This window comes from Mytilus edulis, chromosome 10 (genome assembly GCF_963676685.1).
Source record: "Mytilus edulis chromosome 10, xbMytEdul2.2, whole genome shotgun sequence".
Lineage (NCBI taxonomy): Eukaryota > Metazoa > Mollusca > Bivalvia > Mytilida > Mytilidae > Mytilus > Mytilus edulis.
The window spans coordinates 50,049,415-50,193,593 of NC_092353.1; the positions used below are offsets into that span (position 1 = coordinate 50,049,415).

Genomic DNA, 144,179 nt, shown 5'->3' on the forward strand with positions numbered 1-144,179 from the left:
CCGAAAACCCCAGTTTTATTGGCAACAATTTATGTATGACTCTTTTTTTTTTTTTAAATCAAAATATAAAACTTTTGTAAAAAAAACTTGAATCTGCATTCTGACGATCGTCTGACATTTAAATTTCGTTCCTAAAAAAAAATCCTTATCAAAATTCCTCAGAACGTTACAAAGACCAAGCAATAAACATGACAGATAACCATCAGAATTTCTCATATAATATCTAGAATGCTAGAACTGCTAAAACATTAATATAGTAGCAACAGAACAATGTTCAAACAACTTGGAACAAACAAAGTTAGAACATTTCCAGCTGATCAAGAGAGGGCCGACATCCAAATTCACAAGTCATTTGTAAAGGCATCGTGATTACAGATTAGTTTATATATATATATATTGTGTCACCAATACTGCTGGTGATCCGATGGATAAATCTGTTGTAGAGTTTTCACTGGTTCAGACGTACTTATATATTCTAAACATCAACCCAACAATGCAAGATCTGTAAATTTGCGTTAGCAAATTTTTTGTTCTTCCCTCACCAAGTTTCAATTTGATATATCATGGCACCAAATCACATTGTACTATGATAGGCGCGCTAGACCACTCGACCACCTTGGCTCTTATCAAAAGTGATAAACTAGAAAATATGCAACTTGAAGCGGCTAGGATAGTTACTGGCGGTACTAAATTGGCATCCATAATCAAATTAATGAAATTATACAACGAAACAGGATGGGAGTTGGCTATCAGAACTTTAGACGTAATTAACATGAAATGTTTCACAATAAGACCCCTGATTATTTAAGTGATATTATCCCTCAACTATTGTTTAATATTCATAGTTATGACACAAGACGAACAAATGACACGCGACATATAAAGTGTAGAACAGCATTTTATCAGAAATCTTTTCTTCCATCAGTTATTCGATCCTGGAATGTTTTCCGGACGATATCAGATTAGGTCCATCTAAGTTTACACTTAAACGTTACCTTTATCAAAACGTAAGTAAAATACCAAATTATTATTTTTATGTAGACAGTAAAGGACAAATACTTCATGCCAGACTTCGGATGGATTTCAGTAATCTAAACGAACATTTATTTATGAGAAATCTTGAAGAAATTAAAAACTGTACTTGTGGTAGAATGGAGAGCAGTAAGCATTTTCTTCTCGAGTGTTCTTCCTTGTTTGAAAACGTACGAAAAAAACTATTCCGTTCCCATACAATATACAAACACTCATGTTTGGCAAAATAACCTCAGTCAAGAGGAAAATCTACTCGTGTTTAAACAAGTTCAACACTTTTAAGTAGATTCAACGCGATTTGGCATATAGCGTCTTTCATGGTTAGGATCGTGATTGGGTGAGACAGTCTCGACAAAGGCCTGAAAACAGCCCACCCCGGTACATATATATAGCAAATATCAGACGAAAAAAAAAATCCACTTTTTCATTTGCAGTTATTTGATTTTTTTTTGACAGGGAGATGGATCAATGTATTTCTGTATTTATATGTATATGACATGTATGTACATGTTTTTTTAAATGTAATATGTAATAAGTAAAGGTATTGATTTAAAAGAAAAAAAAAAGAAAATCCAGGTATTTCAGGGGGAAAAGTTGGTAACCTGGAAAAAATACATAAGAGTTAGATATATATAATGGAATAACATTTTCTAAAAGCATTAAACGGGTTTGTAACCCGTCGAAGATCAGCCATGGGGCTTCAGTGATTAAAATTTTAAAAAAAATCACTGCGGCTAGGACTGGTCTATCATTATAGACTTTATTTTTTTAAAGGATCATGCAAAGGTTGACACGTCTACTATGTGACTGCTGGATTTATATCCACGGCGTATATTCGTACAACTTGCTTTCAGATTTTGGCGTTTTAGAACGCTAGAGATACTCTTTTTTTTTATATCACACAGCAGTTTGTAGATTTGTACAGTGTAAAACTCCAAAATTACGAGAAATGATATACAACCAAGTGCCACTCGAAACTTTTGAACATTTGGTCTTTTTTTTATATAAATTTCACAATAACTGTTAAATGAAGAAACAATCGTCATTTTCCAATAAAAAAGTGTTAAATTACAAGAGAAAATTACTTGCATTCATTTTTTTCGATTATTTTGTTCAAAATGCAACATATACTTTGCACACACTATTTAAAATCTTAAAAGGAAAACAAAAAGCCCTGTGTACAAAGCACATTAGCAAATATGAAAGACACGATCACAAAAATTTACCATAGCACAACATCACAATGGCTGAGTCACGTCAAATAGATATAACCAAAAAATGACTAAACAGTTAAAGTGTGTATGGTGTTGTTGAAGTTGCTTTGTATTCCCATCGGCTTAATGCCTAGAAGCAGAATGTGCAGTTCAACAATATGCAGATCGATTATTTGTCTCTGTCGCGGATAAATCGGCACGCAACAAGATTGGGACAACTCGTTTATAATTCAATCATGATAACTTAAACTTTATGGTGCATGGATACAAAGTAACTGACAATATTTTTGTTGCAAAAAGTAAAATAACTAAAATACCGAACTCCGCCGAGGAACATTCAAAACGAAAATACCGTTATCAAATGATGGTAAATTCAAGAGCTCAAAGACATCAAACGAATGGATAACAACTTTCATATACAAGGTCCTGGCTTGGTACAGGTATTTTCGTATGTAGAAAATGCTGGACAAAAACTGGTTTTATAGCTAGCTCAACTTTTATCTTGTATGACAGTCGCACAAAATATCATGCTTGCCGCACAACGTTTGTTTCTCCATTTGAGAGTGCTAACTTTTGTTATTCCATGCCATTTGTGTTTAAACCAGAACAATTGTAGAAGGCAGTAACATGCTATTGAAAGTACTATGACTGTTCATGACCATGATCAATTATAATCTTTTGTAAGTAAAAAAAATCCGTACTTTGATTAATACAGGGCAATGTTTCATAACTTGTTACCGTATATACTACTTATACGAGTTATCGAACTTTGCTAAGTATTAATGAATGTATACCGCATATTGCTATGACTTCTACATGGGCTTTTCTATCATTATCATTTTCTGTAAAATCTTTATTTTCTTTATTCTCATTGAAAAACCTTGTTGTTTTTATATTTTTTATATACATTTTAGGTACGGCATGCCGTACCAACGAACATTATTGGTACGGCGAGTGCCGTACCTGCCGTACCGGCTGCTACGCCCCTGCACTAATTATATCATTGATTATAAAATAGTAATCCACCAGAATCGCTTTTAAATTCCTCATTATGATACGTTTTTATCTCGACATATTGATTGCATAGTACTGTTAGATTATGTTATTTATAGTTTAATTCACCATTTGCTTCTGTGCCAATTCCGCAATATTCAACTGGTGAACAATCCATACGATGATTGATTTTGTAGTGCGTTTAGTTTTGTCAGTTTTTAAAGACTTTCCCTTATTGATTTTATCTTGGAATTGGGTATTTGCGTTATAATTTTGTTAATGGAAGGTTGATGACGTTATAACATGAGCAACACGACGTGTGCCACATGTGGAGCAGGATCTGCTTACCATTCAGAAGCACCTGAAATCACCCCCAGTTTTTGGTGGGGCTCGTATTACTCAGTCTGTAGTTTTCTATGATGTGTCTTGTGTACTATTGTTTGTCTGTTTGTCTTTTTATTTTTAGCCATGGCATTTTTAGATTATTTTCGATTTATGAGTGTTACTGTCCCTTTCGTATCTTTCACCCCTCTTTCATACCTATCATCACATTTTTTTCTAGAAAAGTCATTCGTTGACTTACTTGTTGTCATCGTCATGATGTTGCAGAGCGGACGACACTGACTTTCCTAATTATTACAGAAGTAAACATGGTAAAAGTCAAAAAAGAAATGGTTCAAAGAGACAACAACCCGACCAAAAAAAACAAAAAAGCCGAAGGCCACCAATGGTTCTTCAACAGAGTGAGAAAATTCTGCACCTAAACAAAATATGTACTATTTCAATATAAATAGATGTCATACTAAACTCCAAAATATATAAATGAACTGGAATTATAAAAAGATACAAGACTTACAAAGCCTAGAGGCTCCTGGCAGTCTCACAGAGATTTTGATACTTTTATTGTTTTACATTTGTTACTTCGTATTCTTGAATTAGATATAAAAATATGTGGATGATAGCCAATGATACAATGTCCACCAAAGACCAAAGCATATTATATAAACTTTTTTTATTATTATTCCTACTGCTGTTTTTTTTAAATCTAATGAATTGTCTTGAATAAAGATCGCACAAATTATGTAAATTATTGTCTAAAATATTTCCATTATCAAAATGTATTTGACCACGGTCTTTATTGTGGTAACATATTTTACTCTAGATAACACCTGTGACATGAAGTAACGTTATCTTCCACCAATGATTTATATTGTGTTTTAATTCATTAGAATTTGCGAATGCCTTTTTGGTAAGAGAATAGTTTCTGCAATCTTCTCCACTATAGCCTAGAAGTTCGAAATTTCCATAGCTTGCTGTAAACTGACAATATGTCAAGAATTTGTCGAGAACTTGTGTAACTTTGGTTGATTTAAGCTTCAAATATGCTTTAATGAAAAAGTAATATGCAAAAGCCAGGAAATTTGTCTCGAAATAACCAGAATATAAAACTTCCTTTTTAATTTGTTTATTTAACATTGGAGGTTCGGCCTTGATACAAATATTTTCCATCTTTGTTCGCTTTTTTTCATCGGTTTCTATGAATTCTTCAAGCAAATGTATAACTTCTTCCCATTCCCCCGTATAACAAAGGAGATTTGAATAGTCGATAGTTTTTTGGTGGTACACTGCACTTTTACGTAAAACTTCTTTGAACATTCTTTCTGCTTGACTTAAACTCAGTTTTGCTCCCCACTGTTCATCACATGTTCTTGCAAGTGAGAAGCTCATGCAAGCCATATCTCCTCGCAGGTTTTCAAGATCTGGAAAATCAATGTCCTCTTTCTCATAAAACAGCAGCGTTAGAAATGTAGACTTCAGTTTGGTGCCTATGCGTCTGATTAAATCAAGAAACGGCGTTTGAAAATATTTCTCAACAAAGAGTTGATAGAAATCTAAATGATAAAAAAAATGGTGCACGCTTTTATTCAGTCAGCATAGCTGATGCTACAATACACTGAACATCTAAAAAGCAACCAAAAATCGACTGTTTCGTCGTAGCACGGGGTTCTGTCAGATAAAATTTCTTTCATGACAGGTTGAACAATATCACGGAATTTCCTGTTATAACTTATAGTCTTCTGTCGAGAGTATCAACACTCTTTCATCGGTAAAATCTGAAATCGAAGACAAAGGATCGTTCCGAATCTTTCTCAGAAAAGACATAATCTCATCAAAATCCTGGTCTTCCAATTGGTTTATTAGATTATTTTTAGTTAAGAAATTGCAAGGTAAATGCCTTCGATTTATACATTCCATCAAAATATCTATCATATAAATTACACAACCAGCTGGTTCGTTATCCCAAGCAGTCGTATGTAATTCATCACAACAGTGTAAAAACACGTGCTTAAGACAATAAGATGATAGTTTGTTCATGTTCAGTTGTAGTCGTAGTATCTTCAAGTAAATAAGGCACTGTCTCTGGCTTGAAGTAACAGCTTTCACCGCAAGAAGCTGATCAGCTTTAGCAAATGATAATCTCCATTCTATTTCTGAATGAGAGCTGTGACGATGTGAAACTGGAACCATGTGACAACCACAAAAAAATTTCTTTAATAGTATCAGAACTCAACCAGCCATTATGGCGCGTTCGTTGTATCCATTTTTCAGCAACATCCGGCCACACCTCGCATGGTATAGAAAACACTTAAATTATCAGTTGGATGATATAAAATGTTTCCACTTTTTGCCCGTTCGAGAAGAGGTTGGTGAGAATCTTGAAAGATCTTGAAAGGCTATTTATATATATTTTTCTTTGACGCCTTACGCAGGAAGGCATCAAAGCAAAAAAATTAAATAGCCTTCCAAGACGTCATAATTATTAGAACTAAGGCGGCAATATGAATTATTGGATTATAAGAATATTCACGTCAAAACGTTTAGACAAGTAACCGAAAATGGTGAAGATTTCACTCAATGAACTTTAAATGTGTTTTTTTCAGACCATTTAAATGTAGTGTAAGGTACCTAAAAAAGATTCTAAGGGGCTTCAAAAAGCGGGACAGAAGGACGAACGGACTCACAGTCCAGAAAACAAATGCCCCTTTACTATCGTAGGTGGGACATACAAATCAGAAAGAAACTAATCTAATCTAAACCAGAAAAGAAAACGTGCAATAAAATTAAACTAGTAGCATGTTAAAGATGAAACTGAACAAAACGGGCGCTATCTTATTGCTTATTGCTTTACAGATAGAGTTAAATTAAAGAGCATCAAATGATGGTACATAAAACCTGAAACAGTCAAAATTTAAAGAGAAAAAATCTTCCATTAAAGACATCAAAATATTCCCAAAACTGTGAAATTGTGTGATCATTAACACTCGGATATGTACCGGCCCTCAACAGCATAACAAGTAGGAATCAACTGTATTTTAAAATTCGTGACACGAAATCTCTACACGTACTTAACAAAACCCAAAAAAAGACTTTAAATTCTAACAACCGAAATTTAATTTCAGTCTGTGTATCGTCTATGTCAATCTCTTACACGTCCCCCATGATAATAATCCCACAATCACATTTGGATTCGTTATAACAAGCTAAAGAATTAACCGTATTTTACGAAAATTCGTTTGAAAGTGCATTCACCTGCACAATCGTAATGAATTTCACTGTATCATAAATATATGCAAATCTGACTTGAAATATTCCAAAATCAATAAATATCATGTAAATAAGTAAACACATGTTACCATGCTTTACGTGGATATAAATATGTTATTTACAAAAAAACACATTCTGGATGAAATAAGAAACCTATCCATATGGTAACGAACCGAACTTTTTATCGGAATAAAATTAGCAAAAAGTAAGTGCGACCTTTTTAATATATTAACACTAGGATTGTTTTTAAACTGGGTTTTTGGTATTACTTCCTTTAGAATACACGTGCTTATGCAAATATACAAATGTTTCCACCGTGTAAAAAAAATAATAAATTACCAGTAGTGAGATTAGAATTTTGATGAAGAAACCGGCAAAATCAAAGTATACATGTATCTGGTTTTTTTTAGGGTACGTTTTTATTCATTTAGATAAATCTCGACATACCTTTATTGTCCTATAAAATGAAGTCTTTCATTTTAATCTTATAAAAGTCAAACAAAATGTTTGACTATGTTGACATTTTGATCTATTTCTTTCTTCGTTATGAATTTACATATGTATTAAAGAATGATTTTGACTAAGCATTGAAACGTAGAACTGTTATTTATCTATTTGTATAGTGTAGACATATATAATTGTTTAATGTTGTCTATCTGTCTTTATATTTTATAGAGGACCATGTAGTAAGTTCTGTGTCTGATCCTTTTTATCATATATGTAAAAGCAAATAAAATAAGTTTAGACGGAAGAGGGGCGAAAGATACCAGAGGGATAGTCAAAACTCATAGATCGAAAAATAAACTGACAACGCCATGGCTAAAAAATAAGAACACAAACAGACAAATAACAGTACACAAGAAACAACACGAACACCAACAAAAACTTTGGGGTATGCTCAGGTGCTCCGGAAGGGTAGGCATGAATGTATATATATTCTAGACTGCAAAGAATTATTTAGAAAATGAAATTACTTTTATCCTGAATAAATCGATTTGAATTTGAACATATTCAAGACGTTCAGATTAATAACCACAAGGGAACTACCATTTAACTTCAAAGAAGGTGGGGATCATGTTTTTTTTTCTAAAACAATAATATTATGATCCCTAAATTAATAAAAACAAATAATCAAGCCAAGCAGATGCACGCAAAAAATCTCAGTGACTAAGACAAAAAACCGTAACCCTCTCCCCCTTTTTAAGTTCAAAAGTTAAATGGCTGCTCAATATAAGTCATACAGAAAAAAAGGTAAGGGATAATTAATTAACAAACAACATATTAAGTGAAATTTGTTTGGACATAGAACACTGTGCTACATTTTTGTTTGTCTGATTGCAGTTCTGCATCAATGAAAAGCTACATTGTTATTTGTCTGATTGCAGTTCTGCATCAATGAAAAATGGAACGAAACATACCTCAAAGTCAAGGTCATTAACGAGGTTAACATGTAAACGTGCTATCCGTAAACTAGCTAGCAGTAAGTATAATGAGTTTACATCATATGATTGACAGGAGACCGTGTAAAATGGCGGGAAATTTGAAAAAAAAAGCGATATTTTTTTTAATTTGGTGCCATGTCATAGGGCCACATAGGGATATATTATCTAAAATGATGGGGAAACTCGATCCGTTTCTGTACTATCTTTTCGTTTTAACAGACATATTTATCAAATTGTATCTATAACACAAAATAATAAAGCGGAATTATCAAATACTAGACAAACTTATCGGAATCGAATACCTACTGGGATTCATTGTCTAACAATTAATAATATGTGGTAAGACTTATTTAATCAAAGTTCGTCACATCGTTGTGCTCAAGTCTGACTCGTTTCGTACTTTATACAAGCATTCACCACCGAGTTAAAAAGTTTGGATAGCCAAAGCCGGATCGAGGATTTGTATAGCAGGAACCAATCATCTCCTCATAAGTGCACTGTATATATATATATATATATATAACTTGCACTTTACATTGTCTTTGAACACTTGCAAGATCTTAAAATAGTTTGTTCATGTTATATTACTCTCAATGAACTTAAATTGATTATTGGAAATCTCTTCGCATATATGCATCAGTAACTGCTACAACAACTTAAGATCATGGCCTTATTACATAAATCAATGACTTAACTTATTTCAATATGATTAAGTAATCCTTGTTAAGTTGTCGCAAATGCTAAAGTTCTTACAATTAGACAGCTTGTCGTAAGACTGCATCTAGGAGTCTATAGTTGCTTTGTACCACAACTAATAGGTCATTTTGAACTTAATTCATATCTCCGTTAAATTAGATAAGTTTTACATACCGAATGTCTAAGTAACTTATCATTTTAGATCATTTTGAACTTCATTCTTACGTTAATTAGTTAAGTTTTACCATAGAAGTAAAGTGTAACCATGGAAGTTAAATGATATAATACTTCCATGGTTTTACATACAATTTCTAAGCATGGAAATATTACGTCTATGGCATAAGAAACTTAACATTTACAGCCGATTGCAATGAGTATGTAGCTAAAGGTAATATCTTTGGTTAGCTTGCTATAGCTGAACCGCAAAGTCATTGTAAGATAAGGTATACTACCCTGCTTTCGAAGTAGCTTAGTCCTACAGACAGATAGATTGGTTATCTGTCGGACTAGTCTACTCTTAACGGAGGTTAGTTTACCTAACCTAATTATGACTTCATGGTTCAGCTAACAAGCAACCTAACCAAAGATATTATCTTTAGCTTCATACTCATTGCAATCAGCTGTAAAGGTTATTTTGAACTTCATTCATATCTCCGTTAAATTAAATAATTTTTGCATACAATGTCTAGACGTTATTAACATTTTAGATAAACTTGTTATATAATTGGTATGGGTTTAAATCATGATATCCGCCGATTGAAAGTCCAATGTATATAAACCTTTGCCTTGCTGACCTATATTAGAATATATCAAAGTTCAATTTTCGTCTCCTCTTAAATTACTTTTTTACTTTTTTTCTGTGAAGTGTTTTACAAACAATATTTTTTTCTTTGATCGTTGTATAAAATATCTTTGGTGGCCGGTTAATGTTGTTTCGCGTTTTTGCCTTTTCGCCTTTTCTGATTTCTGCATTTTTGCCCATAAGAATACGAAAGGCGAAAACGCGAAATGGCCACCATAATTATATGCCGATTTCATCCGAGTTGATTTCTGAGATAATTTGTACATACAGTAATACAATATTTAGGTTAACTTTATAAGAAATAATTAGTTTGTTTTCACTTTGCAGGATTTGGTAGGTTGTTGTGTGTAAGGGACCCTTCTTATTGTGGAGACGGATGGCAGTATGGAAATATAACTAAAACTTGGATATGGATGGGTTAAAGAACTTTAAACAAAATTCTGAAAAAAATCAAATATAAAGAAAAAGAAAAAAAGAGATGCATTGTGTATAAATTGCAAATTTACATGTAGCTAAAACATCAAAAGAAAAAGTTAAAATGAATAAAAAATATCATTAACAGCTAATTCCTAATGCATGTAGAACAAAACATTGGTTAGCTTGCTTGCTTTGTTTGTATATTGTAAAATCATTAGAATAACACCCAATTAAATTCAAATACAATATATGAAGTTTAAACTATGCCTATATATATTGTTTAAAGATGTCAATCTTATTTACAAAGCTTGTATAAACAATTATACAAACAAAGCAAGCAAGCCAACCAAAGTTTTGCTTTGCAAGCATTAGGAAATCAGCTGTAACATTATTTTAGTTAAAACAAAAGGGATGGGAATAATGAAATAAAAATAAAATATATGTGGTTGTCTAAACGATGTTTTTGTCTGTTGATTGTCATGCAGTTGATATTGTTATTGTGAGCGGTCAATACCTAATCCTTACATAAGGCAGTGGTGTAAAAAAAGGCGGAATAACATAAATGCTTGTCTTCATGAAGTTGTCGACGTGTGCTTAACAGAGTCGAATACTTGAAAATGATGAGAAATGTTTATAATAGTCTCAGACCAAAGGAACAACCAGAAAACAACAAAAAATCCTCGACTTGCATAGGCGGATTCAAAGTGGGGTGTCCGCCTCCATTTTTTTTGGGGGGGGGAAATTGGTTGATTATGTAAGGAATCACTGAAGCATGACTGGAGCCCCCCCCCCCCCCTTTTATGAAAAGTTTTGGATCCGCTACTGACTTGGTACGAATATAAATTCATTTTAGCTAATCTGCCTTTCTATTGACATAACAACTATTAAGGACAAACAGAACTGTTCAGTCAGGATTCTACTTCGTCAAAATTATCTCCCCATTACGCCAGTTCATTTTCACAATCGTAGAAATGGAGGCCATTGTAGGGATGACGCGCTGCCAATTTTGCTCTTGAAAACCGATAAATTCAGTGGTTGAAGATTATAAACCCTAGTTATCACACACAAAAAATTGTATTTTTTCGAAGATAAGTAAGTAAGCAAGTAAGTAATTTTTATTGGTTTAAAATCCAAAATTACAGGATTGATACCAAGACAATACAAATTTGTTATACACAAACATACAAACATATATATATCATACCAATTTCATAAACATTATATGAGGAGGTGGTACCACAAAGTTATTTAGTGCTTAATAAAGCATTTCATGCATTTTCATCATCCAACTTAAAAAGACTGTCGTCAAGTAATTTTATTTAAAAAAATAGCTATTCGAACACACCTTCTCTGCTTTCGTGATTCATTAGATAGGTATTTCACTTGATCCATATATTTCACCTTTTCGTACTGTGATTTTTTTATGTTATAAAATCAACCTGTAGCTTTGATATATAGAAATGATAGAATCTGAAGCGATATGATATATAAAATACTCTTGTTTTGTACGTTTTAAAGACAAAATATGCACCCCAAATACGCCCTAACATAAAAAGGTGCACTCGATTTTCTCTTTTTGATACAATTGTTAACCATTTTGGGGAATTTTTTCTTGAGTCACATAATGGAACACGAAAATTACTGAACTTATAGATTGATATGTTCTCCGTCAGTGGTAAAAAAAAATAAAAAATCGGAGGTTCTGCATTTTCTACATCCAACTTGATAGATACCCATGTCCTCGACTCAATATCTAATTGTTCTGCATTATTATGTAATAGATAAATTGAAAACTTATTCAAATGGTGTTTTTAAAATAAAACATTTCGTAATTGAGAAGATAATTGTCATTTTATTTGTTTCTATTAACTTTTAAAATGTTTGTTACTATAGTAAACATTACAGTAAGCATTTATCGCCTTCTTTAACAAAGAGCATCGATTCTTTTGTTCTATTTCAACTGGGTTTCCGCCTGTGTGACCCTCAATTGAATAGAGATGTACCAGGCTTACTTTTAATGTCAGTCAGCATGGTAGATTAGGTCAGGTGAAGGATTGGCGGTTGACAAACAGGTTTAATCCCGCTACATTATTTATTCTGGTCTGTCCCTAGTCATGATCTTATTATATAGAGTATGGTTGTCTTTGGTTGGTATTTTGTTCATGCTGACGGGCTCGATTCGTAGCTTATTATAATATAAGGCAAACGCAACACACGGCAACCACCGGGTACCACGATTACCCAAGAAATACAAGAACAACATAATTTCCCAAAACAAACTAATATATCCCGATAACAAGATTTTTGACCGAATTAAATAACATTTGGAGGAGTGAACAATTAAATAAAACACATATACAGCTACTGCTGAAATGTTGTATTATACATGGAAGGTTCGCAAATGGTAAATTTAATAGAGTGTGTTTGCTTTTCGTCCAGTGGCAAACATTTCATCCATATTCGTTACAATAGAAAATTAACCACCTTTATTTTATTGTTTAGTCTAGTTCTCAGTCGCAAATCCCTGTAAATTTCTAGATGTTAAAGCCAAGTTCCTGGCAGAAAAATACACTCTGGTTCAATTTGTTTTGTTTATCATTTAAATGCAAAGTCAGGCAATGAATTGGTATTACAAATCATGTTTGTATATAGTTCAGAAAGTGTTTAAAGTTATAATACCTTTTTTTATGCCCCAATAAGTATGGGGCATTATGTTTTTCGGTCTGCTTCCGTTCGTCTGTCGCGCTTCAGGTTAAAGGTTTTGGTCAAAGTGGTTTTTGATGAAATTGAAGTCCAATCAACTTGAAACTTAGTACATAATGTTCCCTGCGATATGATCTTTCTAATTGTAATGCCAAAATAGAGTTTTTATCCCAACTTCACGGTCCATTGAACATACTAGAATGATAGTGCGTGTGAGGCATCTGTATACTATGGACAGATTTTTGTGTCAATAGTATGATAGTCCCAGGTTTTAATATGTTTTACTTTATAAACTATGGCAGCTGGACTTTTGGGAGAATTAACAATTTTGGCATTTGTTTAGAGACAGACTTGCTTAAAATCCTCTTAAAGAAGAGGGGCGAAAGATACAAGAGGGACATTCAAACTTATAGATCGTAAATAAACTGACAATGTCATGGCTAAAAAAGAAAAAGACATACAAACAATAGTACACAATACACAATATAGAAAACTATAGACTAAGCAACAAGAACCCCAATAAAAACTGGGAGTGGTTTCAGGTGCTCCGGAAGGGAAAGCGGATCCTGCTCCTCATGTGTTATGGTTTCAAATTTGAAACATTTATAAATTTAAAGGAACATGAAATTGCAAATAAGCAACATGACAGGTCGAATATTAAGGAGCTTTGAGTGAACTTTCAATATATTGACAATATTCTGGCAATTTGTATATAACAAACTACTTGTTTAAAATGATATAATAATGGTAGAAGAAATGGAAGAAATTTTCTGTTCAGACTGATAATCAAATAGGGTTTGAAATTTTTATATAAATATTGAATAGCTCTCCTATCTGTACCATTCAGAGTTATCAATTTCAAACCTTATTCTATATGCAAACATATTTGGCATGCAGACCCAATCTTTATTTTCTGATGATTCTACAGGATTTTCATCTCCAAAATAATCATTTTAGATTTGACAAATGTTGCAATTGATTTCAGTATGTGTCGGAATTTAAATCATATTACTTAACTTATTTCAATGAAATATAGGCTGTTCAGCTGCTGCATTAAATATCTCCTTTTTTTCTGAAAAATGCAAATGACTTTTTATTGTTGTCAGACAATGAAAACTATATTATCCATAACAATGTGACATATCCAAATAGTTTTCATTTCTTCCCGAATGTTCTATTTTTTATAAGAATGTCCATAAAAGATAATATTGTAAGATTGTCTTGCACATATGCACTGAAAAATCATTCAGATTAACTAAGTGTTCGCAACATATTTAAAATAACAACAAAATACATTTCAACAGCTTTTAACTTTTATTTACACTAAAATATTAGGAACATAATGATATATTTTGATTAGTAAGCTGAATGAATGAATCCCAAAAACAAAAATTGAGAAAGGAAATGGGGAATGTGTCAAAGCGACAACAACCCGACCATAGAGCAGACAACAGCCGAAGGCCACCAGTGGGTCTTCAATGTAGCGAGAATTCCTGAACCCGTAGGTGTCCTTCAGCTGGCCCCTATAGTTTGTTTATATGTTATATGACCCATTCCACTGAAATACTTGTAACTTTATTAAATTTAGGTTGAAGAAATGTCTGAATGTGAATTTGTGTAAACCATTTTACTGTTCATTTATTAACATCAACCTGTATCACCTGGTAAAAGAAGGTGTATGTCAAAATAATGCTTTACAAAAAGCCTGTTCAAATTTATAATTTGTACAAAATTATAATTTGTAATTATATAAGCAACATATACAAAGAGGCCAAAATCTTGTTATCAATTCTACTGAAGATTCATTTATTTTTCGTGGGTACCAATTTTCGTGGATGAAGGAAAACTCAATGCTTTTGTTCTGGGACATTTAATTTTGTGGTTTTGACAAAGTCTTCATACAAGCCTGTAGAAAATTTGTCATTCGTTGGACATTTTATTTCATGGTACACCTATATCCACGAAAATTGGTATCCAATGAATAATTGTGAATCCACAGTATTAAATTTTTCAACATATTTCTTTTTTTTTTAACTTTACAACTTGAGTATTTCTATGTTAGTATTTACTATACATAATTAAATGAGACATGTGTCATAAATCGACAGTACTTTCTCAACAAATTATCTAAATTAAGAGATTAAGAATATTCTATAGAACACGATTAAACAATACCCTTTTACCAGTGCAATATATAAAGGCTTACCCTTGCAGTTAAGTTTTTTTTCTCTCCTTGTTACAGAAATATAGTAAAAAAAAATTATAATGATATACTATTAGGCCTACTTTTACTATTAAAAATTCCAAAGAAACAAACAGAAAAAATCAAAAGTTACATTGGAGATCATTTAAGAGCTAAATGCATCAAAAACTCAAACTGTTTATTTTTCATCATATAAATTTGGGTTTAAATTAGCATACTAAATAATTTAAGTTAAATGAATTTATCGCTATTTTGTGCATTTTTCCTTTGATCTTTTTTTGTGATAATTTTCATATCATGCTTCTCGCTTGAGATGGAAAAATTATCGCTAGAAACTAAGGAGGCCACGTGGCGTTGCTAACGAAATTGACATGAAATTGACAACGTCGTCATAGGTAAAATAGCGATAAACAGATTATCATTGGTCATCTCAACTCGATTGCTTTTCTCACTTTCGCTGTACCAGCTCAAGCGAGAAAATCAATCTCGTTGAGATGATCAACGATAATCTATAAGTATCAGTATTTGACAAGCGCCTGATAATCACGCATTGTTCCAACTAAGAATAACTAGTCTTTCCCTCAGCTAAAAAAGCTATGAATCCCTCCTTTAAAGCATCTATACAATTAACCTTCCTTATTTCTAACATAACATTTTATTTTGAAATAAAGTTGTCAAGTAATGGTATGTTTTTGGTTGAAATGTGTTCTGTCTTTAGTCAGTACTGAGTAGTCCTTATCAATGCAAAAAAAGGACATTGGGCAAAGTAGACTAGAATCATCATAAAAAAATCTGACAAATAAATTCAATAGACCAGTGGCATCCAAGTTTAATGGTTCATAAAAATGGACAAACACTTATAAGCCTGTAAAATGTTTGTATGATAATACTTCAGCTGTGTAGCTCCAGAAATAATTCAAAGTTTCTGAGATTGCTTAGATTGCTAATTGGCCGATTCAGAATCTAAAGGACTATGGGTAATTTCATTGTTCGTACCCAAAATGAAAATAACGTCACGGCATTGCTTGAATTTTCATTGTTTCGGACGTTTTCAACCAATCATAACGTTTTGGTGTACACTTCTGAAAATATTACCCACAATTCATTACATTTTGAAACTGCCAATTATGATAACGAAGCACCACATTACAATTCTTGCATCCAAAATGGTTTCTGGTTAATAATAAGTAATTACTTACAAGATGATTCAGTTTTACCAAAGAATAAAAAAAAAAATACCCTTTTAGCAGATATATTTTTTAATACGATACAAAAAAATCTATTCTATAAACTAAAATATCTTGGTTTTTAGAACAAAAAAATTTTTTCTAGCAGGATAAGCTTATTTTATTTGAATAATAACTTAAAGCAAGAATATATTGAGATTTCTTTAATATATACTGGATGGACTGACAAAAAGGTAAAGACTATGAGTGATGATGACAAAATGACAAAAATCTATCTACAATATAATGCTTTTATTAACCATTTGCAAGTGCTATTAACCAATAGGAAAACCTACTACATGTTAAAACAGTACAATAGATATTCAAATTTTCTGCTTTGTCTATTACAGAGAGATGTTTTTTTCTTATTTGCTGTTGAATTTTTTTTCTTCAAAACCTGAATATTCTCAAACAATAAATTATTATTAACTGGATTTTGAAGTTAATTTTGTTATATAATCATCCAAATGAAAATGCCTCATTAATTATTTTTTTTGTTAATCATCTATTTTGTTGTTTGTCATCTAAATGGGGATCAGCAAAGATTCATGAAAAATTATTTTTAGCATCTGAATGTCTCAGTACCTATCACCCAATAAATTATACACATGACCATTCACCTCAACTAATTAACATATTTATATTCTACTGCAAACAATTTATCATTATCTTGATGCGTAAACATGTAAACTATTTGAAAATGACATGATAAAGACAAAATAGAAGAAGCTCTTGTATTCCATACTGAATAGACAATTTTATGAAATGATGGACAGTTCTAAAGAAGATAGTGTTAGCCATCTAACCTACCACATGATTTTACCAGATTCACCTGGTTTACTTTTTTCTTTCTTAAGAAGTATATAAATATTATTCTCGTGTATGCTATGCAAAATATTTCAAGACCATGGCTATATCATGGCGGTCAGTGTTCTGTTGATGTAGGAAGCTGGCATCCAATTGATAACCACCATACTTTAAACAATATCAATAGCAATTTTGTCATTTAACGTCTTAAAGCGTCTAGCCGTGAGCAGAGTTTGAACTCAAAATCTCAAGAGTTGAAAGGATAATGATCACTGTGGTTGATCTTATTTGCCACTGTGGCCCAATGGGTAATATGCAACAATACTAAAACTGATAGGGTCTGAAGCTCATGAAAATTGATAAAAGTACTGAAACTGCTGATGGTTTTTTTCCTATTTACCATTCTGATAACAATGGATAAGGTCTGAAACTCAGGAAAATTGATAAAAGCACTGAAACTGCTGATGGAGATACAATCACAACTATGTTTTTTCTTTCTTTCCTATTTACCTTATTATATATAAATTGAAAGCACATTATAAAATAAAATTATATGATATGAAAAACTCTTCCTTGTCATATTATATAAAGAAACAAAATATGATAATACATTTACATAAAATATATAAACATTTAAATAGCACTTAATTGGCAAAGACAAATAAAATAAACAAACAAAATCACATTCAACACTAGACACAACATCTAAATCACAAAACATATCACAAAATTAATATAAGAATGTATTTTTTGTAGTCCAACAAAGGAAAATTTACTAATTTCAGTGAAGTTCCAGGTGATGCTATTTGAAATTAAAATTTCATTTATCTTTGCATGCTGTAAATATCAGCAACAAAAAAGAAACTTGCACAAAGCAATTCAACTACTGTAGATTCATTTATTTTCGTGGGAACAAATTTTCCTGGATTGAGGAAAACTTGCATTTTCATGGATATTTGATTTCATGGTTTTGCAAAGTTCTGCATAAGGTGGTGGTACCTAACACAACAGGGAGATAACTATGTAAAGTCATCTAAACGTTTTAATTACGTTGTGTTGTAAAAGGAATATTTAGCTTCTCAATGATCAAAATTGGTGTTTGTCAAACTGCTATATAACCAGTGTAATTTTTCTGACAGAAGGTTGGTTCAAAAATTTTGAATTTTTTATATTTTTGTTAAAGGATCAAAGTACATACTTTGACAAAATTTTATGAAAATTAAACAAGCCAAATTAATTTTAGTGAAAGTGTTGGGTACCACCATAAATGCCTATTCAAATTTGTTATTTGTTGGACATTTGATTTCGTGGTTCAAGGGTTACTACAAAATCCACTAATATTGGTATCAAAAGAATAATAATAAATCCACAGTATATGTTAATGGTTATGATAGAAAAATGCTGTGTTTGCAGTTAATGATCTTATCCTATTTGTTTGTACACCAAGAACCATCCAAAATCCAAAAAAAAAAATTATGCTTCATTTTTATGGAAAGTTATTTTACGAAATTTTGACCCATTGACCATTCCCACTTATCTTCATATAAATCTGGAACCACAACATTTTTCTCTCGATGCCTAAAGCTTTTTAGTAAAACAATATTATTGTTATTTGTCTAAATTACCTCTAAAAATATCTACATTGAAAAGCAAATTTCTTGAAAACTTGTTTACAATTTAAACTGAAAATGAAACCCATAGCTTAATTACAGCAGATAATACAAATTGCCATCACATCAAAACATAAACAAACAGATCGCACAGATCATTATACTTTTAACCAGATTCTTTCAAGATTATGCATAATATAAAACAAAATAAATTTAATGATTCAAAATCAAATGCATTCTGGGTAATATTTTTAAATTGTACACCATATTGCTTTGATTGGTTGATATTTTCTAAAACAATTGATCTTCAACCAATGGTCGGAAGTTATATTCATTTTGGCGTAAAACCAATGAAATTACCCACAATTCTTTGAATCTGGTGAATGACCAATGTAATATATAAGGAATGGAATGCAATTATCTGTAAACAAAACAATAAATGTACTTTAACATAGTTTGATAAATATCAAACTTTTCATCAAATATATTGGTTGGCAAGATGATCATGATTTTTCTTTGTTGTATTAAAAATATAAAATGTGTGAAGCAAAGATTCCATGACCTCCAAATGTGGGGTTTTACAGTAATTTAAATGTCAAACTACGGTTAAATTTCCCACACAATATAAACAAATTTGTATCTGACCCAACTTTAACTTGTTAGATATATATTTCGCAAATGACATGCTGCATTGTTGATGGTTTATTTTCATTTTTCATTTAGCACAGCTTTATCTAAAGCTGAAGTTTGTTATTTTAATTCTCGTTTTACTTCAACTTGTTAAGCGTTTTATTCTCCTTTTTTCGTATAAGAATTTGAAATAGGGAAGTGTCCCAAAATGAAAGCCATGGAAGGATGAAAAAATGGTCCAAAATATGAATCAACAAATCTTTGTTAACTAAAAACAAAATATCACATAAATCTGTTACTATGGTAAAGTATCATACTCCCTCAAATACAAAAATATAATCCTTTTATCTTAATCCTTCACAAAATAATGAAATCTCTCAACAATTTCTTTAAAATCTAAATAAAGAATTATATGCTAACAATACACAATGGCAGATTTAGGGGATGGCCCTGTCCCCTTATGAAGCTACTTATATGGTTAATGAATATACTTTTTTTTAAAGTCCTGCCCCTAAAAATGGCCATGCTTGGGCCCCATTTTCAAAATCCTAGATATGCAAATACCACAGTTTTTTTAAGTCAATGAAACAAAACACAACATACATCAACATTTTTTTTTTACAACAATTGTTTTTATGTTTAGCTTTCGTTTTTTCTTTCTTTTCATGTACAGCACCTTAACAAAGCACAACAACTGAACATTTTCATTAATATAGAGATATTTGACATATTTTCAAGAAAAAAGTAGATTAAAGATTTAAATATAAACTCTGTCTATCTATTTTTGGCTTGTTTATCCAGGCACTTTAAGAAATAATGCTGACATAATAAAGTTTTGATATAATTACATTTAGTAGTAAATTCTGTAACTATGTGAACATAAAGAAAAATATCACATTTTTCCAAAAACAAAAAAAGAGATTCAGTTATATGTAAGTAATTCAGTATTACAATCAATTGGAAAAAATTCTCATAGTTTTAAATTAAATTTTTGAATTAAATTTTTAAATCAAATTTTTAAATCAAATTTTTAAATCAAATTTTTAAACTAAATTTTTAAATTAAATTTTTAAATCTAATTTTTAAATTAAATTTTTAAATATAATTTTTACATTAAATTTTTAAATAAAATTTTAGAAAATAACTACTTTTAAGCCTTAAAAAACACCAACTCCAAATCACATGAAAAATTAAGTTACAATATTAAGAATTTTAAATAAATGAGATAACTTTGATTTTAAAACATGTTTGAAAGACAAGAAATTACATAAAGTGTAACATAACTATAAAATCCAGGAAATAGAAATTCGTCCTCTACAGTTTCTCAGTACTCCTCTGTGTTTTACATCTGATGGTAGTTGCTGGAGGCCTGTCTAGATTTGTACCATTTCAGAACGAAGAAGATGATCAAAATGATCCCAGCACACAATACTATTCCACCAATGAAGGAGGCTCCATCAAAATGTCTGTCTGTAGATGGCGCTGCAGCTGCAATAAAAGATGAAAATCTGCATGTGATGAAAAAGTAGACATTAGGGTTGAATGTTAATGAAACTAAACAAAGCAAAAAATGACATAGAAAATGGAAGTCGATGAAGGTTTCAAAACAAATAGAGTGACTTTTAACTTTTCTATTTCTAATTTCTGTTGAATACCGGTAATGATAACAATTTACTATTTGTGTTGTGACTCAATCTTAGCAAAGCTTAAATGACATTCCTAGAACAAGGTAAGAAGGTAAGACTTGCCACACTCTACAAAATAGTGAACAAAGTGGCAATATCAAAGAAAAGTCATCTAATACCACCAAAATAACCATTGAGAACTATGCACAATGAATGATTCCAATTACCATTGGCATCCTGTGATAATGGCAAGAACTAATTTTTCCCAAAAAAACATCCAGTATTGGAACGCTCTTCCTCCTGCAATTGTATTAGCACTGTCAGAAGAGGCTTTTAATTTTAAAGCCTTCGATGATAAACCAGAATTAAATTTAATTAGTTTAGGGATTGGTTCTGTATGAACACGAAATCTATGGCAGTATAATCAGTTTGATGATTGTTGCTATCTGGGTGAAGCAGGAGAGGAAGAAAAACAGATTGTCGATGCTGGATTCAAAACAGTTAAAAATGACAAATAAAGTGCTGTAAAGCTGAATATAGGTAAACATAGTAACAGAACCATTATACATTTATTTCAACAATTGTTTCTACATGAAAACACTTTCTATTTATACTCATATATGATGTAAATACATGTATAATCAATAGTTACATAAAAAAGGTTGTACTTTTAAAGTTTTTTTTCCCACCTCATTTATTATTCAAGCAATTTGAGTTGCACTTAAGATTGGCTCTAAAAGTTAAAAGCCTGTACCAAAAGCTCTGATCAATGAGATGAAATTACACACTTTGATACTGTGGATTCAATTATATTTGTGGAAAATAATTTTCTTGGAAAGATAAAAAATTGTATTTCATGGATGTGTGATTTTATGGTTTTAAGTCTGCATATAATTAGCATATAGATAAATGTGTATTTCGTTGTTTGCCTTTACTAGTGGTATACACAAAAATTGGTATCCCACAAATAATAATGAACCCACATATTATATTTGAACTCATTCATTTTTATTTCATTGACTTACAACAATTCTAACATTCAACACCAAACAATATACAGAAGCTAACAGTAACAACTAAAATTGATGAAAATGCAACCAAGAAATGACAGATCCTGTAAATGAATATCATGCATATTCATCACCGTTGGCAGTGAATGTCATGCATATTCATCACCTTTGGCAGTGAATTTCATGCATATTCATCACCGATGGCAGTGAATGTCATGCATAGTCATCACCTTTGGCAGTGAATGTCATGCATATTCATCACCTTTGGCAGTGAATGTCATGCATATTCATCACCAATAATAAAACAATTATGGATACAGATGTGTTCAATGTAGATGGATGTGATGGTTCTATTTAATTTGGTTTTATCTTGAGGATGTTCGTTACTCCGTTTCAAAATAAGAATTACGAGCTGTTAAAAAGACTGTTGTAAATTGAAACTATATAAATAAAGGAACAAAAAAAACAGAAAAAATTAAAGGGTCTGCGTGATTGTTTGACAGATATAAGCAGTTGAAAATTTTGCGGGAAATAATTCTCTTTGAACTTATACATCTAACCTTGGCACCCTTTCTCTTTTAAAAGATATAAAACAAGAATGTGTTCCCAGTACACGGTTGCCCCATCCGCACAATCATTTTCTATGTTCACTGGACCATGAAAATGGGGGGAAATCTATAATTTGGCATTAAAATTAGAAAGATTACATCATAGTGAACATGTGTGCTAAGTTTCAAGTGGATTGGACTTCAACTTCATCAAATACTACCTCGACCAAAAACTTTAACCTGAAGCGGGACAGACGGACGAACGGACGGATGAACGGACGGACGGACAGACGAAAGAACGGACGCACAGACCAGAAAACATAATGCCCATAAATGGGGCATGAAAAAAAACAAGGATTTTATAGCATTTTTAAATATGGTTACGTAATAAAATCATGAAAAAAAAAGTAGGGGTCAGTGGGAGGGGGCTGGTTGGGGGAAGAGAAATTTTAATGGCACTACATCATGACATTGATAAAACCAGAGGATTCTGAATATTTGGCAAACATTCTGAAACAAGAGGAGCGAACAACCTTAAAACAATGACAAACTGGTCCTGATGTCTGTAAAAAAAAATCAGCCTAAATAAATCAAAAGTTTGTCATCTCTGTTGATATAGGGTAGTTGCCATCATATTTTAAGTAAACATATCACGATCGTTTAAAGCTGTTCTAAAATTATTCATCCATTACTTAATTAGAATATATTGTCATACATGAACAATTAATTAATATATACAATGAAAAAGTTCATGCTTTGGGATGATTGAAAATAAAATGTCAGAGGACATGCAATTAAAAAAAATAATCTTGAACTTCATACTGTGTTGATGTCAATGGCAAATATTTTTTTTTCGATTTGAATAAATGAATATTTCCTGTTAAGAAATTTATTAAAATGAAAAATTGAAATATCAGCTTATCGGGAAGTCAAATCTTATCAACCAGTATAAAAAAAAATATTAAACAAATTACAAAAAAGAAAAAAATACATAAAAAACTCATGCTTTAAAATAAATTGAAGAAACTACAGTAACAAGTACATTTGCCTAAAGGGTATGGTAGTTGCTTCCCTGTCTGGCCTGGTACCACCTGCATCCAAAAAATATGATGGCAACTATTGCTCCACATAAAATAACTCCACCAATGAACGAAACTGCATCAAAATGATGATTATTGCCACCTTTAGATGGTGCAGCAGCTGTAAATGTCAGAAAGAGGCTAAAAATTATCTTTTTCCAAATGACTATTTTCATATACAAATCTTTTGACTCTGCAGTATATTAATTTGTTGACGTGTTACCTACCCGGTGGTAGATAATTTTAGTACATGGTTAGGAAAAAGCAAGTAAAAGTAGAAATCAAGCTTTCAATGAACAAAATTTAGGGAGAAAATTAACTGTTTTGTTTTCTATATACAGTAAAAAAATCAAAATACAGTTAAAATTTTCCCATTTATTCACCTATTGTAAGCTTGATTTTACTTCTATAGACTTGTTCCCTATTGACCCAGTACGAGAGCTTTCTACCACAGAGTAGGAAATCTGTCGAAAAATTACATACTTGGGAGTCAAAAGTCAGTTATATGAAAATGGTCTATTCAAGGTCATTTTGAACTAGTGGAAGGTTTTCATTGTTTTGTTTTTAAACATGTTAAAGGGAAACACTAACTGATATATACATGTTGACAAATTTTCTTCTATTCTTGAAACAAATTTACCTCTTTTTTATACCTTTCATATATAGCTTGTTAGGAGACAACAATTCCAGAAAATCAAAATTAAATATACTACATGTTCTACCTTTAATACTATTTTAAACCAAACTTTAGAAAAAGCCATGCCTCATCCCTAGAACCTTTCCCATAAATTGCTTCAACTACATCAACTATGCATAAAGTGATTATGAAAAAAAATCTTAAACCTGATATATTCTTAAAATAAGGAAAATGCAACTGAAACTTTGTCTTTGTTTACGTTCTTTTTTCCATTTTCCCTTTTTTATATAAATACATGCATTTTGTGTTTTTAAAAATACATTGTTTCTAATCATGTACATGGTGTACGGTAAAAAGTTAATAATTTCAGATGTAAGCAACCTTTCTGTATAAGTAACTTCTGTAGATTCATAATTATTTGTGAGATATCAATTTTTGTGGATTTAGAGGGTACACGCTGGTATGCAGACTTTTACAAAACCACAAAATACATTTTGTGTATCCACGCAAATGCAAGTTTTAATCAATCCACAAAAATAAATATATCCACAATAAATAACTATCATCATTTCACGGTCACTGAAAATAACGTAGAATGCTCCAATTAAAATTCTAATTGGACTAAATTTTTCACTATCAAGCTGAAGGCAAAGAAGTATGCGCTCAAATTTTAAACAATGAAATCTGCAAACAGATTGAAAGAAAAGTTATAGTTGATTTTTCCAGAATTTATCATTCACCTAGATGTATCTCACCACTGATAAATATCCAGAAAAATGAGTCATACATGTGCAATCTAACATAAAATGAGTGCTGTCTTCAGTGTTGAAATGACATGCTTTTTGTTTACCAGTAAAACATAACATGCTTACACGTTTTGGATTCTGAAGAATATTAGATGATTTATATAAAAAAAATTATTCACTTTAGTGGGTAGACCTTGTTGGTCAGGGAGATAACTCTTTAATTCAGTGATGCATTTGTGTATTATAAGTCAAGTTTCATCAATTCATATTACGAATTTACCTGAAACAGATTGGAAATAGTCTATGTAACCTACAGGTGTAGCACCACTAATTCAGGCCTGACCAGAAAGCACATACCAGAAAGTGGTACATATCTAACGCAAAATAGTTCCTACCCATGAGTGTAACTTTCAAAATCTGTAGAATATTTAGGTATTTTTGGTATCAAATGAAAACTAAAGGACTGGTGATCATTATAGAACACTTTTGGACTTGTAATAATTTTGAATATTAAAAAAAACTGCGCAAAAATTTAAAAAGAGGGTACATTTTGTCTATTTGTCAGATCTGATGTACCTGTTTTTGTACATCCGAAGTTCTGGGAACCAGTTCTTTCTTATATGCTATTAAAGGTTAATGTTGATTTTTTCAGTACAAGACACCATAAAGTGTTGCTTTGACATGCCATTATTGTCACTTTATTTGAACTTAAAACAATAGAGGTGTGTCTGCTTGAAATGGAGGAATCTAACATAGAAAGCAATGGGGCCATGTAAAGTCAATTAGTGGTGTACTTCGTAGAAGATTAGAATATATTGATGAAAATAATTGTACTGACGATTTTAAGAGTTATTTCCCTTAACCTACATTTACCTCCTTAAATTTTATTACTTACTTGTAGGAGCTACAGCAGCACCTGTAAACAAAATCATATCATTAGGTAATACAAGGGAAACAATCTAGGTATTTATATTTCTAATGCAATCATTTTGTATGTTTCTGATTGGATGACAATCGACGTAATATTCTTTATCTCCCTGTATCAGTAAAACTAAGAAAACCCAACATTTTAAATCTGCAATGTATCGACATGTATTTATCTCAAACAATATTAAGTAAAAACCTCATATTCAACACCTACTTATCTTTTTTCCATCAAATCATATTACATTATGAAGCTATCAAACACCCAGTGTTTACGTTTGACACCAGAAACATTCTTACCATGTCACCTTGTTTAGGTGCCAAAGAAGATGATTTCATCATGGAAGAGCTTACACAAACGCTTTTACACTTATACTTATTGGACATAGAAATTACCTTAATTGTCTTATTCAGATTCGAAATAATTGATGCAAGCTATACTTTATTGTAATTTTAACATTGGTAATGGGTAGGCATTATATTCGTGATTATTTTAGCCCTCACTTTCACTCTGGCAAAAATAATCACAAATATAATGCCTACCCATGTTAAACTACAATAAAGTATAGCTTGCATCAATTATTTCTTAAGTAAAATACAGTTCATGAATCTATTAATAAAAGTTTTTAATCCAGAATTCTAAAAATAGCCTCTTATTCCAGCATGTACTTACATGAATCCAAAAAGGTGGTTCCACATTCTGTCTGGATAGTTGTTTGATTCGTAGTTGAGTAACACCCTACAAAACAATGAGTTAAAATATACCTTGCCTATGAGTAACACCCTACAAAACAATGAGTTAAAATATACCTTGCCTATGAGTAACACCCTACAAAACAATGAGTTAAAATGTAACTTGCCTATGAAAAATCTTAACACTGAAAAAAGGATACCCAAAAGCAATAGAATAAGTATATAGAACAATTTGAAAGGTAGAATATATGAGAATTCCAAAATTCTAAAATATCGTTGCGATCAGTCTTCATTTCCTTACACCCAAAGAATTACAACTTCATGCTCATTGTTTTTTAAGTTTAAAAGTAGATTTTGCCCTGTATGAAACATCCTGTTGCTAATTACTGTAGAAACATTATTTTTCGTGGGGTCAAAATTTGGTGGATATATATCATATTCTATAAGATTTCATGGGGATTTATTACCTTAAATGTAAGTGGTGTTATATGGAGGTTAAATTTTTCGTGGGGGTTTTAATTTCGCGGATATATTCTTTCCATGAAATAAATGAAATAAATCCTCCACGAAAATTTCTGCTTTTACAGTATTACAATGATTAAGTTTCCTGGGAGTGGATATAGGAAATGGTTAGTTTTACCGGAAAAATCTATCTACCAAAATTGCAGGCTTGTTTGCAAACTAAGAAATGTTGATATCAAGTTTCAAGAAACTCTGATGATTTGTACTTCCTGCCAAAAATGCAACCAATTTTTAATAAAACAGACATACCCAGATGGACAGACATAACCAGTATGATATCCCCTTCCTTTCAGAGCAGGGTTATGTGTAAAACGTTTAAAACTGCTACATTTGTTTGCACTTGTCCTAAGTTAGGAAATTGATGTTCAGTAGTTTTTATTTGATGTGTTTTATAAGTGTTTATCGTTTCTCATTATTTTATATATGTTCCAGACCATACGAGTATTTGGACCGTACGCGTACGGTCCGGACCGTATACGTATACTCGTACGGTCCGACCCTACGCGTACGGTCCAGCTGACCATACATGTTTTGGGATCATATGGGTTAAATGTTAACAAACATTTATCAAAATCTTTATTTTTATTTATACAAATTGTTACTATTACAATTAGATGTATAAAGTGAATAAGCGAACAATTAAAATTAAATATTTGTTTAATTTTATATCCGTGAATCCTATTTTGTTACTCTGGCCCAAGATAACACTTGCTTTCACAAGGAACGTCATATATTTTTAACATTAACATGTTTTGTTCATGCATGTTCCTTTGCATATGCATTTTTTGTAAAGTTCCTAAATATTCTAAAACAATTGTCCTCCCACATTATGTTTACTTCTGATAACTTCAATTTCAATGAGCATACTGGGCTGTAATTAATGAATTACTGACATGGTAAGTACAGGAGATTAATAGATTAAATAAGCCTGATTTTTTACAAATAGTTAAGTTTTTATTTCAATAACTATTCAACTTTTTATATTAATTTGAGATATAAGTTATGTTGATCTGTTATATACATTTGTATCTAATAAACTTGACCAAATTCTTAATATTAGTCAGACCGTACGCGTACGGTCCGACCGTATGCGTATATTGAAAAAGTATGCATACGGTTCAGACCGTACGCGTACGGTCCAAGTACTCATACGGTCTGGAACATATACAGATTAGACCATTGATCTTTCTGTTTGAATGGTTTTACACTAGTCATTTTTGGGGCCCGTTATAGCTTGCTGTTTGGTGTGAGTCAAGACTTCGTGTTGAAGACCGTACTTCAACCTATAATAGATAATTTTTACAAATTGTGACTTGGATAGAGAGTTGTTTGAAATAGGCACTTATACCACATCTTTTTATATCTATAGAAGGACAGACAAAAACCATTATCATCCTTCCTTTCAGAGCAGAGTTATAAATAACTAGTACATACCTTTATAAGTCAGTTTTGTGGTGGTTCCATTACAGTTGACAAAGATACACTTAAACAGTTCATTTCCACAACAATCTTTCACGTTCTTGAGGTTCTGACACTCTGAAGAATAATAGGATGTTTTATATTATGTATTACGACATATACATGATATACTGTTAATTCAAAAGTTATTGTTTGCAATTATAATTTCTTAATTGACAAACATTTTTTTATTAATTGTTGCGATGTTAGGAAAAGCTGCATACAGATATACTGTGGATTCACTTATTTCCATTGATACCAATTTTTTCATGAATGAATGAAAACTTGAGGTGGTACCCAACACTATCACTAAAATTAATTTGGCTCGTTTAATTTTAATAAAATTTTGTCCAAGTATCTACTTTGATCCTTAAACAAAAATATAAAAATTTCAAAAATTTTGAACCAACCGTTTTGTCAGAAAAATTACACTGGTTATATAGCACTTTGACAAAAACCAATTTTGATCATTGAGAAGCTTAATATTCCTTTTACAACACAACGTAATTAAAACGTTTAGCTGACTTTACAGAGTTATCTCCCTGTAGTGTTAGGTACCACCTTAACGTGTTCGTAGATACTTAATTTCATGATTTTGCAGAAGCCTTGAGAAAATTTGTCATTCCTTACACACTTAATTGAGTGGTTCAACCGTACCTAAGAAATCCACAAAATCTGGTATCCAAAGAATGATAATGTATCCACAGTATAATAAGATATCAGAATACAAATTCTTATTATTGCGATAATCAAGTAGTTGCATTATTCACATTAATTAATACTTTGCAATAATTTCTGAATTTACAGTGGTCAATGGTGGTCAAATGGCCCGCATTAATCACTAAAATAACTGAATTCATAAATTCCGTCTTGCTCTTCAAACTTTTTCAACTAAATATGACTTTATAACAACTGTCATAAACCAAGGAAGGGTTAAAACATATGAACACAATTATACCCTTCTGTTTCAATAGAAAATATCAGACTGACGCAAAAATCTGGTATAAATGTTGTCGATCAAATACAATTAACTTTGTTTTTATTGACAGAAAATTTGATTTAAAACTGTAAATGTGTTCCCTTTATCTATCAGAGATAGTAAAGGATTGATAATCTCACTTTAACAAGGCATTCCAGCACATATTTTTATTCAGATACTGAACCACGGCTGTCTTCAACTTAATAGGACATCAAATTTTCTAGTAAAATTCCACATGCAAAATAAGGAAGGCTATTTGTTTTTCAGGCCACCACCTAAACAATATACTAATTTAAGAATATCATTAAAGATAGTCTAGCATAGGCACATTCTTGAGGACAGTTCCAGAGAAAAATATATTGGAACACTGAAGCCAGTGAAGGTAGTATCAACTACACCAATATAGAGGGGTTGGACGGGTCCTGATCCCAAAATGCCGGGCTTAAAAACATGAAATCCTGAAGTCCCGAATTTAAATAAATTTAAATCCCAACATCTCGAGATTCGAAAAAAGAATTCCCAGTATCCCGAAAGGGTCAATCCAGAAATACCTAGCTTAAAAACACCCGATCCTGAGGTCCTGATAAAGGTCCCATCCCCACTCAATAGACCAACTTATAGGGGCAGTTTCTAGAGAATTCAAACACCATGAACAAACACATATGCATATGACACAATTGGGTGAAAAGAAATATCTGAAATTATAAAAGTTTATGTATTTATGTATTTTTGTATCGGAGAAACTAGAAGAAGCCATTATTGTCCATAAAATCTTTAAAAACCAAAAAACCTTGCGACTAATTTTCAAAAAGCTCTATTTTTTAGTTATTGAGAAAAATAAAATCTACTATTAGTGCCTAAGCAAAGTAGTGATCTTCATTATATTGGTTCGTAGTAGAATTTTTGAGGGGAATATTAAGATTTTAATGTCAGTGACGAAGACTCTAAAATCTGCTGAAAGATAGAAAATGAGTATTGTGACACCCTAAACCTTTCCCAAACTGAATCCCAATTTGTCTAATTTCAAAAACAATACAAATGTATTGGAATCAACTATGAGAATGATATAATGGTTGTTTTGTGAGTCAGGCTACTCCAGATCAATATGATTATCTCCCTTTTTAAAATATGTTCAACTGCAATTATATTCTAATAAAAAGATAGTTCTACAAATGTGTAAAAGCAGTATTGGTTTTGCTCATTGCTGAAGGCTGTACAGTGACCTATAGTTGTTAAATTCTATGTCACTTGGACTCTTGTGAAGAGTTGTCTTATTTACAATCATACCACATCTTCTTTCTTATAAAATTTATCAAATATATTACGGTATAGAAGTGGTTGACCTTATGAGATGCATGTGCAGACAGACAGATTGACTATATAACTCATATATTCAACAGGGACCCCCCCCCCCAAAAAAAAAGTTTATACAGGGTTAATTATAGCATCCTCTGTTGCCAAAATGTCTTAGGGAGAATTATTTATCAATCCTGTATTAAACTTGTATTTATGAAGTCATCTGATTGAAGTCAACAATAAAAGTAGAAATCTGAAATGTCTTGGCAAAGTTTATTGTTAGTTCGCTGCAATCTTTTCTCCTTTACAAACTCAAATGAGGGATTTTTTTTCTCATAAATCTAGTTCATTTTCACAGGAAGTATTCAAATAATAGCTGAGCCAGGATTAAATCTTCAGTCATTAACCTTTAAGGGTGTACTTAGGTGAGGTTAGGTGAAAATTAATAAATTGAGAAGTTAAAATTGATATTATAAGCTTGTAGAGCATCAATTAAGGATAAAAATAAGCTAAAAATATTGATAGGTCATGGACCTCCTTTTCAAGATAATTGAGATTTCAATTATGGCGGGAAAAGGCTGACTCTGACTTTTACCTTATATTTGCATTGGTATTACTAGGTCTCAAAACAAAAGAAAGAAAATTAAGAATCTTCTAAAATTTTGGTAAACGACCTTCATGAGCTATTAAGTCTTATATGAAAAAATAAATGGGTGTTATGGGGCAAAATATTTTACATTGTTTTGTATGGAAAAACACAAAGAAGTCCGAACATTTGACTCAAATTCCAAAACCTCACCTAAGTACATCCTTAACTCAGTACTATAAGGGTATTAACTGGTCAGTGGTGTTTTAAATACTGAATCCCATATTCTAGTTGATTGATTTAGAGTTTAAATAAGATATTCATACTCAAAATTTTGTGACTGTAAGCCTTAGTATTTATTGCCTCTATTTCTTAAAAGAGAATTTGTAGATATATCCTTGATTGTAAAGTCTCTGAAGTTAAAAATTAATCCTTTACATTAATCTATGAATTTCATAATCTAATTTTTTGTCAAATAATTGAAATTTGGTACTAAAAAGCATGGCAGCCATACTTGAATTAGAAAAGCTATTCCAAACTTTGTTACTCTGCTTGAGTTTTTTTGCAGTGGCAAATCCAGTGGGTTCTAGGGGTTTGAACCCCCCTTTTTTTTTTGAACGATCAATGCGTTTGAATTAGGACATCTAGTTGGACCCCTTTTTAAAAATGGATGGATCTGCCCCTTTTTTGCACCAATCAAACTAATAAACTAAGAACACTGTCATTTATAAAGAACAAACAAACAAAAACCTAAAAAATCTACCTACTTCTAAAGTTTTGGGATAAACCTGTCAAAAAACAGATTTATTACATAAACCTGTCTTAAGTTAAACATACAATTTACAGATTTTGTTTGTACTTCCTAATTAACCTCCTTCGATATGGGCTGTTCCAAAATTTATCAGGTGGGGGATGTAAGACTCTTCGAATTAATTAAACATGGATGGTTGTATTTTACTAAATAGAATTTTTTACAAATTACAAAAAAAAAAAAAAAATTATGGGTGGTTGTGGTCATAAAATAAACAGCTGCGCCATGAGCGCATGATACGCCCGACTTCTTGTGTGGAAGTTTTATGCAATAATCATAAAAAGTTTCTGAGGAAGTTTTAAGCAATAACCATTTATTGTTTTTGAGACACGGCGGGACATGTGAAACCCCCCCCACCCTGTTTTTTTTTTACAAATATCACTAAAATAAAATTTTGAATCAAACCAAAAAGTATACAGATCTTTAAATTAGTATAACAAAGAAGTGTGTACAGTTTCAAGCAATAATCATAAATTGTTTTTGAGATACGGCGCGACATGTAAAATAAACCCTCCCCTTTTTTACAAAATACTCAATAACTCAAAAATAAAATTTTGAGTCATCACCAAAAAGTATACAGATCTTTAAATTAATATAACAAAGAAGTGTGTAAAGTTTTAAGCAATAATCATTAATCGTTTTTGAGATACGGCACGACATGTAAAAAAACCCTCCCCCTTTTTTACAAAATACTCAATAACTCAAAAATGAAATTTTGAATCATCACCAAAAAGTATACAGATCTTTAGATTAATATAACAAAGAAGTGTGTAAAGTTTTAAGCAATAATCATAAATCATTTTTGAGATACGGCGCGACATGTAAAAAAACCCTCCCCCTTTTTTACAAAATACTCAAAAACTCAAAAATGAAATTTTGAATCATCACCAAAAAGTATACAGATATTAAAATTAATATAACTAAGAAGTGTGTAAAGTTTTAAGCAATAATCAAGAAACGTTTTTGAGATACGGTGCGACATGTGAAAAAAAACACACCCCTGTTTTAGTTACAAAGTGCCGTAACTCGAAAAGTTTAAATCTTATTTTCACCAAAAAGTATACAGATCATTTGACCATCATAAGAAACAACTATATTATTAAGTTTAATGAAATTCGGATAAGTCGTTCTCAAGTTATGGTGCGACATGTTTACGCCGGACGGACAGACAGACGGACGGACACCGGACATTTGTATACCATAATATGTCCCGTCAAAATTTTGACGGGCGTATAAAAAAACATCTCATCCCCATCCCCCACATTTATTTTGGAACAGTCCATACTAATTATCAAATACAGATTTAAAATGCATTGTTATAAATAGTGTATTAACTACCAGTAACTATATAATCATGATTATATTGAAAAGTCCCTCGCATAAAGAAAAATTTATTTAGACTTTTCTATTATTTAAACATAATCGTAGAAAAGAATGGTCAAAACATTTAGAGATAAGTACTGTGGATTCATTATTATTTGTTGGATATCAATTTTTGTTGGTTTTGTGGACAGAGGTAATCGGCAAATTAAAATGTTTAAGGAATTAGAAATTTCCTATATGATTTGTATGCAGAGATTGGCAAAACCACTAAATGAAAAATCCACAAATAATGTAACTTTTCCTCAAACAAGAAAATTAGTATCCATGAAAATAAATTAATCCACAGTAGGTACAATATTGGATTGCTTTAGACTATCAAACAATTCGCCTTTTCAGAATTTAAAGGACTGTGGGTAATTTCATTGTTCGTACACCAAAATGAAAATAACTTAGCATCATTGGATGGATTTCCATTGTTAAGTATGTTTCAAACCAATCGCAACATTTTGGTGTACGCTTTTGAAAATATTACCCAAAATGCATTAGATTCTGAAACGGCAAATTTGCAGATGTAAATGAAAAAAAAACATTGGGTTAAAACACCAAGATATACTTGATTCAATCTACTGTGTATTCATTGATGTTCATTGGTACCAATTTTTGTGACAAGGGGAACACTACATTTTTGATATTTAAATATATGGTTTTGCCAAAGTCTTTAAACAAACTATGGAAAATTTTAATTTGAGGATCAGCTGTACCTACAATATCCACAAAAATTGATATCCCATGAATAATAATAAATATGCAGTAAAAGGAAAGACGGGAGTACCAAACAAAATCTTTTCCTATACCGTGGATTCATTTATTTTAGTGGCTACCAATTGCCGCGGATGAAGGAATACTTACATGTTCATGGACATTTGATTTCGTGGTTTTGACGAAGTCTTTATACAAGCCTTTAAAAAAATTGTCATTTGTTGAACGGTTCACCTCTACCCTTGACATCCACAAAAAATTGGTATCCAACGAATATTACAGCTTATTTCCTAATGCATGCAGAGCAAGACTTTAGATAGCTTGCTTGCTTAGTTTGTATATTGTACAGTTTTATTGGGATATAACCAATCAAATTTAAATATAATATTTACGGGTTAAAAATGCCTATATATATATTGTTTGAAGATGTCAATCTAAATGATTACAAAGCTTGATTTAGCATTTATACAAACAGAGCAAGCAAGCATACCAAAGTTTTACTCTACAAGCATTAGGAAATTAGCTGTAATGAATCCACAGTAATCCATTTACCCCGAGACATTCACCATTGACTAACAAACCTGTATCATTCTCAAAAGAGTCTGGTAGCATTGTATAACAAATTAAATGGAACCATTAGTTTTATTAATTGTGAAAAAAAAACCTAAAATATGTTTTCTAAACCATATTACTTTTAAGTTTGATTAAGTTCAAAAGCCCCTGTTTAGTTATGCGAAAGCCTAAAAATCTTAAAATCTTAAAATATCACACAACCAGATGCTCCGCAGGGCGTAGCTTTATACGACCGCAGAGGTTGAACCCTGAATGGTTGGGGCAAGTATGGACACAACATTCAAGCTGGATTCAGCTCTAAATTTGGATTGTGATTAAATAGTTGACACAGCATAGGTTTCTGACACAGAATGAATGTGTTCTAATGAACTTAAAATTTTTGTTTTCTCTTAGAGCAATTCACTATGCTGTTGAATATTAATCCTCTCAAAACAAGGATGTGTCCTCAGTACACGAATGCCCCACTCGTACTATCATTTTCCATGTTCAGTGGACCGTGAAATTGGGGTAAAAACTCTAATTTGGCATTAAAATTAGAAAGATCATATCATAGGGGACATGTGTACTAAGTTTGAAGTCGATTGGACTTAAACTTCATCAAAAACTACCTTGACCAAAAACTTTAACCTGAAGCGGGACAGACGGACGGACGAACGGACGGACGGACGGACGGACGCACAGACCAGAAAACATAATGCCCCTCTACTATCGTAGGTGGAGCATAAAAATGTTTGAAGAAATTTTCTTTTTTATTTATGAAATTTCAAATGAGAAAAATTGAACCCAATTTTTTTAATCACATCCCCCTTTCCCTTATTCCAAAACTAATCTCAATTAAAATTTCTAATGGAGTTTGCAACAATAACTACTCATTTAAATACATCATAAAATATTAAGATGTAAAAAAAACTGCTTGTTATCACTGAATATTATTTATTATAATTTATCAGTTGGTAGTAAAAAGTGAATATACATTGTATATTGTATATAACAAAGATTTAAGTTGATTCTGGACAAAGAAAGATAACTCCAATTAAAAAAAAATCTTGCTATTGCACAATATTTTGCAATTAGATATTTCTTGCTTACTATTCTGGACAAAGAAAGATAACTCTAATTAAAAAAAAATTTGCTATTTCACAATATTGTGCAATTAGATATTTCTTGCCATTGCGCAATACTGTGCAATTGAAAAGACTTGCTATTGCACAATACTTAATATAATAATTTTAGATCCTGATTTGGACCAACTTGAAAACTGGGCCCATAATAAAAAATCTAAGTACATTTTTGGATTCAGCATATCAAAGAACCCCAAGATTTCAATTTTTGTTGAAATCAGACTAAGTTTAATTTTGGACCCTTTGGACTTTAGTGTAGACCAATTTGAAAACAGGACCAAAAATGAAGAATCTACATACACAGTTAGATTTGGTATATCAAAGAACCCCATTTATTCAATTTTTGATGAAATCAAACAAAGTTTAATTTTGGACCCCGATTTGGACCAACTTGAAAACTGGGCCAATAATCAAGAATCTAAGTACATTTTTAGATTCAGCATATCAAAGAACCTAACTAATTCATTTTTTGTCAAAATCAAACTAAGTTTAATTTTGGACCCTTTGGACCTTAATGTAGACCAATTTGAAAACGGGACCAAAAGTTAAGAATCTACATACACAGTCATGACAGTTAGATTTGGCATATCAAAGAACCCCAATTATTCAATTTTGATGAAATCAAACAAAGTTTAATTTTGGACCCTTTGGGCCCTTTATTCTGTTGGGACCAAAACTCCCAAAATCAATACCAACCTTCCTTTTATGGTCATAAACCTTGTGTTTAAATTTCATAGATTTCTATTTACTTATACTAACGTTATGGTGCGAAAACCAAGAAAAATGCTTATTTGGGTCCCTTTTTGGCCCCTAATTCCTAAACTGTTGGGACCTAAACTCCCAAAATCAATACCAACCTTCCTTTTGTAGTCATTAACATTGTGTTTAAATTTCATTGATTTCTATTTACTTAAACTAAAGTTATTGTGCGAAAACCAAGAATAATGCTTATTTGGGCCCTTTTTTGGCCCCTAATTCCTAAACTGTTGAAACCTAAACTCCCAAAATCAATCCCAACCGTTCTTTTCTGGTCATAAACCTTGTGTCAAAATTTCATAGATTTCTATTAACTTAAACTAAAGTTATAGTGCGAAAACCAAGAAAATGCTTATTTGTGCCCTTTTTGGCCCCTAATTCCTAAAATGTTGGGACCAAAACTCCCAAAATCAATACCAACCTTCCTTTTGTGGTCATAAACCTTGTGTTAAAATTTCATAGATTTCCATTCACTTTTACTAAGTTAGAGTGCGAAAACTAAAAGTATTCGGACGCCGGACGACGACGACGACGCCAACGTGATAGCAATATACGACGAAAAATTTTTCAAATTTTGCGGTCGTATAAAAAAAGGTTGTGCAGTATTTATTTAAGATTTATATCAATATGTTCTGTTGGAGAAATATTGGAGATGTATGAACGAATAGCTGTAAACCTCCAGTGGCAAGTTAAATGTATATTTAAGACAAAGGCATGATAATGTGATATGAATATAAACCCCAGCTCTGTACCAAACTGTCAGTCCGCAGGAATACATGTCACCTTACCCAGACACATTATTCTCACTCCAAACTTGACCAGTCTTTGTAAATATCAGTATAGTAATGAACAGTATTAAAACTGTTTTTGTTTTTTTAAATTATGAATAGTCACAACAATGCAGATAAATAAAGGTCTTAAGACTAAATAAATCAATTTTATGTTTCACCTGCAATAAATGTGTCAGAATGTATTTAAAAAGGTTTCTAATCCTGTAGTGACGTTAACTCTCTAATTCTAAAAGAGTTTGAGTTAAAGAGTCCAATTGATGTTATTTATAATAACCTAAAACACAAAATCAATAACAGGAAATGGTGACTTCTGTTTTTCTCTGATTTTCCCCATATCAATTTAAAGTTTCTTGGACTTTTTCTCTGTCTGTATCAATTTTGTAAACAAAAATGTCTACTGAAAATTTATTGAGGTTGACATTTTCAATAAGCAGAAGATTTCAAATTATAACGGGAGGGAGGAAAGAGGGTCTGAAAAGCACAAGATTTTGACTTCTGCTGGAAGAATCACATGTATGCCCTGGTGTACATAAATGTATACATATGATGATTACAGATTTCTATCTAGCATCATTATGTCAACATTGCCTATAATACAATAACCACTACATAGACAGGGTTCATATAACCTTGACCTTGTTTTCATGGCTAACTGGTCAATTTCAGAATATCAAATATACACCTTCACATCAATAGTAAACTTTCTTAAAACTGTTTTAGGGAGTTAAAACTGTGTTATCTCCCCTTAAAATCAATATTTATTAATTCAACAGCGACACATTTCTACGGCAAACATACTACTGTGGATTCATTATTATTCATGGGATACAAATTTTCATTGATTTCATGGTTACAGGTGAACCACGAATATAAAGGTTTCACAAAGTACAAATTTTCTAGTCTTGTATCATGTGTAAGACATTAATAAAACCGGGAAATATCCACCAAAATACAAATTATACAATGTTTCCTCAAACAACAAAAATTTGTACCCATGACAATAAATGAATCTACAGTAGGTAACAATAAATAATATAATTACCTTCAAATACTGGCTCTGGTGTTGGTTTCACGGTTGTTGTTTTTGGAGTGGTTGTCGGTGCCTCAGTAGTGTGTGCTTGACCTGCAAAAAAAATATTTTATTTCACCACGGAGACAATAAAATTCTGAAAACTGAATAGCAAGATGATGATGATGCTGGATAAGTCAATGTAAGTATTTAACATCCAGTGGAAAATATTACAACCAAATCAGTACAACAACCTGAGATATCAATATAAATACTGGTTTCTACTAGACAGCCTTGCTCATCAAAGAATTTTAAAATGCTCATTCGCAAGGGAACAGTCCCAACGAGGACATGTCACCTTACCTTGAACATTATTCTAACATTTATCTCCCCAGTCTTTGGGATAACTAAATGTTGCCTGCCTAACAGAGTTGCAGTAAATAACAATTTTAATGTTTTTGTTTTTACCCTGACAGTAATAAAACTGATAACCCCGGCACTAAAGGCAAGCACCCAGCCTAAAGACCCATTGAAGTTAACTAAATTGTGAGAGCTTTGTTAACCTTGGTTATGTATTATCAACAATATTACTCAACTGAAACAATTTGCTTTCAATAAAATTTCTTTAATGGAGTAGGCCCAGTAAGACCCCTTTTTTGGACCAAAAAAATAGCATTTTTTCAAATTTGTTAAAAATTTAAGTTTTCGCTACTCATTGGAAAGTAAAATACTTTGGTTACATAAATATGGACTGTTTTAGACGATGCATTGCACATGCATCAGGTATTAGCATCATTAATTTATACAAAAATAACTGAAATCTTCACTATTTTACCAATCATGCTAATTTTTACAGTTTTTGTCTAAAAGGGAAGTGGCCCCACATGTGTTCAGTCTTAATATTGAGACTGAACATGAATGTGCCCAATTACATTTAAGACAAAAACCATTTGAAAAGTGATGTTTTATGGCATTTTTGAAAGATTTTCATATTCAAGGGTGAATTTGAGCATCTTACAGGACCAAATCAGTTCAAATCTTTAATATAATTCTCATTCTAAAGTATATTCAGTAATACAAACACTTACATTGGTCATCAAGTGGAGCACATGTGACTTCTGTCTTGTTGTAGCATCCTGTAAAACATATAATTATCCAATGAAAGAAGACTATTCAATTTGCTGCATGATAGAAACATAAAATATAAATACTAGCTAAACTAGCTTTTTCTTTAGGAAATCAAGAAATGTGAACAGAAAATGTCATTAAACAAGAATGTGTCCCCAGTACACGGATGCCCCATCCACACTATCATTTTCTATGTTCAGTGGACCGTGAAAATGGGGTTAAATCTCTAATTTGGAATTAAAATTAGAAAGATCATATCATACATAACATATATACTAAGTTTCAAGTTGATTGGACTTCAACTTCATCAAAAACTACCTCGACCAAAAACTTAAACCTGACATGGGACAGACGGACGAACGGACGAACGAACGGACGGACGCACAGACCAGAAAACATAATGCCCATAAATGGGGCATAAAAATGGGGCATAAAAATACATGTGTGTACAACTAAATGTAACATATCAACATAGAATCATTTTCATAAAAGCTACAATACTTATGTTTGTGCAATAGAAGAAAACAAGAAAGTTTAAAGTCATATGCAACCACAAATATTTTTTTTTTTATCATTGCACATGTTTTTTATGACTAGAATTCTTTAATTTGTCCACATTTAGAAGTTTACTTTATTTTAATTGCTTGCTTCGAAAAAAGCAATTCGCCCACATATTTTCCGTATGCAGGTGACCTTAGTGTGACCCTTCTCGTTATAATCTGGTGATCGCAATACGCATGGATCTGTCATTGAAATAAACTATTATCTGATTGTTCATGTTATACACATGCTCAATATCCATGCTTCTTTGTTTATTGTTTACTATAAGGTGACAATCGGTAAACTACGGCTTCAAAACACAGCAATTAATTAGCTGCCATATTTGTTAAATCATAACAGACAGAGACAAAAAAAATTGACAATTATACAATATTTTTGCGTAAGAAATGATAAAATCATGCACAGAAGACTAAGTTTATGATATATACATGCATTGGTTTAAGAATTGGATAAACGTTATTTTTTACCAGTCACTCGTTTGATATGACTAAGTATTCAACATTTCAATCAACAACAAAAGTTAAGTCCTCTGCTAGTTTTTTTTATTATTCGATTTAGGCGTTTTGAGTGATTGGCAACCACACAGAATAAATGTCTATAACATGTACGATATGACAAGTTGGCAATACAGGGGAACCTTCACATTATCTGACCCAGTCAATTGATAACCTGAGCGTGCAAAGAAATGGTCTTGTCCACCCTGTTATAAATATGATTATATGTTGACATGATACTTTGTTAGCTTTGCTTAGTTCCAGTCAGAATTTGGGAAAAGTTTTAGGCGTAGAAGGATAAAACAAGATAAATAAAGAATTTCACTTTGCATTTACCAATTAATTCTGCTGGACAAACAACACATTTAAAGGTTGAATTTAAAGTTTTCATGGAAAGAATAAGGGATAAAATTTGCTTAACAAATCAAATAGGTATGGAGAATGTGTCCCATGGTGATACCCCTACTTGCATAATGAGCATACAAAAATATAAAACTTGACATGGAAGGGGCATGGTTATGTGATTTTTATACTTTTTTAAAACATATAATTTAGAAAAAAACTTAGATATAAAGAAACATAAATAATTTGCACTCTGTTTAAGTTTTTATCAACTGGACCATATATATTTACAGTGAGCTTAAGTTTTGGGCCAAACAGTAAAACATTTATAGCAATATGCCTTTTTCTCATGTTTTAGAATCCTCTTCTACTTTTTCATTATTTGATATAATACATTTTTTTTAATAATATTTAGCCTCTCGACTACCCAAGAGGCCCTAACTAATTAATAAATGATTCTACCATCGAATGGTGCCTTGTCTTTTCCAGTACACTTAACAAACACACATCCAAGGTCACTTCCATGTTTACAGCATTCCGTCACATTTTTTGTGAAGTTTCTGCAGGACACTGAAATTAGAAGGTTTATTTCTTTTAAATTAAAGTCCATATTGTTTGTTGTGCAAGGTAGGTATAATAAGACCCAGTTTATTAGCTACTGGAGTTATAAAATTATTAAGTGTATCCAAGCCTTCCAAAATTTAATAAATGTTACTGATAAATACAGAAAAGTCATTTGTGGGGCTACATATTTGTTTTTTTGTATATTATTTAGGCCATTATTTTTCTTGTTTGAAATGTTTTAGATTTGTAATTTCAGGGCCATTAAAAGCTGACTATGCATTGTGGTTGCTCATTGTTGAAAGCTGTAAGGTAAACTATAATCTCTTGTGAAGAGTTGTCTCATAGGAAATCATACCAAATTTTCTTTTTTATACATGTTATATATATCATGTCATGAGCATGTTGAAGTCATACTCTTCTGAATACCATGTAATCTTCATAAAATAGCTGCACCCATAAAAACTTATGGTTTACTGAAACCTGCTGTATTTAAACTACTCATTACCACTCTTGTATATGTTTATGATTACCTCCCTTGTAAATGTTAACAATAGACTATTTTCCAAAATTTATATTATTTCAACAGGTTTTCTAGGACATCCTGGTACCAAGTCAAGTTAGAGCAACATAGAGAAGTAACATCAAGCTTTTAATCTGTACAATTCTAGGGGAAAATATACTGCTTCATATTTTCTTTACAAGACAAACTCATTGGAAAATAGTTGAATTTCCCCTCAAATTGCACTGATTAAATGTTTGATTATACTTATTATGACCCTTTCAATAGATCCAGTACCAGGATGTTGTAGGTAACCTGACAAAATATAATACAATCAAGAGTCAAAAGTCTGTAATATGAAAATAGTCTATTACCTCCCTTGTATATGTTTATGATTACTTTCCTTGTAAATATTTTTGATTACCTCCCTTGTAATTGTTTCTACCACATTACTTACCTGTAGGTACAACTGGTGTTGCATCACCTAGCAATAAATATAAAATCTCCTTAAATATTTGTTATCATTAAATTTTTACCATATATATAATGGGCAGTCTGTGCCAAACTGTTTTAGGGTTTGTCTGACCGAAAGAGAAATTTGGACTTTTCTACTATATGTTAAACCAAAATATCTTAAAGTCTCTGTCTGTCCAAATGATTTTTTGTCTGACATTTTGTCAGTCAGACAGAGTGTTGGATACACTGAATGGGGAGTATTCTTCCAATAAACACATTGCCATACTAAATTCTTTTCGATTTCAATTTTCAAAGATCGTACTTGAGCTCAAACTGTGCCTTAAACCTGAAGTTGAGGAAACATGCATCTTATTAATGTAATAAGGTGGACCTCTTAAAAGTATGGAGAACCATTGGAGGCAAATATTATCCTTTTGGGTAAGAGTTATATTACTGTCCCAACATGGAAAGAGTTAATATATTTTACAAGAAATAAATACAAAAGATTGCTTTAGAAATAGCAATAACATTTTCCATAAAATTTTCAAATTCCAAAAGGCAAAACACCTGTAAAAAAGAATGTGTCCCTAGTACATGGATGCCCCATCCGCATTATCATTTTCTAAGTTTAGAGGACTGTGAAAATGGAGTAAAAATTCTAATTTGGCATTAAAATTGGAAAGATTATATCATAAGGAACATGTGTACTAAGTGTCAAGTTGATTGGACTTCAACTTCATCAAAAACTCCCTCGACCAAAAACTTTAACCAGAAGCAGGACAGACGAAGAAGGAATTGATGGACAAACAAACCGACGGACGAACAGAGGCACAGACCACAAAACATAATGCCCATAAATGGGGCATAAAAAAGTTTCATAGCAATCCTACATAGAAAGTGGGCTTAAGAGTGCTTATAGTCTAGTCAAAATAGCATTTGACCTAAAAAAAAATTGCAACAGAATTTGTTTTTGTACTTTTCGATTCCAAATGGCTTTCTTTGTATCATACCAAAAGTCTACCAAGATATCTGAGTGGGAACATGGATTTTTTTTGGGTGAAAAATAGCAAAATTTGTCAAAAATAGCGAAAAACTGGGAAAAGCTTGTTAAACATTCATTTTTGATGATAATCATTTCAAATCAAAAGTTTTACAACAGTGTATACAGTGTTTATGAAATGAAATAATAAAAAAAATAGTTTTTAATTATAAAAATGAAATTTAAGGTGAAAACATCCGATTTTTGTTGGAATTTGAGATTCACATAGCGTGAATTCATTGCAAAAACAGAAAGGAAAAATATAAAGAATGGTAATAGAAGTTCATTTGATTTTTCAATTAAGACAAAAAACTTTTTAATCATTGCAATACTTTACAGCAATTCCTTATTGGGTAAATGATAATTTTGGGTAAAATATAGCAAAATTAATCAAAAATCGCTAAAAACTGGAAAAAAACAGTTTGGAGTTTATATTGTTTTTGAATCACTCCAAAATAGAAAAATGGAAATCTTAATATAATTATAATTATATCAAACAAAATTCATTGCAAAAACAAATAGTAAAATAACTGAATGTAGGTGAAAAAAGCTAAATTTGTCAAAAAATCGTCAAAAACTGGAAAAAACTACTACATGTATTCATATTTTTTAGGAAATCATCTTTTTAACAGACACTTCGTTTGTTGTCACAGTTTGCATCTAATAATGTAAAGAAGCTTATCAAGTGCAGGTGGAAATTCCATTAAAATTGGACAAAGTTTTCCATGTTTGATTTCCCAACCATAGTCTGCATGGTCAGTAGGATCTATGTCAACTTCTTCTGATAATACACTCGAAGACTATGAAATTGTCCTGAATCTTACACAATGTATGTTGGTAGTAAACTTTTCATCTGAACAAATGTGTTTCCAGTAATCACTATGGATTTGAATTTTCTCCAGAGAAGAATTTCAAGTCCTTCCAGAGGAAGTCCTCCATTTAAACATGTGCGTGCTTCTTCTCCTGCTTTGATGATATCTGCTTTAATGAAGCCTTATTCATGAAAACTTGATCTTGATATTTTTGGTAAAGTTTTTTTTTTGATGGAAGTGTTTGCCTATTCCAAAAAGCCTAGATGATGATTTACAACCTGTTATAGAATGCAAAAAAGCAACAAATTACAAACATCCTCCCCAAGAAATCCTTTAGACTGTTCTACATGTTCTATATTCCATATTTTCTTTTTTTGTTGTTCATCACCATTTATTCAGATTTAAAAAAAAAACCGTTTGGACTGCTGATTAACATGATAAATAAGTAACCCTTATAGATCTGTATCTTCACCATTTAATATGACTACTAAAGACAAAGCATAATTCAAAGCTGTTTGCACAATAAGAAGAAGATCTACATCATCAGTTACATTCTTACATCTAATATTATTATCCTTTAACTTGTCACAAAGCACTTTAATAAAAGCTTTGTTTGTTATGACTGTTTGACATGAAAAGTTCCTTTTTAGTAATTGATAATATATTTTTTTCTTCATAAATACTACATACTTAGGAGAACAGACCGTTTATGGAGTGGTCTTTCTTTAGATCTGACTATAGAACAGATCTTGATGAGATTTGTAAAATCTTCTGGGGGTCTAACCAGGAGCAGAGGAATGGGTGAATTCCAACAAGCACAATGAATACTTTCTATGCCAGCTTGTGCAGACTAAAACAGTGCCATGCAAGATATCACTGGTGTTGCATACTGCACTAGTGATCAGCACAAAGAAGCTAGCAGTGCAAGGAAAGGACGAGACAGGGTAGACTCTCTTGCAATTCTTGAGTACCTTAGTGAAAGAAATCATTTTACTAATGGAGTTTCACTTAGAAATATTGAAACAGGTGTTAAGGTAGAGCCTGATGTTAACGTCGAAAAAGCAGAAAGTTTTTGAAATAAAACGTTAGAATCGATGAAATGTGAAAAAAATAGAGTTAAAGCTTCAAGAAGTCAAACCAATCAACAACATTGGCAGCCAAAGTTAAGTCAAAGTGAGATTCAGAATTTCTAAAAACGGATATAAATCCTCAATTAATGTTCCAACGCCTGACCTTATCAGCAGATGGTCTCTCATGAAAACACATCCCAGTTATTTCAGTATGAATTGTCCAGCGTTCCTTCTTCTATTTTTGATTACTACAACTGACTACCTCGAGAGGCATGCAAGTCAAACTTAGCTCATGTGATATTTGTATGTGGAAGACAAGTGATTGCATACATTAAATAGATGGTGAGGGTCTTCAGTAGGTCCTTGATGGTGGATGACTATTGCAACGACTTCCTTGGACACATGGTATATCATTTGGAGACATTACACAAATGTATGTCGATCGTGTATTCAGAAAGTAAATAGACTCTGCTATTGCAACGACTTCCTTGGACACATGGTAGATAATTTGGAGACATTACACAAATGTATATCAACCGTGTTATCAGAAAGTATATAGACCCTGTTATTGTTTTTGACAGTTATCAAGAACTTCTTTCAATTAAAGATATACCACATTTGCGTAGAACAAAAGGCATCATGTCCCCGAACATCAATTTCACCTCATCTATGACTTGAAAAACTTAAACGGAACTTTTCATATTAAACAGTCATAACAATCAAGCTCTTATTAACGTGCTTTGTGACAAGCTTAAGGATAATAACATTAGACAAGGATTCGGAAATTTTTTCACCTAATTTCGGTCATTTTCATATAACATAAAAGTTGGTGCCCCTTTTCAAAAACAGATTGTCAAAATCTCATTACTGCATGAGTATGCTTATACTCGTAGCATCAATGAACTTGTTTCACTGTTGCATCGCGTTTACTTCATGATTTATCCTACCATTTTCCTAAAATCGATCAAAAGCAATTAAGGAAAGGCAACAGTTTAAGAATAAAATGATTTTAATGACTCAAAATCGTAATTTTCTCAGTCATCGCTTACGTTTCTTTCGATTCTGAAGTCGAAATTCAAACCGGATGTAATGCGACAATACTAAAACGAACAATTCCGGACTTATTTCCGGGATTAGTTTTGTTTGTCAAATTCACAGGAAAACATCGTTTTTTTAATATTTTACCTTTAATAGTGTAAGAATATTAATGAAAATAGTTGCACTTGCCTTATTTAGCAAGAAATCATTTTAAATTTACGATTTAGTGTCAAATCTGCGGAAGAGAATTTCAGGCATGCGTATTATAGTAAACAAAGCACCTGTGTTAGTAGTGAAAAAAATCTTTTTTCTACGTAAATTCAATCAAGTTTTAATTTAATTTTAAATCATTATTGACAATTGTCTTAGCTGAAAAGTAATTAAATAATGAAGACAGTTGGTATAGAATTTTAATTTCTTTATAATATTAGTTCGGAGCTTGTGATTTATAGCCAGGTGTGAACTAAAAACACAGGTAAAGAGATTAGCGATCATTAGCCAATAGCTCTCCGAGGCATTAATATAGTTATTAGGAGGGCCCTCAGGATTATAACACTTTACTGGAGTGGCAGTTTAATTACATAAAATCGATAACAACACAAAAATATGTTTAAAATGGCGATTTGAAACTCAATCTCAACGAAATGACCGAAATTATTTCTGTTGAAAAATAAAATTTGACCTAAATCCCAATAAATGATTTAGGACTTTTGAGTTTCCGAATCGGTCATGTCTGGCATATGTGACCGTTTCCGGACCCTTGACATTAGATGTAAGATTGTGACTGATGATGTAGATCTTCTTCTTATTGTGCAAACAGCTTTGAATTATGCTTTGTCTTTAGTAGTCATAGAAAATGGTGAAGATACAGATCTATTAGTGTTACTTATTTATCATGTAAATCAGCAGTCCAAACAGGTTTATTTTTAAATCTGAATAAATGACAATCAACAAAAAAAAGAAAATATGGAATATAGAATAGTCTAAAGGATTTCTTGGGGAGGATGTTTGTAATTTGTTGCTTTTTTTGCATTCTATAACAGGTTGTAAATCATCATCTAGGCTTTTTGGAATAGGCAAAAGACATGTATTAAAAACACTTAACCAAGAATATCTGAAAATGCATGTCAAGATTTAATGAATAATGCTTTATTAAAGCAGGTGAAGAAGCATCCGATTCAGGGCAATTTTATAGTCTTCAAATGTATTATCGGTGCCAAAAACGGATGTAAGAAGAAGTTGACAATTTTACATAGATCCTACAGGCCATGTAGACTATGGTTAGGAAATTTCACGTGGTAAAACTTTGTCCAATTTTGACGGAACTTCCTCCTGCACCTGATAAAAGTTTTACCATTATAAGATGCAACTGTTAGCAAAACTGCAACACCAAATGATGTGTCTTTAGCAAAAATGGTCTTTAGAAATGTTCGGTAGGATGCGGTGAATGTTATGGTTTGAGTTGTTCTAATTCTGTTCCCATTGCTGAATATGACTTTACTGATGAAAAGATATGTGTTGTATACATTAAACAATGGAATGATCTTTAAAAAAAATGTTTCCATGTATCTTGTCATATACTTTTTAATCATCCGTTTTCGTCAATGAGACTTTTTACCTCTCTCATTATGCATGGTCAACAAATCTTTGATTTTCCCTTAACATCTCTTGTTGGTTAAAATAGTATATATTTAACATTGCACTTTTTCATAGAAACAATATAAATTAATGTTCACTAATACCTTAATTGATTTCTGAAAAAAAACAAACAAGAATTTTATCAGTTTTTTCCATTTTTTCCCAATTTTGGGCCAAATTTAGCTTTTTTTCACCCAAAATCAGTTATTTTCAAATTTGTTTTACCACAAATTTTGTTTGATCTGAAGATTATTCTATTAATATTTGCATTTTTCTTTTTTTGGAGTGATTTAAAAACAGTTTAAATTTCAAATTGGTGTTTTTCCAGTTTTTAACGATTTTTTTATGATTTTGCTATATTTTACCCGTAATCAACATTTACCTAATTAAAATCTGCTGTAAAGTTTTGGAATGATTAGAATAAAGGTTTTGGTCTTTTTTTAAATATCAAATGAACCTCTATTACCAATGTTTATATTTTTCTTGTCCTGTTGGTAATCAATTCATGCTTTGTAAATCTCAAATTCCAACAAAAATCGAATGTTTTCACCTAAAATTTCATGTTTATAAAAAAAAAATCAAAAAAATATTAGTTCATTTCATAAACAGTGTATAACCTGTTGTAAAACTTTTGATTTGGAATCATTATCATCAAAAATGAATATTTAACAAGCTTTTCCCAGTTTTTCACTATTTTTGTCAATTTTTGCTATTTTTCACCCAAAAAATCCATTTTCCCACTCAGATATCTTGGTAGACTTTTAGTATGTTACAAAGAAAGCCTTTCAGAATCGAAAAGTACAAAAACAAATTCTGTTGCAATTTTTTTGAGGTTGGCCACATTTTTCATCTATTTTGACTAGACTATTACAATACAATTTTCCATATAATCTATATCCACAACAAATATCACTAATTAAAAAAGTAAAAATAATTGATCGGAACATTTTCAAAGTCCTCTCAAATATTGCTGATAAACTGTGGATTCTTTTATTTTTGTGGGTACCGATTTTCGTGGATTGAAGAAAACTTGCATATTCATAGATATTTAATTTGGTTGTTTTGTCAAAGTCTGCCTACATTCCCTTAAAAAATTTGTAAAATTTGTAATTCGTTGAACATTTGAATATGTGGTTCCCATGTACCCACGAATTGCACGAAAAAAATGTATCCAAAGAATATCAATAAATCTACAGTAAACCTTTGATATTAATTTCATAACACTCCTACAAGAAATGTCATATTTGTTTTGTAAATTGGTTTGTTATAAAATAGGCTGTAACTTTTCTCATTTGAATTGTTTCATAACTTTCCTGTCTGAATCTTTCATAGTCAACTATACCAAATAGTCTTTTCTTATTGTTGAAGGTGGTATGGTTGTCTATAATTGATTACATCAACCTTTGCGTACATTGAGATGCTTGAAATACAAGTGTCCATACAATTTATTTTTCTAGGTGACACAGCTTCTTTGAAAAATCCCCAAAAAGTTTCAAACTTTTCCAAGACATCTCCCGATATAAATTTCATAAAAATCAATTTAAATTACTTGTTAAACACAGCATTTTAACTGCTTTAAGTAACTGCTACTGAAGATTTTGTCTTTGGTATTAAAGGAAACATTAATATTGCTTTATAAACATATATAACTGCTGAGGGAATATGTACAAATTAATACTTACAAGTTTGGTCAAATGTTTGCGTCCGGTCACATGTTTTATTTATTTCAGCTGAGTCTGATACATTGTAACAACCTGAATTTATAAAATAAAACAATAATTATAAGCTTTTCACTTATTATAAGACCTGTCAACATTCCCAGTTTATAGGGGGTTCCCAAGGTTTCCTCCAACACTTAAAATTCTCAATTTAATAAACTACAATTAATAAAAAAGTATTTTAAAGATTTTAAATCACATTTAAACAACTATGTACTGATTCAAAATCATCCAGTGTTATATTAAAAACAAATAAATGCAACCTGTAAAAGAGATGCATTTGGTCTGCTTTGGCTTAAAAATTGACATTAGTATTTTTTAAAACTGTAAATAATCAATACTAAAGATAAAATAAATTAAAACCCTATTTGCAAGTGTCTAAACATAATCGTTGTATTGTGCTACATATCACTTACTGCAAAGGTCCTACACCATGCAAAATGTCTGATATTTACCCCAAACCAAACCATTCCTCAAAATTTCCCGCCATTTAAAGATACTGCAATCTTGAATTTTCAATTGTATTTAGGACCTGGACTTTCAACCTCCAATCAATAGGAGTCTTCCCAAGGGACATAATCAAACCATGTTTCATTACTAATGGATGTATGGTTTAAAAGATATCAAAATCCTTTGGTTCTTTTTTCATTCCTAGGAGCATTTACACACAGGCATTGGTAATTAGTCTTATGTATGATCAAAAGGACTTGCCTCTCCCCAAAATTCATGTTTATTTATAGGCACTGTGACCTTTACCTTTAACCAAAACATTAATATTGCTCAAATTTTAAATATTTCAATGGCTGCTGCCACTTTAAACTTTGATATATTGACTTCAACATCAACAGGGTCCTCTTCCTATAGCATTATCAGACAAGTGTTATCAAGGTTTTTAATGGTGATAAAAAGGGTCCAAAAATTGAATTGCTAACTTCTAGCTGCCAAGATTTCCATATAAAGTTTTCAATAAATCAGCCTCACACTAAATGTAAAAAAAAATGTTACCAATCATAGGGTTAAAGAAAATCCTTAAGGTAGTAAATCTCTGGATTACTTTAATAAAATCAATAACTGATATTTACTTCAAAGTCAGGTTAAAAATTTATTCAAAATTTAAAATAACAAGTTTTGACACCATCTACACAATAGATAATGTACATACCGGTGATAGTCTTTGTAGGATCTGTCTTATTCTTACACTCATAGAACATACAATCTGACGACTTGGTGACGGTGACGTTACAGCAATCCTCCTTCTTGATGAAAGATTTACAGGTTCCTGATGCTGATAAGAAAACAATTAACTTTCCTCAGCAGTAGTACATGTACATATAGAGGGTGATAGAGCAGAATGTTACCCTTAGAAAACATTGTCAACTTAGGGTGCTAGAGCAGATTGTTACCCTTGAGAAAACATTTCCAAGTTCGGAAAAGCCAAAGCTGAGAGGGTGATAGAGCAGATTGTTAACCAGAGAAAAAATTGTCAGCTTAGGAAAAGCCAAGGTTGACAATGTTTTGAGGGGTTACAATCTGCTCTACTCCTTTCTTATGTATGTGTTGTTGAAATTATTATACTGATTGTTCTGATATTATTGTCTTTTAAATTTTAAATAACTATTACATCATGTATATTATGGGGACAAAGTCCCCAATAACAGTAGAAAATTCAATGAAAAAAAAAAAAAATTGGGAAAATTTTCATTGTACTAATGAACTCAAAATCGTTCAAAATTTTTGTGTCGTGTTTTGAATTCCCACATCTGCGCAGAAATCTACAATGTATTTCCTTTTCAGGTCTCTTTTCATGAAACTTTGAGTCAAATATATATTTATCAGTCTAGTATACAATAGGAAGGAATATCAATTTCATTTTTAAAGGGGCACTAGCTGTCAAATTCATGGTCACCGATTTGACTAAAATTCTCATATTTAATTTATAACAATGTAAAACATTTATCCAAACTATCAAAAGTCTAAAATAAACAGTTTACAGAGCATGGGGTAGATAATATATAGGTTTGTTTTCGTGTGTATTTTAGTCCTGAATAAGACACCATCTAATTAACTATTGATTTGACCTCAGATGACCATATAAGCGATGTAAACATAAATAAAGATATGAATAGATTAAACCAACACGTGCAATTGGATTTTTATAGGTCTGTTCGATTTTATTTTATAGATTAACAAGAATGTGTCCAAAGTACACGGATGCCCCACTCGCACTATCCTTTTCCATGCTCCATGGACCGTGAAATTGGGTAATAATCTAATTTGGCATTAAAATAAGAAAGATTATACTATAGGGAACATATGTACTAAGTTTCAAGTTGATTGGACTTCAATTTTATCAAAAACTACCTTGACCAAAAACTTTAACCTGAAATTCCCACTCTCATTTTCTATGTTCAGTGGACCATGAAATTGGGGTCGATTGGACTTCAGCTTCATCAAAAACTACCTTGACCAAAAACTTTAACCTGAAACTCCAACTTTCATTTTCTATGTTCAGTGGACCGTGAAATTGGGGTCAAAAGTCTAATTTGGCTTTAAAATTAGAAAGATCATATCATAAGCAACAAGTGTACTAAGTTTCAAGTTGATTGGACTTCAGCTTCATCAAAAACTACCTTAACCAAAAACTTTAACCTGAACGGACGCACAGACAGACGGACGAACGAACGGAGCCACAGACCAGAAAACATAATGCCCCTCTACTATCGTAGGTGGGGCATAAAAATAGATGTTTCTCACTGTTTTTAACCGTATAAGAATGATTTTATGTGCATCGCATTAGTATTCAAATGATTTGCTGCAGTTTCACTTTCATTGTTGACATTCTTTTTTCTTTAAATAACCAGTACACATAACATGCATGCGTTGTCAATCTCTAGCTAGGGTTTAAATTGAAGTTCACATTAATACGAATTTAAAGAGGTCGACTCATTCACTTGCAAGTGAATAACTAATTATCAATGTTTCTTAGCGTAATTTGACAAAATTGAACCTTTTTGGCTGCAAAAAGCGAATTGTTATTTCAATATTTCACTTTCATTATTGATTGAACAGAAAAAAATCAAACTTTAGATTTTTTATATATCTTGTAGCCAGTGCCCCTTTAAGAATTCCTTGATATGCATTTCTTTGTTTACATTGCATATGACGTCATAACTTAAATAATGTCACAACTAAAATCCCTTACAACAGAACCAAAATCAAAAAGAAGCGTTACAGTATTTCTGTTTTGAAATTAAGATATGTTTGATTTAAAAACAAATCATACAGACTTCGTCCCTTTCACAGGTAATGCCTGCCTCATATTACTACTAATTTAATCAAAGTGCTTGTAAGCAATCAACGGTAAAGATTGCTTCAATATATCAGTGGGAAGTTAAATTAATTTTTGCATTGGTTGTAGTTGATTTTACAGCAATTCTAGACAAAGGAAGATAACTCCAAGTTTTTCAAAGATGATTTTAACAATGACAACATTCTATTTTTAGAACAGATAATATGAGGCAGGCATTACCTGTGAATGGGGATGAAGTTTGTTTAAATTATTTTTTTTGTATTTTAAATATTTGTTAAAAAAAAGATACGGAAATACCGTAACGTTTCCGATTTTGGTTCTGTTGTTAGGGATTTTACTTGTGACGTTATTCAAGTTATGACGTCATGTTCAATGTAAACAAATAAACGCAATGCATCAGGTAGGCCTAACGTTTATTCATACCAAAGACAAAGAATGATTAAAAATGAAATATTGGTATTGTGTTCCTTGAGTTCCTATAGTTTACTAGACTAATCAAAGTCTCACGACAACAGGACGGGAAGAAGGAAGTAGAGTTATGTGTTCTGCGCAGATCCGGAAATTAAAAAACACGACAAAAAAAAATTGAACAATTTTGAGTTCATTAGTACAATGAAAAATTCGGGAAATTTTCCCCAATTTTTTTTTTTTTTTTTTTTTTTATTGAATTTTCTACTGTAATAGGGGACTTTGTCCCCATATTAGATTCCTGCACCTTGCAAAAGTTACAGAATGTAATTTTCTTAGCAAGTGTAACATCATGTTGTGCCTTGAATATCTGAGAATTTTTTACAGCGATAAATGTTCATGGATGGGATGAATAGAACATTATGATGAATGCACTATATTTTGAGTATCAAAAAGGTAGTGATAAGCCTTGGAAGATTTTGTTATCAAGTCAGTCCCATAAGGTTTAGATTGCATTTCATGCATATCTTTACCTAAAAAGCACATAAATGATAAAGTGTCTCTTTGAAAATTAATAGAATGTTATTCATGGATAGAGTTAAATGTCTCCCTCGTATAAACCAATCAAAATATGGCATTTTAACATGTAGTATTGGGTATATTTATCATTTTGTTATTAGGCCATAAAGTGACCTTTAATTGTTTATTTAATGAAAAAGATACGATTTTATCGGAATTATGTTTTGTATGAATATATGCTTACACAAAAAGAAGACTATCCACAAGATAGTTTGTTTGCCAAATAGTTAAAAAACATTACCTAGAATTTTCACAAAATTTTTAAAGTAATTTTTGTCCAAATTGTGATGTAAAGGACATTGCAACACCATATATTGAGGATAGTTTACTTGTGACCAAAATCATATATGGATGTCAAAGAAATATAATTGACATGGTACAATTGTTAGATCACCTTGGTTTTACGGTTACCATACATACAGATAAATCTGTATTTCAGCCTCTACAAATTAAAGAACCTTAGTGAGCGCGCTCACATACCCCCCGTCCCCACATTGTCATTGGAGAAATGAAATAAGTGTAAGAAAAGAAAATTGTATTAGAAAAAAAAATTAAAATCATAATTTTCTGTCAAAATGCACATCTACATAGTATGTCCTTATTATCTACAAAGTTTCATGAAATTCTGTTGTGTGGTTTCAGAGGAGTTGCAATGACAAACTGTTGCAGAAGTTCATTGAAGCAAATAAGTTCAAAGAAGCATAACTCCTAGAAAAAAATTGAATCATAATTTCCCGTCAAGATGCACATCTACATAGTATGTCCTTATTATCTACAAAGTTTCATGAAATTCTGTTATATGGTTTCAAAGAAGTTGTGATGACGAACTGTTGCAGTAGTACATTAAAGCAAATAAGTTCAAAGGGGCGTAACTCCTGGAAAAGAAATTGAATCGTAATTTCCTGTTGATATGCACATCTACGTAGTATGTCCTTATTACCTACAAAGTTTCATGAAATTCTGTTGTGCGGTTTCAGAGGAGTTGCGATGACAAACTATTGCAGTAGTACATTAAGGCAAATAAGTTCAAAGGGGCACAACTCCTACAAAAAAATTGAATCGTAATTTCCTGTCGATATGCACATCTACATATTATGTCCTTATTATCTAAAAAGGTTTTGTGAAATTCTGTTGTGTGGATTCAGAGGAGTTACGATGACAAACTGTTGCAGTAGTACATTAAAGCAAATAAGTTCAAAGGGGCGTAACTCATAGAAAAAAAATTGAATCGCAATTTCCAGTCGATATGCACAACAACATAGTATGTCCTTATTATCTGAAAAGGTTTCATGAAATTCTGTTGTGTGGTTTGAGAGGAGTTGCGATGACAAACTGTTGCAGTAGTACATAAATTCCAAGCGAAAGGAGTCAACAGTAAAATGAGGCAAATAAGTTCAAAGGGGCGTAACTCCTAGAAAAAAAATTGAATCGCAATTTCCCGTCGATATATACAACTACATAGTATGTCCTTATTATCTGAAAAGGTTTCGTGAAATTCTGTTGTGTGGTTTGAGAGGAGTTGCGATGACAAACTGTTGCAGTAGTACATTAAAGTAAATAAGTTCAAAGGGGCGTAACTCCTAGAAAAAAAAATTGAATCGCAATTTCCTGTCGATATGCACAACTACATAGTATGTCCTTATTATCTGAAAAGGTTTCGTGAAATTCTGTTGTGTGGCTTGAGAGGAGTTGCGATAACAAGAAACAGGACTGACGGACGGACTGAAGGACGGACGGACGGGTCAAAAACATTATACCGTCCGCAACCCGTTGCGTGGGGTATAATTAGTGTTTTGAGGTTTTGAGATTAATACAATAACCATGTGTATTAGAGTAACAGAAGAAAAGGCAGACAACATCATAAAATTATGTTGTTAGTTAATTCTAAATCTCAAACAAGAATATGTTTATGGCACATCAATGCCCCACTCGCACTATCATTTTCTATGTTCATTGGACTATGAAATTGGGGTCAAAACTCTTAATTTAGCATTAAAATTAGAAAGATCATATCATAGGGAACATGTATACAAAGTTTCAAGTTAATTGGACTTCCACTTCATCAAAAACTACTTTGACCAAAATTTTACCTTCAGAGGGACCGACAGGCAGACGGATGAAGGAACAGACTTAAGGTGGTACCCAATACTTTAACTAAAATTAATTTGGCTCGTTTAATTTTCTTAAAATTTTTACAAAGCATTTACTTTGACCCTTTTACAAAAATATCAAAATTTCAAAAAATTTGAACCAACTGTTTTATCAGAAAAATTACACTGGTTATATAGCAGTTTGACGAACACTTATTTTGATCATTGAGAAGCTTAATATTCCCTTAACAACACAACGTAATTAAAACGTTTAGCTGATTTTACAGAGTTATCTCCCTGTAGTGTTAGGTACCACCTTAATTAAGCAGCATCATCAGCATTAATTTGGTTAAATCATAACACATAACATGTGAAAAAAAATTATGAAAGAAAATGTGTTTTTTTTTTTCATCAACAATAACAGACAATATATAATGTGAACTATACCTTACCTTTAAATTCTAATACAAAATAAATAAGATCAACATTACAATATACTTTTCAATCATGCCAGGTAACAATTATTTAAAATTTGTTTAATCACTAGGCCCATGCACATTTCTACTAAACCAAGAATTAATCATATAGATTGTACAAAGACCGGAAGCAGTAAAAAAATCCCAAACAAAAGTATAAATACAGATATATATGTATCACAAGATATAATGCAAAACACGCAAATTGGTAAAAATCCTCATTTAAGGACAAACATTCTATTCAGGAGTCTCCGAATGATTTCCTCCTTTATAACCTTAATTGAAGATGTGGTCTTGCTGACTGTTTTTACTAATTTAAAGTTCTCTCAATTTTTTATGGTTATAAGTTATAGGCAAAAATGCCAAAAATTGTTACAAAAATTCATTCAAAGGCAATAACTCCTTCCCATGACAAAAAATCTACAGTGTTTTCAAGATAGAAGATAATCTTTACGTTCTACCCCTATTTGCTATTTTTAGCCATGGTAGTCATCTTGGTTGGCAAGATGGGTAAAAGGATACATATATAAACAAGATACCATAAAGATTGTGGCAAAGTTTGGTTAAAATCAGCCAAATAGTTTCAGAGGAGTAGATTTTTGTAAAATTTAACAAAGACAATGGACAACAACTGACAACGGACGGCAATTGATTGGAAAAGCTCACTGGCCCTCTGTACAAGATGAGCTAAATAGATATACAGGGGACATTTAAAGCTTAAGACAACCAAAAACCGCCATGACAATAATATGAACTAGTCCACAAAACACTAACATAGAAAACTAAAGAGTACGCAAATGGAACCAAAAACAAGCAATGTGCTTGTAAGCACTGAACAGTAAAGATTGCTTCAATTTAACAGTGGAAAGTAAAATTAAATATTGCGTTGGATAACTTCAATTTTTAAATTGAGATGACTTTAACAATGACATCATTTATAATTTTAGAGCAGATGTTAGATTCCTGCACTTTGCAAAAGTTAAAAAAATTTCTTGGCAAGTGTAACATCATTTTGTGCCTTGAATATCTGAACATATATTACATCGATCAATATCTGGAAATGTTCATGAATAGGATGTATGGAATGCACTATATTTTATGTATCAAAAAGGTAGTGATGATCCTTGGAAGATTTAGATATTATGTCAGTCCAATAAGGTTTAGATTGCATTGCATTTCATGCAATCGTTACCTAAAAACTGAGAATTATATCAGGTGCTCAGGAAAGGCAAGCAACTACTTTTGTAACCCATTGTGCTGTATTGTAATGTATAGTATAGACTTACTTGTTCGACCTGAAAAATAAAAATAAAAGTACAAATTTAAATATTTTCTGCAAATATTAAAAAGAAGATTTGGTATGATTGCCAATGAGACAACTCTCCACAAGAGACCAAATTACACAGAAATTATCAACTATAGGTCACCGTAGACTATAACTATACATTTTACAAATCATATATAGAGTATTAAAAGAATACATACAGCCTTTATCATGTTTATGATTATCATTATTATTCCAAACAGTTAAGAAATGTATGATACTTTTAGAAAAGAGAATTCTCAATGCTGCTGCTGTAAATCTTTTTTCTCTTGTTCTCTCGTTCTCAACACTTCATCAGCTGCTGTATTCACACACAAATTTTATTATCAAAATTGTCATACAGAAATACTCATAGTTTATGCATATTTTCAGTCCTAGAGATTTACAAAAAAGAGCAGCACAAGTTAAAAGATGAAATTCAGAAGAAATTCTCAGCATCTAATACTATGTATATCTTTGCTCGTTGTGGAATTTGTTTTAAAAATGCACCTACAACTACTAATATTTAGGGCAGTGCCCAACTCTTTTTTTTAAAACAGAGGGGTCTTCCATGAAGCATGCCAAAGCTTCTTTTCTTTGTGTTTAAAGGCTTTCTTGCCAGATCTTTTGCTCATTTTTAAAATCATACAAGAATAAAACATACAGAACTTCCATCATAACAATTCTTGTGATTTCCTCTTAGAGTTACCTAAATACCTCCCTATAGCTAATATAGTAAATCTTTCTGACTAATAAAGTCAACTCTAAGAAGTGCTTTTATTTGAGGTCTGTTACCTTTGACCTTAAAAATGAAGTTAAAATCAAACTTACATGAATCTGTGGATTCATTATTACAACGTTTTGGTAAATCAGTGGCATTGTAGCAAGCTAAAACATAATACAAATATGGTTTAGTAATAACATTTGACAAACAAACAAAACAAATACTTCATTTGCAAATCACAGTGCCCAAAATAAGCATAATAATACATATATACCAAACCCTTTTTATAGAGATCCCATCATATCTAACAATCTCAGAATTTCCATGTTAAAAAGGTACTGTCACATGGGTAGTTTAAACCAATCAAATACCTATATAGCTCTGTCACATGGGTAGTCTGATCCTATCAAATACTTATTATAGCTCTGTCACATGGCTAGTGTGAACCAATCAAATACTTATATATTTAACAATATTTAAAGGAAGTAGGTTAATAAAAACATTTAGTTCTAGGTCTTTTGATTAAGCTTATCAATAATTTATTCCCATAAAAATAACACTATATCTTTATATAAGTTGTAAACATTTATAGTTGCAATATTTTAATCAAGTGTATTAAAATTGCTGTCTAGAAAGAGAGTTAAAGCAATAAAATTTTAAAGAGTTTTTTTCTGACTGCTAAGGTGTAAGTGTAACGGTTTATTTCTTCCTCTGTGATATTTTATCCTGGGGACAATTTGTCACAGTAATTTTTTCCAGACATGGTATTTCACAGGTAGATTTTTTCCAGAGGACTGAAAATCTATCTGTGTTATGGGGATAGTATGTACCAGTATATATTTGCTATACCATATTTCACAGAACCTTGTGAAATAGAGTCCTATTAACTACTATGTAAGTTACTCCAATCAATATATACCTGAATATAATTATAAAATGTTTCACAAAGGTACAACAAATTTGAATAATTTATAAATCAAAGGGAGGTAATTATGAGCAATTTATATTTTAAGATATTGATATCATATATTCATAGTGAAATTTTTCCTTGAATCTTATTTTTTATATATTCATTTATATAAAAAGATGACTTACAACATGATTTAATAAGACAGATAATATTTCACAGATAAATACTATCCAGCTGATGAAATTGCTTTTGTTCCAATATATTGTTATGCTACGATTTATCGGATTTTCATTTAATCAACAACTTCATCTTTGTCCCTAGACAAAACTATTTCAAATGTATTTATATAGTTAAAAATATCATCATACTCAAATTCTTCCATTACTGTTAACAGTAGTAATGCAACTATATTTCTACCTTTACTTTTTAATTTATATTTGTACTGAGATCTGAAAACAACTCACTTTTACCTGTATTTCACCTACCTTATTTAAGCATGATATTATTTCACAATTATGATCTTTGAAATTACTTCTGGTTTTCTTTCTTATGTTTCATAATAATTTTCTTTTTAAAAGAATGATATTTACTTGATAATTACACCTTATGTCAGAATCCTGGGTTTTTATTGGTTGATAGCCAGTGTATATTCACCAATTTACTGTTATCAAATAAATATCGTTCATTTTTTAATGCCGCCGGGGTATATGCTAAAAGGTTATGTCTTTTTTACCCTCTCTACCGTGGTATTTGCCAAAAAATACTCTATCTGGCTGGACGCTTGTAACGTCACAATCATCAATGCGTTTTTGAAAGTTAACTTTCGGTGTAATTTTAACAGATATTTAGCATTTTCTTGAGGAGTATTTGCGAAAAATACCAGTCTTGAGAATGAATTTCCCTCGCTTACGGCTCGCGAAATTTAACATTCTCTCGAATGGTATTTTTCGCAAATACTCCTCCTTAATATGATATATCTGTTCAATATTTCAGGAATTGTATTCAATGATAATTTGTGAAATTATTTCCCATTATAATACATTTTTTTTTAACAATTTAGCTTTAATTCAAATACACTATTATTATTTCATAGTATTTGTAAAGGTTAAGTTCTTATCTAATAACTATTCAATAAGTTAACTACCCAGATAGAATTTCACGGCAAAGAAAAAATATCCCAGGGAAATGTTTTCCTCCGGATAAAAAAATAACAACAACTACTGTTACATTTTATCCTCCGGATCAAATTTCACCCCGATATAATTTTGCTTTACATAAGGTGTTGACGAACACTGCAGTTTATTGACACATACCGTTAAGTTTCATTGTTTTGTTGCCACAAGCTCCTAACCAAGCACAACCAGCATTGGCAGTGGTGTTACAACAGTCTGTTTCAGTTTTAACTAGGCTGCATGTATCTACTGTAAAATAGTGATACAAATTAGTAATTCATTTGAATTTATATCTATATTTTATATCAGCTTTTAGCTATACACATTGTGTACTAGTTTAAAATCTTACCCAATCACATCTTCCCAAATTTTATTTCACAAGTTGTTTGTGCTTGCAGCTTGTTATATAGTATTTTATGCAATTTGGTGGAAAAGTAACGTGCAAATTATGTTTTATAGCTATTTTATTTCAACTTAGTTTAGGCACACACATCCTCCCGCTAATTAAAAATCTCTTCAAGGTTAAAATTGTCGTCTAAATTTTTAAAAATATGATAGAACAATGTACAATATACATGCATAATGCTCCATCAATCTAACTAGTACATGAACGATGGAAATTTGTAATGTTTTTTTCTACGTCTCCTGTAATGTTTTTTTCTAAGTCTCCTGTTACCTGCTTCCAAATCGAGCAAGCGGTAATGCGAATATTTCTTTCTGGGTGACAGATAATTTTTCAGGTCCTCTTTGCCAACTGCATTTCAAAATTTTGCTTTCTTGAAAAATCACAGGCCTTTTTTGAATTTAAGCAACTTAAGCTCAATTACCAGGTGTAAATTGCAGGATAAAAACATTATACATATATACATTGTCTGGAATATAAAGTGTATTTGTAAACAGTAGCCAGCAAGCCTCACTTTTGGTTCTGTTTATAAACCTCGTACAAATAGATTTTATATTTTGCAACAAAAGTATGTATATTGTGTATATTCTTTTCACACATTATCTTAATTTCCTATAGTTTAGAGTTGACATACTATTATACTGTAGATTCACTTCTATCATGGGATACCAGTTTTGGAGTTTTTGTGGAAACAGTTTTTTCCACGATTTTTAAGGTTCAATGAAGTACAAATTTTCTATAATCTTGTCTGAAAATTTTTGCAACACCAATAAAGTTAAATATCCAGGATTTTTTTTTTGTTTAAATCCACGAATTATTACCTACAAAAATAAATGATCCACAGAATTTGACCATTGTTAAATATAGTATATGTCATCCTTTTTTTTTTCTAATGTTTCAACCTTTTTTTTGTTTTTATATTTCATCCTTTTTTTTTGTTTCTATATTTCAACCTTTTTTTTTCTTTCTATATTTCATCCTTTCTTTTAGTTCCATTATATTGTATTTTTTCACATTGAATAACCTTGAGACTGATGGTGTGGATGGGGGTTTTAAAAGTAGAGAATAGTGGGCACAAAATATAATTAAAGAATAGAGAAAAAATTACCAAAAAAAATAAAGACCAGAGAATAAAGAGGTGCTCAAATATAACCAAAGGAGAACAAGAGGCTGTCACAACGACAGCAAACCGGATTTATTAACATTTATTTGTGTCCTGGCAATATCACAAGAACCATTACTGATGAATGGTGAAAGTGAAAATCATCAATATCAAATTTGACCTCCATTTTGTCATCAGTATCAACATATTAAAATTTGAAAAGCTTAGATTGAATGGTTCATGAGTAAATGCAACAACGTGAATGGAAACGCCATTTTACGATCTTTCAAGAACCATAATTCCTGAACAGTAAAAGTCAAAATCGTCATTATTGAACTTGACCTCTATTTTGTCACCAGTAACAACATATTAAAATTTCAAAAGCTTTGGTTGAATGGTTCATGAGAAAATGCGAGGACACGACTGGAAACTCCATTTTTCAATCTTTCAAGAACCATAACTCCTGAACGGTAAAAGTCAAAATTGTCATTATTGAACTTGACCTCCATTCTGTCATCAGTAACAACATATTAAAATTTGGGAAGCTTTGGTAGGACAGTTCATGCGTAAATGCACGGACACGACTGGAAACTCCATTTTTCAATCTTTCAAGAACCATAACTCCTGAACGGTAAAAGTCAAAATCGCCATTATTTAACTTGACCTTCGTATAGTTGTCAGTAATAACATATTAAAATTTTACAAGCTTTGGTTGAATGGTTCATGAGTTAATGCACGGACAACATTTGATTGCCACCCGCCCGCCCGACAGCCTGACCGCCCTCCTGCCCGGCCGCCCGCCGTACATCCCCAAATCAATAACCGACATTTTTGTCACAAAAATCCGGTTAATAAGAGGCAAAAAGAATAGAAATAAATGGCATTAAAAATTAAAAGAATACAGAAATGAAGGAAACCCCCATTCTGACCCTTTTACATACCTGCTTCTGGACCTGAACCTGTAAAAACACAAAGAAAAATATATATTCATATTTATTCTGCAGACTGTGAACATCATTGCGTCAAACATGCTTTAGTACATTAAATCTAAGAATCAATTTACTGAGTTTCTTCTAGATTTTACTCATTTAAAAGCCTATAAAGAAAGTCACAGTCACAACTTAAAATTCCTTTTGGCAGAAAAAAAAACAACATAAAAGTTTCAATAATTTTGTTTACTCTTTATTTTTCTATGTTGTGTTTTGTGGACAATTGTTTGTCTGTTTGTCTTTTTCTTTTTTAGCCTTAGCTTGTCTGTTGGTTTTTTATTTGAGTTTGTATGTCTCTCTCATTTCTCTGGTATCGTTTTCCACTCTTTTCTTTGATTCTTCATTGCAAAACATGACTAGCTTATTGATGGGTGTTTAACACCATTTTGAGCACATTTTATTGTTGTGGCCATTTTTTTTTATTATGAAATTTCATTTTCTCTAAACTGATGTTTTGTGTAGATTCAATTGCTCAATATACATTTACATTTTTTTTATTATGCAGTGAAGAACTTGTATTGTTCAATATAACATGTACAACTTACAAATAGTTTTAACGGTGTCTTTCTTGCAAATGCCTTCTAGTTTAGTTAAGTTGACTTTGGCATGACAACCTGAAAAACAAATTAAACAGAAACTCAAAATATCCATCAGACTTTCAATTGAACATTTTAGAATCTGAATTATCATTGGATGAATTTGCATTGTTTAGAGGGATTTGAACCAATCACAACATTTTGGCATACAGTTTTAAAATTATTACCCAAAATGCATTATATTTTGAAATGGCAAATCCAAAACTATTTGTTGGTTTCCTGCAGGTATACTAATATAAAGAGATTTGGCCATAACTCAATTTGACAATTTTATAAACAACTTTTCCTTTTTGAAAAGTTTTAAGAAAATTCCCCAAAAAATTAACATAATTCAAATCAAAATTTCTTGGAAACAAGCAGATAACCAATTTTTTGATTTCATATTTTCCTATCTTTATCTAAGACATATGTCACAATGTGATTGTCATAGGCATGCCAACAAAATGGGAAACTGTTGTAACTCACTAAGCTACCCAGAAGGAAACAAAACAGGCATTGTTTTAAATGGTCATAACACATGTATCTTTATTAGCCTGGGGGGCCTCTTTAATACTTTATTTATAGGGGTGTCGCTGGGGTTCTGTTACCCCACTCTTTTCATATAATTTTTGTATACCTTTTCATATACATGTATTGCGAAGGTAAAATTGTAACCTTTTCCCATATTGTTTGGGTTTGGTGGGGTCTGTTGGAAAAGTGGAATATTGAAGACTAAAAATCTGTGTGTAATGTTTATATCATGGACTTTCCACTGTAAAAAAAAATATAGGACTTTTCATATACAAGTAATTGGAACTTTATCAACCTTATCATATATTTCTGACAGTTTTCCCAACCTATTCCCATATTTTCAAGCTTGGAAAAGTGACCTATTCTAGTGGCATGTCCTATCACCGTGTATATAGGAAGTGGCCCCTGAGGTATTAGCAAGCTTTCAGAAAAGATAATAGTTGTCTAATTTCAAGCATTTAACATTGTTTAAGAAGAGCAATTACCCAAGATAAAATAATAACCAAATACATGTTGGGTAATCAGAACCAAAGTAACCATGGTAACAAGAAATGCTTTATTAGATGGTTTAGTAATTTTAAATATAAAAGATTCTTCACTTAAAATTTCAAATGCAAAATGAGATATCGTTAATTGAAAACTGTAAGACAGCCATGTATGACTTACAACCATTATTTACAGAAAATATGGTAGCTTCTTTAATTAATCATATATAGTAGCTAATTCTTAAAACTTCACAGTGACTCTAGTATGTCCATGAAAATAAGGGCAAATAAACTGTTTTAAATATGAATGTTACAGTTAAAATAGCAAAGGTACTTCAACATATATAAGTTACGAAAAGCATTCAAGGTCAATGAACCATGACTGAAAGTACAGGACCAAACAATCTCCATAGAATGAACCATGACTGAAAGTACAGGACCAAACAATCTCCATAGAAATTAAATGACAAATATGTCTCACTAATATTGGCGACTGACAAGGCAAGACAAAAATGTATATCAATATACCACCAGTAAACCTGACCAGAAGCTATCAAACATTGTCAAAATACAAAACATAGAATGTGGAGCTAGTGCCATTACAAAATTATCAAGCAGTAGTTGCAGTGGCGGTTCCAGCCATTTTAAAAAGGGGGGGTTCCCAACACAGAGTAAAGTTCCAGCCATTTTAAAAAGGGGGGGTTCCCAACACAGAGTAAAGGGGATTCCAACTATATACTCCCATTCAAATGCATTGATCGGTCACAAAAAAGAGGGGGTTCCAACCCCCGGAACCCCCCCTGGATCCGCCACTGAGTTGATGTTATGGTCAGAGCTGTAAAAGTTTGCTCATGAGTCCATGTCTCTAATTCTAAATTTTTTTTTTTTTTTACTCTGCATTAATAAAATTTGAATTACAAACTTATTCCTCATTTTAGCATATTCCATGACAGTAACAGATATGGAATTGCTGTTTCAGAAAAATATTCCTGTTGATAATAAATTGATAATGATATTAATACTGTCATGCAAGTAACATGTGTTTTATGAATCAGGTAGTCACTTGACAGTGCAGGGAAACAGATATTTTATGACATGATAGAATTCCCTCTTATAGATAAGTTGTCTCATTGGCACTCATACCACATCTTCTTGTATCTATATATGTTAACATTGTTCGAGTGGAAGATGTGTAACAAAGGGGCTGCTGGCTCAGTCGATACGCCTTGTTACGGGGTCATAATTTTATGCGAAAAATCATTAGAAAAACGTTTACACCAATGACAGGAACTAGTTGTTGCAGTTATCAAAGATCAAACAGATTCACTTTTGATTATCATTTAATTCCAAGTCCAAGAAATAAACATAGGACAATGTCAATATCAAATGTACGACTCCTAACTGTAACTATCTCGACTCTCTGTTCTTACTCTTTATCCACACTATTTCTATTCTCTACTGTTTTACATTTATTTTCACACAATATTTATACTATTAATCAGACAATACTTCATTTGTAACAATACTCAAATTAATATGACATTTCATAACACCTAGCAATAAGTAACAGTTTTCACATAATTAAAGAAAAGATAATTATAAGTCCTCATATATTATAATCCAATTAACACATATTCTCTTATATGCTTAATTCTCTCACATTAATTCTCAATCTGTCACAAATCCTTAAATATCAAATGTCACTAATTAACTCACATTTTGTTTTGACATGTAAATTATTAAATTTGTAAAAACAGTATTTTTGTAAAAGTCCAATTTTTGACATGTTTGAATAAAATAATAAATTAAAATATAAGTCCAAATTAGCCTTATGACAGATGTATGTAAATTGGGAAATCTTTTAAGTCCTTTTTATTTCCTTTAGTTAAAGATAATTCTCATTTATAGTGATATCAATACATGCAAAATGAACTTGGAAGTTCAGATGTATTTTATAAATACAAATATACAATTATTAATTATAGGATGAACTATCTTCAGTTATTGATGGGATCTAAACATCAACCCAAAAACAGTCACTAATGCATTTTGATAAGATTTGAGAATTCTCTATTGCCAGGCAGTGGATAAAGTTCGATGAAGAAAAAACGCGAACAATGGATTGATGGACAGACCAATGACAATAATTGAATTCTAATTCCCTTCAGCCATGTCAGCATCTTTGATGACTTATAACCTTGACCAATAAGAACACATTGTGTACAGAGTTCGCAAAATCTTTTTTTCCCTGGTGGTCCTTGAAGAAAATCAACTGGTCCTCACTATTAACTCTATTGGACAATACTAAAATTGTGTCAGTCCTATGCAAAATTATGGTGGTAAAATCCTGAGGACTGACACTTTTCGCAAACTGTGTGTGTAAGCAGTTTTCATTTCAAAATATAATTTTCATAACACAATATACATTTGTCGTTTTGTGGCCTTCTATAGCTGACTTTAAAGTGTGGGTTTTGCTCATTGTTGAAGGCTGTACAGTAATCTATAGTTGTTAATTTCTGTGTCATTGGATCTCTTGTGAAGAATCGTCCTATTGGCAATTAAACCACATCTTCTTTTTCATATGCAAGGTTTGAGTGTTTCTAAACTCAATGTTATATTTTAATGGAATTGGATTTAAACATCAGACCTGTTTAAAGTTAATGACCCACCTTTCCCAAGACCCAAATTCTGTTCTTTTCGTGGTACATGTAACAGTGGCAGATCCAGAAATATTCAAAAGGGGCACTGACTGCCATATAGGGTGCTCAGGCTTTAGTAATTCTCTATATAATCAACCCATTTTTCCCAACAAAAGAGGGGTCCTGGTCCCCCAGCACCCCCTCTAAATCTGCCTCTGTGTAATGTGGACTTACCTTCATGGGTAGCCCCTGTATCAGTAGCATTTGTGCAGTTGATGTAAGCACATTCTGTATAGGTACAGCAGTTTGTTTTGTTTTGTGTTTCACAGTTAACAGCTGAAAATACAGAAAGAATATGATCATCAGTCAATCAAATAAAAAAGACGGTGGAATCTAACTTCTATACAAATGATTGACTTAACACTGTTAAGTTAACAGCCAAGTCAGCTATGAAAATCAAAAGTTAAGAAATAATACTTTCATGCTATGCTCTACGCTAATTTTAAAAGGGTATTTTTTACTTTATGCAAACCACATAAAAAGGGGGGTGTATGTGATTATGATTGAAAATGAATATGAAAATATCAGTTATTAAATTACATTAATAAAATGCAAATTTTTATATTTAATAAAATCATAAAAAAACATTCTTTCTCTTAATCATTTATTATTAATTATGTTGAAAATAGCCTTTTTGCGCTTAAATTCATAGATATCCAGAAGAGGTAAAACCGGTCATCGGTTGCTATGGCAACCAATGTGCTCAGCAACCAAAATTTTGTGATTTTTTGTTTTTTTCATCAAGACTAGTAAATGTGTGAAGTTTGAAGAAAATCCATGACCATGCGTGCCACACTCCCTATGTAAGAGTTTAAATAGTTACAGAGAACCAGTTTAACATGGGTATATATGCATTACCCGGGTGGTATATTTTTGTTAATATCTTTATACCAATTGTTAGCAAGATGTGAAATTTTGACAAATATAATGACTACCCATGCTAAAATGAACATAGAGGGCATGGCATGATAGATTTATTCTGATTCTAATGGGAAAATTTAGAACTTTAGTACTTCTAAACAGACCTATTATAGGTATTCAAAAGTCATCTTTTTTGATTTGATGATTCCAAAACGTTTTAGAAAATCAACTGTTTCATGATTGAGAAATGAAGAAATACATGTACATGATGTAAACTTATTTTCGAAAGATTTCATTTAATTTCCTACAAGCAACAGGAACACAAACATCTATTTTGATTCCCTGTGTTGTTCAATTTGTAGAATGCTTTATTTCATCACCATGAACTTTCAAAGCTTCAGTATCATGAGTAGTAATATTTCTGATCAGTTGAATATTTTGGTTTGATAAAACAAATAACAAGAGCAACACTTACAGTCAAGTGAAGGTAAATGTTAAATGATTAAAGTAATCAGATATTACAAGTCTGTTTGCCCTCACCCTACCTACCCAGAAAATAACTGCCTACTCAAAATCTTATTATTTTATTATTATTGTTTTATTTTTCTGACATGAAAACTATAAAACATCTTGTACTTCAATTTCTCTTTGCTGAAAAAAAAATGTCTGTCTACGCAATGTACCTACCTACCCCCTGTCCCAACCTTTGGGTAGGGTTTGGGCAAATAAAAATATTTCTAATTTTAAGATAAAGGTAAACATGTGTTCATAGTACTCTTAGAAACAACAAGATATAATAATAGATCCTATGAAATATGAAATTGATGGCTAGCCTTTCATAGATAAATATGCTAATCAAGGTGATAAATACAATGTTTAATAATTATACAATGTAATCTTAGACTTGTATACAAGTAAATTGTAGCCTTATTAAAAAAAAATCTATTAACTGCTGCAAGATCATGTATAAACTAGTCATTTCTGGTTTATTTTTTTACTACCGGTAATAGAAAAAATGTTTGAAAATTAGCATGACAGCATTTAAACTTCCTGATCATATGGATTTCAGTATCCTCCTTTCATAGTTTTTTCACACTTTAAAGAATGCAATGTGACCTCACAATTTGCATTTTTGTCTCATTGGCACTCAACTACATCTTCTTATATCTATATATAACCAATTCATATGATGTACAAAAACATATGATCTGACCATATATATGCAATTATTATTAATCATATGACATTCAGAAGACTGTAATGGACTGTGTGACAACAATACCACAAGCTCTGAATATGTGAAATAAAGGCAACCCTGCACTAAGGTAGCCAGGAGGTTCAAGGGGTTCCTAAAAATCCCGGCACCACCCCCCTCCCTCCACCCCAATTGAAAAAAAATAAGCATTGTTAAAGTGGATGTTCTGTTTTAATCGTAACTGTTAAAGTTGAGTATGATTTTAAATTCCTGCTACATGCCTGCTATGACCTTGAAATCTTTAAACAGAAGAGTATTCAAATAACACAGAAAACCAGATGCGTAGCTTTATACGACCGCAGAGGTTGAACCCTGAACGGTTGGGGCAAGTCTGGACACAACATTCAAGCTGGATTCAGCTCTAAATTTGGATTGTGATTAAATAGTTGACACAGCATAGGTTTCTGACACAGAATGAATGTGTTCTAATGAACTTAAAATTTTTGTTTTCTCTTAGAGCAATTCACTATGCTGTTGAATATTAATCCTCTCAAAAAAATGTTTGAAGAAATTTTCTTTTTTATTTATGAAATTTCAAATGAGAAAAATTAATCCCAATTTTTTTAATCACATCCCCCTTTCCCTTATTCCAAAACTAATCTCAATTAAAATTTCTAATGGAGTTTGCAACAATAACTACTCATTTAAATACATCATAAAATATTAAGATGTAAAAAAACTGCTTGTTATCACTGCATGGTAAAGATTATTTTAATTTATCAGTTGGTAGTAAAAAGTGAATATACATTGTATATTGTATATAACAAAGATTTAAGTTGATTCTGGACAAAGAAAGATAACTCCAATTAAAAAAAAATATTGCTATTGCACAATATTTTGCAATTAGATATTTCTTGCTTACTATTCTGGACAAAGAAAGATAACTCTAATTAAAAAAAAAATTGCTATTTCACAATATTGTGCAATTGGATATTTCTTGCCATTGCGCAATACTGTGCAATTGAAAAGACTTGCTATTGCACAATACTTAATATAATAATTTAAGATCCTGATTTGGACCAACTTGAAAACTGGGCCCATAATAAAAAATCTAAGTACATTTTTGGATTCAGCATATCAAAGAACCCCAAGATTTCAATTTTTGTTAAAATCAGACCAAGTTTAATTTTGGACCCTTTGGACTTTAGTGTAGACCAATTTGAAAACAGGACCAAAAATGAAGAATCTACATACACAGTTAGATTTGGTATATCAAAGAACCCTATTTATTCAATTTTTGATGAAATCAAACAAAGTTTAATTTTGGACCCCGATTTGGACCAACTTGAAAACTGGGCCAATAATCAAGAATCTAAGTACATTTTTAGATTCAGCATATCAAAGAACCTAACTGATTCATTTTTTGTCAAAATCAAACTTAAAGTTTAATTTTGGACCCTTTGGACCTTAATGTAGACCAATTTGAAAACGGGACCAAAAGTTAACAATCTACATACACAGTCATGACAGTTAGATTCAGCATATCAAAGAACTCCAATTATTCAATTTTGATGAAATCAAACAAAGTTTAATTTTGGACCCTTTGGGCCCCTTATTATGTTGGAACCAAAACTCCCAAAATCAATACCAACCTTCCTTTTATGGTCATAAACCTTGTGTTTAAATTTCATAGATTTCTATTTACTTATACTAACGTTATGGTGCGAAAACCAAGAAAAATGCTTATTTGGGTCCCTTTTTGGCCCCTAATTCCTAAACTGTTGGGACCTAAACTCCCAAAATCAATACCAACCTTCCTTTTGTAGCCATTAACATTGTGTTTAAATTTCATTGATTTCTATTTACTTAAACTAAAGTTATTGTGCGAAAACCAAGAATAATGCTTATTTGGGCCCTTTTTTGGCCCCTAATTCCTAAACTGTTGAAACCAAAACTCCCAAAATCAATCCCAACCGTTCTTTTGTGGTCATAAACCTTGTGTCAAAATTTCATAGATTTCTATTAACTTAAACTAAAGTTATAGTGCGAAAACCAAGAAAATGCTTATTTGGGCCCTTTTTGGCCCCTAATTCCTAAAATGTTGGGACCAAAACTCCCAAAATCAATACCAACCTTCCTTTTGTGGTCATAAACCTTGTGTTAAAATTTCATAGATTTCCATTCACTTTTACTAAAGTTAGAGAGCGAAAACTTAAAGTATTCGGACGACGACGACGCAGACGACGCCAACGTGATAGCAATATACGACGAAAATTTTTTCAAATTTTGCGGTCATATAAAAACTGAAGGACATCAGTAGAGGTCAACATAGTATTTTCAACCAAGGACAGTTAATAATGTACTGTGGATCCAATTTCATTTCATGGATTTAGTGGGTATAGGTTAACCATGATTTAAAATGTAAAATGAAGTATAAATTTTTTTTCTTTCAGCGTGTTATAGTCTTTTTTAGGAATTAAATATCCACGAAAATTTGAATTCAGAACATAAATGAATCTACAGTATATACTATATAGATACAAGCTCAATTTCACCCAAATTTTCAAAAAGACTTTAAGACTTTCACAGATCTACTATCAACTAACAATGCAATTTCCTTATCAAGTCAACAATGGTCAAGTATAACAAAATACTTAGAATAGATTCAAAAGTTTTTTTTATTATTTTCATATTTTTTAATGTCTATATCCTTTAATATTAACAACCTTCCTACGAAAACAATATGTACATGTCAGATATGCTATCTTTCAGACAGTTCGAAAAAATTAAGATTATCTTGATTCACAAAATTTTCAAAATGTATGATTCTATAAATGAATAAACTCAATCATTTTTCCCTAAAAAAATCTGTTCAGTAAAAGGATAATATCAATATAAAAGATATTATTTTAGATATACAAGCATCAATTCAATGACAATATTGTGATGAAACTATCAACAGGATACGGATTTCAAAAGATTATTGATAAAGTTCTGCTTGAGTTACTTTTTATGAAAATTGCACAAAATAATTTTATCTCTAGTGAGTAGTTCTACAATTGTACCTAAATCATCATAAAATCATCACTAATCCTTGCATAATAGTCATCTTAAGAGTTCAACTACTTTTTTTTAATAACATACATGTAGCTGAATGAAGAAAATTTTGATTTTATTAGTCATGTTAGATGATTATTATCTAGCTTCCTAATTCTACCTTGACAACTTGAAAATAATTTTAAGGAAAACACTAGATAGATAGTGTCTCATCAGTCAGTTTTTGGCTGGATATTGGTTGTTTTATTTTAAAAGTAACCTTTCAGTGGCAAATATGAACTCTTCTTAGTACTAGGCTAAAGTACTAAGCAGGATTACACATGAACCAGTTATTTGATTTACATGTATAAACAACTACCTTCATCAGTGATACAAAAACAATTAATGGTGACATCAGGTTAACAAACAATGAAGACTGACAATTTTTCTGAGGGGTTGAAACTTTGAAAAATTTATGATTTGAATTATTAACGTGAGGGGTGGTATAAGGCTTACAAATCAGGAGATTTTGACTTCCTCTAGAAAAAATAACATAATTTCGCCTTTACAGATAATTTACTAACCCATGTAGAGCAAGACTTTGGTTAGCTTGCTAGCTTTGTTTGTATATTGTACAATTGTAATTGAAATAAAGTTCAATAAAATTTAAATATATGGACCATAATTTGGTATTCGGCCTTTGGTTTCTTTTTGTATCCTTTTTTATAAGTTCTAAAATTTTAACTTTTATTTTGTGAATTGTGTTGGTGTTAGAATAGTATGAATGGAACAATTGAGTTTTTCGAGAAAAAATTAATACATTTTGATTCACCGTTTACGTGACAGGAAACCAAACAGGAAACCAATCTTTATTTTCTTTATTTTGCACAATATAATTCAAAAGGCATAAATAAACACCATTACTAGTGTTACTTGCTTCATGTTAATATTTAAAATCTATTTTCAATGTTATATTAAAGTTTTTTTTAAACGTGACAGGAAACCATAAGAAACCGAAAGCATTTTTTTAGTTTTATTTTATTGCAAAATCTGCTTTAAATAATCTGAACAGTATACTTTTTCTTAAAATCCATCTTAAATGTAACAGTATTATAAAACTCCTAAATATGTGCTTGTTTTGAAAACAATTAGTACAATTTATTCAGAATTTTCCATATTTTCTTCATTGATACAGGATACCATAATCGTTGTATCTTGATGTTTTGGCCAAAAAAATATATTTATATTTGGTTTTGAAATTCCAGTTATATAAAATTTATTCCAAATCATTGGCAATGTAAAATTCTTTAAATCCAGTAAAGAAAAAAACTTTTAACTTTGAATTAAAATCTTTAAAATAGGCACCATGTGATATTTGTGACCTGTACACCATCTACATGGTTTTCACATTTTAACCTACTTTAGTGGGCTAAAATTAATAAAGTACTTCCTTTCAAGTCATGCCTGGTAAAAGTTTACTTTTCCTTTGACAATTTTATTGCGTTTCTGAAAAGTGTTTGCAGAACATGAATAAAAAAAAATAATTAAAAATTGTGACAAAGTTACCAACTTTGTACATTCCAAGTGTAACGGTATATTAACATGCATTTTTCATTTAATTATCTTTATTCACCTAAAATATCCAGTAATATTTACTGCTGAAGCAAAATCAATCCAACGAACATCAGCACCATGATAAGAGACGTAATTTCGATTGAATTTTCCAAGGACATCGTTATTTGGAAACGTAGTGTGTTTAAACGTCGGTCAAATCTGAAATCGATTTTGTCAAGTCATTGAGCATTTATTTTCACACAAGGTCGTATGTAACATTATGCACATAGGAAAAATAATAGACCCCCGGCGCAATCTCTTTGAAAATTGTATTTTCCTTTTTTAAACAAGTCGAAACATGAGTCTACAGATTATGTTTGCTAACATCCCGTTGGAAACAAAAACAATGTTTAGAACTAGTATATCGTATGTCTGGCTGTAAGGGCGTGATCACATGTTAGTCACATGTTTCACGTATGACCGGAAATGATTAGAACTTAAGGACAAAACCAATTTTAATAAATAACTGGACTTCTGTGTCATGTGAAATGTAACGCATAACGATAACGTCATTTTCTTACTTAATTATTACGAAGATCAAAACAAGAACGTAAATCATCTCTGATTTACCTGTTTGAACATCTCGCGAGAGTTCATATTTGCATATTGTTTTTAAGAATTCTATTACAACAAAGCAGATTACATCATCTAAAATTTGCGTTACGCAATCGGACACAAAAGTCACGCCACTGTTCTTACATCTGCTACATAAATACTTATAGTTCTCGGCATTTTCTTCTCACTATTCTTATTGGTCGATGTTCTTTGTTATTTGAAAGCAAAAGTTACGAATTTGCCGGTGACGATTATCTATAAATTAGTCAGCGTTATGCTCTTCGGAAGCAAAAAGTAACGCGAGAAACGACACAAAAATACGGTTGTAGAATCTTTGAAATTCGTATATTTCAATTTTTTTTCTAGGGAAGAGTAGCATACACTTGTATGTTGATAAAAATAATGGCATCTTTAGATGTAGTTACAACTTTTCTTACAGTAATTCACATTTTATCACTTTTCTATAGTTATAGGAAACGGAGGCCAATAGCAAATTATGGTCCATATACAGGTTTAATTATGCCTATATATATATATTGTTTGAAGATCTCAATCTAAATTACAAAGCTTGATGTATCATTTATACAAAGCAAGCTAGACAACCAAAGTTTTACTCTACAAGCATTAGGAAATTAGCTGTAACGCACACAAATAGAATGAAGTAGTCAACATTGATTGCTGTTAAATCGAAGTAATAACATCACATGACTTAATCTTCTCAAGTTGAAGGTCTCACGTCACCAACTTTGTAATTAATTATCTGATGTCCTACAAGTGTAAGGCAGACATACTTATAAACTTAACACTATAAATGTTGTATAATGTACATATATAAAGAGTGCACTGTGAACTTTTATAATTACATTGGAAATGTTTTCAGATTTTACAACTTAATTTTCAAATCAAGTTTCTAAAGTTTTTAAAAACTAAAATTTATGTGTCTTTACTCAGAAGATAATTATTTAAACACATATAATCAAACGTTTTACAGTTTTGGTTGAAAAAAAATAATTTTGCCGCTAAGTCAGTTCTAGGATTTTTTACAATGAAACTTAGAATGTTTGAAAAAATGTCAATATTAAATTTATAGATTCATAATTATTACACGTACATGTATCTGGAAAGAACTTTTTTTATTTATTTTAAGATTGTCAAATGACTATTATATGATGACGAAAATTTTGTTTTACTAAATGACATGTGATGTAATTTATATTTTCTTTGCTGCTTATAAAGTTTAATAGAATATTAACCAAATCAAATATTATTATGAAACAATTTTTGCATATTTTAATGGGATTGAAATCAATAAAAAAAAAAAAAAAGCAATCATTGCTAATGCTGCAAAAAAAAAAATTCACAAAATTTAAATGCATATTTTTTTTAAATTGGATTAAAGGCTTAAATGTGATACATCATGTTCATCAATCAATCATAGATGAATAAAAATAGATTTAAATTCAATCACTGTGTTTCCTGTTTTATACAGCATCCTCAAGGCTGATAATGATGAAGATGATAATAAATAAATGCAGAGTCAGAATTTACAACAAATATTGATCAATACTTTGAACTTTATATCATGTATTCTCTTTAAACATGATACAAGGAAGAATTTGTAGTTTTCCTAGTATCGGTCATTAACATATATATATGAGCTGTTTTAATAGAAATCAACCTAATGAAAGTGTTTGTATACATGTACATGTAGAAGACTTTGATTGATTTTGAAACATACAAATTAATGCGAAATAAAAGATGAAATTTGGTCTGTTTTGTATGTTTCTTTATATCAACTCATTTTTCAACAGTTACATACTTTGCATAGAGATAGTTCACCCTGAACAGACTTATTGATATTCATTTGCATAAGGTCGATTAATTTCTATCCGACAGTTCATTTATTTATGCTAAAACTATATATTAACAGTCTTTTATTTGAACTTGGAAGTATTATTAATTATGGAATTTGCATAGTTTCTTGTGCTTGAAATTTTTAATAAATTCCATGTTTATTTTGTTTTAAGCAGTTCATAACACTTTCCATACAATGTATTTTGTAGATGGTGTTGTGCACGGCACAGTACATTTTATTGTAAATGTACTATCTTCTTTAATATGTAGTCATAGTAGTGTTGTGTGCAGCATAGACCATTGAAGTACAGAATAAACATGGAATTTATTAAAAATTTCAAGCACAAGAAATTATGCTAATTCCATAATTAAAAATAATTCCAAGTTCAAATAATAGCCTGTTATATATATATTCACTTATTTCAATATCATCATTACAAAACTAAATTTTCATAGGACATTCTAAAAATTAAGTTGACCAGGGTAAATGGAGTTATTTGAATTAGTCTATGAGGGATGCCACAGACACCTACAATTTATTCCAATAACCATGACAACTGTCATTCATTTATTTCTTCTGCTCATTTCATAAAATTGGTTTCATACCATTAGCTTCTATTAACAAATGATTATTGGGAATCTTAAGCTTCAAGCCATTATATCTGTATATTAAAAATGTATTAACAAAATTTAATGCATGCCCACACACACTTACTTGCATGACTCGGTTAAAGAGAAAGCATTGAATTGTTACTTGGACTACCGGTAAGTTGGACATAGATCTGAAAAGAGTTAATTTCTTCCACAGGCATTGACCATGTTGAAGGGAATAGATCAAGTTGGACATAGATCTGAAAAGAGTTCATTTCTTCCACAGGCTTTGACCATGTTGAAAGGAATGGATCAAAATCGAGAGGTATCTCCCATTTCTATATAAAAGATACTAAAGTTCAACTCCAGTCATATTGTCATATTATGAATATCAATGAATATAGTAAAAAACATAATACTGTAATCATACTATAATTAATCATACTTCACATAGATTTATATAAGTTAATTTTATTATGAGGCCACATTTAAAAGAATGTCTGTATCCCCTCCCCCAGGTCTACCCTTAGTTAACAGAACAGGCAGGAAAGTCCTTTGTTTTTATTTTGGTCCTTTTTTTTTCTTTTTTTTTTAACAGGATGTCAAAGCATGTTCACATGGATGGTTTGACATACTGATAAATTGATAGATAACTCCAGAGAGTTCTGGGAAGACATCCAATTATATCAGAACCAATGTCGGAACCAAAAGAATTATTTAAGATTTTAGGAAAATAATTTTTTGACCAGGAGGCTTATTTTTGACCTGGTTGGGGAGAGCCGAAACAAACATATATTTTGGCCTGAAAAAAAGAACAAAGTTCCCATGTCCCCACATTGCACATATTTTATCTATCAAAAAAATTCTTAAACTTTTTTTCTTCATATCTTGTAAGAATGAACACAATGAATGAAGGCTTCAGAGAATATGGTATGTGATTTCCATTATATTAATATTTCCATGGGGAATAACTCTTTAAAATATTTTATAAGCACTTATTTTCGTAAAAGGTCAAGGATACGAGGTATATACTCATATACATTTTGTACCATGTAAACAATAAAATTCATCAAATGAGTGAAATTCATCCATCGAATACCCAATTTTGGCTGAACACTGATAATGGTGTTGTCTTATAACTGAGGAATTATTTGAATATGGAATAATTTTGAAAACTGGAATATCTTTAAGATTTGTTTTCTTATAGATTGTGTTATGAATGTGATGCTATAATTTTTTTTAAAAACAAGATGTAATTTTAAATTTCCTTTTTTACCAGGATGCTAAACAAAATATCTGGGGAGAACACTGAATGGATGATGAAAACAAACCTATTTTAACCAGACATGGTGCTAAAGAGTTTTTGCCATGCATTAATAGCTAAAATTTATTTTACTTTCACTTATATTTCAGCATAAACTAATTAACCCCCCCTTAACCATGCAAATAGATATATATAGGAAGATGTGGTATGAGTGCCAATGAGACAACTCTCTATCCAAGCAACAATTTATAAAAGTAAACCATTATAGGTCAAGGAATGGCCTCTAACACGGAGTCTTTGCTCACACTGAAGGGCCCGAAAAAATTAGTCATGTAAAACCATGATTCACACTGGAAAACCAACGGTCTAATCTATATAATAAAGAGAAACACGTATGCATGGCCATCCCTTTTAAATTGGGTTACTTTTCATCACTATCATTCATACTATCCAGAATTCAAAATTATTTGAGATTAAAATAATTCCTTGATAGGGCATATTTAGTAATTTTTTTCTGGTACAGTTCATCCACAAAATTCATCAAGTGAAGCCATACTTGACTGGATGAAAACCCTTCCACAGAAGTAATTTTGGTTCTTATAGTGTTATAGACATCATGGTGAGAATAATTATTGCCCCTACTTATACAAATAAGGCTTTGTGGTATGATTACCAATCAGACACCTCTCCACCAGAGAACAAATGACGTAGAAGCTTAGTCTTCTTCAACTTAAATAATATAATATTAAATTTGTGCATTTTTCCTGTAGAGGCAATTTGAATCACAATTGACATCAGGAAATTCATTGATTTTTTCCAAGATTAATCTGAAAATGAATAATAAAATTTTATGTTTTCAATACCCTTTTAACAAAATAAAACCCTGCTGTCTAAAAGGCTTTTTTTATTTCAAAACCTGGGGAGGAATTGGCTTTCTGATTTATCCTAATGATGTCGTTAATAACATGAATTTTGAAATATTTTGAAACATAAAATTTTTAGGACTTCAACAGAAAAGTTCAGACATCAAATTGACAATTACAAAGTAGATAAATGTTTAAATATTGTTTTTATTGGCACTGACCATATATAATATGGATTTTATTTTTGAAAAGTTAAAAGATAACTTAGTATATATGTATATTATACATTGTACTTTATATTGACATATATATGTGTACAGTTATGATACATCATGTGAATACTGAGGCAATAAAAAAGAATATGTTTGTTTGCCCTTAACATACCCACCTATAGAAAATAGCTGCCTACTTAAAATCTTTTATTGCCTTGATCAGAAAAAGTTTTTTTTAATCGGCTCTGCATGACAAAAAAAAACATCCAACACTTCCATTTCTCTTTTTCAAAATAAAAAAAAAGAAATTGCCTACCTAACTACCCACTGACTGTCTCTACTTTTTGGCAAACTAAAATATTATAAGTGTGACGTCACCTGAATACTTAATATAGTTTTGCATTGCAGACAGTTTAAGTCTTCTTTACACTAAATAAATTAAATCTGTCCTTATTGATACTCGAGTCTGAGAGAATATGATTTATTTATAAGGTGTTATTTGTTTGGAATATCTTTCAGCATGTTTAATAACTGTTTGTTTTGCCTCTTCTAGTGCCGTTCCTGTTTTTGATGTAATCTATTTTTATCTTCAAAAAAAATCTTTAATATTCATTTTAATTATTTGATAAGTTCTATATATTTTAATGCTTTGACAGAGCTCCAGATAAGCTGCGTATTTGCGTGATCACGCAATAAAAATAATTAAAAACTCAATGCAATTGCCTATTGCAGGGTTCAATAACCCAATTAATTCAAAGGAAAACCCAATTATATGCCAAAACAATGAGTTCTTAACGCTTTTACTCGCTATCGTTTGCGTTATTTACCCTAAACTGATTACAGTCGTAGCGTAAATCTATTTTATTATATTTATAATTTGAAATGTCCTATCGTTCTAAAAATAGAGCCCTGCATCAAGTAGTTGAAATGGGTCCTGTTGGAATTTTCCGTTGCTCAAAAGGCACACGTGAATATAAAAACATTTCGATCTTCTCGGCGTTTATCCAATTAGCGTGTGGCATGCTGTCATATTTTTTTCGAATTGCTTGGGACTTATCATAACATACAATGATTTAAAACGAAAGTAAATGTCCGCATGTTTTAATCTTCTTTTTGATAGCTTAGGGAAAGTTATGATAATAACAAAACTCAGCTAGTGTTTTTATGAAGCATCCATCAAACGCACGTGTTTGCATACCTTAACGAGAACATTGCTAGAAAGATAAACACTGGGTTACGTCAAAAACGAAATCAGTTGGAAAAAGTGAAAGGTATATTTCAAATCTGGGAAATTGGGAACTATATATTATTTTTTTTTAAAAGTAGTTCTGGCAAATAGGTGAAAGTACTGACAAAACTTTCTTACAGCACCTAAATTTCACATAAAAATCTAAACACGTATCGGCCCACGCCTACCCCAACTAAACTGTAGGTTGATCATATGGGATCTAGAAAGGTAATTAGTTACTGCCCAACGAGTGACACCAGCTGCAGTTTATATAAGTTGTAAGAAAATAAAAAACTGGAAGAACGTTTAAAACGGGACATCAATAAAATGTACAATTGCTCGTCAGTGAATAAACTAAATAAAACAGCTAGCACATATTTAAGATGGAAAAACATCTGAGGTTGATATAATGTGATTATAACATGCCTGAATATTCAATATTGTGTTGATGAAAAAACCCAATACATAAAGGAGCTTAGTGGTTAAAAACCCGATTTGATATTTGCTTGAGGGGTGAACTGAAATTGATAATGCAATTAAAAATCTTTATCACCCAATTACGTAAAAAATTGGTGGGTAAAAACCCCAATTTGTGAATTCTTATCTGGAGCTCTGCTTTGATATTCAATCTAATATGTTCCTACTCAATTTTCTTGACCTCTTTTGTAAAGTAACTCAAGTGACATGGTTGTGGAAACATTGCTTTAAGCAGAACATGTATAGTCTGTCTTCAGCATATTGGAATCATAATGGTATTATCCATCTTTCCTTAACTGTGTAGCTCTTGGCCTCCAAATTATCATGATAATTGCCAAGTAAAAAAAATATCCCAAAAAAGTGTGACTTTTATTTACTTGTTTTTGGCTTAGAACTAGCTTTCAGTAAAGTTCTTTAAGTACTCTCTGATCTGTGTTTAATTTTAGTGTATTTTTATTGTATGGATGTATAAATACCCTACCAGGTCCACTTTGCATTTTTATAAGATGTATTTCTGCTTTGGTGGATCCATCTGATGAGTTAAGAACTTTTCAAATGATTTTCATAGTTTGTTGTTACACAACTGTCCCAGGTTAGGGGGCTGGTTTGGTGCCAACAAACTAGGTTAAACCCACCACATGCATGGCATTTTTAAATTTCCAGACCTTAGTCCTGGACGACACCTATTACAGGACCTAGGCTCACAGTTGTATTTATTGTAAAAAAAAATTTCAAGGTCCTGAACTTGCATAAATATTTAACACTGGATGTAAAAAAATTAATCAATCAACTGGCTTCCAGTAATTTTGAGTACTCTCAAATCTGCGTGTAATGGCCACAATTATTCAAAATTCCTAGGCAAGTAGGAATTTTACAGTAGAGGATGTAAAGAAATACGAATTTCTTGAATTTTGTTAGGCATCGACTATGTCTGTGAGGTGTATCCAGGATATGGTTAGGGTGAACTTCAAGGTTTAAGATTCAAAAGATTGATGGTTGATGTCTAGCCAAAAGGACTATGCTGAGCAATGCATATTGTAATTTTTTTTTTTATATTACGGATTGTACTGCGTTATTTAATTCACCAGTCTGATGTTGTGGTACATTATTCATAATTCTTCGAACTTTTCATAATGTATATTATAATTTTCATGATTAAATAACCAGTAAATTTATTACTTTTGTAAATAAAATTTTGTAGCTAAAACGCTGAAAACCGTTTTCCTTCGGGGGCCTTCGCCCCCAACCAGACACCCTGCCGATTGATTCTTACAGTTGACTAAATACCTAGCTACGCCCTGTTTTACTTTTATAAACATACATGATAAAGGTGTTCCGTGTCAATTTGTTTTGTTTGGATAAAGTTAGATATATTGGTTACTAACTGAGAAAAGGATCTTCAAATGTTTTAGTGCTAATTTCTGATTTGTGAGCTACATGAATTTCATAGGGAATTTCAAATACACCAAATAAATAATATTGTTTAATAATGTTATGATTTGATAGCTAAAAGAATATTGGATATGTGACTGAGCATTTGCAGAATAATTTATTGCTGTGTACAGAAGTGTGATTCAAGGTTAAAATTACATAAATAACTTATGATGACCATGTATCATCAGGTGACAACAAATTTTATTTGTCACACACCAGCACACACGTGTCACTTGTTTTTATTTGAGTTTTGTAGGTCACTTACGTTCTCCATTACTGGTAGGAAAGGTCGACAGTGTGAAACAGAATATCAATATAACACTGACAAAATAAGAGATCGACATCTTTACACTTGTCATAAACTTCTGACAACAGGAACTTCTGCGATTGTAGTGCGACTTTTCAACTTTCGATTTAGTTTCCGCTGACGTAAATTTCTATTCGGAAGATCTCAGATGTTTTGGTATAACCTGGTTTAAACTAGTTCAGACTAGGTACCAGATTATTTATTAATAGGAACCAGATTAGCTTTTATTCGCGGGAAATCTAACAGCGACTTTCTCTCACTTTCGTAAACTTTATTATCAGTGATTTTTTTCTCCTTCTTTTATCACAAATAGACTGACCTTTCGATACCATTTTAAGTAGAATGAAAGAGAGGAATTTGTCAATCTCATACTTTGTATCTCTGTACTAATAGATCTATCCATATACACAGCTACTTTTGCATAGGTACTATTTCTGTAAATAATAAACATATGTAGTGCTGGAATTTTACTCTTAATATTTAGTACTATTTCTTTACGTTAAAATTATTGTAAAATTTAGGTACTTGTATTTTACAGTACTTGCCTGAATTGTACTAAATATTTTGGTACAGAAATAATACAATTAAGTTCCATGTTTGAAAATCACAATTTTAAGAGATTTGAAATAGAAAAACTTTCAAAATGCTGAAATCGTAACGGTATAGTAACCAAAAATCTAGTACCTAAATTTCAAGTACAAATTAAGTACTGTAAAATACAGGTACCTAAATATTACAATAATTTTAAAGTAACAAAATAGTACTGAATATTAACTTGAAGTAAATTTCCAGTACTACAGATTTTTAGTACAGAAATAGTACCTATGCAAAAGTAGCTGTGTAGTCCGGGATACCAACTATATCAACTATATATCATGTATATATATGTTCCTGATCATTTATTATAGTTCATGTCTTTTTGAAAAATAATCCTTACCGGTGATTGGGAGTCATTCACGATGAATAACGGTAAAAAAAAATCTTGCAACTATTTTTTTCATATATAAGCAATTATTTAAATCTAAAAACAATAACGGGACCGACCATATCATGGCCCTTTAATTGACAAATGAGATATATATACCGGCTAACAATACATGTAACCTGGGACTAACAGTCCCAAATGCCAGATGTAACGGGTATATATTAGATATGCCACATATGATATGACTGAAAGTTGCCGCTTTCAGCATGAAGAAGGAAAACAATTAAGAGAAGCAAACAATTTGAGATGTAAGCATCAAGAATTGCAACGAAAGGAGATGTGTTGATAGAAACCAATCCACCAAACTAATCAAAACACATACACATTGGTCTTTTTTCTGTCTCTTAAAAGTTTAACCGCAAAAAAAAAACGAAAGACATATCACTGGCACCATCGGAAATAAAAATATCATTTAAAGTCTTACAAAGAGAAAACAGCCTTTTAGTCGAAGGTGGGGATGGGTAGGCATAACACATGGTAGGGCGACTTATTTTGCAGAGGCGGATTTAGGGGGACAGGGGGCCGCCCCCCCTTTTTGGGAAAAAAAATTGGTTGCTTATATAGCGAATAATTGAAGCGTGACTGGAGCAGCCCCCTCTTAGGTGAGTCAGTGGGCCCCCACTTATGAAAATTTCTGGATCCGCCAATGTTTTGGTACATACGTTTCGTGGCGTATTTAGATTTCGGTATAAGTGCCAATGAGACTATACTCCCCATCCAAGTCACATTTTGTAAAAGAAAAACCATTTTAGATGAAAGAACGATCAACACAGAGCATTGGCGCACATCGAACAGCAAGCTATAAAGGGCCCCAAAATGACTAGTGTAAACCATTCAAACTGGAAAACCAACAGTTTAATCAATATAAAAACGAGAAACACTTATGAACCACACATTTGTCTGGATGATTTCACATTTAAAATTATTTAATAATATTAATCTATTGCTCTCAGCACTGAAATTTTGCAATTCCTTAATGGCGTCGCTGATGCACTGAATGTAATTCTACATAAATCAATAACGTAAAACATTTAATTAATACAATGCACCATTGATACCGAATCATATTATGATGCCAAATATAGTGTCAGAACAGGAATAACAGTGGACGAAATGAGATCCTTTTTTAACTGCCGTGTTCCAGATATCCAATTTGGATGGCACAACTCTATAACATTAAATGTTAAACAGAAAATCTTGTTGCATAAAATTTCATGCTTTTTGTATTCACTACATTATTAATACTGGTTATATCCACCACTTGATTTTCGTCTTGTATAACAGCAGTATCCAATTCCAAATATTATCACTAAGCCAGCCGCTAAACCAAAACCACCACCAAAAGAAGGACCGTCAAATTTACGTCCTGCCGGTTTTATGGTTGTGGTTGTGGTTGGTTTATTTGGTGTTGTTCCTGTAGAGACAACGGGTTTGGATGGAGGTTGTGTAGTTTCCTTGGCCGGTGTTGATGGTTTTGTTACTTGTGTTGTACCTCCGGGTTTTGTTGGTTGTGTTGTCTGAGCATTCAATGTTGTCCCTGCTCCTGCTGTTACGGTACCAGGGTTTACTGTCGTTTCTGATGTTGCGATTGATGTATCATTGCCACTAGTTGCAGACACAGGAGCTGAAAGATCAAATTTAATCTAAATAAAAAGTACGATTGAATTAAGATTTGATTTTCTTAGCCTAACCTTTGAATAACTTGTCAAGTAAAAATTGACAAGGGTTATTGAACCAAGGGGAGGGATTTTACCTTACACACTTTAACAATGACATCATTTACAATTTTAGAGCAGATGTTAGATTCCTGCACTTTGCAAAAGTTAAAATATTTTCTTGGCAAGTGTAACATCATTTTGTGTCTTGAATATCTGAACATATATTACTGCGATAAATATCTGGAAATGTTTATGGATAGGATGTATGGAATGCACTATATTTTATGTATCAAAAAGGTAGTGATAAGTCTTGAAGATTTAGATATTATGTCAGTTTAAAAAGGTTTAGATTGCATTTCATGCAATCGTTACCTAAAAACTGAGAATTATATCAGGTGCTCAGGTTTGTAACCCATTGTGCTGTATTGTATTGTATAGACTTACCAGTTTGACCTGAAAAATAAAATAAAAGTACAAATTTAAATATTTTCTGCAAATATTAAAAAGAAGATTTGGTATAATTGCCAATGAGACAACTCTCCACAAGAGACCAAATTACACAGAAATTATCAACTATAGGTCACCGTAGACTATCACTATACATTTTGCAAATCATATATAGAGTATCATAGTAAAAGGATACATACAGCCTTTATCATTTTTATAATTATCATCATTATTCCAAACAGTTAAGAAATGTTTGATACTTTTAGAATCGAAAATTCTCAATGCTGCTGCTGTAAATCTTTTTTCTCTTGTTCTCAACACTTCATCAGCTGCTGTATTCACACAAAAATTTTATTATCAAAATTGTCATACAGAAATACTCATAGTTTATGCGTATTTTCAGTCCTAGAGTTTTGCAAAAAAAAGAGCACCACAAGTTAAAAGATGAAATTCAGAAGAAATTCTCAGCATCTAATACTATGTATATCTTTCAGGGATCTCCATGGATGAAAATTGAACGACGGAGGATCTTTTACTATCACAAACCGTGTCTACGCCATACAGTGTAGTGCGATCGAAAGTGTTTCATCCCTCCATATAAGGAATGGTGAACATGCTAATTCATTGCTTATTCAAATTATATTTATTTGAATTTTCATTATAAATATTTTCAATTATTGCCGTTTTGCTCGTTGTGGAATTTGTTTTGGAAAATGCACCTACAACTTCTAATATTTAGGGCAATGCTTAACTCATTTTCTTAAAACATGAAGTAATCCAAAGCTTCTCTTTCTTGCAAGTTCTTTTGTTTATTTATTAATCATACAAGAATAAAACACATACAGAATTTCCATCAAAACAGTTCTTGTGATTTCCTCTTAGAGTTACCTGCTGCCTTAACGCTTAACTTTTGAGGCCACAAGCCAGATGGCATGCTCATTTTTTGGGGTAAATTAAGGTTGGATTCTGTTGGCTTGTAGAGAAGAATTTTACAAGCCTGAGATCAATTTAACATGCCAATGCCATAGGACTTAAGCATGAAGACTGTTACCTCCCTTTAGCTTTTCTAAATATAGTAAATCTGTCTGACTAATAAAGTCAACTCTACAAGTACTTCCATTTGAAATCTGTTACCTTTGACCTTAAAAATGAAGTTAAAATCAAACTTACATGAATCTGTGTATTCACTATTACAAATTTTTGGTAAATCAGTGGCTTTGTAGCAAGCTAAAACATAATACAAAAAAAAATGGTTATTAAAAAAAAAACTGATTGACAAACAAACAAAACAAATCACAGTACCAAAAATTAGCCTAATATTACATATACCGGTATATCAAACCCTTTTTATAGAAATCCCATCAAAACTTACAATCTCGACAGAAGTTCCATGTTAAAAAGGTACTGTTACATGGGTAGTCTGAACCAATCAAATACTTATATAGCTATCAAATGTTTGCACCTGTCCTAAGTCAGGAACCTAATGTACAGTAGCTGTCGTTTGTTTATGTAGTTCATACATGTTTCTTTTTTCTCTGTTTTTGTATAGATTAGACCGCTGGTTTTCCCGTTTGAATGGTTTTACATTACTAATATTGGGGGCCCTTTATTATAGCTTGCTGTTCAGTGTGAGCCAAGGCTCCTTGGTGAAGGCCGTACCTTGACCTATAATGGTTTACTTTTATAAACTGTTATTTGGATGTAAAGTTGTCTCATTGGCACTCATACCACATCTTCCTATATCTATCAAAGGAAGTATGTTAATAAAATCATTTAGTTTTAGGTCTTTTGATTAAGCTTATCAATAATGTATTCCCATAAAAATATCACTATATCTTTATAAAAGTTGTAAACATTAGTTACAATTTTTAATTACGTGTATTAATATATAACATATGTATAAGAACATTATTGCCATCTAGAAAGACAGTTATAGCAAAAGAATTTTTGAAAGAGCTTGTTTTTCTGACTGCTAAGATGTACGGTGTTGACGAAAACTGCAGTTTATAGACACTTACCGTCAAGTTTTATTGTGTTGTTGCCACAAGCTCCTAACCAAGCACAACCAGCATTGGTAGTGGTGTTACAACAGTCTGTTTCAATTTTAACTAGGCTGCATGTATCTACTGTAAAATCGTGATACAAAATATTAGTAATTCATTTGAATTTATATCTATATTTTATATCAGCTTTTAGCTATACACATGGAGTACTAGTTTAAAAGCTTACCCAATCACATCTTCCCAATTTTTATTTCACATGTTGTTTGTGCTTGCAGCTTGTTATATAGTATTTTATGCAATTTGTTGGAAAAATAACGTGCAAATTATGTTTTGTAGCTATTTTATTTCAACTTGGTTTAGGCACACACATCCTCCCTCTAATTAAAAATCTCTTCAAGGTTAAAATTGTCATCTAAGTTTTAAAAACAACATTTTGAATATATGATAGAACAAAGTACAATATACATGAATGATGCTCCATCAATCTAACTTGTACATGAACGATGGAAATTTGTAATGTGTTTTTTTAAGTCTCTTGTTACCTACTTCCATTTCGAGCAATCGTTAATGTGAATATTTCTTTCTGGGTAACAGATTATTTTTCATGTCCTCTTTGCTGACTGCATTTAAACATTTTGCTTTCTTTGAAAAATCTCAGGCCTTGTTTTGAATTTAAACAACTTAAGCTCAAGTACCAGGTGTAAATTGCATGATAAAACATTATATGTACATTGTCTGGAATATAAAATATATTTGTAAGCAGTAGCCAGCAAGCCTCGCTTTTGGTTCTGTTTATAAACCTTGTACAAATAGATTTTATATTTTGCAAGACAAGTATGTATATTGTGTATATTCTTTTTACACATTATTTTAATTTCCTATAGTTTAGAGTTGACATACTATTATACTCTAGATTCACTTCTATCGTTGGATACCATTTTCGGAGATTTTATGGGAACAGTTTAATCACGATTTTTAAAGTTTAATGAATTACAAATTTTCTATAAGCTTGTCTGAAAACTCAGCCGTGTTTGGCACAACTTTTTGGAAGTTTGAGTCATCAATGCTCTTTCAACTTTGAACTTGTTTGGCTTTTCTAAGTGTTTTGATCTAAGCGTCACTGATGAGTCTTTTGTAGCCGAAACGCGTGTCTGACGTATTGTAGTATAAGCCTAGTACCTTTGATAACTTATTTCTCTTCATTCCCATAAAAAACAGCTTCTCAAATATTTGCATTATAATTTTTTGTTACTGAATATTTGAAATGTCGAGATATTTGAGCTAATTCTCTTGGAGTACAAACAAAAACTAAGTAAAGAGTGTTCTCAAAATCTTTTTTTTTTATCATAAGGACCACCTTGACTATAAATCGAGTACTAGTGCATGGTCCCAGTGAAAATTCGATGGTTCTGTATTATCAGAACAAAAAATCACTCATTATTTCCAAAAGTTTAAATTGCTGTACTATGTAGAAGAAAGCTTTGGAAAATAATAAAACCATAGTCGGACATCAAAACCATCACTGCAGTTGTAAAAAGTGAACCTACCTCTATTTTTGCGGTCGTGGCAGACAAGGACATCATTGGTGAACCTACCTCTACTTTGGTTGTTAGAAATTAACATAATTTTCGAAAACACTGCTAACATGCCCCCATCTTTTTTTGTCCTAATCTGTTTTTATTTGCTTGTAACACGTAACTAGCCTGTTCAGTTATCATGCTACGGCCTCTCATAGCAGACTATATATGGAATGGTATTTCAGGGGCGGATCTAGCCATTTTAAAAAGGGGGTTCCCAACCCAGAGTAAAAGGGGATCCCTAGTATATACTCTCATTCAAATGAATTTATCGTCCAAAAAGGGGGGTTCCGACCCCCGGACCCCCTCCCCCTGGATCCGCCACTGTATTTGCTCCACTTGTTTAAGGTCGTACGGTCATCTCTATAGTTGCTAACAACTACTTCTTTTCGTTTGTGAGGACAGTTGTTTTATTTGGCAATCATACCACATGATGGTCATCTATACTTATCTTTATGTTTTAAGGTTCAACATATCGAACACTGTTTATGTAAAGCAGAATATTGAAATTTTGAATTACAGAGTTACGATTCTTGCGGTTACAAGAACGCAATCATTATTTGTTTGTATTGAGATTATCGCCTTATTGTTCTCTGGCTATTGTTCGCTAGCTTCAGCCTGGTTATTGCGATAGAACTTAAAACATAATCTTGTGCGACTCTAGGGATACTTGATGGTAAATGATTGGAATCACGGTTCACGAAAACAACAGGGATTTTTTTCATACACACCATGTATTAAAAAAAGTTGTAAAACATATATATTTGACGTATTTACGTATGAGCAAGGATTTGTATAGTTAACTACACAAATCCTTGGTATGAGCCATTTAAAAATGATAAAAAAATCCTTTTCCCTTTATTAAGACAAAAACACATAAGGGTTTGTTTGTTTTTTCTTCAAGAAATAAAATATGGAATTCCAATGTTCTCCTATAGAAAACCATTACAAATAATTGTGCTCTTGAATTTTCTCGGTACATTCTTACCTGATGACACTGTGGCTCCATTAATTATTGATATACAGGCGCCTAAAATGACAATACATAAAAGTTGCCAGTTGCCGTTCATGGTGGATGGTAAAAAGTGTTGTACTTTGTTACTGTCCTCGCGGTCATGTGTCATATAAGATGATAACAAAATGTACGGTAATCATTCATTTTTCATTTTACTGATAGATAATTTGTTACGTAGAAGATTATGCATTTTAATCTTGTCAAAAGATTACAACTTAACGATAATCAACCAATTTAATTAATAGATTTTACACGAATGCGATACTAAATTTTTCCGTGGTACAATGCAAGAAGGTCAACTTAAAAATGAAGGCAAGCGTTAGCCTATACTCAAGCTAACGAACATTTAGACGAAACACGCCAACCTGAGCATTTATGATGAGTAAACACTGAAGAACATAATGAAATAACTCTCCAAAAGAGACCAAATGACTATAGATCATCGTACGGCATTCAACAATAAGTAAACCCCATACCGCATAGTCAGCTATGAAAGGCCCCGAAACGGCAAATGTAAAACAACTCAAAAGGCCAGATTTATGTATAAAATAATGAACGAAAAACAAAGATGATATACAGCAACCAACGACAACCACTAAATTACAGGTTCCTGACTTACAAGCACATACAGATGCTAGGTTAGGCTAGTTAAAATGGATTTAGTGAAAATACGTCATTAAGGGAAGACATCAAAAGTTCAATGAAGGATAAAAAACTTAATTCAAATAGTTTTTTCACTGACCCCCCTACCCCCCTATTAACTTAATTTGGGAAAAATTGATTGACCCATATGAATATATGTAAAAATCAATGTCGGATAACCAAATCTTGCAGCAGTTCAACCCCCCACCCCCAAACTATTTGAATTAAGTTTTTTATCTTACATTGATCTTTTGATGTCGTCCCTAACAGTCAGAGAAAACCATGACCTTGTGCAATGCCAAGATACGGGTATCGACACGTAAACATATGCAAATTCATGGTTCTATACAATCTGTGACAGATTGTGTGCCGGTCAAGTTAATCATTTATTTATTTCCATTCGAAATGTAAGAAAAGTCAGAGTTGATATTAAGGAGACCCATTTTGCTATTAAGAATAGTTTTTTTATCGGCAAAAAAAAATTGCAATTGTATCATGGGAGATAAGTATATTTTAAGGAACGATAATGTTCTTTTGAACACTTTAAGGATGTACATGTGCTATTTGGCTACCGTCAGTGGGTCAAGCCAACAGATATATATCATGATACATTGCAATTTGGGCCACACTAAAAAATATTTTTGTTTGCCCAAACCCTACCCAAAGTTGAGACAGTGGGTAGGTAGGCAGGCATTTTCTTTTTTTTTTCAAAAAAAGAAATTGATGTATATCAGATGTTTATTAGTCTTCATGCCTATTTGATAAAAAAAAGACTTCTTCAAATCAGGACAATAAAAGAATTTGAGTAGGCAGCTTTTTCTGGGTAGGTAGCGTTTGGGCAAACAAACCTATTATTTATTATGGCCTTGTAAGGTAAAATTTATTTTGAATGATTCACGATTTGAATAAAATATAGGTTGTCTTTCTCGTTTCTCGTTTTTATATAGGTTAGACCGTTGGTTTTCCCGTCAATGGTTTTACACTAGTCATTGTTTGGGGTCCTCCATGGATTGCTGTTCGGTGTGAGCCAAGGATTCGTGTTGAAGAACGTATACTATTTTGACCTATAGTGGTTTACTTTTAATTACAGATTGTGACTTGGGTGGAGAGTTGTCTCATTGGCACTCATACCACATCTTTTTATATCTATTTATCACTTTTAATGATTCATGATTTGGATAAAATATAGATATAATTAGTTATCAAAGGTACCAGGCTTATAATTTAATACGCCAGACGCGCGTTTTGTCTACATAAGACTCATCAGTGACGCTCAGATCAAAATACCGAGAAAGCCAAAACAAGGACAAAGTTGAAGAGCATTGATGACCCAAAATTTTAAAAAGTTGTGCCAAATACGGCTAAGGTTATCTTTGCCTGGGATAAAAAAAATCCTTGGTATTTCGAATAATTCATACTTTTGCAAACTGTAAATTTATGTAAAAATGACCATATAATTGATATGCAGGTCAACACCGAAGTGCTGACTACTGTGATATGATTAATATTGACAATGTGACTATCCACCATTTTGTATTTTTTTTGTGCTTATTAGTAGTGATCTCATTAGTCTATAGCATTCTTTTTTCATACTCCCCCCCCCCCCCCCCCCCCCCCCCATATTATAACAATAGACAACCACGGACAACATCACTGTTACATAGCTGGCCCGTTATTGGGACAGACACAATATGGCAGAGTTAAACATTTTTGTGCGTATTTAACCCTTTCTAAATTATTTGAAATTGTACAACATCAAACCAACAATGCTTCACTCATCAGATCTGGGGAAAAACAATACAAAAAGCCAAAATACAGAGTACTAGTAGCTACGAAATAGTCCAGGCAAACTAAGATTTAACCTCAAACTAATTGCAACAGAAAATGTTTTCGTTCTAATATATAGCATTATGCCCTTTATATGCACAGAAAAAAAGTCCCATAAAATATACTTGAGGAAAACTAAAAATCAGCATTTTTAATTTCCTATGGAAATTAACATTGGAAGGGGAGATAACTCTTACAAAAATGAGTCTTTTTTGGTCAGTTTGTGCTTGTTTTTCTTAAAATTTATGTAAAGTATGATACTTTGATGGGGTTATAAGTTTGTATTTGACTAAATTATATAATCTTCTGCTCATGAAATGTACAAAACCGAAGTGTTATGGGTAGTTTTATTTTTTCGTGCATTTTTCATTAAAGAAATTGCAAATTTGAAGCTTTGTGACCATTTTGAAAAAATAATGTGAACATTTGGTATTGTTTATATCTGTATATTATATTTTTTTCAGCAACTAACTTATCTAAAGAAACTTTAAACCACAAAAAGAAGAATACATGCTTAATTATTTTTATTAAATTTGAGATTCTTTACCTTGCCATGTTGAAAAATTCAATAAATGGTCAACTAATGAATTACGAAATCTAGATTATAACTTGATAAAAGATATGAAAAGACCTTTAAAGTTGTTTGTTATACTCTAAAGACCGTTAAAACTTCAAGAATCAATACATTCTGATGAAAAGAAGCGGTAAAGTTATAATTTTGTATCAATTTTTATTGATATTTCTGTCTTTTTTTGCAAGAGTTATCTCCCTTTTCAATGCAAATCTCCACAGGAATTTTAAATGGTGATTTTTTAAGTCTTTCTCAAGTTAGATTTTATGGGACTTTTTTCTTTGTATATTTGGGGTATAATGCTAAAGATTAAAACTAAAAAATCTTCTGTTGTAATTACTTTCGGGTTAGGGTCAAATTTTTGCTAGATTGACTGGACTAAAAACCGAGTTCAAAGCACAGCATCAGAATAAATAAGGCTTTCAATAAAAAAAAGAATTATAAATAAATCTAAGGTATGTCATTGAAAACATATTTAATTATACGCCCTCGCAAACAAACACCCACCTTTAAAAAAAACGTGTACTTGGTGGACTTTGTTTGGTCTTTCAGCCATGCATTGTGTTTGGTCTTTCAGCCATGCATTGTGTTTGGTCTTTCAGCCATGCATTGTGTTTGGTCTTTCAGCCATGCATTGTGTTTGGTCTTTCAGCCATGCATTGTGTTTGGTCTTTCAGCCATGCATTGTGTTTGGTCTTTCAGCCATGCATTGTGCTTTATGTCTCATTATTATTTTGCACCTGATAATCGAGGTTCTGACATAAGGAGTCCCAAATTTCTGTCTTTAATATTTGATATTGTTTTGGCCAATATTCGCCATTCTTTATATTAGAGCGCCAAATTTTTCGAATATCTTTATTTTTATGTCCATTATTTTCTATTTCGTTTCATTTATTCTCTACTCTAAAGACACTAGACCTTCATGAACTGTTTTGAACATGAATTGAATGCTTTACACAAACGAATCTAAATTTGGACTATCAACCTATGTCCATAAATAATCATTCATCTGCTCTGATACGAAATTTGAAATGTTTTACAGAAATTATGTATGTTGTTGATATGAAAATAAAGAGATGTGGTATGTTTGCCAATGAAACAGCTATATGCACATATCAAGTTCAAATGCAGTGGATGCAAGCAATTAGATGCAACCGTACGACCTTCAACGATGAGACAAATATATGGTAAAGTCGGCTATAAAAGGCACATGCTACCAATTAAAAAAAAGAAGACAGTTCATTTTTATATATAATTATATTAATGTATTGAAATAAAAAATCTAACATTACATCTCAGATCTATGTTACAACTCAGTCTTTCAAAAAGTTTATTGAAGATGTTGAGTCAAAATTTGATAAAGTTTCATATGGAAACCGACGTCGATAAAGAAAAACAAGAAGTATTGACACACATACTGTTATAACACCTCCCAGAATACCGATTCCAAAGGATAAACCACTAAATCCAGAACCATCGCCCGACGATAGCCGTGTTGTTGTTGGATTACCCGATGTAGATGGTACAGTAATTGTTGTTTTATCTGGGACAGTTGTCGGATTTGACGTTTCTGGAACAGCCGACGGATTTGATGCACCTGACGTACTAACGGCTGTTGAAGCAGACGAGTGATCCGGATTTTCCGTCGTATCAGTTATGTAAGGTTTATTGGTTGTGTTTCCATGTGTGGTACCTGCGGATGAATCGGAAGATGTGGCATGAGATGACACTGGTATTCCATGTGTTGTAGCTTGAGCGGACTGAGTGGAAGTGTCATTTGATCCATCAATGTCAGCTAAAGTTGGAAAATTTGACGAAGAAGTAGTTAGTGTAATGATCCCTGAAAAAAGATGGAAAAACCGTAGAAGAGATATGAAGCCCAAACGTGAAAAGCAAATATTTCATCACATTATATTGCTTCGTTGAATATCTAATTAGGTAATTTTGTAAATAGCCAGTAGTTTCGGCAGTTTATGCAAATTTAAAATTGCAGTTCTTTAGTAGAACTTGTATTGAAATGTAATGTTATAATATAAATATTTAAAAAAAGAGGGTTTTGGTGAACGCCAACGAAACAGTAACACAACAACACAAAGGACAACAATTATCTATACATTTGTGTTTTGTATATCTGATAAGGGAGCTACCATTTGATTTTTATGGGGGGCTAGGATGAAAAATTTGGTCCTGCATTTTTTTTAGCTATAATCTCTGTCCTGCCTTTTAATTTTTCACTCTGTTCGGTCCTGCCTTTTTTTTTTTTTAGTTTATCCAGACTTTTTTTTACCTAAATTGTCGTCCTGCAAGTGTCTCATCCTGCCTTTTTTTTACTCAAAACTCCTGTCCTGCCTATTTTTTTCAAATTTCATCCTAGAACCCCCCCCCCCCCCCCCCATAAAAATCAAATGGTAGCTCCCTAAGACATACTATCAAAAGGTATATTGTGTAATATTTGTTGCTGGTCAATTATTTCAATAGTTGGCAACTTGCTGTATATCATATTTGCTTCTCGTTTATGTTTAGTACATTTATCGGATCGTTAGTTCTCTTGTTTTAAGTGTTTTACATTTATTATTTCGAAGCATGGTATAAATTGATATGTGGTATAGGTCTTGCTCATTGTTGAAGGCCGTACGATGACCGATATGTAATTAATAACGTCAACGTCATTTGGTCTAGTAGAAAGTTGTCTCATTACCTATTATTATGCCACATCTTCTTATTTTTATACGGCCAGCAAATTTGATTATATTTTATGTTTTGAATGTTCGAGGAATCTTTTAAAGAATATGTACCCCCAAAAACTGAATTACATGTATAAATGACTTACCTGAAATATAGATCGACAAGATGACTTTTAAAATATTCATCTTCATTGTTGAGTGTAGATATATTTTATCTACATTTCAAAATTACAGTACTGGACTTTGTGATGTTCATTGACTTTAGATTGTGTATAAACTTATTGATAATTTACGTAATATCTAATAGATATGATATAAGTTTCACACATAGTGGAGTAGGAGAGGATTGAATATTAGCGGTGCAAACTTCTGAAAGTATAAATAAAAAAAATAAAATTTATACATAAATTGGCCGTTATAGTTTTCTCGTTAAAGTTGTTTTACATTGTCATTTCGGGGCCTTTTATAGCTGGATATATGCCACATCTTATGTTTTATATCTATATAAAGTGACACCACAACTGTAATTCAACATGTTTGAGTGACGAATCAACCTAATATTTACGGATCACCCATGCATGTCGATATGTCCTCTATTATTTTCTTTTTATTAAAACCCCATTGATTGGCATTATGTTTTCTGGTGTTCGTCCGTTTGTCCGTCTGTCCCGCTTCAGGTTAAAGTTTTTAGTCGAGGTAGTTTTTGAAGAAATTAAAGTTCAATCAACTTCAAATTTATTACACATGTTCTTTATGATATGGTCTTTCTAATTTTAGTTCTTGCCCCATTTTCAGGGTCCACTGAACATAGAAAATGATAGTGAGGATGGGGCATTAGTGTACTGGGAACAACATCTTGGTTTATTATTAATTTCTGTCTAGAAGTTGGGACCCCGTCACCACTCCCACTACCGGTTCTAACACACCTAATGAAGGTTTTGTACATGATGTTTAACCATGGATGTGTATACATTGTTTATTTCTTTATTTAAAAAGCTCAGAAATTCATGTATAAAATAGTAACAAATCAGACCAAACATCAACTTTTAAAATGATACGATTTTTAGATGTATCTTGAAATCATAATATAAAAATGAAATCGCTTTTCACAGTATTTAGTATACGAGGTTTGAACTTCTTTAATGATAAGGGAAAACTATGGACATTAATCGTAGCTTATACGGTAACAGTAACAAAATGAAAGAGAGACAGAAGATACCAAAGCGGTATTTAATCTCAGAAGTCACGGTTTGAAAAACAGACGTTATGAAAAAAAGACAAATGACCAATAGACAGAAGTAAATAATAAACACAACGTTGGGCAACTCAAACCCCAACAAAAATCTGGAGGTGATACAGATCAATTTCTAGAAGAATATTGCAGTTTAAACATGTTTCTTTACTTTAAAGAAATGTCCTTCTGTACAAAAAAAAATGAAAAACAGAAACGTACCGTATATAGACCATAAAGTTAAACAACCATATTAAAAAATTAATTCCAAAGCATATGGCACAACTATACTGAGCCAAAAAAGTTAAGCAACACTTTTTGTTTTTTTTGTTTTTTGTTTTTTTGTTTCTGGAAAAAACTTATTTAAACATAATTGATATAATCCTTAGTTTTACCTGTAATTAAAACAGTCGTACTTTTTTCATGGTGATTTATTTCGCGCCATTTCAGCTTTGCACGTGTAATTAATGTTTTACCATCTGTACCTGTACTTTTAAAACGATATTTAAAATTTCTTTTTCACTAACGTACACCTTTGAAAAAATTGCATAGGGCGTCAACCAGGCCTCCCCGAAAAGACCGTCAAAAAGCTCTTGGAATGGTTGATGCCGAAGTGAGTGTTGCTGACATCGTGGCTCGATTTAATGTGCATAAGGCAACAGTTTAGACACTAACAAACAAATTGCATCTGCACAGGATATGTCGATATCTCGTAGACAAAAAAAAACTATCGTCAAGGGAGGAGCACTTCCTTCTCTTTACGTCATCATGCTACAATTTTTCCAGGCCACAAAAGTAGTGCATTGACTACGGGCAGCTGCTGGTGTCTGGAAATCTTTCATTTGTGCACTAAGGGCATGGCTGAGAAATTGATTTTGAATACCTATACTCATTTCCGCATTTTGACCCTCCCGCGCTCCATACAAAGAAAAATCCAAATGAATGTGAGTGATAAACATTCATGTTGCTTCTGACATGTCATAGTTCCATGTTGTTATTATTAAAATTATAGGTTGTTATGATTTTGTAACAAACAAAAATTTCACATTGCTAAACTTTTTTGGCTCAGGATATGACTCATGTAATCAGAATGGTGGGACATACTTCCAGAAAATATTTCATTCCAACTTTTTTGGTCTGTGAAGGTTCCAAGAAATTGTACGTCCAAAGTGTTCACTATCATTCAAATCAGTCCATATCAACCACGCGATTATTAACCAACAAAAATGCGACAAAATACACGGAACATACACTCATTTTCGTTCCAAAATTCACATTAAACAATAACTTACAAGCTCATTCTGACATAATGACTGTCTAACTCTCACCAGCACGCACTCACTCCCTCACACAGCTTTTATTTCGCTCGTCCGTCAGTACACATGCTATCTATATCGCTCATACACGCTACATCTCTAGCTCCCACACTTTTTCTCTCGCTATCGCACATTCTTACTCTCTCGCACTTTTACTGTAACGCTCACATTCTTACTCTCTCTCTCTCTTGTTCTTAATTTCTCGCTCACAATCTTCTCTCTCACACTCTCTACCTTACTCTCTTCACTATCTTATACTCTTGCTCGCTCACTCTCTCACTCTTTTTCGCTCGCTCACTCTCTTTCACTCTCTTACACTCTGGCCCGCTCACTCTCTTTTACTCTCTTACACTCTGGCCCGCTCACTCTCTGGCTCCGCTCTCCGCTCTCTCGCTCTCTGACTATCTGACTCCGCGCTCTCACTCTTTGTTCGCTTTCTCTCTCTTATTCGCTCTCTCTCTCTTGTTCACTCTCGCTCTCTGGCTCTCTGACTGCCCACTGGCTCTCTGACTGCCCACTGGCTCTCTGACTCTCTCGCTCTCTGTCTCTGACTCTCGCTCTCTGGTTCTCTGGCTCTCTGGTTCGCTCGGCTCGCTCGCTCTCTGGCTTCGCTCCCTCTCTGGCTCTCTCTCTCTGGCTTGCTCGCTTCCTCTCTGGCTCGCTCGCTCTCTGGCTTCGCTCGCTCCGCTCACTCTCTGGCTTCGCTCGCTCCGCTCACTTCTGGCTCCGCTCACTTTTAGCGGAGTGACTCCGCTTACTTCTGGCTCCGCTTACTTCTGGTTCCGCTCACTCTCTGGCTCTCTCGTTCGCCAAGCTAACCCTCAAAGGTAAACATGCAGCGAAATTCACCCTCCCAGTGATATCTGTATAACTTTCACGGAGTATTCTGTCCGAGTATTACACATGGCATTCGAAATGGCTCTAGCAGTACATTGGTTCAACTCTTTAGGGGCTATCATTTGCTCAGTCCATCAGGTAGAACTCGTCTCTGTCTACGTTTACCATTATCTGGGACGGTTCGGTACCCACACCTTCAGTTTGCCTTCATTAGGTAAGAGTACAATATGTTATGAAAAAAAGTTTTAACTTTATTGCATTATAATTTACATTGAGTAGCGGTATTTTGTTATTTTATGTTTTGCAATTATATTTGTTATGAAGAACCAACTTTATATTGTTTTTAGTTGCATTTTATTTGTTTAATATTTCTATTCCTTTTATATTGTTAAGTTATTTATAAAATTACTCATATTTTTGTATCCTTAAAAAACATTTAACGCGATGAAATAATGGGTGCTAACTGTGTTGATCCTTTATATTTCATTGTAATTGTACTAGTTAACAACTGTATGATAATATTATGATATATATGACTTATGTTCACTTACAAGTACATCTTGTAATCGGTGAAGTGTAAAAATATTAACTGTGATTAAATAATAAAGATTTCTTTATAATAAATCTAAGGAGACAATGTCAAGGAGAAAATATTTTATATCTTAATATTTTGAAGGAAAATATTTACTCTAATAAAAGTGGGATTATTGCAAACATAACTGGGTAAATTTATTTTCTATTTTACTAAAAAAAAATAGTAATAATAACTGCAAACATTGAATACGTATAAAACAAACGTCACTTCGTTCTAAAGAAAGCAGCAAATGATACATTTATGATACAAATACAAACGTTAAACAAAAACAACAACAAAAGATACAAAAGGCAAGATGAGCACCTTCAAACAAAGTAGGAAACTGAATATTTTCCTTCTCTGGGACCTTAAATTTGGACATTCTATTTGACACTGATGTAGTATTCCAGATAATAATGGTGTTAATTATGTAATAAGTAGTGATTATTCAAACTTGATCAATCTGTTTCTTTGCATATATTTTAAATATCATAAAAGCATTAACATTTTATTTTTTTTGTTTCATTTTATCCCTGTAAGAGAACTACACTGTTTCACAAAATAAATCTGAGTTATTCCGCTTTGTTTGACAAATGTCACCTTACTCAACTAAAACTGACGAAATAGGGAAAATAACACATCTAATTTTCATCTCCTCAAGTTGACAACCCTGCTCCCTCCCTCAGCTGTTTTATATACAAATGATATACCATTTATCCAGGAGATAATTTTCTTTCAAAGCAACATCGAAAAACTCTCAAAATTTATTTCTCATATACATTTTTATTGAGGTATTTCACATCCAATCTTTTATGGTAATACATTTGTATAGAATACAAAGTCGTTCACCTCAAAAACTAACTAAACCTTTGGACTGACTTATTCAGAAGGAAAATAGTTACGATTCAGTTGTCAGGTATTTCAATATGGCATATTTTGGAATTAAAATTGATTCACTCATATGGTCTGTGTCTCAAATTTATTCTAAAACCATGTGTTGACAGGATACGGGATTTGTTCTGCTCATATATTTTATAATTATATGATACTAAACTCCTAACGCGAGGGAGTGTGTTTATTTTTCATATGATGAAGACATAATATTTGCATCTCATTAACTGCTAGTAGTCCTTTGTTAACTTATGTTTCAATGTCATTTTGTTAGTTTCTTCTGTTACCTTTTCTGACATTGGACTCGGACTTCTTTTGAACTGAGTTTTATTGTGCATATTGTAGTGTGTTTGTTTAATCTTCATTGGCTAGAGGTATATGAAAGTGGGTTAAGATCTCACAAAACATGTGAACTCCTCCTCATTTCTGCGTCTACTCCAAGTAGGCTTTAGTCTTCGTTAATCTTGTTTGTTTGATTTTGGGTTTTTTCATTTATTTTCATAGGTAAGTTTTGAAGTTTATTATGACGTCCATTTTTACTAAACAATCATACATTTTTGTTGAGGGGCTAGCTGAAGCCCGTCTCCGGGTGTGGGATTTTCATACTGTGTTGAAGACCCGCTGGTGTTATTTGGCTGTTTTTTTTAACTTTGGTCGGGTTGTTGTCTTTTAGACACATTCCCCATTTGCATTCTTAATTTTATGTCTGGCGTACAAAATAAATAGTCTGCCTGACACTTTTAATGACTTTTCGCAATATAAGGGTATTAATTATCCTCTGAAAATAACTGAACAAAATATGCACTTAAGATATGAAGCCGGGACAATTATTTTGAAACTATTTTAATTTTATGCATCTAACAACATCAACAACACATAAACCAACAAATACACTTTTTAAATAATTTTGTACAACAATGTCGATCAACGACAAAGTCAAAAGATATGTTCATTATGTTTCAAAACATTACAGATCTACTGTGCCATCTTAAACTAATATTCGTATTTCAAAATGTTTTTAAAATTGTTCTTGTTTCCTATTCTAATGTCTAGAAATTCGATATAACATCTATAAGATGTATACTCTTGTTAGATTTTAATTGACTTTCCCATAGCTTTGATTTCTACATTTAAGAAAGTATACTATTGCTGTAACGATACAAGCAAGTGCTATTCCTAAAAACATCCCTCCGACGAATGTTCCTCCTTGAAATTTAGATTTTTTGGTTGTTGTTTCTGGTTTTTGTGTGGTTGGTTTCGGTGTATGTGTTGTTGGGTGGTGCGCCGTCACCTTTCCTGCTGTTGTCATAGTAGCCGGCATCGTTGTCATTTGTCCCGCAGACGACATGTTTGATGGTACGTCTGTCATCATTGTGACAGTAGATATGTTAGAGGATTGTGTCGACATTTGATTGGCTGTGGTTTCTGACGAAGGTGGCATAGTATTATTTGTCATCATTGACTCTGTTGTCATTGACATTGAAGTAACGGGGTTGACTGTTGTTTGACTGTGTGTTGTCATTTGTTGTGTGTTTGTTGTCATCTGTTGTTCTGTTGTTACTACTGTTGTCATATCGTTAGTTTGAGACGATACTACCGTTGCTTTTGTTTTCATATCTGCAGTTACTTCTGAAAGATAAGAGTAAATGAGTAAAATAATGTCCAAAAAAAGTAAAATCACAAAAATACTGAACTCCGAGGAAAATTCAAAAAGGAAAGTCTCTTTAATCAAAAGCTCAAACACTTCAAACGAATGGATAACAACTGTCATATTCTTGACTTGGTACAGGCATTTTCTTATGTAGAAAATTGTGGATTGAACCTGGTTTTATAGCTAGCTAAACCTCTCAATTGTATGACAGTCGCATCAAATTCCATTATATTGGTCAAAACGCGTGAACAAAATAAACAGACACAATAGGTAAAATTAAAAAAAATGGGGTACAGCAGTCAACAAAGGCAACCTTGCGTTGCTTTACTCATCAAAATATGGATCTATGATTTGTAATATGCAAATAACAAGTAAATATGTATTTTACATTTTTAAGCTTAATTTTACATAGATCTATTTGATATGTTCTTGCTGCATGTTATCCATATGATTTTGCTATAAAAGTAGGGTTTGAAATGCTCCTCTTTTTACGGCTGATTTTTTCACATGGAAAATAAGACTTGCCGTGAAAATTAGAACAGGGGTTGGAGTCATCATAAATACCATGTTATTGTGAAATCTTATGAATAACTATAGGAAAATTTTGAAGAGTAAATAAATATTAAGGAATATTAACTTGAAAAATTAACAAAAATTAGAAAAAGGGGAGTACATTCCAAAAACGCCTGTGCATGAATAAGATATTATATTTTCTTCTTCATACCGTAAGATCTTTCATTTGATGTTGCGTCAACGAACGAGATACATGGACTTATTAGAAAATTAAAACTTTTAAGTATAGACGGCTATAAGAGGTCCCGAACTAAAAAAGAAACAATTCGTTATACGTAGTGCCCTATTTTCAATAGAAATAGAGTCAGTTTGCTTTTCGAAAGTCAAATAGTAGTAAAATAATTTATAAATTTAAGAAGAATAATGTCTCAATGACACCGGAAAACATAATTTGAGGGCAGAGCGTTTAAAGATTGAAGGATAAAGGAAGGAGAAGGGAAAGGGGGTTTGATAAATCGTAGGATATATTAGTTAGTCCTTTATCTTACCATTAGTTGCTGGGAGTGCCACACAACCAGACACAATAAAAAAGGCTACTACAACACACACTTTCATCATGATGTTAATTTTTACAACTGAAAATTCTTCTACTTGTGTGTAAAATATCCCGACTTATATCCACCTGCAGTAACTCGTAAGGTTAAAGTTTGAAGAGAGTATCTCGTGATTTTAATAGATAATGAAGATAACATCGTATTTACACATCTAGTGTGTGTAATTCATCAGACGCATTTAGATATGGGGAAAAATGTCCCATACCAGCGAGTTAATGTACGTAAGAACTAAATATATCTATATCTAAATTCGAGCAAGTGACTAATTCATTATGTGATAAATGTTGCGACAGACAGTTTTAGTCTAATCTATATAATGATAACAAATTATATTCGTGACCCTGAAGAGCATCTGTAGTATTATCCTAATGGAGAATGCACCCGACGGTTAATGTTCTACATGTTACACTAGTATAGTTCTGTCATGAATAGATTATAATGACTGACTTACATGTTACTATTCAGTATCTACGGAGCCCCTTAAGTGCCAAAGATGAAATTAAAAATATTTGTGCGCGCGACTTTAAATCTTGTGCGCACAACTTTTAAACTTGAGCGCACAACTTTTAAACTTGTGCGTACTACTTTAAATCTTGTGCGCACAACTTTAAATCTTGTGCGTACAACTTTTTTAATCTTGTGCGCACAACTTTTTTAATCTTATGCACACAACTTTTTAAAACTTGTGCGCATACCTTTTTTGAACTTGTGCGCACAACTTTTTTAATCTTGTGCGCACAACTTTTAAACTTGTGCGCATAACTTTAAATCTTGTGCGCCGACAACTTTTAATCTTGTGCGCAAAACTTTTGTAAAATTGTGCGCAAAACTTTTTTAATCTTGTGCGCACAACTTTAAATCTTTTATGGTTCAATTGCACTAGACTGAGTTATAATTGAAGAAGCAATGTTTGGTTAGGTAAAACAGGATATGATGGATATCTTTTTAGTACCGGACTCCATGTGAGAATGAAGCTGAGAACGTTTTAGGAAGTTTTATCTTTCTTGAAAACCTTTCTTCTGCTGATAGAGATGCCATGCAGTACTTGAGAAAATACATCAAAGAAATAGTTCAAGCCAAATTAAAGTTGTTTTTATGCTTTTGTACAGCGTCTGACTTAATGTTGAAAGAACTGGCAGATATTCCATTCAGTTTGTTTTACAAGATGGTCTGGATCCAGTGGGAAATTTTCGGAAGTAACAAAAAGCTACGAAAATTATCCCTCATTGAAAACAGAATTTAACGGTTTCTTATTGATGATATTTGGGTAATGGACATCATTGAATTACCAAATTGAAGTCTTGATAGATACATGTACATGTTTTTTGTTTATTCAATTTATGTTGATCATTGTTGACTCTTTTTATTCATAGCCTAGTTAACTTGTACCACAAACACGTACAAAATGTAGAGTTGTTAAATTCTTTATGTGTAACAAATCATTAAAAAAAACTACCCTCAACTTTATATCTTGCACACATATTTCCCAAATGACTATACTGATGCAAATATTTGAGTTATTATAGTATATTTTGTATTTATGTGTAGGTCTGTCGTCAATAATTGTTTGGGTAATAAGAAACAATGAATATGATGTATAAATTCGTGACACAAAATTTCTACATACACTTGACAAAGCCCAAAGCAACAGAACAGCAGTTTTATTGCTGTTCTTCATATCAAAGTCACAGTGATGCTTTTCACGGTCTCACCGCAATGCAAGTACAAGACGGAATCTTTACTGTATGTCTATAACGATACGGGACTATGTTAGGTTTTTTTTTGCATGATTACATGATAACAAGGGCATTTTGAGGCTGATTTTTTTCCACAATGTGTTAATTATTTCTAATGAATAATTGGTTGCGTTATTTCATTGGTGTGATCATTTTATAACTGAAGGAAATGGTTAAATGACTACCAACGCACACCAATGAGTTATTACATGATTACAGGCACACACCCCTAAAAAGAGACTCGATATATCTACATCTGTGTTAAGTAGTTTGGGCGATAAGGATCAATTTTGGTCCAAACATATAAACATACCACCAAGGTATAAGCACAGGCACACAACAACTTAATATGTTATAAAATTGAGAATGGAAATGGGGAATGTGTCAAAGAGACAATAACCCGAACATGTTAGTGATTCCGAAATATACATTTCTTTTAAATACGAAGTTGTATTTGTTGTGCGCTCTATGTTAACCGGATGAGGGTGTGTCCAACCATGAAGTAAAAGCAGGCAAAAAATTACTTTTAATCTGATTCCTTCATTTAAATATTTACTTATAGTTTGATTGTTCAAGATATCTTTACAAATATGTTCTTTGCATGATAAATAGACAATAACCTCGCATTTCCCCGTTTCTAAGCCTCATCCTTATATCGTTAATATGTCAAGTCAATGCACTATTATTGTCTTTATACTGCAATCTAAAAAAAAATATTTTCAATTGTTGTTTAGTGTGTTAATGTTATTTATTTGATTTAAATATTGGGGAAAATCCCCCTTTAAAAAGGCCTCATATCACACAGGCGGAGAAATATACAACACGATGAAATGTACATCATTACCTTTTGAAAACCGCTATCAATGGTGAACGAATTCGTTTGTTTACAGACTAAAATATCAACAATAAACACAAAACATAATGATTTCTAGGTTGCAAACAAAAAATATTAATAAAGGAAATATGTTTTTCCCAAAAATTGTAAAAGAAACAAGTTTGAGTCGTTAAACGCATCGTTGTTTACATTGGAAAGAAGAACAGCTAGGTTGAAGAGGTCGTATGAATAATTAAATATAATTTCGACAATTTCTATTTAAATATTCATGAGGAAAAGTGATATCAGGTCAGTGACTGTATATGACATAGAAATATACGGTCAACACATTTTGACTGCTCTAATAGAACGAGTGCAGTATAATTCATGTTAAAGCCCTGTCAATATATATCTCTAGCACCTTTGTAAAATGATCTTCAAATGGTTGTTAAATGCTGGGACAAAAAGCCCACCAATGCCCGTTATCCTTTGAAGTTGCAGTATATTGATTTACTGGATGTCTTGGAAAGTGTTACCAGGACCAAATACAGATCAGAGTTTGCTATTGTTTTTCCCCTTCAATTCTGGAAATAGGGGCACCAAAATGGGTCGAAAGTCAACATTGTTATCTGCAAGTACTCTCAGATCATTACTTAGTGTCTTTTTGTTGTTGGGATATACAAGTGCCCGGCCACGTCCACCCTGTGTTTTTGTTAGATGTATTTCTATTTGTATCCATCTGATGAGTTAAACTTTTTTATATAGTTCGTTCTTATATTTTACAGTTACACCACAGTCCCAGGTTAGGGGAGGGTTGGGATCCCACTAACATATTTAAACCCGCCACATTCTGTATGTATGTGTCTGTACCAAGTCAGGAGCCTGTAATTCAGTGGTTGTCGTTCGTTGACGTGTTACATATTTGTTTTTCGTTCATTTTTGTACATGAATTAGGCCATTAGTTTTCTCGTTTGAATGTTATACATTTGTCATTTCGGGGCCTTTTATATCTGACTATGCGGTATGGGTTTTGCTCATTGTTGAAGGCCGTACGGTGACCTATAGTTGTTAATTTCTGTGTCATTTGGTCTCTTGTGGAGAGTTGTCTCATTGGAAATCATACAACATCTTCTTTTTTTATTGTTATTGTACATGTGCTGGTTAATTTTGTGAGCTGAGAAGGGTGGGTAGCTTTATTCCGACAGTCCACAAGTCCGACTTCCCCATTTGTCACACAGTCTATTTTCCCGACACCTCCTTTAGTCGACAGTCCAAAAATATGTAGTAATGTCAAAAAGACAACATGCATCCTCTAAGAAACTAGACATCTGGAATTCATACTTGATCTCCAATGAAAGTGCAAACCATTTACCATATGACGAGACTTAAAATATCTCCAGCAAAATATACAAGTGGATAAATTGGCGAACACAACAATTTATCTGCAAAAATGTCGAGAAACACCAACATATAAAGAGACAATCACATGTCAATGACCACACATTTCTGACTTGGGACAGACGAATATTATTTGCGGAAGAGTGGAAATAGTTTGTTCAAGGGTTTAATGTAAAAAACAAAAAGAAAAAACAATAACCTTGAACAAAAAGCCGTCATATACAATAATATACACAGGCAAATGAAAATAATTTTGTGGTAAGGTATACAAGCCGATATAACAATTGTATCAGTCGCAAAACTTTCATATTTATTTCCTATTCAGCATCAAAGACGATGACATTCTCTTAACGGCCTTCTTCATACAATACTTTGTATATAATATGCCAGTTAGAGAACGTCACAGACATCTTCATATGCTTATTATTTATTCTTACAGATATAACATCTAATATTAAAATTAAGGACTAAAAAAAAGGTTATCTCGATAAAAACGTTGTTATATGGACCTGCTAAATCAAATTATCAACTTCGGACTACGTTCTTTGTCGATATATCTTCAACAGGTCCATATAACTACGAAATGACCTCTTCAGAAGTCTATAATTGATAAGTAATTGATGGCATTAATATTTCAGGTCGAGGTTGAAGGCTGTTGATCATTATAAAAAAATAATGATTAAATCAGTTTCAACAAATTAATATTTTACAACATCAAAGGAAAAAGTAAAAGAAATGACACTGTCTGTGAAGCTTAATGCAAAATATAACTGCCATGCTGGTTCTAGAGATCTAGAGTAGAGGATTTTAATAGCTTTTTTCCAATTAGAGCTTCTTGTAATCTTCGGACTTCCACTGCTTGCAGCCCAGAAAAGATATAAATTATTCATAAATTCATTGTCTGTCCCAAGTCAGGAGCCTCTGGCCTTTCTTAGTCTTGTATGTTTTTTTTATTTTAGTTCATTTATATGTTTTGGAGTTTAGTGTGGCGTCCATTTCACTGAACTAGAATAAAATTTTATTTAGGGGCATGCTAAGGACCACCTCCGGGTGCGGGATTTTCTCGCTGCGTTGAAGACCAATTGGTGGACTTCGGCTGTTTTCTGCTCTTTGGTCGGGTTGTTGTCTCTTTGACATATTCCCCATTTCCATTATCAATTTTAAGCCCCAGTCATACTGTCACGTTTCAAGAGCTACGTTTTCCTACGTTTTGAAAGCGAAGCGAAACGGGAATATACGTAAGGAAGCGTATCGGAACGTAGTGATCCTTTGTTCAAAACTGGACCTGCCCCGTTACGCATGTTTTGAAAATTCAACAACAAACGTAGCGAAAATTGAAACGAAGTAGAAACCTAGAAAATACGTATCAAAGCTTAGCGGAACGCAACAAAACGTGCTAACTACGTAACGAAACGTATCAATGCGTTGTGAAAACGTTGGTCCACACGTACTTATACGTAGCAAAACATGATAAGAACGTAGCACAAACCTAATAAAACCTAGTTTTCAAAATAACGGGACATTTTTGTTGAAAACGTAGTTGAAACGTAGAATTTTTAAACGTAGTAAAACTTGACAGTTTTACTCATAGATGCTGGTCCCAAAGATTAGTAGGCATTGATTTATATAAATTTGAATATGTATGTCCTATTCATGCTTAATGCAAAACATGACTGCCTCAGCATTGCTGGTTCGTGTGGAAATATTTTGCATTTGATCAAAATTGAATCTTCTATCCTTTTGATGTTTCATGCAAAATATGACTGCATTGCTACTGTTGGTTCATAAGGACAAGACTTTTAAAGAATGTTCAATTTGAAGCTAATGTTAAACTATGGACCCCAGTTTCTTGGACCCCGGACCTTCATTAATACAAACTTGAAACATCATGCTTTCTGATGAGTCAGACAATATGACTGCTGGTTCTTAAGTTTTTTTTAAACTTTAAATTAACCTCAAGTTCTTAGACCCCACGAATCCCCTGCTATATACCAAGGATCACCCTACCAAGTTTGGTCCAAATTGGCCCAGTGGTTTTAGAGCAAATTTTTTTTTAAAAGTGAATTGTGGACGACTGGCGCTTAGTTTAAACATACAGCCCGTAACAGAGAAGTGATCGAATTGGTGTTTCTTTACCGTCAAAATTAGCTACGTTATCGACAAACTTAATTGAGTAGTGACCGAACTATTGGAACTTTAACGTTAAAAAGATTGACAATGCTGACAGACTTTCATGTGTCGATAATCAAGTTTAATACCGATAATATTGAAAATAATTCTAATAATATGAAACAAAATATGTCCATGCACCATTTCGATTGGGTGAAAAGAAGTCATTTCTTCAAAGTCAGAACAGAAAAAAAGGTTTATGGAAGGACGTCTTGGTAGTATTATTTCCTTTACAATTTTACCCAAAACTAAAAGAAATATACTGGTTTAAACAATTAAAAAGGTGTTTGATAGGAATGAAGTCCTTTATTTTTATGCCCCACCTACGATAGTAGAGGGGCATTATGTTTTCTGGTCTGTGACTCCGTTCGTTCGTCCGTCCGTCTGTGCGTCCGTCCGTCCGTTCAGGTTAAAGTTTTTGGTCAAGGTAGTTTTTTATGAAACTGAAGTCCAATCAACTTGAAACTAAGTACACTTGTTGCTTATGATATGATCTTTCTAATTTTAAAGCCAAATTAGACTTTTGACTCCAATTTCATGGTCCACTGAACATAGAAAATGAAAGTGGGAGTTTCAGGTTAAAGTTTTTGTTCAAGGTAGTTTTTGATGAAGCTGAAGTCCAATCAACTTGAAACTTAGTAAAATGTTCCCTATAGTATGATCTTTCTAATTTTAATGCCAGTGCAATGATAGTGCAAGTGGGGCATCCGTGTACTTTGGACACATTCTTGTTTCGGAATACAATGTGTACCGTATGTGTGATGGATTTGAATTCAATTAATAACTTTGAAATGTTTTCTCATATGTATACACAAAAGGGAGGACTGGTATTTGTACTTCTGTTAGAATATGTCTTCGTCCGTTTCACATGATTGTCAGTTTTTAACAGTGTACAAATAAAAATCGTCCGGAAATCTGCGTTTGCTGTCATTTTGATGGGTCATGCAACACTTCACCTATTACCCATAAACAACATAGGTTCTCAATTACTAAAACAAGTTCTATAAGATAGTTTCAAATCAGAGTAAACATATTCACTTCCTTATATACAGTCGAATTTGTCTATAGGTTACACAAAGCTAGTTCTTAAAACGTTTGTATCAGGGAAAACATTTGTCTTTGACTTTTAAAACACGCAGGGGAAACGGGATTTCCTAACCATTCACTTATTTAAGTCAAGCTTTTGAAGCTCGTAATAATAATCCAATGTCAGTTGGTCTACCATAAGTATAATACTATGTAATACTGTGATATTATATATCTATATATAATTGGTACTTCAAATGTTTTCTTTATGTTGTATTTGCATAAATTGTCATGTTTAATGTGTTTATATCTTGGAATACGCATTGTATCATATGTGCTTTGTCCAATAAAATATTTGAATTTGAATTTATACTATTCCGTATTTCTGATTTTTTGTTCGATAACGTAAATTATACGACTTTTTTTTATGACTACGTGAACTTGTGCCATTTATTTTTGCTGGTCGTTAGGAAGACAATTTACAATTGTGCAGTGAACGTAGGCACTTATACATAACCTTATAATTCTGTTTGGAAACAAAAATAAATTCCCAATATATACATATGTATTATATGTCGTGTACATGATTGGATTTTGTAGATATAACTACCGCACAGAAAAAGTATCATGGATTTCGAGGCTTTCATATTCAAGGTTTTGAATTCTACCCTTGTTGAAAACCTGTGGAGTTCTATACAGTTTCTTAAAACATCAATTATTTTTTTTGTAAATTGGGTGCCGTCTCCCTGAACATGCTAACACTTAAGTCATATCTTTTCATTTTCATATTTTTTTTTTCCTGTTTGTCTCTGATGTCTTGATTGTTGGAACGATTAGTGGTATCTAACAATATTTACGAAAACTTTCTGAGAATTATGAATATTTCTTCTCTGTCAGATATGGATCATTACCAATGATAAAATGAAATGCCGTACATCACATCTTATAGAGGTTTAAATTTCAAATATTCGTCAATAACTTAAGATAAAGAGCAATTTTGTCTTTAACATTTCAAATTTCAAATGTTAAAGGGTACATTTGTATTTTTTGCTTCGATTTGAAAGAAATTTATTTCAGTTTTTTCTGTGACAAAGTACACGCATAACCGTACGGTTACCTATAGTTGTTAATGTACGTGTCATTTAGGTCTTTTTGTGGATAGTTGTCTCATTGGCAATAATACCACATCTTCTTTTTTATATGTCGGTATTGCAACAATGTATGATTGACATAATCCCGGGGACACAATAAACAGATAGGTATGAAAAAGAAAAGATATGGGGTATTCTGTATCAGACGAAAGAAAAACTTTTACAGTGTTGAATCCCATAAATATTCACAGTGCAAGCAGTGTATAATAAATAATCGGTTATTTCTAAAATTGAATGAACCTGTATACAGTGATGTAAATAATTCTTTATAACGACTTTCAAAGAAACAATGTATAAACTACAGCATGTACAGTGCAATTCGTTCTTGTTCTATGTAAACGTAAGCTATATTTGCCTTTTCATGGAAACGAAAGTATAGAGATTATAGACGATATAAAGAAAAAAACTTCGACTTAAAGAATGAAAACTTACACATTGTACATGAAATATTTTGTCGATGAAGAAAATTAAATTATGTCACTTCTGAAATAAGTTTGTCGATAACGTAACTTATTCTGACGGTAAAGAAACGCGAATTCGATCACTTCTCTGTTACGGGCTGTATTTATTCATAGTGGATTCGGAAACGAGTTATTACATCTTATATTAATCCCTTTCCACTATGCGGGTGCGTTTGATGCCTTGAAGCGGCATTAGGCTGCTCTTTTTCGAAATCTAGAAGGGTGTCTTTTACGAGCAAGAGGTATTGCTCTCTGTTAACAGGGGTCAGCCATTTATAGTCCCCTTCCGACGGACTGTCCTCGTTTCTCAAGACCATACTCTCAAATGATGTCTAGGGAGAACCAGAAAAGTCTGTCCCTGTAATTTTCTCCCCGGAACGGAGATCGAACCGGAAACCTTTGTGTTAGTATTCCGATGCGCTAACCACTACACCACGGCTTTGACGACTAGCGATTATTGATGACAATAGCTCACATGGTCCTTCGGCTAACGGGTTAAATATTCGAATAAGCTACAATGCCAGAAAATGCAGTATATGTTTATCCTTTTGATTTATTACCAAAACAATATACGTAAAAATCAGATCCATCTTATTTTGATTAACTATTTACTAAAGTTGTGCGCACAAGATTAAAAGTTGTGTGCATAAGATTAAAAGTTGTGCGCACAAGATTTAAAGTCGTGCACACCAATTTGAAAAAGTTGTGTGCACAAGTTTACAAAAGTTGTTGTGCGCACAAGATTAAAAGTTGTGCGCACAAGATTTTAAGTTGTGCGCACAAGTTTAAAAGTTGTGCGCACATGATTAAAAAAGTTTTGCGCACAAGTTTAAAAAAGTTGCGCGCACAAGTTCAAAAAAGTTGTGCGCACAAGTTCTAAAAAGTTGTGCGCACAAGTTTTAAAAAGTTGTGCGCACAAGATTAAAAAAGTTGTGCGCACAAGATTAAAAGTTGTGCGCACAAGATTTAAAGTCGCGCGCACAAATATATTTAATTTCATCTTTGGCACTAAAGGCGCTCCGTAAGTATCAGTGACGGATCCAAGATTTTTGAAAGGATGGTGTAATTGCAGGAAACGATACATATACTGCTATATGCGGATCCAGGGGGAGGTGCCTGGGGGGACTGGGTCCCTCCTTTTGTGGGAAAAATTTGGTTGATTATAGGGCATCACAGAAGCATGACTGGAGCTCCTCCCTTTTTACAAAAAGTTTTGGATTCGCCACTGAATGCCGAAAACAGAGTGCAGGGCACAACTTTATGCTAAAAATGTATATATCAATCATAGGGATACGTACGCCATCTACGCCCCCCTTTCCCTGTTTCCAATCATTGTGTATCAGATGACTTATACAGACAACACTTTTCTATTTACCATGCAGTGAGTTCCTTTTTCTAAATAGATATAGGAAGATGTGGTGTGAGTGCCAATGAGACAACTCTCCATACAAATAACAATTTAAAAAGTAAACCATTATAGGTTAAAGTACGGCCTTCAACACGGAGCCTTGGCTCACACCGAACAACAAGCTATAAAGGGCCGCAAAATTACTAACTTAAGGTTCGAGTTTGCTGTTTAGTTTCGGTGCGTTTTATTATTTCTTTCAATTGTTGCATAATTTTCGAGGCTTTCGTACTTTTTATCAAAACCATGTAATACCGATCTTGTTAACCGTCCGTTTTTTGTGCGTAAACATAAAGGAAGAGAATTCATACATTAAATGACCAATCAACAACATGTATATGTTCTGTGCAGAGGTTCTTTGGACACGAAAAACAGGAACATCAGCGTCAATATGATTGCAAAAGATTCATTTCGTACAGAGAACTTGGCTTTTCTTTAAAATTGACATTGGATTTAAAGAACCAAAGAGATTCAACGAAAGCACTTCTTCGAACGCATCATCTTATTGCCATGAATATCAATTATATGGTCAATTTTATAAATGTCCTGTTACAAAACATTGAATTTTTCGGTATGAGCCAATTTGAAAGCTCCGTGTTGAAGACCGGATTTTTACCTGTAATGATGGGTTACTTTTACAAGTTGTGATTTGAATGAGTTGTCCTATTGACACTCATATATACAACATCTTCTTATATCTAGTATATATTTGTATTCCACTTTTAATTCCCATCTTTCATCTGTTTTAGGAAATTATGCTCCAACCCTTCAAACATCCAGAATCCGTCCCCTGCATATAACATTAAACTTATGTATTGTCTGTTTGAATTCATTGTTTCCATTGAATTGTACTTGATGTACTAGTAGTTTAGATATTACTTATCTGATCTGATACATATATGATATTTTTTGCAAAGTGAATTTTAAAAACAGAGGACAAAAAAAATATGCACCATGTACATATGAATGTAATATTTTGACTAGTTCACCATTTTGTTAGTTTTGTAGATCATGTATTGCCGATCTTTTTTGCTGGGGTGTCGGCTATATTTGACATTGAGTGGCGGTTTTAAAGCGAAGAAAAACGATCAAGATCAGTTCAAGTATCAAAATTTCTTTTTAGAAAATTGTTAGTACCATGTAATGTATTTCACGGAAGGAACCGAAACATGGTCTATTTCCTGCAAGCAGAAGTAGTCGTTTTCAGTGCTCTGTTTTCTCGAACACTTCTGTCTATTTTTTCGTGTTGCAGATTTGGAGGCTTCATATGAAATTTCTGGATAAAAAACTACTTTGACGAAATTCCCTAGTATGATTTATATAAAATTAAATATCTATAAAGGAATTTTATCAAATATCAGCTTTTTAGTTAAAATGTATTGTTTTTAAAACTAATTTAAAAATATAAAGTATTGCTCGGAGTGTCTGACAAAAGTCTTCAGAACCTGATTTTCTTAAATTGTAGGCACCTGTCAGATTTTCTCAATCTATCAAGATTTTCAAGATACAAGACCACACTTGAATTTTACCACTATTATTTATGTTTAGCCTTTTTTGGCCCCAGCATATATAAGTTGTTAATACATGTAAAATGATCATTGGAATTCACATAGTACGAGACGATGACATTATGATAAAATATAGTGGTCTTAATATATATAAAATCAGTATCAAGCAAATGAGATTATAAGCAATTGTTAGGTTCACAATCTTTCGTAACCGGCATCACGTTTTCTGCATTTCAAAAAGTAAACAATCATTAGTATAACAACTGATACCCCGATTCCCAAAACTATTCCTCCTACAAAACTTGCACCATTAAATCTATACTTCTTCGTAGTGGTCGGCATTGCATGTGTTGTTGGATGTGGATTCGTTTTTGGAGTTGACATTGGTGTAGACATATTACTTGGGAGAGTTGATGGTTCTACTGTAACATTTGGGTTTGTAGTTGTTGGTTCTACTGTAACATTTGGGTTTGTAGTTGTTGGTTCTACAGTTATATTTGGGTGTGTGGTTGTTGGTTCTTTTGTAACATTGGGGTGTTTCGTTGTTGGTTTTACTGTAACATTTGGGTTTGCGGTTGTTGGTTCTACTGTTACATTTTGGTTTGTGGTTGTTGGTTCTACTGTAACATTGGGGTTTTTCGTTGTTGGTTCTACTGTAACATTTGGGTTTACGGTTGTTGGTTCTACTGTAACGTTTGGTTTTGTGGTTGTTGGTTCTACAGTTACATTTTGGTGTGTGGTTGTTGGTTCTACAGTAACATTTGGGTTTGTGGTTGTTGGTTCTATTGTAGCATTGGTGTTTTTAGTTGTTGGTTCTACTGTAACATTTGGTTGTTTGGTTATTGGTTCTACTGTTATATTTGGGTTTCTTGTTGTTGGTTCTACTGTAACATTGGGGTTTGTGGTTGTTGGTTCCATTGTAGCATTGGGATTTTTCGTTGTTGGTTCTACTGTAACATTTGGGTTTGTGGTTGTTGGTTCTACTGTAACATTTGGGTTTGTGGTTGTTGGTTCTACTGTAACATTTCGGTTTGTGGTTGTTGGTTCTACTGTCACATTGACGTTTTTAGTTGTTGTTTCTACTGTAACATTTGGTTGTATGGTTGTTGGTTCTACTGTAATATTTGGGTTTCTTGTTGTTGGTTCTACTGTAACATTGGGGTTTGTGGTTGTTGGTTCTACTGTACCATTTTGGTTTTTCGTTGTTGGTTCTAGTGTCACGTTTGAGGCCTTAGTTACAGGTTCCATTGTAACATTTGCAGTTGGAGTTGTTGGCTCTACAGTAATGTTAGTATTTTTCGTGGTCGTAATATTTGGAGTTACCGTTGTTTGAATGGTAACATTGGAGAGTTTGGTTGTCTGACCAGTAATGTTTGAGTCTCTTGTAGTCGTTGCAGAACTAGCTGATGTTTTTTGGTCGGTTGTTGTCTGACTGACATTTGTTGCTACAATGCCATTGACATGCTTTGTTGCTGAAAGGTAAAAACATAACTTTAAAGAATTGAAATCTCAACTGATTGATTAACAGAAAATCTTTTTAAAACATTTTAAAAAGTCTTATACATATTTGCTGTGTCTTTTTATCCCTTCTTTAAAACAGGTAGTGTATTACTATATTTTTTCTAGTCTATGCATAATATAAAAAAATATCTATTTTTGTATTTGTATTTAAACTAGTATCAAAACTTTCACTTAATATTTCTACATATTTGTTATTTTTCTCACCTATACACATTCAATTTTGTTTTTATCTATTATATATATTTTATGATAAATCAACGACTTCCCATTTTCTCCGGAGAGGAGTAGGTCCAATAAAAAACCCTTTTGGCCCCAAAACATAGCAGTTTAACAAAATTGGTAAACTGTAAGATTTTAGTTATTTATTGAAAAATAGAATGCTTTTGCTACATAAAAAAATGGCTGTTTTTGACAATACAATGCAAAAAATATCGGGTATTTGCATCATTAAGTTATGCTAAATTACTGAAATCTCCCCTTTTTAGCATTTTAGTTAAATTTTAGACGGGTGCCGTCTTCAATGAAAGCGGCTGCATTTGTGTTCATTCTTAGTTTTGAAATGAAAGTTGTATTTGATGATAATACATAACATATATAAAGGTTGAGGATGAACACGGATGCGGCAACTTCGTTTTTGACAAAAACCATCTGAAAAGTGACATTTTTTTGGCATATTTGATAAGTTTTTCAAATTTAAGCTTGAATCGGAGCGTTTTTAATGAGTAGATTAGTTTAAATCTATCACATAAACTAATTGAATCAACTGAAATAGACACTAAAGTGTTTAAAAAGTGTCCAAAATCTTTCGTCAGATGAACCTGACATTTGAGGCCAAAATCGGCCTTTACCGGACCTACTCCTTTTAGTTTTTTCATAAACCTGTATTTTAAAAACAAGGACACTAATTTCCCCATAATTTTATTTATCCATGCTCTATCAAAACATAATTCTATTTATGAATATTGTGCGATTTCAAATTTTACTGATGAAAATCACATGAAATTTTCTTTAATAAAAAAACCCAGAATTAATTAAAATTCAAATCGATTAATCAACTGCATTTTAAGAGAATTGGTACGTTATTAATTTGTTTGGGGTCTAATAAAAAGTATATTCCCATAGTATTCGTGTTACAAATGTAGAAATACACCGTTTTAACCGCATACAAAACATGCTGTATCCAATTCATATATTATAGAAATTAAACGAATAGCAGTATTTCATGTTAACAATTCAATTCAATTCAAATCTGTATTGCCATAAAACTACATATTTATAGTATGTGATACAACATAACAAAATGAAAATAAAAAATAACAACAAGATCATTAATATACACAATATTAAAAGTAACAAAGAGTTTAAAATTGATATTGTGAGTTTACAACGATAACCCGTTTAAATAAAAAAAAAATTATCAAACGAACTTTTACTCAAGAAAAATAAAAAAATAGTGAGTTGCACAATGACTTGAAATTTGAATCTGTTCAAAACTGACCTACCAATTCTAGGTTTAGAGTTTACTGCTGCAAAGCAGACAACCACTAGCAATATGGTGCTCCTATATGTAACATCCATTGTCAATCGTATAGATTTCAGGACGAAAATTTTAAACTGCTATCTGAAAACTACAAAAGCTTGTGAAGATGGGGGAGATATACATAGTTATTTAAGTGTTTTACCAAGGACACATGAGTCAATCATATGTATATGAATAACTATCACATACCAATAACGGATGACGCCAAGTATTCATCGGAAAATCAAACAGGACCCTCAACTTGAATGATCGGTTGTCCGGTTTTACTTCAGCAATATTTTTCTAATTTGATTTGATTGCCATCCCCCTTTTTTAAAATTTTAAGTAATTTTTCTTTTGAATTCCATTCTTTTTATTTAATGTTCATGCATGTTCCTTATAAAAAAACAATACCGGGATACAAGGAAAACAATGATACCAACAATAGAGTGATTATGACTATCATTTTTCAAATTTATCAAAAAACATTGACAATTGTTAAACGTTTATTTTCAACCATCTTCGCTAGCCAAAAGTAACGATCCACGTTCTTCCTCTCCGCCTGGATCGTTACTATTGGCTTAAGAGGTGTAGAGGAGGGCAGGGGGTCGTATCCCTTGGCTAGCCTAGCGAAGATGATTTTCAACTGCCAATGTAAGAAAACGACCATTAAAGTGTTAAATTTTGAAGAAAAAAGAAATCTGAATCTGAATCTGCCGGAAAAGGAATTAATCAAATTAAAACGAGGGGATGACAATTAACTCAACAAGTACCTGTGTTGAAGAGGAAGAGACAAATAATCTATTTTGACAAACATTAAAGTGAGATAAGTTGGAAAATCTACTTCCTCAAAAACCGACTATAGTCTACTCACGACGAACTGGCTAATTATTCACAACTGAAACACGTTTGAAAGAGAACGTTTGATTTTTTAATCAGAATATATCCAAACCGACAAAATTATAGACAACGTTGCTTGTGATTGATATCCATTGTCAATTAGGGAGCTACCATTGTATTTAGAATGAAAATATTGTCCTGCATTGTTTGTTTTTTTTTAGTTGTAATCTCTGTCTTGCATTTTTTCTCACTCCACTCGGTCCTGCCTTTTTTATTAGTTTATTTTGGCTTTTGTAACATAAATTTCCATCCTACCCCCCTTTTTTTTAAACATTTTTAAAATCAAATGGTAGCTCCCTTAAAAACCAAGTTTCTAACAACCACCATTGTAAAGATATATGTGCATCTATCCTCAGTAATGGTGTGTGTTGGGGATGTCATGGAGCGTAGAGGATTTTGTTTTAGCATTTGATCGTCAAACAGACGTTTGCCTTGCTTTGGGTGATAATTTACTGTTTTATAGAATTAATCCCTCTGTCAAACATCCTCATGATCCTGGTTTGATCCCTGCTCAAAAACAGAGAAATTGGGCACTTCAATTCTCTGTTGTATAAGTGAGGAACTGCCACTTGCTCTACCCCACCCTTTTCATATGAAACTTCAACGGGGGTGTTTAACGACTTTGAGGTTTAGAAAAAGTCGACATCTGAATAGTTGGATATACATTGTACTTATGAATCAATCAGCAACCTTTTCATACATTTCATCTTATATGGTTCGACATTATCATACACAATTCAGTTTAAAATAACGACCAATTTCAGACCAGAGATCATCCCCAGTGCCACTCGTTGTAAGATACATGCGCTATCCCAAAGATCTACACATGTATATTAATTAAGTAATTAATCCAGGACCGCACATGTGTAGTACATTGGGAGTACTTTCAGTAATAGCTAGCATTCGTTTATATTAGTATCAGAGGCGGATTAGAAGAGGCCAGTCCCACCCTTATATGGAAAATATTGGTTAATTATATAGGGAAACACTAGAGCATGACCGGAGCGGGTCCCCTCTTAGGCAGTCAGTGGACCCACACTTATGAACATTTCTGGATCCGCCACTGTACTGTACGAAGGAAGCCTATTGCATTTTTGATTGATATCTGATATTCAATTCTAGAATCAGTTGAAATTTTTCATTTAAAGTAATTTAATCGACTGAAGTAGACACAAACAAGTAAGTGTATTAAAGTGTCAGAAATCTATAATCAGGTGCACTTCAAATTTTAGGCCCAAATGAACTTTTACCGGACCTTCTCCTTTGAAACTAAGTACTGTGAGAATCAATCTTAATGTTTAATTGGTTTGATATAGCGGTACTGGCTTTGGAAGTAAACAAAATTTTGAAGGAAAAATATAATAACAGACAACAGACCGACGGACATCTGATTGTTCACATATTCGGTCAAAATTTAGTATTAAGGTATTAGAATGAACTGTCATTATAGATCTGTTACAGAATTGCATGATAAATTAAAGGACAATAATTACTGCGAAAAAGCAAAACAAATTATGATCAAATGTTGATAACGTTATGAAGGAAAACTATACAAAGGGTGAAATAACATTATAACTTTCATATAACCGCCTCAATGGTGTCGTGGTAGCGTATTTGCCTCGTGTGCGCGAGGTTTCAGGTTTGAACCCCGACCTGGTAAAACTAAAGACTTAAAAGAGGGGCGAAAGATACCAGAGGAACAGTAAAACTCGAAAAAAGGCTAAAAATGAAAAAGACAAACAGACAAAATTAATAATAGTACACAAGAAACAACATAAAGACTAAAGACTGAGCAACACGGAACCCACCAAAAACTGAGGGTGATATCAGGTGCTCCGGAAGGGTAGGCAGATTAAAACTAATAATTGCTGCTTCTACGTTAAGCACGCAGCATTAATTAAGGAGTGTGAGCAAAAACTAGTCAACATTGAGTCAGAAGTATGTGTAAGATTAGGTGACATGTCTCCCTTTGGGCTGGATTAGGTGGTATGTCTCCCTGTGGACTGTTACTTGTGAACTTGTTTCTCGCTCTCTGCACGTCAAGAACACTTGCGACTCTTTGAGAGTCCGGTAATTGGCCTGTTGTAAGACTGGATTTCTGTTCTTATGAAATATACCCTCATTTTCCAGTGGCATTACTATCCCATAATTTCGGATGATCCCTTACAGCAGGACTTATACCTATTGCATTTATTGTTAAATTGTTCTCGTCCTAACATGTATGAGTTATTTACCATTGGAAGACACAAGTAAAGCACACAAAATCATCAAACAACTATAGTATATAGTAACTGATTAAAAAGCTAACAAAACTCTGTTTAAGAAATATTTTATATAACAAAAACAAATTGTAAATCATACAAAAATAAATATATTGAAAATGTAATCTTTCACTTGTGTTCCCAAAATTGATGTTCCATCTTGAACTTGCATTGATGTGTGAACTATGATCATGTGTTTGATGTCTCATTTTGACTTTAATATAAAGCACAAAATAAAAGCACTCTTCCTTTCCTGCGAGTTCTGTCCGTCTGCTCAAAGGATTTGTCTACTAGTAATGAAGTCCTTCTTTTACATAAATGTATAATGATCATTGGAATTCACATAGTACGACGATGACATTATGATTAAATATAGTGGTCGTATATATAAAATCAGTATTAACCAAATGAGATTACCAAAATTATAGTTATAAGCAATTGTTAGTTTCACATTCTATCGTAACCGGCATCACTTTTTCTGCATTTTAAAAAGTAAACAATCATTATTATAACAACTGATACACCGACGCCTAAAACTATTCCTCCTACAAAACTTGCACCATTAAATTTATACTTCTTTGTAGTGGTCGGCATTGCATGTGTTGTTGGATGTGGATTCGTTTTTGGAGTTGACATTGGTGTAGACATATTACTTGGGCGAGTTGAAGGTTCTACTGTCACATTGGGGTTTTTCGTTGTTGGTTCTACTGTAATATTTGGGTTTTTAGTTGTTGGTTCTACTGTAACATTTGGGGTTGTGGTTGTTGGTTCTACTGTAACATTCGGGTTTTTCGTTGTTGGTTCCAGTGTCACGTTTGATGCCTTAGTTACGGGTTCCATTGTAATATTTGAATTTTGAGTTGTTGGCTCAACAGTAATGTTAGAATTTTTCGTTGTCGATTCTTTCGTGATATTTGGAGTTATCGTTGTTTTAATGGTAACATTGGAGAGTTCGGTTGTCTGGCCAGTAATGCTCGAGTTTCTTGTAGTCGTTGCAGAACTAGCTGATGTGTTTTTGACGGTTGTTGTCTGACGAACAGTTGCTGCTTTAATGCCATTGACATTCTTTAGCACTGAAAGAAACAAAATATACTGAAGATAATTGTAATCTCAACTAAGACAAAACACGTACGTCTCAAGCATGGCCGCTGTGTCTTTTCACCCCTTCTTTAATACAGATATTTTATTACTAAAAGTACTCTTTTTGTTTTTTCTAATATAATTTTCTGACCTATACACACTCATTTATTAATCTATTTGTTTTAAGATAAAACAACGACTTCCTTTTTCCTCCGGAATTTTCAGTTTTAGTTTTTTAAACTTGTATTCTAAAAACATGGACACGTAATTTTATTATCCATGCTCTATCAAAACATAATTCTATTTATGAATATGCGATTTTAAATTTTACTGATAAAAATCACACGAAATTATCTTTTTAAAAAGAACCAGAATTAATTAAATTTCAAATCGATTGATCAACTGAATTTTAAGAGAATCGGTACGTTATTAATTTGTTTGAGGTCTATATTCATTCCCATGGTATTCGTGTTAGAAATACACCGTTTTAACCCATTCCCATGCTATTCGTGTTTGAAATACACCGATTTAACCCATTCCCATGGTATTCGTGTTAGAAATACACCGTTTTAACCCATTCCCATGCTATTCGTGTTAGAAAGACACCGATTTAACCCATTCCCATGGTATTCGTGTTAGAAATACACCGTTTTAACCCATTCCCATGTTATTCGTGTTAGAAATACACCGTTTTAACCCATTCCCATGGTATTCGTGCAGAAATACACCGTTTTATTCCATTCCCATGGTATTCGTGATAGAAATACACCGTTTTAACGGCATATAAACCATGCTGTAACCAATTTATATATTATAGAAATTAAACGAATAGCAGTAATGCATTTTAAAATTCCATTCAATTCAAATCTTTATTGCTATACGATTTATCAACTGAATTTTAAGTGAATTGGTATGTTATTTATTTGTTTAAGATCAATATTCAAATAGTATTCTTGTTGGAAATACACCCTTTTAACCGCATACAAAATATGTTGTATCCAAGTTTACATACAGAAATTAAACGAATAGCAGTATATACTAGTATTATTTTAACAGTTTGAAATTGATATGGTAAATTTAAAACGAAACCTTTAAATAAGGAAGTAATCAAATAAAATTATAGTCAGGAAGAATAAAAATAGCGTTTTGCACAATCATATGAATTTTTTAAAATGTTCAAATATTACCTACCAATTCCAGGTTTAGAATTTACTGCTGCAAAGAATATAACCACTAGCAATATGGTGCTCCTATATGTAACGTCCATCGTCGATCTTAAGGATTACAGGATGAAAATATTAAACTGCTATTTTCTGAAAACTACAAAAGCTTGTGAAGACGGAAGAGATATACATAGCTATTTAAGTGTTTTACGAAGGTCACATGAGCTTATCATATGTATATGAATAACTATCACATACCAATAACGGATGACGTCAAGTATCGATTGGAAAATCAAAAAGGACCCTCAACTTGAAGGATCGGTTGTCCGCTAAGTGGGTCAAGTAAAGTTAAACGATTTGAATTATAAATTATTAGAACACTTTAATGATTTAATATAAGCCAGGCCATGGAAGTATTATATTCAATGTAATACTTCCATGGTTAGACGATATTTTGCTTGCTACACTCTATGACTGAGTGCATGTGTGGCTGAAACCAGTCGGTTTTACTTCATCAATATTTTACTAATTTGATTTGATTGCCCTCCCCCCCCCCTTTTTTTTTATTAAGCTTTCTTTTCCATCACTTTTATCAAATATTCATGCATGATTATTGAAACAAGTCAATACCAGTGTGTCTAGCAATTTTTTTTTAAGTACCAACAGAAGAGTGATTTTTTATTATAATTTTTCAAATTTTTCAAAGGTTTTCTACTATCTTTACTGACACATTAACAATTGTTAAAAGTTTATTTTCAACAGAACATGTAATAAAGTGCCGGAAAACTAGTTAATTAAAATAAAACGAGGAATGGCAATAAAGTCAACAAGTACCTGTGTTTAAGAGGAAGAAAAGTATATAAGTTTTGACAATAATTAAAGTGAGATTATTTGGAGAACTTCCTTCCTCAAAAACCGACCACTCACGACGAACTAGCTAATTATTCAAAACTGACAACACGTTTGAAAGAGAACGTGGTTGCAAATTTTTGTAGTTTAACCCTGCTATGCAATGTTGTCATTTTAGCGGTATATTTAACAATGCCCTTAAGCGCGAGGTTTGGCTAGTCACAAAACCAGGCTCAATTTGACAACCCACCTTTTTTTTTCTTCATAAAATGACCTGTAAGTCAATAATATGGCAGTTGTTATCTAATAGTTCGTTTCTATGAACGTTGCATTGTCGTTTGTTCATGTTGCACTCCAGTGATCTTTTTCCGTTATTTTCCTCTTATGGTTTATGTGTATCCCTCGGTTTGTTTGTTTAAACATATTTATTTATAGTGGATTGGGAAACAAGTTTTGCAACTTATATTAATCCCTTTCCACTTTGCAGGTGCGAGTGCTGCCTTGTAGCGGCATTAGCCTACTCTTTTTCGAAATCTACAAGGGTGTCTTTAACGTGCAAGAGATATGGCTCTCTCTTAACACGGGTCAGCTATTTATCGTCCCCTTCCGACGGACTGTCATCGTTTCCTCAAGACCATACTCGCAGATGGTGTCAAGGAAGAGCCGAAAATTGAGTTCCTGAAATTCCTCGGTTTGAGATTGTAACCGTGATTTGTTTTCTCTCAATGATCCATTGCCAATTAGAATAAATCTTAATTATCACTAGCAACCGTCATTGTAAAAAATATATGTGTCACTACAACCGCTTCACTCAGCAATGGAGGATTCGGTTGGGGTGGGGTGGGGCTGAATATTTCTCACTGATTGAGATTAGAAAACAATTTTATGACGGATACATACAATTCAAAAAGTACATACTAGTATGTTACTGTATATAGAATATAACTGCATGTTAAAACGCGTCTGTAATGTTAAAGCAATTTAAATTGGATATCATAAATGGAAATTCCACAACCGCACTTCACCTAAATACAGTTTACAGTCTGAATTTCGACAGGATTTGTTCATCCTATATGATACTGATTATCAAGGTGAATAGTTTTTCGTTCATTTATCATTAATCTAGATAAATTGTATATCTGATAAATAAAAGATTGTTAACATCCGTGTAAAAGTCCTCTCGAAGGAGTAGTCTACCCTTGACATAATGATAAAGAAAAATGACATTGCACAACTTGACGCATGTTGATAATGATTTCATAAAAGCAAATAAACCCATTTAAATCGTCAGGGTTATTTAAGCAACTGAAATCAAAAAGTACATCGCTAAAAACAGAACTATAATATAGACAAAAACTCTGGTCATTTTATATCCCTGGCCAATGTTCGCTCTTTACCAAGCAGTAAGGTAGCCATGATACATGATACCTATTACAGAATTATTTCATTGCAATGTAAAAGTCGAAGCCGTTTTTTTTTAAATATCATGTCCAGAAACTCCAGATGAAAAAAGTGTGCTGTATATTTGAAGAGTTTATACAGGAAGGAATTTTGAGGATACCCTTGTATTCATCTGAATAAAGAGAAGAGTCAATGATATATACAATCAAAGTTAGACATTTTTTTAGTCAACATACGATTTTCTCAACGGTCATTGCTTATAACGTACAGCTTCAGTCTAATTAAAATACAGAACTCTGATTTCGTTATACTCCTTATTCCGATTTCGTTATACTCCATATTCTGACTTCGTTATACTCCATATTCTGATTTCGTTATACTCCATATGAGTTTAACGAAATCAGAGTTCTATATTTTGATTAGACTGCGGATCTGCCTAACCGTATTAATGCAAATGCGATAGACTACATGTATCTGTAAATATATGTCTGTTTCAATAGATAATCCGTATGCACTAAGACTTCCCTATAAGAGGTCAATGTCGTCAATATTGAGGTGTTTTTATAGAGATTAAAAGTATCCTTCCTTTTTGCTGTCTAAATCAGGTAATGAGTTTAGCTTGTTAAATTTAATATTAAATGTCTTCTCTTTATAGTTTACTAATGTTAAACATTCTTCCGTTACCATGGTTTCGCCTTGACGTATCAACAAGAGCTTGGACCCTCGATTGAACTTATCCTGACAATTCTTTGTTACTGAGGTCCCTAGCTGATGCGGGTGTCCAAATATTCATATATTATTATAATGATATACGTAAAAAGTTCATCAAGAAATATTATTGGACTAGACGGCCGTCAACTTATAAATTAGTACAATTGTTTTCTGTTGAAAACACTAAGGAACTCTGTAATTTAGGAAAGTACTTACTCTATGCATTTAAGTGCAGGAATAATATTTAAGACCTATGTTTATTATATGTAGTCTGAAACTCACAAACTGTATAATATGTAACTGATATTTCTGACGTTTGTTATTTATGTGTACAACTTATAAACTGTATATTTATGCATATTATACCGATAAACGGTATTGTTTAAGGTAAATAAAGAATAGAATATAATCACAAATATTTTGCCAAAATTATCACATAATCATTAATAATTTTTTTAACCAAGATAATCCAATAATAAAAAAAAAAAACCACTCCTGAATTATCAAATAATCATATGAAACGATGGGTCTTAAAATCAAATAATCACTATAAATATGGCAAAGAAATCACATGATCAAAAACCCCATGAGGAGGCTCGTTACTGTATGTTATTATGAGACGTACATATATTCTACTTAACAGATCACAAGTGTTTTGAAGAAACATAGTAAATTAATTATTTATATAGAAAAACATACCAATTAAGTAAAATACATTTTGAGGAATTATTCTCAGGGCTAGGAATTATAATTTCCACCGATGGCAGCCGTCTTTAATTTCGTATTGAAATTTTTAGATGTTAGGAATCTAATCATCACTGCAAAATACTTTTTCAATCAATAAAAGAAAATAAAGGCAATAATAAGGGAAACGTTTGATTTTGTATGTGCTATCATTGTTCATAATTATCACTAACTACCCCAAGTTAAATATGATTTAGGAGAATGTCTGTCCTACCAAACTCATAATATACCATAATGAATCAAATGGTTTAACAATCATTATAGAATCATCGGAAATCATTTATAGTTCACCCAAAATTAAAATGGAATACACAGGGAATACACAAATCATTGCTGACATTTTTTTTTGTTTAGGAAAGCCTTATATTGTAGGTGAGACATCTCCAAGTGAAAATATAGACCAAGGAACTGTTTTAAATATTCACTTGGGTATTGAATACACAAAGCAATACACTTTTTATTAGATGCCAATCACATTTTCCAGTTGCACAATGTTTATCTTTGTACTCTTCCTGAAAATGCCGCAATGAGATTTCTTGGTGCATATGAAAACTTTGTTTTGGCCCAAATATTTCAAATTGGAGGGAATGTAACATGCTAGAGTGCCGATAAAATAATTCTTGATAACAACATTAATTTTGGTGCGGAAGATACTGCACAAAAGATTGCATTCATGTGCTCTGGAAAGATCAGCAGTTCCTGCTAAACATGTGACACCTATAAGCTTATTTTGAAAAGGTGTGATTATACTTTTATATTAAAAAAATCTTCACAGCGAACACTAGACGTAAGTTAAAACGAACGTGCAGGAAAGTTTATCCGTATAAAAGGCGAAAAAGATCTACTGGGAGGCATCGTGACTTTAATTGAGATTTTCGTTGAAATGCGGAGGATGTGAAGAATACTCTATGTACTTTTGTCGGATATTGATCGTCGTTATTTTCTTTTTTCAGCTGATTTTTCTCACGTGACCGCCAATATTTCTAAATAAAGTAAAGTGATTTCCCTGTACAAATTGTTTATATTATAATGCAGTTATTTTTTATTTAACCTTTGTAATATTTGATGTCTTGATAAATTCATTCACTATTTCAAACTCGTGCGAATTAGAGACTATAACTAGTTGCTTATACTGTCTACTGTTGAAATCCTAAGTTAATGTCTTTTAAAAGACGTCTTTTTGGTTAATTGAGTCGTTGAGTGCTGTATTGACGTTTATCCAGCATCTCCTTTTATTTAAAGTTAAACGTTAAAAAAAAGTTAAGTTTTTGGTGAGGATTCTTCTGAAAAAGATCATGACAATTTCTTGGTGTTAACTGAAAGTCCAGTACTATTGCTGTGATGTCAGAGCTTGTCCTATTGATTTTACTAGGTACATGGGTAAACAATCTCCTTGGCAATGAGATATCATATGCCACTGCTAATGCAACTGCATACCAAAAACAATTGACTTATCATAAGAAGTTCCTTTCAAACAAACCTAAACACAAACTAATACATGTAAACTAAGCAAAATTTCAAAGTCAATAAACCAATACTTATTGGGGGAGGGTCAAATAATCTCTATTGTAATGAGATGTGCCAATGCTTATACAACTGCATACCAAATGTCATTGACCTACCACTAGTGGTTCCCCATAAACCGACCGAATCACAAACTAAAACATGAAAAATAAGCAAAATTTTCTAAGTCAATAGACTATGACTGAGGGGGCAAGCCCAAATAATCTCCATGGAAATGAGATTTGCCTATGCTTATGCACCTGCGTACCAATTATCATTAACTTACCAGTAGTGGTTCCCAATAAACTGATCTAAACATTAACTGATATATGAAATCTAAGCAAAATTTTCAAAGTCAATAGACCATGACTGAGGGGTGGGGACCAAATAATTTCAATGGAAATGAGATATGCCAATGCTTATTCAACTGCATACCAATTATCTTTAAATTCCCAGGAGTCGGTTTCACAAACAAACTTAAGACTAAGATTGATCGTAAGTATACTGTATTATTCATGACTTACGATCAATCTTAGTCGTAAGTTGTTTTGTGAAACCGACTCCAGTAGTTGTTCTCCGTAAACTGACCTAATCACAAAATAATACATGAAAACTAAGCAAAAGTTTCAAAGTCTGACAATAGATCATAACTGAAGGGTTGGGGTCAAATAATCTTCATTGTAAAATAATAAGATTTGCCAATGCTAATACAACTGCCTACCAAATTATCTTTGATTAACCACTAGTGGTTAACCAGAAACTAGACATAAACATTAACTAATACATTGTTGACACCGCCTCCAAAAATATTATATGTATATCAAGCTTTTTTTCGCTTACTGATTTGTATTTCTGATTTGGCTTAACATTTTTGCTAATTTCTCAATCTACCTTCAAAAAATATTTTAATAAACTGAATTCATAATCTGGTGTGACTTGCAGAAATATGTCAATTTTATATTTCATTTCTCAAAGAAATCATACAGAATAAATACTGATTTAAAATGTTTAGGACTGAGTGTTATGAAGGGTGCCACATGTGGAGCAGGATCTGCTTACCCTTCTTGAGCACCTGAGATCATCTCCAATTTTTGGTGGAGTTTGTGTTGCTAATAGTCTGTATTTACCACTAAAGGTTAACCAGAAACTAGACCTAACATAAACTAATACATTGTTGACATCGCCTTTGAAAATATCATACCTTAGTATGTCCTGCTTTTTTTCGCTTACTAATTTGTATTTCTGATTTAGCTTAACATTTTTGCTATTTTGAATTTCTCAATCGACCTGCAAAAAATATTTTAATAAACTGAATTCATGATCTGGTGTGACTTGCAGAAATATGTCAATTTTATTTTTCATTTCTGAAGGAAATCATACAGAATAAATACGGTTTTAAAATGTTTAGGACTGAGTGTTATGAAGGTTGCCATGTGTGGAGCAGGATCTGCTTACCCTTCCTGAGCACCTGAGGTCACATCCAGTTCTTGTGGGGTTTGTGTTGCTAATAGTCTTTATTTTTATGTTGTGTTTTGTGTAATATTGTTTGTCTGTTTGTCTGTTTGTTTCTTTCTTTTGTAGCCATGACATCAGTTTACTTTTGATCTATCAGTTTGAATGTCCCTCTGGTATCTTTTGCACCACTTTCATGAAGTTCATTTCAGAAAAACTCTTTGGAACCCACAGAATAATGCAATCAATGTAAATCAAGACAAGGGAAGATAACTCAAATTACTATCATTCCATAGAAATGTACCAAGTATTGAACAGCAACAATAAATTGCGTCACATTGGTATTAGTAATTGTATAATCCATCTTTTTACAACTCCCTGTAGATTTGTCAAGTGAAAGCTTTGTTATAGATAACAGACAAATACTTATAATATATTCAAAAAGTTTTATTTCTATGAAAACTTTTAGATTTTATTAAACAGATATTAACCCTGTTATAATAAATCTGATAAATTAAAAATTCATATCTACATATTTTGTCACCATTAAAGGCACACTATAAAATTGATAACTTTTTCTTCAAAATTATATCACTTTTAACATATGTAAATGAAAAAATCTTTTGGTTTTTCAAAATAGTAAATTAAATATTTAAAGTCATATAAGTACATATAGTCAACAAAGTAGCATTTAGATATCACAGACAATAAGCATGTACATTGCTTTAAAATTGTGTATAAAATAAGACAAAATACAAGGCCATCTTCAAGTAAAAGTGGCTGGATTTAAGGCAGATTTAAAGACTTACACAAAGTTTGCTTCGTCTGTCTTGAAATATATAATATAAATATGTATTCAACAATATACATGAAGTAAAAGTTAAAATTGACAAAAGTGAAAAAATATTTTGTCATATTTTATAAGCCTCAGCAGTTTTAAGTAAAATGCATTTAACTATAACCCTGATACATGAATCCTACGGCAACTGTAAATTTCACAGAAAATGCATTTATCTTTGGGTCCTGAAATAAATTTTGAACCCATTTAAGGCAATCTGTATTTTAAATATTAAATATTACAGATAAAAAATTAACACTTAGATTTCTTTTTTAATGCAGGGATTTTACCAGCCTGCATTTAAGTAACAATAGCTGTACATCATCCGAACATTTAGAATTCGTATTTGCACACACCACAGTCCAAAATTCTGATTTCTTTCATTGGTCTTTGATTCATTGTTTCTTGTTCTTCCATCATTTTCAGTGTCTTTGTACCTTCTATGACTTGTCTGAAATGAAAATAAAAAGATTTTACTTGTGTTTGCTTGTTTTATTTTTAGCTATTATAGTTATTTTACCAGTTGACAATGTTTAAGATTGAAAGAAGTATTGGGTATAAAATTGAGAATGGAAATGGGGAATGTGTCAAAGAGACAACAACCCGCCCAAATAAAAAACAACAGCAGAGGGTCACCAACAGGTCTTCAATGTAGCGAGAAATTCCCGCACCCGGAGGCGTCCTTCAGCTGGTATGAATACTTTGTGACTTTGGCAGCTACTTTATAGATATGAGAAGATATGGTATGAGTGCCGTTGAGACAACTCTCCATTATAAAAGCAAACTATTATAGGTCAAAGTAAGGTCTTCAACAGGGAGCCTTGGCTCTCACTGAACAGCAAGATATACAGGGCCCCAAAAATGATTAGTGTTAAACCATTCAATAGGGAAAACCAACAGTCTCATCTATGAAAAAAATACAATTGAGATATACTTAAGAACACCCACCAACAAACAACAATTACACTTCCAAACTAATTTAATTTGTTTTCTTATCGCATTTAAATGCTATCAAATACTGAGATATATGTATGATGATTGCATCATGTGCAAATCAAAAGACAAGTTTATTGTTGAAAAATCATGTTTTTGAAATGCTGAAAAAGAGAAAGCACATCCATAATTTAATATATGCTATTTATTATTTATTTAAAGTAAAAAAAAGAAAAAAATGCTATGTTGAATATCAACAACAGACATAAAACAGGATTGGAATAGATTTATGTGAATTTTTCCTCTACAAACTATTTCTTCAATATTTATTTACTGTTGAAAGCAAGTGAAACCATCCATTTTAATCATTGATATTAACATGATTAAATGTAATATATTTACCCAAAAGCAACATATTTTGTATCCATCCACTTAGCAGGCTGTAATGTGATGTAGAATTGTGAACCATTTGTGTGACGATCTTTGTTTGCCATTCCAACTATTCCACGTCTGTCATGTGATACCGCAAAATTCTCATCTGAAGACAAAAATAGTAATATTCTTAAATAATTTTTATTTATACATAACCTAATTAATAAGAAGGTTACATGTTGTGTCATGTGTACTATTGTTTGTATGTTTTGTCTTTTTCATTTTCAGGCATGGCGTTGTCAGTTTATTTTTCGATTTATGAGTTTGACTGTCCCTCTGGTATCTTTCGCCCCTCTTTTACATTTTGAAGATGCAAATAGAAAACATGGTTAAAGACTTCTACAGGCTACAGCCTATCTGAATCTCACTTGAGGGGTATAGAATTTTGAGCTCACCATTGATAACCTTCCAGTAACTTTCAAAAGGAAGAACAGCAATAAAACCACCCTGCCTTTGATTTAATAGTTATTTCCTATATTTACATAGGATATTTTTCAAGCATGTTCATCCCTAATTTATTTCTCCAAAACTGGATGTCATTTTATTTAGAAAATCTCAATATCAATTTCAGCAGATATTTTCTACAGGCCACTCTTTCTATGCTATGAAACATGCTTGGAACTAAATTTTAAGAACTTACCTTCAAATGCTGCCCCATAAATTGATTCTCCACCATTTCCTCTGCTATGGTAAATATCTGTAAAAGGTGAACATTTATTTATTCATTGCATATGAAGTTTTGGGTAAAAATTTATACCAATATCGTAGTTTCTAAAATGTCTTTTTAATCCCATTGACTTTCTTTGTCCTATATGCTAATGTGAAGTCATTGGATGCAAAAAAAAAAGGTTTTTGACACTTCGGATAGACATGACAGAGACTTTATACAAATTGGATTTCACTTATATATTTAATTTTTTACTTGAAGAACAAAAAAATTTCTAACAAAAAAATCATTCTCTGTCTAATTTTGATACATATCTATAATTTTCAACTAGTTTTTAACTTAAATGTAAATGTTGTAGAATTCTTAGTCGAAGATAAAACATTGCTAGACTTTTATCTTTCAATCGTAAGACATGTTTCTTGTAAAATGAAAACCAAAATCAATCAAGTTTAAGAAACATCATGCATTTAATAACTATAATTCACTATTTTTTTTAAATGGTCCTAATATGTTCTAGTATAGAAAGTTTAATTTCTTTTCATTTCTCAATCAAGAAAGGAAACAGGCAAAATTAAGTATAAGGTTAAAGGGCACTAATGACCTAAAAATTCCAAGGGTTTTGTCAAATACAGCTTAGGTACAAAAGTAAAACCGAGTAACTTCGGACAATTCAGAGTTTTGTAAAAAGCTGATTTATAATTATGCCCAAATCAAAATAAATGTTTTGTTGTTGTTTTAAAAAAAGAATTATAAAATGTAAATTTAAGAAACACCTTAGAAAAAAATATATAATTTCTCCTATCAGATTTAAATTTGTTAAAACTAGATCCACTCTATAATACTCCAGTACATATCAAATACATTCCTTTAGTTCTTGTGAGTAAAGCCTTTTTAAAAACAATACAAATATTAATGTATGCAATACTGTGGATTCACTATTATTCATTGGATACCAATTTTCGTGCATTTAGTGGGTACAGGTGAACCACAAAATTAATTGTTCAACAAATACAAATTTTTCTATAGGCTTAGTATACAGACTTTGGCAAATCATGAAATTAAATATCCATGAACATGCAAGTTTTCCTTAATTCATTAAAATTGGTATCCATGAAAATAAATGAATCCACAGTAGTATTTTCTTCAAACAGTTAGCATGCACAAAAATGTCATTAAAAATATAACCAATAATGGACGACTTACCCTGACCACTACCAGTGAAAAATATATCTACAAATGTATATGGTGCTCAATAACTGTCACTCTAAATATGAAATGGATGATCAATGAAGGTAAATAAAAAGTAATTATAGTGGAACCTGTGTTATCCGACATACTGGGGGACCAAAAAAAAAATGTTGGATTAAGCAAGGTGTCTGAATATTTAGGGGTTTTCTGCGAGGATAGGCATATTTTAGGACCTTAGAAAGGTGTCGGTTACAGCAGGATGTTGGAATACTAAGGGTCAGATTAGACAGGTTACACTGTAATACCCTAAAAAAGTGTATAGTGCTTCCTGGTGATGATTTGTAGTCTGATAAGTAGGAAAATAAGAACTGCAACATGAAATAAGATTCAAGTTATTAAGGAGTTTGGTTGGTCATTTAGAAAGGCAAATGAACTGTGTTTCACAAATAGAAAGATTTTTCCAAAGAGATAGGAGCATCTTGAAATGTCAGGCAATCTTAGAATTTTTACTCTTAAAAAATACAAGGTTTCTTGGACCAATTTTAACATAATTGTATATGATATATTATGAATGTTCAATATCATACATTTGTAAAATAAATCATATGTCAAAGTCAACAACTCAGAATACTATATTTCTTGTACAATTGTATCTCTATAAGTAAAGCATCAGATAACATATAAGTTTTCACATACTTCTACTCATGTTTAAAACTGTAAATTCAGAAATTCATGTGTGCATTTATTATTTTGAAACACTGATAACAGGTATGAATGTGAGGTATAATTTTAAAATGTGGTTGAAAAAATTTGTGAAGGAAAATTACCTCCCCCTTGTATCCATCCATTTCTTACTATTCTGTGAAACATTGAGTTTTTATAATGGAGATTGTAATCTGTTTCTTTAGATTTCCCCATACTTCCTGTACATAAAGCTTTGAAGTTTTCACATGTTCTGGGTACCACGTCTGAAAAAAGCTGAAATAAACATAAAAGATAAAACATTTTAACAAATGGGAAATAACTCTAGTCAATAGACAATATTGTAAATTAAGAAATTATTGCAAGGTTTTTCCTATTCCAAATAATGTGAATTGGTGAGTATCACAATATAAGAACTCACATTCTGAAATTGCAATAATTAGTCTCACATTTATGTTCTATCTTCAAAACTCACAATAAATTATAATATCTGAATTAACAGTATCTGAAGATCATTTCAAACAAAATTTGTATGCATAAAAGTGATACAGAAATGTCAGTACTTTAATTTTTATTAATATTCATGTGTTCTAAAACTACAAAGAACTTTCAAATTTTAGCCTTTAGCATCAACCTTACAATTTATCATTGAACCAAGCTTTTATTTCATGGTAGGTTTTGAACCATGCAAACCAACAAAAACAATAATTTTAAAAGATGAACTCATATTAAATTTAGTATTTTAAAATAAATAAATACCTCTATTACTAGACGACCTGCCGATTCACCACCAATAGAAACATCCATGAAGACATACTGATGCTGAAAATAAAATTGATGGTACAATTATTTTCATTTATCTATATATTTACAAACATAATCATTAAAAATATTTCAGTTATCATTAATCTCATTTAATGTAAAATTTACTCTGGATCATGTTGCTACAATATGTTTGATATGATTCTTCTTACAATATCTGCATTATAAACTTTTGCTGTACATAAATATATTAAAGTAATTTCATATAAAAAAATACAACTTTATTCAGTATTGTCATATTTTGCGGTTTTGCCCATATCACATTTCACGTATCTTATTGTACTTTTGTAATTTAAAATTTTGAATTCCACATTTGCACATAAATATTCTGCATAAAATTTTGGTTTAAAAACTTTAATTGATGTTTCTATGGAATGATCAAGAACATAAGTTAACTATGTATATACTTACATTTTTGGAATTTAAATGGGATATATAAGCTTCATCTGTTAATGTTAAATATAATGGCAATGGTCTAAACTCTTCAAATCCATAGTTATCTTCGGCCCATACTACAAAGTTGTCTGGTCCACCTATCAGTTGACCATTGGTAAAACAAATGGCTTTCTCTTCAAATGACCAGGTTTCACCTCTTAGATCCTATTAAATAAACAAAAATAGAATTAGAAATTAATGAGAAAAAAAATTAGAAGTGGTAGGGTAGATAACTCTGACTAGCCAATTGAAACAAATTATTATCCCAATATGTTAAGATAATCATGTCAAAACTAATGAATGTATTTTTTCAGAGAATTTAAATATGGAATTTATTTTAGGAATCACAACAGGTGTTGGTCCATTCTTACACTTTCCAACACTACTCTTCATCTTCAGTACCTACATGTACATGAATCTTAAATGTTACTTTTTTTTTTAAATTTTATAATGTTATAAACTCCAGTGTACATTTGTAGTCCAACCTTGAAAATTAAGCTGTTGTGATATCTTGAGTATAATATTCATTCATGTTTTTCTTCATTTTGTTTTCAGCACCAATGGTCTGGCATTACTTCTTAACTTCTTTGAGCAACTATTGTTGAACTTTGTAGTCTGCACAGTTAGCCACTAGTCTAATGCCCCCGGCTAGTAAATTTGTTTAAACTTTATATAACTATATATATATATATATAGCTAGTCATAAACGCCAAACGGACAAGTTTTGATATTTACATGTAGTATCTGTACTAAATGTAGTAGATGAAAAAGTTTTTGGTGCAGAATGACTTTGCTTAAACACCAATTTTCAAACTTTACATCAGACAAATATGCAGCTACTTAAATCAAATGGTTTCAAAACGTTATATTTAGATTCAGGGTTGGCAAAAACCCGGGTTTTATGAGTATTGCCCAGCCCAGTGGGAAATACTGGGAAAACCCGGGTTTTACTGGGTTTTAGTGGGTAATACTGGCCAATACTGGGTAATATAAAATATTTGTCTGAGTTTTAAAGAGGATTCAGTGATAAACACAAATGCAATACATTTAATAAGATATTTATACTCTATTTTGTTTGTTTAGCATTTGTCTAGATTGGCAAACTGTAAATAGAAAACAAATAAATCATTTTTTTCAAATGAATATAGCTCCTATTAAGAATTAACAATTACATGTATTAAAGAAAAATCACATTTAAATAATGTATATGTACTGTCACTAATTAATAAGTAATTATTCAGATTAGAACGCAGATTTGTTTATGTAACAATAATCAGTCCTTTCAATTTTATAAGTGTTAATGGCATGACCCTGTAGGGTGTTTATTTAGCAATATGAATGTATAACAATTAAAATTAACAATTCACTTAAACACTGCAATAAAATGCATTTTTCAAAGTTTGGATTATTGAAACAATACATGTACTTGGTAATTAAAAGGTATCTTTAAATGTGCAAATCTTGCATTCTGCCTACATATAAAATTAATAGAGAAGAGAATGAAATTGAATTTTCTAGAAATGACTGTCAACATGGTCAATGGTTATCTGTATAAAATGTATATACATTTAGCTTTTATACAATGAAACTATAACAAGTATTTACTATATTGTGTTAAAATAAGCTTAAAAAATCATATTGCCCAGTAATGCCCACTATTACCCATTTCTTGGAGTATTGCCCAGCCCGGGAAAACCCGGGTTTTCCCACCCGGGAATTCCCGGGTGGGTAATACTTTGCCAACCCTGTTTAGATTACATATGTGTTTTGCCTTCAACATTTATTTGCATTACAATACAATTCTCAGAACATACATGTATGACTTTGGACTCAATTGTGATTATAAAGTAAAACTTTAACACTGTCACATATTAGTTTTTTTTAATTTCTGATATATCACATACATGTATATATAGATTTAAGCAAGTTTGAACTGAAAAAAAAATTGTTAATCAACATAAAAATTAATTTGAACTAAGTTCAGGGATAAAAAAAGTATACCTTTCTTTTAGCATCAATGAATAAATCCCATTCAAATTCTAACATTCCATTGACCACTGGATCTGGGAAAGTATTTGGATCTTTCTTCCACAAGTCCTGAAATACAAACAACATACATGTACAAAATGTAGTTTAACATTATTGTCTATTAATAAAGGTGTTGATTGTATCATTTTACAAAATGATGTGGTAAAATGGTGTCACATGTCACCTAATGGATTTATTTAAGACTTTTGTGGTTATGACAAAGTTTTTTTTTAAATCTGCTCAAAAGCAAGAAAAATCTCTGAAATTTGATAAAACTAATTGAATTGAAGTAGGTGCTACAAATGTAGTGTTTCAAGCATAGTTTTACGCCTCTATTTTTTCTTTTTAAGATGGACCAGAAAAGAAAACTGATGCTACCAAGAAATAAATTAAATAAAAAAAATTCTGATTTTAGTCCTTATCCTTCAACTAGACACTCAGACAGGTTGGTTAACTAGTGTGAAGCAGCTTTTTTTTTTGTGGGGCAAATTGGGAAACTACAGTGGGGCGATTAAATAACAAGTGGGGTGAGTTGAAGTCTTATAGTATATGCCTTCACATTATATATTCACTATTTAACGTTTTGATGCTAATATTTTCATGCACATTGATAATATGGGGACGAAGTCCCCAAAAACAGTAGAAAATTCAATAAAAAAAAAAATCGGGAAAATTTCCCGAATTTTTCATTGTACTAATGAACTCAAAATCGTTCAATTTTTTTTATGTCATGTTTTGAAATCCCGGACCTGCGCAGAAATGTACAATATACTTCCTTTTTCCGGTCTCGTTTGTATGAAACTTTGAGTAAAATATATATTTATCAGTCTAGTATAAAATAGGAAGAAACGCGCAATACCAATTTCATTTTTAATAATTCCTTGATATGAAAAAACGTTACCTGATGATAGCGTTTCTTTGTTTACATTGCATATGACGTCATAATTTAAATAACGTCACAACTAAAATCCCTAACAACAGAACCAAAATCGGAAACGTTACGGTATTTCCGATTCTTTTTTTTTGACAAATAATTAAGTTACAAAAAAATAATTCATACAGACTTCGTCCCCATTTACAGGTAATGCCTGCCTCATATTAAAAAAATTGCATAATCAGTAAAAAGAAAATAGAAATAGAAAATAATGCCCCCGAGATCATATATTATAGGACTACATGACTAGGGCAATTTCTGCCAGTGGGGTGCTTTTGATTGTATCTGTATCTGTCTGGTAAAACTATGCAGAGGTCTATACGACCGTCCAGCTTGTGAACAGTATATCTACATATGTACCTGGTCCAGCCAACCTTATATAAAACAAGTATCTTACACTGTTCGAACTGTTTTCATAATTTTCGTTAAAGAAACATTATAAACAAACGGTAGATTTCCACTGAATTTTTCACGACGCCAACATTTTGTGTTTGTTTTATTAATGCAGTCTTACAACTCTTATTGAATACACACCTCTGCACAGTAACGGGCTCTTTGGAAGTTAACATCGTTGATTAAACCATAAACTTCTAATTTTTGAGGTACGATGCCCGCCATGACTGTTTTCCTTGGAGATTACAACTTCCGGTACAAATATAAGATAGATAACTCCTTTCTCCCGCCATAAAAAAAAAACTTTGTTATGGCGGTTACGTTTTCTTTGATTTCTCTGACTCTATCGTTAAAAAAGTTATGCTCACAGCTAAGGCAGCAACAATTTGATTTTCTGGGGGGCGGGGGGGGGGGGGGGGGGTGCTATGGTTTTTTTTCTGAACAAACTTTTTTTTTCGCCTGCGTTTACATATAGTCGCAGCTGAGGGTGAAACAAACAATTTTTTTTTCTCAGAATCAAAAACAAATTATTTTTTTCTCCAAAAACTGGAAACAAACTTTTTTTTTCAAAAAAAACCATCCCCCCCCCCCCCCCCCCCCGAAAATCAAATGGTTGCTGCCTAAAGTTCATTTTTAATGCGTATATAAAAGTGACTATCTTTTTTTTTATTAAAGCGAATTAATTTGTCTTTTAAAGTGAATTTCATTATTCTCTTGTTTCAAATTTCATAATACTGAAGTTTTTATTAAATTTTCAATGAGGGTTTGGATGGGAACGGTTAAATGATTAAAGAATAATGCCCTTAAAAAATGAAGATTAGAGAATAACGGGCAAAAAAAATGAAGATTAGAGAAATGCGTGGTCTTATTTTTTGAAGATTAGAGAAAAAAGGGGTTAATTTTTTGAAGATTAGAGAAAAAAGGGGTGAAAATTAAATGTTTACAGAATAACAGCCCCCCTCCCAATCCAGACCCTCTTCAATGGCTTGCGGTTTATTGAAGACTTATGATATTTGTATATTTGGAGTATTTGTTGTAGAGAATTGACCACTGTTAGATGCTTTGACCATTGACCTTTTCTAAACCATCCGTTAACTTTCTTAATTAAATAATACATTCAGTGTCACGAAAAGCATTTAGAATATTATAATCATTTATGAGGTGAAACCTTTGTGTTATTTCGATCGATTATAAATTTAACTCCGGCATTTTTTATTCAAATAATTGCTTATATTAACAGGGTAAAACCGACTGTGATATCGTTATCAACGGTTTTTACTGAAAAGTAACTCGAGGAAGAGGTAGATATGAATGTAGACTAGTCACAGTAATATGTAATAAAACAAGCTATACTAAATTATTTGTCACGGTGAAATATAGCTGATTTACAATGTAAGCTAGAAAGATGACAAGAACTGAATAAGACCCCGTTCACACTAGGACATTTTTATCGATCTTGCGAAATCTGTGTCTTCTTTTCTTATGATGATTTTTTTTTCTTTTCAGGAACCGCAATACTTCGTCGTGTTGTAACTTCGTTACTACAGATATTTTTTTTCAAAATTAAAGAAAACGGCAATAACACCTGTACCAAAATGTTAACTTTTGATTCAGGAGAAACAATAACTTTATCCATTTTTTTTCAAGTGTGTGTGTCAGTGTATCAATAGATGAATTTAATAAATCAGTTCTATTTATACACAATGTTTACACTGAGTTTTACGGGTAAAAAGGTTAGATCGATTGCGTTTTTAATTGTAGTGTGAACGCAGTGGATCGGTTTAGACCGATAGAGATCGTTATGATTGAAGATAATGTGAACGCTAACTGGTTTTATTTAGATCGATTCAAATTAGATCGAGTAAAAAAAATTCTAGTGTGAACGGGGTCTAAGGCTCTAAATTTCTATTTCAGCACCACACCAATTCAGTTTAAGGATATCCTGAAATATGTTAGGACCTTCATTATTTAATTTCAGGAGGTTCTTAAATATATTAGGATTTTATTAATATTTAAGGAGCTCCACAATCATAATTATATACTTCAAGACCTCTATTAATTTATTTCAAGATATCCCTAAATGTCAATGGAGGTTCGCAAATGTTGCAGGAACTCCACAATTGATTTATTGTAAATTATATCCTCAAATGCGTTGTGCAGGTTCACAAACATTTCAGTATGCTCAATGATTCATATTTATCTCCCAAATTATAATTCGTGAGGTGCTGAAATATTCATTGAGCTCCTTGAATACAAAATCTTTGACTCAGTAATCTAAGTCTCGTGAGCTGCCGCGGATTGAGTACTCCTCTCTACCTCTTCCTCAGTGAAACGTTGATAACAATGTGACAATAAACATTTTTTTAACCCTTACGTGAGAAACTAAGAGAAACATTGTGTATAAAAAACATATAAAGGGAGACATACTATGGTTTGATCATATTGATCGCAAACGTGGATCATTCCATCCAAGATAATGTTACTAGAAATGTTAAATTCTCACTTTAAAAATTGAAACATAATTTGTATGGCTCAATGTTACCTCTTTGTAAGAAAATCTATCAGTACTGCTATCGATCGAAATCATAATTTCTAATTTTTATCAGAACTGTTTTTCCCAAGAACATCTTGCGTTCCTGAAAATACTTGTTGGTTATTGACCAGACGATATTTTCCTGTTTCTTATGATATCATTATATAATTAAATATGAACTTGATGATGCTCTGTTACAAAAAACTGCTTGTGTAATTGGTTACCATAAAAAGACCTTAAAATTGTTTACAGGAAAAAACAAAATGGCACGGTTTCAGATTACATCTGTATTGGTAACTAATTTAAAACACAAGTCAAACTTACTGGAATGGATCAATGCATATTCTTCTAATATTGTTTAGACAACAAATAAACACTTTTGGTCAACTTTTTATCTGCGATTTTGTGCGTCATTATAGTCATGTTCGTTTTAGTGTAGATTATATTTTTTATTTGTTGGATCACACTGAATTCTATCCCTTTGTGGAGATTTTACTAGGATTTAGTCTCTTCCACATACTAGTAAGTTTTAAAATATTGAAAAGTGAGAAAAAAATGTCGAATCACAAAGTACTAGACAATATAATGGACACCGTTTTAGAACGGAGAGGATCAAAATCTGTAGCAAAATCAGACTGGAAAAAGTCTACTGGTAAAAACTCGAGAGCAAGAGGGACAGGAAGCAAACTGAGTATCCATGCACAGACAAGAGAAAGGTCAATGTCGTCTGACCTAGATAGTATGGACATGCTGAGGTCAATCAAGCGTGGAGTTAAGTACGAAAATACTTTCCGTCTAGAACCAAAGGACGACGAACTATTTTCATGTTCTAAGATGGAAAAAGCAATGCAAGAGATTATGGAAGAAGTAATCGGCGACGCACCTTACGACTCCGTCACGTGCAATACTCTAGTTCATACCGTATCCAATCAGATCAAAGATAGAGCAAAAATATTCCCATGGAAACGGTATAGGTTCATAGTTCATGTTATCCTAGGACAGAACACGAATACATCAATAAAGGTTGGCAGCAGATGTATATGGGATGAACATCGGGACACTTTTGCTACTGCCTCATATGAGAACAAAACAATATTTGCCATGGCAACATGCTTTGCAGTGTATTTGGATTGATTATTTCAATTTTTCCACGTGTTAAACCTTGACAGAAAATGGCACCGCGGCTGTTGAATTTTCCAGTTTATTTGGATAGGTCAAATTCATTTTTTTTCA

The 144,179-nt window shown here is 32.1% G+C and overlaps 7 protein-coding genes and 1 long non-coding RNA gene across 10 annotated transcripts; 2 read left to right on the forward strand and 6 right to left on the reverse strand.

Moving 5' to 3' along the window:
• Window positions 1–6,919: 6,919 nt before the first annotated feature.
• On the forward strand, window positions 6,920–10,657 carry LOC139492475 (uncharacterized). Its single transcript, XR_011656853.1, has 3 exons — window positions 6,920–7,050; window positions 8,231–8,325; window positions 10,113–10,657. It is a non-coding gene; the product is annotated as an uncharacterized lncRNA (long non-coding RNA).
• Window positions 10,658–16,483: 5,826 nt separating this feature from the next.
• Window positions 16,484–83,380, reverse strand: LOC139491426 (sialomucin core protein 24-like). 2 transcript variants are annotated; one of them, XM_071279118.1, is made up of 16 exons: window positions 83,192–83,380; window positions 67,917–68,018; window positions 63,985–64,066; window positions 61,100–61,207; window positions 58,980–59,040; window positions 51,149–51,271; window positions 49,951–50,022; window positions 42,673–42,699; window positions 41,615–41,722; window positions 39,716–39,763; window positions 38,661–38,741; window positions 28,600–28,701; window positions 26,624–26,689; window positions 25,922–25,942; window positions 23,607–23,764; window positions 17,558–20,869 (listed from the first exon to the last, which is right to left on the reverse strand). In XM_071279118.1, exons 5-15 carry the CDS (start codon window positions 59,029–59,031, stop codon window positions 23,613–23,615), a joined length of 852 nt encoding a protein of 283 aa, XP_071135219.1. In that variant the 5' UTR covers window positions 59,032–59,040; window positions 61,100–61,207; window positions 63,985–64,066; window positions 67,917–68,018; window positions 83,192–83,380; the 3' UTR covers window positions 17,558–20,869; window positions 23,607–23,612. The 2 variants fall into 2 exon arrangements, with proteins under 2 accessions (XP_071135218.1, XP_071135219.1); XM_071279117.1 differs by lacking the exon at window positions 23,607–23,764 and having other exon boundaries at window positions 16,484–20,869; window positions 83,192–83,377.
• Window positions 83,381–95,196: 11,816 nt separating this feature from the next.
• Window positions 95,197–96,916, reverse strand: LOC139491428 (uncharacterized). Its single transcript, XM_071279120.1, has 2 exons — window positions 96,789–96,916; window positions 95,197–95,798 (listed from the first exon to the last, which is right to left on the reverse strand). The coding sequence occupies exons 1-2, from the start codon at window positions 96,832–96,834 to the stop codon at window positions 95,272–95,274; spliced, it is 573 nt and encodes a 190-aa protein (XP_071135221.1). The 5' UTR covers window positions 96,835–96,916; the 3' UTR covers window positions 95,197–95,271.
• A 5,452-nt stretch (window positions 96,917–102,368) lies between these two features.
• On the reverse strand, window positions 102,369–104,364 carry LOC139491427 (integumentary mucin A.1-like). The gene is made up of 2 exons (XM_071279119.1): window positions 104,204–104,364; window positions 102,369–103,120 (listed from the first exon to the last, which is right to left on the reverse strand). The coding sequence occupies exons 1-2, from the start codon at window positions 104,271–104,273 to the stop codon at window positions 102,588–102,590; spliced, it is 603 nt and encodes a 200-aa protein (XP_071135220.1). The 5' UTR covers window positions 104,274–104,364; the 3' UTR covers window positions 102,369–102,587.
• An 11,768-nt stretch (window positions 104,365–116,132) lies between these two features.
• LOC139492802 (300 kDa antigen AG231-like) lies at window positions 116,133–119,036 on the reverse strand. The gene is made up of 2 exons (XM_071280957.1): window positions 118,961–119,036; window positions 116,133–117,409 (listed from the first exon to the last, which is right to left on the reverse strand). The coding sequence occupies exons 1-2, from the start codon at window positions 119,034–119,036 to the stop codon at window positions 116,133–116,135; spliced, it is 1,353 nt and encodes a 450-aa protein (XP_071137058.1).
• Window positions 119,037–122,190: 3,154 nt separating this feature from the next.
• LOC139491403 (protein PBMUCL2-like) lies at window positions 122,191–124,587 on the reverse strand. The gene is made up of 2 exons (XM_071279076.1): window positions 124,410–124,587; window positions 122,191–123,211 (listed from the first exon to the last, which is right to left on the reverse strand). The coding sequence occupies exons 1-2, from the start codon at window positions 124,483–124,485 to the stop codon at window positions 122,586–122,588; spliced, it is 702 nt and encodes a 233-aa protein (XP_071135177.1). The 5' UTR covers window positions 124,486–124,587; the 3' UTR covers window positions 122,191–122,585.
• Window positions 124,588–132,074: 7,487 nt separating this feature from the next.
• On the reverse strand, window positions 132,075–140,695 carry LOC139491404 (peptidyl-prolyl cis-trans isomerase slr1251-like). Of its 2 annotated transcripts, XM_071279077.1 has the most exons (9): window positions 140,555–140,695; window positions 139,060–139,155; window positions 137,035–137,223; window positions 136,561–136,623; window positions 135,927–136,077; window positions 135,115–135,141; window positions 133,885–133,941; window positions 133,215–133,350; window positions 132,075–132,330 (listed from the first exon to the last, which is right to left on the reverse strand). In XM_071279077.1, exons 1-9 carry the CDS (start codon window positions 140,636–140,638, stop codon window positions 132,213–132,215), a joined length of 921 nt encoding a protein of 306 aa, XP_071135178.1. In that variant the 5' UTR covers window positions 140,639–140,695; the 3' UTR covers window positions 132,075–132,212. The 2 variants fall into 2 exon arrangements, with proteins under 2 accessions (XP_071135178.1, XP_071135179.1); XM_071279078.1 differs by lacking the exon at window positions 135,115–135,141 and having other exon boundaries at window positions 132,079–132,330.
• A 2,806-nt stretch (window positions 140,696–143,501) lies between these two features.
• On the forward strand, window positions 143,502–144,080 carry LOC139492803 (dynein light chain Tctex-type protein 2B-like). Its single transcript, XM_071280958.1, has one exon. The coding sequence runs from the start codon at window positions 143,502–143,504 to the stop codon at window positions 144,078–144,080; it is 579 nt and encodes a 192-aa protein (XP_071137059.1).
• Window positions 144,081–144,179: the final 99 nt, after the last annotated feature.

Coding starts and splice junctions, on each gene's coding strand:
- LOC139491426 (XM_071279118.1), bottom strand. CDS start 59,031: ATGCCACTGATTTACCAAAACGTTGTAATAATGAATCCACAGATTCAT. Junction 39,764..41,614: donor AGACAAGGCACCATTCGATG/GTAGAATCATTT, acceptor TATGTTTTACAG/GATGCTACAACAAGACAGAA. Junction 25,943..26,623: donor AACCACCTTTTTGGATTCAT/GTAAGTACATGC, acceptor TTTTGTTTACAG/GTGCTGCTGTAGCTCCTACA.
- LOC139491428 (XM_071279120.1), bottom strand. CDS start 96,834: ATGAAGATGAATATTTTAAAAGTCATCTTGTCGATCTATATTTCAG. Junction 95,799..96,788: donor CTTGTCGATCTATATTTCAG/GTAAGTCATTTA, acceptor ATCTTTTTTCAG/GGATCATTACACTAACTACT.
- LOC139491427 (XM_071279119.1), bottom strand. CDS start 104,273: ATGATGAAAGTGTGTGTTGTAGTAGCCTTTTTTATTGTGTCTGGTTGT. Junction 103,121..104,203: donor GGCACTCCCAGCAACTAATG/GTAAGATAAAGG, acceptor CTTATCTTTCAG/AAGTAACTGCAGATATGAAA.
- LOC139492802 (XM_071280957.1), bottom strand. CDS start 119,036: ATGGATGTTACATATAGGAGCACCATATTGCTAGTGGTTGTCTGCTTT. Junction 117,410..118,960: donor AAACTCTAAACCTAGAATTG/GTAGGTCAGTTT, acceptor TTTACCTTTCAG/CAACAAAGCATGTCAATGGC.
- LOC139491403 (XM_071279076.1), bottom strand. CDS start 124,485: ATGGACGTTACATATAGGAGCACCATATTGCTAGTGGTTATATTCTTT. Junction 123,212..124,409: donor AAATTCTAAACCTGGAATTG/GTAGGTAATATT, acceptor TGTTTCTTTCAG/TGCTAAAGAATGTCAATGGC.
- LOC139491404 (XM_071279077.1), bottom strand. CDS start 140,638: ATGGCGGGCATCGTACCTCAAAAATTAGAAGTTTATGGTTTAATCAAC. Junction 137,224..139,059: donor TCATTGATGCTAAAAGAAAG/GTATACTTTTTT, acceptor TTTATTTAATAG/GATCTAAGAGGTGAAACCTG. Junction 136,078..136,560: donor CAGGTCGTCTAGTAATAGAG/GTATTTATTTAT, acceptor TGTTTATTTCAG/CTTTTTTCAGACGTGGTACC.
- LOC139492803 (XM_071280958.1), top strand. CDS start 143,502: ATGTCGAATCACAAAGTACTAGACAATATAATGGACACCGTTTTAGAA.